The sequence below is a fragment of the Vidua macroura genome, chromosome 18 (assembly GCF_024509145.1).
Source record: "Vidua macroura isolate BioBank_ID:100142 chromosome 18, ASM2450914v1, whole genome shotgun sequence".
Lineage (NCBI taxonomy): Eukaryota > Metazoa > Chordata > Aves > Passeriformes > Viduidae > Vidua > Vidua macroura.
Genome location: NC_071588.1, coordinates 4,893,194 through 5,022,500, shown reverse-complemented (window position 1 = coordinate 5,022,500; position 129,307 = coordinate 4,893,194). Strand labels below are relative to the sequence as shown.

Here is a 129,307-nt window from a genome sequence, read left to right as displayed (position 1 = left end):
GCTGATCCTAAAGTCCCCCAAAGCTTGGGATCCTCAACACTCTGGGATCGCTGTTCTGTCAAGGAGGCGTCGGCACGGGCTGGGTCGCAGCAAATCTGAGAGTTTGCAGGAGAGAACATCTGCTAATGCAAAACATTTATGCCAGTCGATATAAATTTATTTAGTGCAATAAATGACATAATTGAATTTTTATCTCCTTAATATATTTCCCTAAAATAACGAAGATTTGGAGTGTCCCTGGCCCACAGATGTCTTTCATGGGGACGTATTTCCTGTACTATTACACTTGTATAAATCTGACATTTAAACAGTTTAATAAATGAGCAGTTGTTTGACTTGTTTCACTTTCAATACATTCTGGTGGATTAATAAAATGTATTTCAAAAGGAAGCTCGATAGAACACGCTATAAAAATTCGTGATTTATTAGCGATACATTTGCTATTAGTTGGGACAGATACTCAAAATGTCATTAAGGTTAAAATAATAATCAATCAAACTAATTAGACCCTATTTTTCATATGCAAATATAATTAAGCATCCATTTCTCAATAACTTTAAAGAGAATTATTGAAGCTGCAGAAAGTGTGCTGAGTCCTTACTTGAGCTAATGAAATGGCAGCGCCCTCCCTGCATATGCAAACAAAATTGATTAACTGCTCTGAGCTTGGCTTAATAACCCAGGAGGGGCTGGGGGAGCAGGGCCAAGGCCTGGGGGTGTCACTGCCATGCCCACGCCCCAAATTCCTGCATTCTCAGGAGCTGGGCTCAGCTGGGATGCGGGATCATGGCACGGATCCCACAGGTACCACCATCTGCAGCCCTGCCTCACCCGTGTTTGGGGATGTTTTTTCACTCTGACTGTTTTTTTTCCAGGGGAAAAAACACCATTTTGTTATGAGAAGGGTTAATAAGAGATGTTTATTTATGAACTCGGCATATTACTGTTGCATAATTTGAATACAGTGCTATGAGCTTTTTTTATTGCCTGCTATAATTTCATTTTTAAAGCTTCCCCTATGCCATACTTTACAAATGATATCGCAAACAAGAAATAAATTCTGTTTTGCAGCTGTGCTAACTATATTTACCCATGGGATACACTATTTTGTCCTTGACATAAATCCCCCGGGATTTCACTCGGAATTACTTTGGCACGCCACATTCCCTGCATCGGGGTATTGTGTGCCGAGTCTATCACCGGGCTCTGGCGGAGCCGCCGGATCGCTGCGAAGAGAAAGAGGCACTTGTTTAGCATATTACCATGAAAATCAGTCAACTCGCACATTAACGATTGTCAGGGAACCCGGGAGAGGGAAATAAGGGAAATAACTGCGGATTAAACCAGCAAGGATCCCCCAAGCAGCAGCGGGAAGGGGAGGGGGGTGATGCCCTCCAGCCCAGCACACCCTGAGCATCACCTGCTGCTGTTCCTCCCCTTGCCCACTGCTGGCTGTTGTGCCCAAATATCCCCTGGTGTCCCCATCCCTCCGCAGGGCAGGGAGTCCTCTAGCTGTACGTGAGCCCGCTTTTAAGGTTTTTTTTTCCGGAATTTGCAGCCCCTCCAGGCTTTTCCCGCCGCTGCCCTGCTGCAAACAGGCAGGTCCTGCCCTCCTGCACAGCTTCAAGGTGCTCAAACCACTTCTGGGTATGGGTCCTGCTGCTAATTGGGGCCTCATTTCTGCAGGTGTCAGGCTCCAGGACATCAGGTTTAATGGAATTCAGCTCCCCCCGCTCCGCCACACCGGGGGAGGCACCGGAGCTGCCAGGGAAGGGGGTCTGTGCCTGGCACGGGGCGGGAGCGTGGTGGAGCTGACACTGTCAGCAGGTCTCCGGGGACAGGCGTATTTTTGTCGATCATGTAGCATCAGGTTCTCGTGTCACCGCGTTACGGAGCTTGATGGCACTTAATACACCATGACAAGGTGTAACATCAGAAATGGAACACAAAATGAGATCAAACGGCATCCTGCTCCCCAGAGGGCCCGAGCAAATCCGAGGGATGGAGATTTGAAGGGGGAAAAATAATGCAAACTCTCCCCTCCATAGAAACCTTTAGAATCCCATTAGCCTGGGCAGCCACAGCCGGGCTGGGCTCCCATGGGGGAGAGGATGTGGGACCTGTGGGGTGAAGGTCTCACCCCATCCCTGCAGGCCACAGGGCCTGAAGACCTCCCAAGCACTGGCCTTGCAGTGGGGAGCAGCTCCAGGCTCCTGCTGGAGTGGGGATACCCTCAGCTCCTGGGGTTGGGAGTCAAACCACAATCATGTCCTTGTCACAGGGACGAGGAGGGTGACCCCAAGGAGGGGACACCCAGAACAAAGTCCTGCCCCGCTTTTCTGGGCGTCTGCAGGCAGAAGCTGATCCAACAGGCACTGTCCAGGGAAGGTGTTTCTTGAGAGGGACCCTACAGACAGGTTCCTTCAGGAACGCAGGTTAAGGATAGGACACATCGGGGAAGCTAAAAGAAGGGCAATTTTTCATATATCTCAGCAATTTTGACAAGAGGAAAGGAGCCATTTTTCAGCAAAGAGCTCTTTTCATTTGGAAAATGTTAACCAGATGTTCCCAAAAAAGTACGTCACGGAAAGAGTGACTGGGGTCCCTGGCTGGGACTAGCGCTGGCCCCAGGGAGCTGTGGGGCTGAGCTGTGGGGCTGCTCAGGCTGCAAACAAAAGCAGATGAGCTCGGGAAGGCACCAATTCCTGGCCTGGGATGGAGGATGGTGTTGCAAACACCTGAGATTCAGGGCAGGACACGATTTTTCCCCTACAAATGGCCACTGCCACCACATCAGCAGACACCTGCAGAGGAGTGTGTGTGTCCCTCCACTGCTGAGCCACGTTCCAGAGGAGCCTGTGGTGCTTTGGGAGCAGGGCAGCAGCACCAGAGCCTGTTAGTGCAAATTAGGAGCAAAGCCAGGGCATCCAACACTCTGTCCCTTGCATTGCTTCCTAGTGGCAAAACCTAAATCCAATCAGGACAGAAGGCTGAGGCAGCATCTAAACGAGAGGCTCATCACTGCACAGGGCTGTGCAGTGGGGAAATGAGGAGTTTTCAGCCTCTGGCTGCACCCAGGGCCATGAGAATCAGCAAATCATTAATGAGCCTGAACCCCCACGAGCAGCCCAAGGGACAAACCTGCCAGAGGAGTCTCCTGTGCTGAGCCTGGCCCCTGCCATGTCCCTGCTGGTGGCCACCAGGTGCCCTGACCCCTGCCTGTCCCGAGGGACAGCAGCACCGAGCAGGAGGAGATGTTGGGGATGAGCTGAGACACAAACCGGGCAGAGGAGCTGCCAGGTTAATGTACTGCAATTAACAGATTTTGTCTGTTTATGATGAATAAGGATCAGAGTTGTTTTTCCTTCGGCTGCCTCAGTCTGTCCATCTCCCCACCCATCCACATTTGCACCATCTCTCCTGTCCCCAGAGTGGCTGGCACAGGCTGCTCACAGAAGCTGTGGCTGCCCCAACCCTGGAAGTGTCCAAGGCCAGGTTGGATGGGTTCTTCTGCTGCTTCTTCTGCTCCCAACAGCCCCCAGCCCCACCCTACACAGCTCCAGGATGCTCCCAGGAGCATTTCTGGGGCCCACTTCCACAAGCTTTAGGAGCAGCAACACCCACCCTGCTCCAGGCCAGGGGAGGGCAGTGGGGTGACCCGGGGACCCCACTGGATCCCTCAGCAGATGGTGTGACAGAGCTCCAGTTCCTCTAGGAGAGGGTCTGGGAGATGTCTGGGAGATGGATGCCTGCTGGGGTGGGCTCCCACAGTCATGTGTCTCCATTTCATCACTAATATACACAATTAATAAACTTAATTACACGTAAAATTGCGGCAGCTGAAAAATGAGCGCAATTCCTTCTCCGCCAGCTTCACACCAAGCCTTCAGTGAGGATGAGGGGTGCAAAGGTGTCCCTGAAACCCCCTTTGTCTTCTGCAAACCTCTCCCACGGGCCCGTGTCTGGCTCTCCTGGGAAGGGACATTTCTTTGTGTCTGTGATGTGCTGCTCCTGCACAAAGTGATCAGTTCCTGTGCTGGAGGATTAAATGAGTCTGTGAGGCAGAACATCGTCCTGGGCAGGCAGCACTGATCCTTGACACCCTGAAAGGATCCCTGAGACCCTGCATGGATTCCTGAATGGATCCCTGATACCCTGAAAGGATCCCTGACACCCTGCATGGATTCCTGAATGGATCCCTGACACCCTGAACTGATCCCTGACACCCTGAAAGGATCCCTGATACCCTGCACAGATCCCTGACACCCTGCATGGATCTCTGACACCCTGCACGGATCCCTGACACCCTGAAAGGATTCCTGACACCCTGCACTGATCCCTGACACCCTGCACTGATCCCTGACACCCTGCACTCATCCCGGGGCTCGGTGTCTTGATGTCTGTCCTGGAGAGGGATGGGTGCAGGGCTCTCCCTGCAGGTGGGGCTGTGGTGGGAAGGCAAGAGAGACCCCCGGCTCTGTCACTGTCACCTCGCACAGGCGCGAGCAGCCAGCACCAGGACGCCAGGAGGGGCCGGAGCTCTTCATGGTGCAGAGGAGAAGGGGTTAATGGCTCCCCTCGATGCCGCAGCGCTGAAGTTCATTACTTGTGCTAATTGCTTTGGAGTCTGTGGCCCAGGAGCTCGTGGAAAATGCGTCTCCGTGCGATGGATTCATCGGCCGCTGGCAGCGGTCTGTGCCGGGCGCCGGGGAAGGGGCTGCACCCCGCGCTGCCCGGGGGCTGGGACAGCAGCACCTGCCACCGAACGGGCTGTCCCCGTGCCTGGCCGGGCCGCAGAGCGCTGGTCCCAGCCGCCGAGGCTGCAGGGCCCTGCCGCGGGTCCGCGGCTGCCGTGCGACCGCAGCCCCGGGCCACCACAAGGGGTGAAGTGGCTCAGGAGGCAGAGACACGGCACGTACGGCACGGGCGGAGGTTTCCACCCCTCTGATCTTCAGAGCACGAAGATGGGTGCCGGAGGATAAGCTAAACACACCCTGCTAATGCCGGTGACACCGGAGAAGCTTCCCTTTCCCAGGTAACGGATGTGGCCATAAGTACTTTACAACCATATGGTGATTATGTTTAATAAAGGACATTTTCTGTAATTAAAGAGTTTTATTAAGGCATTATTAGCCCTTTAAGTTGAAAAATAGCTGAACAGAGGTGTAATAGAGGTGCTAGCATCTGTATTGGGTGAGCAGATGGAGGGGGAGCTCCACCCTTGTGCCGAGAGCCGCGGGGCTTGGCTGGCAGTGGTGACATGTGGCACCTCGCGTGTGTCACTGCCGGGCAGCTCCGGGCACGGCGGGTCCTGCTCTCTGCCAGGACCCTGCTAGTCCCCCGTGATGTGTGAGGGGACTGTGTCTGGCATCCTGCTGGCACCCACAGCCCGCGGAGAGGAGCCGGGACACCGCCGCACCACGCCGGCAGCTCCCGCTTCCCTCCCCGTGCGGATTTGAATAATTCAGCGTGGCCTCCTCTCGGGCACCGCTGTCTCCAGCGCAGGAACATCAGCCTGGGCAGCCTGTGAGGAGGGCCCTGGGCTGCTGTAAATCAGGATTAATGAGACGGCGGAGGGAGCTCCAAGCCCGGCACAGCTCTGCTGGCAGCCCGTGCCAGGCTGGAAGCGAGGGCTGCCTCCGTGTCCCCGGGCAGTGGCAGTGCCAGCACCGTGCCAGAACCCTGCCCTCGCCCTGCACGGCCGTGGGTCCTCAGCTGAGGGGTCAGGGCTGTCCCACAGCCCCATGGCTGGGGGTGCCTGGCACACACCACAGCAGGGGAACGGCTGACCCGAGGGTGGGACCCTGCATCAGCCAGGTCCCGGTAGCCACAGGGCCAGGTTGGAGCATCCTCTTCGGAAAAGACGTTTGACTTTGGCAAATGCCATGGCAGAGACGTGGTCTGGCAGCAAAGGTCTCCCTCCAGCTGCCCCTGCCCCCTCTCTCTGGCACTCATCATCCTCTCAGCCTGAGGCTGCCCCGGGGAACAGGCTGAGGTGGGGATGAAGCCCTGGGGAGAGCTGCCCGTGCCCTGCTGTGCCCTCACTCTGCAGGTGAGTGGGGCTGGAGGGATCCTGCAGCGCCAGCATCACACCTGGTGCAGCTCTGCAGCCGCGAGGAGGGCAGGGTTTGTGTCAGACCCCCCAGCTCTGAACAAAAGGAGCCGTGGGCACTGCCAGGGGCTCGTGCCAGCGCTGACCAGAGGGGAGGGAGCCGTGACATTGCCAGGAATGGTTTTTTCTCCATCTGAATTTGTGCGGCCTGTCCTCTAATCATTTGTACGTTATCCATCATCCCCTGCCTCCTGTCCCTGCTGTCGCACAGCTCCAGGCAATCCATCTTAGAGTTAAAAAATTGTCTCTCTTACACAGGGGCTTTCAAACAAGACAAATAGAAAGAATAAGATCTGGTATTGAGATGCTGTGTACAGGGTGAGATACATAAAGCGGCGGGTAAAAGATCCCATCTGATTGTCGGGAGCAGATCTACGGCGCTGTCAGCGTGGCGTGGTCCCTCCATGGGGGCCAGGCAGGATTCACACTCCTCTCTGGCACAGTCCTGGGCATCCAAGCAGGGTTTGGACCCGGCTGGATGGCACCATCTCCTCTCTGGCACAGTCCTGGGGGTCCAAGCAACCCCACCAGCCCTGGTATGGGCACCATGCAGCCACTCAGCCATCCTCAGGGGTTTCTCAGTGTCTGAGGGATAAGTCTGGCAGCCTGGCACAGAGCCTGGGACTGAGTCCTCCTGTCTGACCTCCCATTCCTCTGGGACTGAGCCCATTCCTGCTGTTGCTGTGACACTCCTCGGGGATGTGGAGCTAAGTTATGGTTGGTCCAGGCTGTGCTGGGCAGAAGGACAGGGCCTGGAGCTGTGCCAGAGCCAGGTGGGAGCTGGGGCACAGGGAACAGCACCAACCTGGCTGCTGGGGTACAACCAACCTGCTCCTGCTACCTGTAGAGGTGGCCCTGCCCTGTGCTAAACTCCTTCTGAAGAGGCTGAGTTCACTCTGACTCTCGAGCTCTCCTTCTTCCCCGGGCACAACACTCCTGGCTGGCCAATGCCAGGGGCAGTGATGCCCTTGGTGCTGTGTGTGCCAGGCTGATGGGGATCTGTGCCACGTGTGACTCCATCTGTTATCACGTTAATAAAATGCTGATGAGCCCATGATAACCAGAGAAGAAAAAGAGGAAGAGGGTGCCTGTCAAGCACCCCCAAGATCCAAAGGTTTTGTGCTCCAAACACTCCTGCTTTAGGCAGGGTGGATAAATCCCTGCTCAGAGCCTCCCTGTGCCTGTGCACACTCACAGTGCTGAGGAATCAGGGTGAAACACCCAACCTTCCCCTCCCAGGCTGGCTCCTGGGGGTGTGGGTGCTCAGGGACCTGTGCTGGGAGCTGTGCCAGTGCTGGTCCCCCTGGTCAGGGGAGCGGTGACGCTGCGGCTCCGTGGCGATGCAGAACTCACTTCTTCCTTGCTCCCTAATGAGACAAAATAAATTTACGTGGTGCTGCATCCCCCCCCTCCCTCCCCTCGCTGAGGCAAAGGCATCTGATGGTGGTTTAGACAACCCCAGCTCTCGCCTGAGCCGCCACGCTCCGAGCTGCCTGCATTTTTATGAGCTGACTTGTTATATGGAGTGGAAGTATGCAAAATATGTCAAGCCCAAGCAGAGATTTGAATCAAAATGACTCTAATTACTTGTAATAATTTTTTGTATTCCAACATAAAGCAATGTTAAAAAAAAAATCCATTACAATAGTTAAAAGACAAATCATTTAGTGAGTCCCTCACTTTATCGCTTTATTAGACAATTTCCTTTGCCACATTTGGAACATGTGGCTGGGTGATTGCCCAGGGCTATTCCAGTGCAGGCAGCACCGACAGAGAGTTCATCCTGTCATTAGTCAAACACCATCACTGCAGGACCAACGGCCTTGTCAAATTAGACACCATCTCCAGGCGTCAGCGTGGCACCAAATTGGGAGGAAAATTGGGTTCTCTCCCTTCTCTCCTTCCTTTCTTCATCTCTAAAATAAGCCAGTTTGATTCTTCCTTTGGGTGAGCCCCAGCGTGGGACGTGTGAGCAGGGATGGACCCAATTTACTGTCACTGGTGTGATCCCTGGGGATTCTGTGCAGCTGGGAGCTGACGTGGGCGAGAGGAAGAAATTCTCCACTGAGAAGAAGAAATTCTTCGCCTTGCCCTAGATCAATTTACTCCAAGGCCTGTCCAGCCTGGCCTTGAGCACTTTCAGGGACAGGGCAGCCACAGCTTCTCTGGGCACCCTGTGCCAGGCCCTCACTGCCCTCTGAACTTCTTCCCAACATGAAATCTAAATCCCTCCTCCTTTAGTTTAAAACCATCCCCTCTTCTCCTATCACTACCTGCCCATGCCACTCTGCATCTCTTCTAGAAGCTCCTTTAAGCAATGGAATGCCTGGAAAACCACAGGGACTCTGGGGGGGCAGGACCCACGCCCCCCATGCTCTTTTTTTTTTTATTATTTGGGTTAAGGTAAGGGTTAGGGTTAGGGTTAGGGTTAGGGTTAGGGTTAGGGTTAGGGTTAGGGTTAGGGTGTGCCCACACCAGCAGCACCTTCTGGGCTCTGGCGCCCGCCCTGCCCCCCGGGCTCTGCTCGGGGGATGTCGCGCTGGAAGGTGCCGGGCAGGACGGTGGGGACAGAGCTGTCCCGCGGTGACCGTGAGCGCCGGAGCGTGTCAGCGCTGCCACCCCGGCCGTGGCTTTGGGCAGATGAAGCAAGTCGCTCATTGCCTGTGACATAATTTAGATGAATGGGGTGGGTAATCCATCAGGCAGAGCCCCGCGCAGCCGGGGGGGATCCCATTACCTTACACGTGTTAACAGCCCAACTCCTTTGTACAAACAACAAAGTGGCGCTCCTGAAAAGCCCGATTTCCCCTCATTGTCTGCGGGAGGAGCGGCGGGTCGGCGGTGATGGATGGCGGCGCTGGCGGGGCGGGACGCGGCCGTGCCGCGGGGGAAGAGGGACACCGTGTGGGGACACACCGCGACACCGCCGCGCCGGCACACCTGGGCAAGGCAGAGCAGCGGGGACTGCTGCGAATGTCAGCAACCCCGAGAGCCGCATGGAGCCAGCCAAAGATTGCCGGGAATAGCGAAAGAGCAAGATGCGGCTGGAGAAAAGGAGGGACAGCACTTTCCGGGACAAACATCCTTGTTCTGGCTCCGGGAGACAAGCACAGGAGAAGGAATTGGGTCGAGAAGCAGCATGGACTGTAGGGGAGAGACCTTTTTACTCTCTACAACTCCCTGGAAGGGCGTTGGAGCCATGTGGGGGTCGGGCTCTTCTCCCAAGCAACAAACGACAGGAGAAGAGGAAACAGCCTCAGGAAGAATTTCCTCATGGAAAAGGTGGTCAGGCACTGGAAGGGGGTGGTGGTGTCCCCATCCCTGGAGGTGTTCAGAAAACGTGTCAGATGTGGCCCTTGGGGACACAGGTTAGTGGTTAGAGGGTGGTGGGCCTGGGCTGATGGCTGGATTTGATAACCTTAATGATCTTTCCCGGGCACCCCAACTCACAGGGACCCCCAGAGTGGCACCCCTGGGCACCTCTGCTCATGGAAACACCCCCAGACATCCCAGCTCAAGCCATCTCCAGGAGCTCAGGCCCCCCTGAGGTCTTGGGGTAATGTGATCCCTGTGCCAACGAGGATGTTTCCCCCGTGCCAAGCCTTCATCCTGTGAAAGGTCATCTCCATCAGGAGAGCCCTTACAACCAGCCTAAAAAGCCATTTCTTGCTCCTCAACTCCCCACCAGGAGCATTATCCCTTAATTGCTGCATTTATCCAGACTTATTCTGTATATATCCCAATAATGAGTATTTTAGAGATGTAATTATTGCTGTCATAAATGTAATAGTGACAAAACAAGAATTGAAATAGTGGCAATGAGAATAATTCACCATTGCAATTAATACTGCCCCGCTTAGTTAATATGTCACTGCTTCCAATAAATACTGTCATTATCCCATTACTAATTCCATGGTATAATAATTATTGAGGTCATAATTAAGTGTCTATAGTCACCGTGGGGTTGGGATGGGTACGGAATTCACAGGATTCTTTGCTTTCCTGAGATGCCCAGGGGGCAGCTGGGCATTCCAGGAAAACATGAACCATGGGATAGCACGGCAAGAGTTTGGGAATTGCTGGGTGAGGCTGGATTAATTCTCAGCTTGACTGGTTGCTCCCAATGAATCTTTATAACACCTGGTCCTGCCAACATCATCAATTCTCCCTTTTTTTTTTTTACTTTTTTTTGGTATGGAAACATCAATATGATCCCCTGTTGCTGCTCCACCCCCTTTCCCACCCTTTCCTTTCATCCCTCAGCCAAGTGCATTTCCTACCCAATGCAGGTACTTCACGTTAACTCAACTTTTAGTGGAGTTCAACTCAATTTTCCTCAGATTAAATAAAATTTCCAAGTGTCACTCAGCAGCAAACGATCAGTGGGAAGGGGGTGGATTTTTCTAACCCTATCTCTGGTCCAATTACAATTTTTAATCTATATGTAGATAATGGTGAAGAAAACCCCTGTAGAAATGTCAGGAGTGAGGAGGTTATTAGCTGAGTTTTAATTACTGTCTATCATTCGGAGAAAACCACGGTGCCCTGAGAAATTGGGTGACAGCTCTGGCTGTAGGAATTTACGTTGGTTTCAAAGGCAGGTGGGTTTTGGTAGAGGTTTGGGGGGGTTGGGGGGCGGGTTTGTCCTTCCAGGTGGGCAGCACCAATGCCAGCAGGTTTTTTTTTTTTTCAGTTTTTTCACCTCTCCACCCCTGGAGCATGCACTGGTCCCACAAACAGCCCCGATGGCTGGGAAATCCTGGAATGGCCTGGGTTAAAAAGGGCCTTAAAGCCCATCCAGTGCCACCCCTGCCATGGGCAGGGACACCTTCCACTATCCCAGGTGGCTCCAAACCCCATCCAACCTGGCCTTGGGCACTCCCAGGGATCCAGGGGCAGCCACAGCTTCTCTGGGCACCTGTGCCAGGGCCTCACCTTGCTCACAGGGAAGAATGTTTTCCTAATATCTGGAGTTGGAAGGGACCCACAAGGATCATCAGTCCAGCTGCTGGCCCTGCTCGGGACACTCTCAAATCCCACTGGCAGCACACGCAGAGCAGAACCAGCACAGAGCGTGCAGACACAGCATCTGAGGGGAAAACCCCACCAGACCCCAAATGTCTTCCAGGTTTTATTCATCAAATTAAGGGTTAATCCAGCTCTGGGGGTGCAGAGACCTGGCTGGGGCAGGAGCCCATTGCCAGGAGCACATGGGAGCTGTGCCCAGACCTGGCACCGTGACTCCCCACCCCCTGTACCCCATCCCTGGGTGTCCCCTCGGAGCACGGGGTGACTGTGACCATCCCTGCAGCTCCAGACCCTGCTTCTCCCCCTCCCGGGAGCTCTGCTGTAAAATAACCAAGGGTTCTGCCACCAGCTCTGCTCATGTGCCTCCTGCTGGGAATAACGTCTGTGTTAGAGCCGACCCCAATGCCAGCAGAGATAATTCCACCCTGCAATGAGCTGTTTATTGGCTGATGGATACAGCCCTGTCAGGAAGGGTGATCCCCACAGCCCCTGCCTGGGGACAGGAGCTGGAGCATCCCCTGATGCCCCTCAGCAGCACTGGCAGCCCGGCCCCAGGCAAGAAGTGGGATGAGAGGGGATTCAAGATCCCTTCCTACCCAAAGCAGTCTGGGATTCCATGGTTCTGTGGTTTATGAAAAGCATCCCGGGGCCAAGCACCCACTGGCACCTCGGGCAGCCAGCACGGGTGGCTCAGCTGGTGCTCAGGAAATCAAGAGCCCTCCAGGAATTCCCCAGCCACAGCCTTCATGGCATTAAGTCCCATTTTTCTCTAAATCCAACGCAAATGACCACGCGCACGCTGCCCTGCTGCTCCCTCTGAGCCCCGTGGGACAGCAAGTGCCCAGAGGGGTCAGGAACCTGCTGCCACCTGGCCACCTGCCATTGTCATGGAAATCCTGACGCCCTTCTGCGCTTCCTGAAATTAAAATGTGCCTCCCTCCGCTATAAGTTGTTATCAAAAATAGAAGCATTTTATCTATCTTTAGTGCAGAACACAGATTGCATGGAGACATTCAATTTGGAGTCAATTTAAATTTCAATTGTCTGTGAAATCTAAATCAATAGGCTATAGTTCAATGGTGCTTTAATAAAACAGGACATAACGGAGGAATCATTAGGGATTACATATGATAAGAGATGGAAAACAGAGTCTGTGTAATGGTGGAGGAGCCATTAGAGAATTACCTCAAGCATTTGCAAGTAAACCAACAGCCTCCTTCTCCTCCTGAGACTAACGAGAAGACTTAATTGTGCTGCAGCAGCTAAAAATACATCTCTGTCAGCGCTGGGATTGGTGGGTGGGTTACAGAGGAGTACAAACACCAGGATGTTCCATGGTTCCTTGGAGTGGCTCGGACACCTCCAGCCACTTCCTGTCCCCATTGCCCCCCTTGTCCCCCTGCCCACCTCACTGAGCTGTGTCAGAGCTGTGACTCCCCTCCACACGCCCCACGGTGTCATCACTGTCCCTGTCGACAGGGAGGTAACGAGGGTCTGGGTAGCTCTGGACACCTGAGCAGGAGTTCCAGTGATGTGTTTCCCTCTGATTGATGTGGATGGTCCATCACAGAGCAGCTCCCAAGCAGCTTTATTTAACTTTTATTTGCATTTAAGAATAATTCCCTTTTGCTTAGCTCGTGGTGAATTATCCCGATCAGCCTGAAGAGGAGATTGGATTTCATCAGCCTCATCTTCCCCTCCTGGACGAGGGAACCACCTGCACAGAAATGGCATTCAGAGGTGTGCAAGGACTGAACCACCACACAACATCCATCCCTGCAATCCCCATCCCTGCAATCCCCATCCCTGCAATCCCCATCCCTCAATCCCCATCTCTGCAATCCCCATCCCTCAATCCCCATCCCTGCAATCCCCATCCCTCAATCCCCATCCCTCAATCCTCATCCCTCAATCCCCATCCCTGCAATCCTCCTCCCTGCAATCCCCATCCCTGCAATCCTCCTCCCTTCAATCCCCATCCCTGCAATCCCCATCTCTGCAATCCCCATCCCTCAATCCCCATCCCTCAATCCCCATCCCTGCAATCCCCATCCCTGCAATCTCCATCCCTCAATCCCCATCCCTGGAATTTCCATCCCTCCCAGACAATGTGGAGCAGCTCTGTGGCCCCAGGAAGGCTCCAAGCTCCAGGGACAGAGCACTCTGCAGGGCAGGGAAGGGCCAGATTTCCCTGCTTTATCCCCACCTGATAAGGAAAACCCCTCAATCCAAGATGAATAATTTCAATAACAAACCACGCAAAGTTAAAGGGCGTTAGAAAAGTGTTTTTACAACCTTTGGTTAACCTGCAGTAACAGCTGGTGGAGTGTGGATAAATAAAACTATTCTGTGGAGGAGACAGGAAAAATTGGTTTGATTTTAAAGGACACTGCCTGGCTCCTGCAGAGCTGTGGCATCCCAGGAAATATTGCGTGGTGGTGGCTGCACGTCGTGTTTAATACTCAGGGATGCAGCCATGAGAGCAATACATCTGCTGGCTCCTGACAGCTGCAAAGCTGGGCTGGCTTTTAACAGCAGCTTTTCTCTTGGAAGGAAAATTCTGGGAGGGATGCAGATGGAAAAAAAAAAAAAAAAACCCAAAAACAAAAACAAAAAAAAAAACCAAAAAAAACCAAACAAACCCTTTGGAGTATCCAGGATGTGTGCTGGCAGGAAGGGATGAAGGGGTTTGGGTTTTAGGGGCACAGAGGGGGCTCGGAGGAGATGCCACGCTCTGCCCTTCCAGCCATCCCATCCTTCCCCCACCCTCTGGCACTGCCATCCACCACAGCCCCAGGAAATGCATCCCCTGGTAAAAACGCTGTAAAATGCAAATAATCCCCATCGTCCCTTTTGTAAGAAAAGCTCCTGGCCCGGCTTGGAGCCAGAGGAATTCTTTTCTCCACCTGAAAATCCAAGTGTCTCGCTGCTCAGCACTTCCAGCCTGCTGGGGAGGACCTGGGAGCCCACTCAAGAGGAGGATTTAAGCCTCAACATTAAGAATTCCAAGAGATCCGCTGGGCAGCATGGAAATGCAAGAAATACTACAATGCCAGTGCTAAAACCTAATGAGAAATGGAACAAGCTGAGACAGAAGCTTAACAAGAAATACTGGACAAGTCCCCTAAGAAAAACTACAGGCAGCAGCAGCAAGGAGCTGCCAGTTGGTTCTGCAGCTGTATTGATCCAGGCCGGAGAAATAGGGGGAGGCCTTTGGAAAGTAGATAAACAGGGAGATATACAGCAGGAGAGGGTCAGAACTGATGAAAACAGGAGAAAATGCAGCTTAAATCAAAGGGCAAATACATGGAAAGAGAAAAGGCAATAGGATTTGTGTTCATGGCTAAAGAGGAGAGTTGTGGGGCGGTGATCTGCCCTGGGTAATTGAAAAGAAATGGAAAATGGAGCTCAGGATAAATATTTTCCTCAGAGAAAATGGGCTGAAAGCTTGAAATAAGCCATTATTAATATCAGACTGAATCGGGGGAGAATATGCAGGGAGGGGGTTGTGGGGGAGGGATGTGGAGAGAAAGTGAGGGATCAGGCTGTGGAATGGCTTCTGCCTCCCCAAGGTGCCCCATCCCTGACCTGGGCTGGGGCCAGCTGGGGGGGTCTGCTCTGGCTGGGCAGGAGGCTGAGGATCTCCTTCCTCACCTGCTCAGCTTTCCTTGTGCCCCTGCCCCAGCCTGTGTGCCCTGCAGCTCGGGGGGCAGGGGTGGTGTGGGAAGGGATGGTGTGGGACTGGGATTTTGTGCAGCAGGACCACAGGATCCCCTGCCCACCCTGGGGCAGGAGATGGGCACACAGCCTGGTCCCTGACTCCTCTAACCATGCAGGGGGACACTGCTGGCTCTGGTGACCAGACCCCAAGGTTGGGTTCCAGGCTCAGGACCGAGTTGAGGATCTCTGTCCTTAATTCAGGGGCCAGGGGACACAGTGCCAGCAGCTGCCTCCTCCAGCTCCAAGCCCCTGGTGGCACCAAGCAGGGAGCCCAAACACAAATTCTCCACCTCCTGCCTACTAAATCTCCCTGTCTGTGCCTGCTGCAGGCTCCTGTGCAAGAGCTGTGTCTGTGCTCTCTCCAGCAGGCAGGAAATATGGGCTGGATGTGGGAATTTGCAGCCACCCAGCTCTCTTCATCAGCTCTGGGCAGGGCGAGGGGCTCCGTGCAGGGGGTGAGGGGGCATGGCACAGGGGCTGGGGGCTCCGCCTGGCTCCTGGCACAGCTCTCCCAGGAGAAGGGGGTGCAGCCAGCCCTGCCTGCTGTCCCAAGGATGGATCTCCCATCCCACCTGGCTGCATCCAGCGGGTTCTGAGCCCCAGGTGGGCTGGATCTGCCTGATGGAGGCCCTTGACATCCCAGAGGGTGCAGCCCATCCATCCCTATCCCAGAAGGGGTTTTGGGGGTGTCTCAGCAGCCACCCCCACTGGAGGTCTGTGCACCAGGAGGGATGCATCCCCCCAGGCCCCTCAGCTCTCCATCCCTGTGCACGGTTGCCATGGCAATGAGGGACGAAGGCTCCCTCGCGTTCCTCCGCATGGCCACGGCCGCTGCTGAAACACTCGTCGGAGTTAATAGCCAGGGAGCCACCCCCGTGCTCTGTGCCAAGTGTCATCCCCAGCCCATGGCTTGTCCTCCGTGGCACTGCACTGTCCCCAGCGCTGTGGGGCGTCCCCAAACCTGGCCCAGACCAGAGCCAGCATCATCAGGTTGGTCCCATCACTCCTAAACATCACCAGACCTCCACACACCCGCTGCCAGAGAGCCGAGGCATTTCCCACATCTAAAAAAAGTAATTAAATGGAAAGGTCGTTCTTATTTATTCTTTTGTTACACAACCCCCGAGCTACCAAATAGCGAAATTAAGTCTTGGAGTGTTTAATGAAGGATCAGGGAAAACAGCTCATCATCTCAAAAAGCTGTTCCCAGTGCAAAGGCACCACACGGAGCGGGGCTGCTCCGCTGGGCACTGCGGGAGCAGCCGGGAAGCTGCCCCCGGGCACCGGGCAGGGCTGGGCACCGGCAGCGCCGCGGCCGCAGCCCGATGCGTTCCCTGCTATGCTCACAGGGGAAGGATTTTTTTTAATAGGGCCCCATGGAGACATCAGAGCAATTTTCAAGGAGGTTTGAAGCCACCGGGAAGCTTATTAGATCCGTTCTGCAGAGTTAATTTGATGTTGGTAATCAGCGAGCAAGTTAAGCAGTTAAGGAGATGGTGGCTGCTGAAGGGTTGGGCTGTTTAGCCGCCTTGTAAGCAGTGGTTACTAATGAGAGGCTCATGAATATGGATGAGGGATGATTACAGCGTGGAAAGGGCAGTCGGCAAACCATAAACCTAATTTTAATCTTTTTATTAACAAAGTCACGTTATTAATAATAGACTTTACCTTGAGACCCAGCTGCATCTGGCAATTCCTGCGCTCAGCAATGCCCAGCACCAGGGAGGGGACAAGGATGGGACCCACCATGATGTGATGAACCCCCATGATTGGGGACCTCTTCCATCAGCACAGGATGGACCACCAGGGACCCTCACCCACCCTCCTTCCCGGGCTGGTGCTCGGACAGGGGCACAAGGAGACAGACACTGAGACCTCCTTGTCCCTCTCCTTGCCCCGAGCCCTGTCCCACCAGCCACAAGTCACTGCCACCATGGCAGTGCCACATCACAGCTGGGCACTGTCCCTCAGTCCTGGAAAAGGACAGTCCTAATCGTCTCCGTGTCTAATTAATTGTGATTGTTTTCTTATGGCAGCACTGATACGGGCACTCGTGTAACGAGGCGGCAGCTCCTGTGTGAAATGCTGAAGCAAGGGATGTAGAACATGTTAAAAGATATTAATCTACAAATGAAAATTATTTTAATTGGATTCTGCTTTTGGGGTCGGGTCACTGCTCCATTTTCAATCAGAGTTGTCCAGTCAGCAAAGCAGCAGCACAGCCCTTTCATAGGGAAACAGCAAGTGGCTCGCAGAGGTTAATAGGAATGTTGGAAAATAAATAGGTTATTGATTGATAATAACAATAAGCTGACTCCAGTCCTACCTTGGTGACCTTCCCTCACCCAACTTAGAGAAAACTCAGTTAGCATCTAATTATGGATCGCCTCACAATCCCACATATTAATGAGAGTGTGGCTGCACGGGCCTGGAGCTGCTCCTGGTGGAGGGAAGGGCCCAGACATGGTTGATCCTAGAGAAATCAGGATCTGGGCCCCCTGGTATGACATGGAATCACAGAATGGTTTGGAAAGGACCTTAAAGCCCATCCATTGCCACCCCTGCCATGGGCAGGGACACCTTCCACTACCCCAGGTTGCTCCAAGCCCATCCATCCCAGCCTCGGGCACTTCCAGGGATGGGGCAGCCACAGCCAGGGCTTCACCACCCTCACAGGGAAGAGTTTTCCCTGATGCTCAACCTAAACCTGCTTTCTGACAGCTGAAAGCTTTATCCTGGTGCCCAACCAAGCCACAGCCCCTGCCTTGTTCTGCAGGGTGGAAGAGGCAAGGACGGCGGCTCAGAGCTCTGTAACTGATACTTTAATTGCTTCAAGATGTGCCAGGATGTCCTGCCCTCAGCTCCAGCCTCACTCAGTATTCCACATGTGACTCTCGGCTCTGCTTGCTGCAAGATATGGAATAGACAGAGCTGGCTGGGGTAAAAGAGGGCTGCAGACGGTGGGCACCGATGGAGTTAAGGAGGCTTTTCCTTGCCCAAGGCGAGCAGGCACGCTGACTGCCCAGGGCACCTGCTCAGCGGCCCCACAGGGAACTGCTGGCAGGGGTGATGCCCGCAGTTAGCGAGTTTTCCCACTTAAGGTGCACCAAACCCCAGCTGTGTCCCTGCGAGGAGCTGGGGACAGCAAACACATGATGCTTCCGGGGATAAAGCCCCAGGATCTGAGAAAAACCTGGATAAGGGTGTGACTGTGTGAGCACAGCCGCATCTGCCTGCCGGCTGAAAGGGAGGGAGGGGAGAACGGAAGATCTGTGGGGTTTTTTAAAGCCCTGTTTGTAGAAGTGGGAACAGGGACACTAATCCCGTGCAGCGCGGTGCAGCCGGGACTTGGGCAGAGCTGTGGACATGGAGCTGCTCCCTGGGCTGGCTCCCTGCCTGCTTCCCCGGCTCCCTCGGCAGCTCCGTGGCCAGCACCGGGGCATTTGGGAAAGGTAATTGGGGCATTCTCAATCTCTCCGGCAAAGCCCTTCCCGCAGGGCCCCTCTGTGGCAGAGAGCCCCGCGCTCGCAGCCGCTCCCCAAAATGCCCCGGATCCTTTTCATAGAACCGCGGCGCAATTTGATGTAAATGAGCATCATTCCTCCTGCTCGTACGCGTTCCCTGTCACCACGGGCTGGTGGCACTCGCTGTGACACGTCAAAATGCTGGGAAAATAAACACGGGGACGGCCGGGAGGGGACGGAGCTGGGACCCGTCCTCACAGCCGGGGGTGTCCAGCCTCCCCCTCCGGAGAAAGGCAGGCAGGAGCCGTGTCCCGCTCACTGTGTGCCAAGCTGGAATCGCAGAACCGTGGGATGCTTTGCGGTGGAAAGCGCTCAAAGCTCATCCCTTCCATTTCCCGGCCGTGGGCAGCGATATTTCCCGCTATCGCGGCTTGGTCGCTCCAAGCCCCGTCCAGCCTGGCCTTGGGCACTTCCAGGGACGCAGCCGGGCCACGGGCTTTCCTGGAGCACGAGCTCCACCTGCCGCCGCCCTCCGAGCCCGGCCCGGTACCGCCGAGTGCCCCCGCAGCCCCCTCCGCGCTCCCCGCGCCGACCCCCGGCACTGCGGGCCCGGCCCCGCGGGGCTGTCCCGGCTCGGAGGCAGCGTGGGCTCCGTGCCCGCCCTGCTCCCCGCGCTGGGCATGGCACCGCGCCCCCAGAGCCACCAGCCAGGGCTGCCCGGGAGTGCCCGCCCTCCTGCGCCCCGCGGGGCACGAAGCCCCTTCTCCCCACCGCCCACCCGGGGCCCCTCCGGTCCTGCCACACCCCCGGTGACCCCGGCGCCTCAGCAGGATGCCGAGGTGGCCGCGGTGAGAACGGCCTGTCCTGGCACCCCCCACGCCCCCCACGGGAGCTGGGGCACCCCCAGCCCAGGCTCACACGGTTCCCCCAGCCCCCCACGCTGCACAAAGACAGAAGACAAGACAGCGAGGTGGTTGCACACTTGCCATGTTCACAGTAGACATTACAGGCTGTGGGGACGTCCTCGGGGCTGTGGGGACATCCTCGGGGCTGTGGTGACTTATGGGACTCCTGGCCAGTGTCCAGCCAGTGTGGCTGTGCCCACAAAGCAGGGGCCATGACCAGCTTGAGCTGGAGCACCCTGGGCAGGACAGTGCCCCCAGGGCTGCACCTCTGCCCGTGTCACTGCTGGGGTGCCCTGGCCACACGTCCCCCACCGCAGCTGAAAGGGGGTCTGCACATCGTGCCCCTCTCCAGACAGCTCTGGGGACACCAGCAAAGAGGGATGGACAGACAGAGAGATCAACTCCTGCCAGCCACGGGGACTGGGGAGCAGGGACAGGGAGCCCTGAGGTGCAGGAGCAGAGCAAAGGAGCATCCTGGTTGTTTGGTGGGGCCTCTCTGCCCTCCTGCCCTGCTCTGAGGGGGGCACTGGTGGCCTGTCCCCACTGTGCAGGCTGTGCAGGGTGACATTTGCCAGCTGCATCCTCTGCCATCGAGGTGACTTGTGGTCCCACAGCTCCCCATGGTGACCAGCCTGGGCACAGGGGGGCTGCTCTGGAGCAGAAGGGGGGTCTGTGGGGCAGGGAGGAGAGTCCCTCACAGTGATGGGCTCTGACAACTCCAGCCCAGTGCTTGTGGTGCTCCTGTCCTGCGCAGGAACCCTGAACCCACCCTGGGCCTGACCTGGCTTTGTCCTCCTGTCCCATCCCTGTCCCTGTGCTCCCCACGCTGCCCACAGCAGGGCCCTGTCTCCCCCTTCCATCAAACACAGGAGCATCAGCCCTAAAATCCATCCTGGTGGCAGCTGTGCAGAGGAAGGGCCTTTGGGGGATTAGGGGGATAAGGTGGAGGTTGGACAGACACAGAGCTGGGTGGGGAGGGGTCCCCCAACAGCCTGATAGAGACCCCCCAGTAAAGGAGCAGGCTGGGCTTAGTGCCTAGCAGGGATGCCCAGAGGAGGTGACAGTGTCACGGGGCCACCCAGGAGACCCTGTCCAGCTCTGCCTTCCAGTGCAGGCAGGAGAGCTGCCATGGGGTGACAGTGACATCAGCCAGTGACAGCAGTGGCTGGGGGAAGCCCTGGCCATGGGAGCAAAGAGCACAAGGCAAAGCCAAGAGAGAGCAGCCAGAGCTGGACCCTGTCTGGATCTGCTCCCCCTGACAAAGCTGCTGTGACCCTTGGTTGAGGGGTGCCTTGTCCCCCCAACAGGCACAGTCTGGGATGTCCTCATGGGCCAGCAGCACGAGGCCACCATCCTCTGCTGGCACACAGGGCTCAGCTCTGTCCCCCTGGTCATGGCAGCCCTGAACGCCACCGGTGCCTTGCCATGTGCCAAGCCCACAGCAGCGGGCCAGGGCCTGGATCCTTCACCCTGGCAGGGTCCCTGCAGAGGGTGGGGATGTTCATCTGGCTGACAGATGGACAGAAAGAAAAGGCCAGGCTGTGCCCCCATCACCTGATGGCAGAGCCCCTGTGACACCCACTGCCCACCCCTGTCCTTGGCTGGGGCCAGGGGACCCTGCAGTGGGACCCGGCGGTGACGCAGAGCTGGGTTAGTCAGGGCCACGCTGCCAGCAGCGGCTTCCACATGCACCAGGCACAAGATAAACTGTGGAGAGACAGAGGGGGTGAAGAGAGGAGCCCAGGAGCACCAATGCTGGGAGCAGCACGAGAACATTCCCCATGACAGGTGACCCGAGGCCTCGGGAGAGCCCCAAGCTCAGGCTCATGGCAGCCTTTGCTCTGTGGATGAATCTCTTTGCAAACGGGGTTTGCTGGGCCTCTACAGCCATTATTAATGGGTTTGTACTGTCCTGTTGCCACTCAGCCTCTTCTCCTCATTGTGCCACGTGAAATTTGTTGGAAAACGGGCCAAGAGGGAAATATTCAAAGTGCCCCAGCCCGAGCATCTTCTTTCCCATGGTACCAAATGGGAGCCAGGGATGCTCAGCAGCACGAAAAATCGAGTGCTGCAGGTGACTAAGTCCAGGAGGAGCCACTGTCACTTGTCATGGCAAACAGCACCCGAGAGGCAAAGTGCAAAGAGAGTTGTTAGTAGCAAGAGAGAAACAATCAGGGAGGATTAGTACAGTAGAAACAGAAGTACAGGTTAGTAACAGAAGCAGGGCACTGGTCTGCCTTAGAGGACACACACACTGGAAGAGAAATGAAGAGAAAAGCAGCAGTGGTTAGTTTGTTTAATTCAGTTCAGGAATGTGTTAGTAACAGAGATCTACTGGCTTAAAAAGGAACTGAAAAGCTTCTGCTGATAAAACCGTTTTAGGCTCCTAGTCAGCAACAGGCTCCACAGGCAGAGCTGGGCAGGGCGTGTGGGGAGAAACCCTCTCCTCGTGCTGCCGGGGGCTGCCCGGGGCAGGGGCTGCTGCTCCCCTCTCCTGACCAGGGCAGGGGCTGGTGCACCCCTCTCCTGACCCAGGCAGGGGCTGGTGCACCCCTCTCCTGCCCAGAACAGGGGCTGCTGCTCCCCTCTCCTGCCTGGGGACCAGCAGTCCCCTCTCCTGCCCGGGACAGGGGCTGCCTGCACGGACAGGAGCTGCCCAACACCACTCCTGCCCAGTGCTGGGCAGCCAGTCCTCTCTCCTGCCCTCAGCCAGGGCTGCCCCTGCCTGTCCCTGCCTGTGCAGCCTGGCACTGACACCTGGCACTTCCAAAGCCATTTTCCAGCTTTTCTGTTCCTCTTTAAAGTCAACGCTTGCTGCCGTGGTTAGTGGGCACGAGGCAGGGCTGCTGTGGGTTAGTAGGGCATGCTCTGGGCTGGTTAGTGGGTTAGTCCGTGTGCCAGGGGCCGTGGCAGCCCTGGGGAGGGCACAGGGGTCCCAGCAGGTTAGTAGGTTAATATTGGCAGCATGCAGAGCCAGGCCCATCAGCAGCAGGGCTCTGGCTCACAAGAGCAGGAGGCGTTTTTGGGCTTTGACATTTGGGAAGGTGTTAGTGGAGGGTTCAGCCGGTGTGACAGAGCCTGTCCCTGAATGAAATGCTCAGCAGGCATCTGCTCCTCTGATCCCTGCCAGGGAGGTACCAGAGGCCCCTCACAACATGTACTTCCCCCCCCGGGGCTGGGAAAGGCGTGAGACAGGATGCATGGAGGACATGGTCCCAGCAGTGCCTAAAGGACTCTAAAGGAGCTGGAAGAAGCAGAGGAGGACTGGCAGTGTCTGGGATAAGGCTCCAGCAGAGACCACGACAGCTGCTCCAGGACTTCAGCAAGCTCCCACTGCACGTGCAGGGAGGAGGAGATCCAGCAGGGAAAACCACCATGGAGCAGAGGAAAGGTGACCCACAGCTTACCCCCTCCCCATCAGAAGCTTCCTCTCCATGGGGCTGAGCAGTGCTCCAAGGGCTGCAGGAGCACTGTGCCCCAAGAAACAGGGCTGGGATGGGCCCTCTGCCCTGTGTCCCTCTGGGTCACCTCCTCCCACTGCACGAGCACCTCTGGTCCCCAAAAGGATGCTTTTCCAGTTTGGACTTCAAGGCTGTAACCCCTGCCATGAGCTGTGTCTGCCCTCAGCCCCCAGCCCACTGCACCCCCGTCCTTCTGCCTGTGTGGGGACATGGGCCCAAGTGGCTGCTTGGCAAGGACATGGTCCCACCTGCTTACAGGGCACTGCAGGAGGTTTCGCTGCCCATGCTCCTCTCCAAGCTACAGGATGCTCCACACACCAGGTGGTTCAGAAAGCACCAGGACTTCACCAACAGCCAGAGGGAAGGGCAGGATCAGTGGGGACAGACAGAGCCCCTTTGGGCTCTGGCCATCGTGTCACCATGAGGAGCTGGCACAGCTCTGCCCCACTCCCTTTTCCTTCTCCCTCTTCCTACTCTGTGCTCAGGGAAGGAGACAGGCCTGGGGGGTGCAGCGGGAGGCAAGGACACCCCAGCACCTTGCAGGAAAACCGTGTGCATGCGCAGCCCCGTGTCCTCAGGTGTCACCACCGCAGTCTCCTGGGCCGTGTCCCCCGCAGTGGCCGGGCTCGTGGCTCCACGCCATGGCAGTGGGTACCAGGGTGCTCTGCTGGGGCCAGCCCGGCTCTGGCATCATGTGCTGGTTGTGACGGCAGCTCCTGAGCCCGGCTCCCCTCTGGACATGGTCAGTCTGGCCAGGCAGGAGCTGGGCCGTGCCCCTGGGGTGGTGGCACTGAGGAGCAGAGATGCTGTGAGACCCTGGGTTGTGGCAGCCACCCCCTCCCCACTGCTGGGGGACACATCCTCTCATGCAGGTGGCCCTAGGGATGGTGTGAACCCCTGCACCCTGCTGGGGCCTGGGGAGAACCCTGCAGGAGATGGGGCCCTGAGGAGGAAGGATGATCCCGACTGTCCAGCACCCTCCCTGCTCACGAGGGGCTGGCACTACCTGTGTCCCCTCCCCAGAGTCCTACCTGTGGTCACCAGCTACGGGAGTGCTGTGCAATGTCCCCTGTTCCACGTGGCTCTGTGCCGTGGAGGCAGCGAGGGGACTGTGTGAACAGACCTCAGGTCAGTCATTAGCAGCTGCAAGAGAAACAACCAACGCAGCAAGGGGGAGAAACAGGGCCCTGTCCTCAGGCACAGCCCAGCCAAGCTGGCAGGAGCCTGGCAGGAGGCTTGGGCACAGACCTTCCTGTCCCTGTCCCCTTGCAGGGTGAAGGAGCTGAACCAGGCACAGGGGGGCATCGGAGCCACCACACCAGAAATGGTGGCAATGCCCCAAACTGTCCCTACTTGTTGCTGTAACCCCTGCACTGGAGGCAGGGACTGCCACTGTCACTTCTGCTGCCACCTCTGCCCCTGCCCCTGCCGTGGGGTAAAGCTGAGTCACTGGTACCCTGCGGTTCCGCAGGCACCGGTTAAACTGGGGCAACTGGCGGTCACAGCCGCGCTGCGGTGGGTGCTGCTCCACCTCCTCGGGGATTTGGGGACATGTGGCCGGTGCCAGCAGCCAGCCCATGTCTGTGACCTGCCCTGCCCTGCCCTGCCCGGGCAAACCAGGACAGCAGCAGGTCCCGGGGGAGCGGGGCCGTGATGACTCTGCAGTTCAGCTGCGGAGCCGCTCCTGCTTCCCACGGCTCATTGTCACCACACGCTCATTGTCACCACGCGCTCATTGTCACCACACGCCGCAGGCGCTGCCGGCAGGACAGTCCCTGCCGTGGGGACAGCACGTCCAGGCGGCATTTGCAGCCCAGCTGCGGTGGGGCGGAGCAGCGGGAATGAGCATCTGGCAAATGGATCCCCTGCTGGATCCGAGCGGGAGGTGCCTGCGCTGGGGCAGGATGGCCTCTCTGGCCTGGGAATGAAGCACATCCCAGGGGACAGGGAGGGAGAAACAATTTTGCACAGACAGGACTCACCTCAACATTCGTCTTGGGCGTGAGCTCGAGCTGCCTCTGCCACACGTGTGGGTGGCACATACAGTGGCCCTGGGGGCTGGACACCCGAATTAAATGGGGCCAAACCCCCTCCTCGAGTGAGGAGAGAGGGAGGGAGAGGAGCACAAGCTCCACTGCGGGCAGGAACAGGGAGATGAGGGCACAACAGGCGAGAGATCCTAGAGAGATGGTCTATGGGATGTGCCATCTGTGCACCCTGACCCCCCAGATCCCAGTGGGGTGGGCAGACACCCCGGCCCTGTGCCCTGCCAGCGCTGCCCGAGCCTCGCTGCCATCCAGCAGAGCCCAGGCTCTGGCACAGCCCGGGCTCTGGTGCTGCTGCAGGGGTGCCAGGCGCTGCTGCCTTTGTCTGCAGCTCTGGGGCCGGGCAGCCCGGCAGCAGGGGGGCGTGGGGGTGTGAATGGCTCCTTGCAAGCCCACAACGCCTGAAAATCTGATTATTTCTGGGCTCCTCCTGGCTCCCAGGGCAGGACCTACCCGCACACACAAAAGGCTGCGAGACAATGAGGGAGAGAAAATGGCTCCGCAAGAAGAGCATCTGCCAGGTTAACTCGGAGGGGGAGGAAGGCCTGGGCTGTGCCCTGGGGCTGCTGGCCCCAGCCTCGCCTCTAACCCCCGCCTAGGATCATCAGCTTTAGGAGGAAATGGGGGCTTCGAGACAAAGCAGTAAAACAGCATTTTGCCTACAAATCCTCCCAGGAGCATTGAAAATCAGGCAAGAATCCATTTACCTGGCAGGAGCCCTATTCTTGATGAGGATTCTGGAAAAAAAAAAAAAAAAAATACAAACAAGCGGTGCAGCAGTTAGTTCTGATTTGGGCCAGGGGCTGCAGGCAGTGTCCGAGGGTGGGGCCAGGCTGCCCAGCGCTGCCTCAGGACCGGGATCACCGGGATCGCCCGCCGGGCCAGGATGTGGCCGGGAACACGGCGCGGGATGCGCGGCTGCTCCTGCCCTAACAAAGGGAGGGGGGCCCGGCTGCCCCGGCCTGGCACCCCCGAGGAAGGAGGGAGTCCTGCCGGGGGCGGGGGTTCTCGTGGGGTTATTTATAACCAGAGAAAAATATATTGAGAAAGGGGGTATTTTTGGAGCATGGAGAGGAGAGGAGGGGGCAGCCGCGTCCGCCGGCTCCGCACCTCCCGGAGCGATGCCCGCAGGACCCCCCGAATTCCGGGGTGACATCGCCCCCGCTCCCGCCCGGAGGTGGGGGCGGCCCCCGGGCTCCCCGCATCCCCAGACCCCACCGGCGCCCCATCGCCGTCCGCAGGGAGCGGAGCCACGTCCCCGGTGAGTTACCTGCTCCCGGGGGGCCGGGCTGGGGCTGGGGGGCGCCGGTTCCGCTCGCTCCTGCCCGCCGCGCCGCTCCTTTGTGCTGGAGCTTTCCCAGAGCATCCCTGAGGAAGAGGCGGCCAAGCAAACTCCTCCTCCAGCAGCCCCCGGCCCCCCCCGGCCCTACCTACGGCGCAGGAGGATGCTGCAACTCGCATTAAATTTTAATGCTGGAAATGCGGCCCAGTCACCTTTTCCCCGCACCGCGCCCGCTCCGCACCGCTCCCGCATCCCTTCCAGCACCGCTCCCGCACCACTTCCAGCACCGCTCCCGCACCGCTCCCGCATCACTTCCAGCACCGCTCCCGCACCACTTCCAGCACCTCTCCCGCACCGCTCCCGCATCACTTCCAGCACCGCTCCCGCACCGCTCCCGCTGCGGGAGACCCTGGGGACCTTTTTGCCACGACAGCCGCTGCAAATGCCACTGTCACCCCCTGCCAGGACATCGTTGGCCGTGAAGTCACGGGCTCCCCACAGCCATGGGTGTGACCCAGGGGACACGGGACAAAGGGGGCAGGGGTGTCGGGCACACCCCTGGGGACGTGGTGGGCAGGATGAACCCGGGCTCGGTGGGGATGGATGGCACAGACCAGCCCGGCTTGGGGACACAGCCCTGTCCCTGAGCCCCCCCTTCCATGCCGGGGACAGCTCCCCTCCCGTCCGGGGGTTGTGACAGCCCCTCCGCAGCGCTGTGCAGCTGCTGGGCTCCCGCATTGTTCTCCAAGTCCCCGCCGGGTCCCCGGGGACATCTGGTCTCGCCGCCAGCTGCCCACCGTGCCTGGCCATGTGCTGGCCCCGCTCCCGGACCCCGCGTCCCCCCAGGGCTCTGGAGCTGCGCAGGGACAGGGGGGTAACCAGGACGGGGGGTGACAGGAAGCTCCGCTCCTCGGGTCTCCCTGGCTGCCGGCCCCTGGACCGGTTTGCCCTGGGGCGCAGGAGAGTTTCATTCAGCCCATCCCAAAACTTTTTGTTTCTTCTTCTATTTAGCCTTTTTAATTGTGATTTCCTGCGGAGAGAATCCCTTGCTGGGCAGCATTCCCTCCGCTGGTGGCCTTGCTGCTGCAAATGTCATGGATGGGACATTTTCACCACATCAAACATTTTCTCCACAGCTCTTCTGAAATGAGGAATATTTCGAGACCAGCCTTTCCCTGCTGCATTTCCAGCTTTGGCTGCACACTGGGTGTGCGGGAGTGAGGGATGGGTGCTGGGATGGGTACAGGGTGTGCATGGACATGGGGATAGGTGCACACCTGCTTGATCCTGCAGCTCCTTTCAGCCCCTGGCAGGTGCTGGAAAAGCACCTGGTGTCTGTGGGGTGGTGGGATGTGGGGGTCCTGCAGAGCCCCTGAACCTGCAGCCGGGCAGAAAAATTCCCCTCCACCTCATCCCTGCCCCTGCAGAGCCCCGCTCTGCCTCCAGGTGTGCATCACTCCCGACCACGCGCCGCCATGGCCCTCATCCCCAACTGCCAGCGCCGCCGTGGACAACTGAGCCTTTATTGAGCTTTGTCGCCGCCGCCCCGCGGGACAGACGGTGCCCCGGGCGCGGGGGCTCCGGCACCGCGGTCACTGCTGGACCCTGCGGATGGACTGGACCTGGCCCGTCTGCGCGTGGGACCCCCACTCCCGCACGTGCTTGTACTCGCCCGCGGGGCTGTCGCTCTCCAGGAGGTACTGGAAGCCCCGGTACCCCGGGTACTGCGAGCAGACCCACCTGCGACAGAGCAGAGAGCGGCGGTGGCTCGAGGCTGGCGGAGCCCCCGCGCTGCGGGCGCATCCCGGCAGCTGCCAGAGCATCCTCGGCCCTGCTGGCGCCCCGGCGGTCCCGGCGGGCTGCAAGCCCCGGGTACTCACGCGCCGGAGCGGACAAGGAAGGAGCCCACGGTGCTGCTGCCCCAGCCCAGGGCGGGCAGCGAGGGGCAGTCGTCGCTCATCTCTGCCCGCTTGCCCTGGAAGTTCTCCTCCTCAAAGAGCATCAACCTGCTCCGTCCGTGGTCCTGCGGCCGAGACGGGCACGGCTTTGTCACTGCCACCCCGTCCGTGGCCAGTGGTGGGCTCCGGGGGTCGCCCCGCGGGGGGGAGCCGGGGCCGGGGCACTCACGGCGCAGGCGATGGGGCGGAAGGAGCACATCCTCTCCACGTGGTAGGCGTTGCTGCCGCTCCACGCCTCCCAGCACGGGTACTCGCCGCGCTCCAGCACGAACTGCTGCCCCTGGAAGCCGCAGTGCTCGAAGCCTGCCCACCTGCCGGGGCGGGAGGGGTGAGACCCCCGGGGTGCCCACCGCCCCACTCACGGCCGGGCTGTGCTCGCTGCGCCCGGCGGTGCCCACGGGAGGCAGCTCGGGTAGCAAAAGGCACTGGAGGCCTCCATCCTCCAACCCCCCTGCTATCCGTGGGGTCCCGCAGCACTGTGGGGTGGCAGTGCCCCGGGACCCCCACTCACGCCCCGCTCTCGATCTTGCAGGAGCGGACGGTGCTGAAGCCGTGCTCTGGGGTGCTGTAGCAGTCGGTGGTGAACTCGTGCTTCTTGCCCTGGAAGAAAGGCTCATCCCACACCACGATCTGGGGGGAATAGAGGGAGTCAGGGGGCTCTGGGGGTGCCAAGGCCCCGAGCAGATACTGCAGGCCCATTCCCAGGTGTTCACAGGGCACGGTGCTGGTCCTGCCCAGGCTCCCATACCTTCCAGAGACCGGAGGATTTCTTGCAGCGGTGGGTCATGGTGGTTCTGCCGGAGCACAGGGGACAGTTAAAGCTGCCTCTCTGCCCAGATGAAAATGACCTCAGGAGCCCTTGTTGTCCCCCTTCATGAGCAGTGTGGGGGACAACAAGAGGGTTGCTCCATGCTGGAGCAGATGAAGAGCTCTGTGGCTCTCCCTGCCCAGCTGGAGCTGCCACCAGGGCCATGTGGAGCAGCGGGCACCTGGCCCAGTGGGCACCTGGCCCTGGCAGACATCCCTGCCCGTGCCCAGGGAAACTCCTCCTCCCACTGGCAGCTCCCTGAGCCAAACCCGGTGCTGGCAGTCGGTGCAGGCAGGGCAGTGCTGAGCTGGGAGCACTGCAGAGGCGGCTGCGTGCCCACACTGAGCATCAACACCTGCCACAGCCAGGGACAGCCCCTGATCCCTCGATCCCCAATCCCCCACCACAGCTCCCGGTGCCGAGGAGAGGTCTAGCCCCAGGTCTTGGATGCTCCTTCACCTGCTCCCGCAGCTGCTCGCTCCCAGGCCCCAGCCACGGGCACGGGAGAGCTGCCCCAGGCTCCAGCGCTTACCTGGGGTGAGGCACTGGTGCCCAGGGAGGTGACATGTCCGGCAGCCTCTGGCTGGGTTTTTATAGCCTCCAGATAGAGACAGAGCCCAGGGGAGCATTACTGAAACCCCTAACTCAGCACATGGCAGGGAGGAGGGACCGGCCAGAACAAAGGCACCGTGTCAGAGACGCTGATGAGCCGGGACGTCGAGCTGGCCCACCAGGCACAGGCTCTGACCCCTGCCCCACAGCTCCAGAGCTGGGGCACCGCCCCCAGGCTCTGCCAGCGCTCCTGCCATGTGCCCTTCCTGGCGTGGGGCTGGGCTGGGGCCGTGTCCCAGCTCTGGCAGCGCTCCCCCTGCCCGCAGGCAGTGCTGCCTGCACTGGGGGCACGGGGAGGTTTCCTCACCCCTTTCTGGGAAGTAGGAGGAAGGACACGTCTCCACTTGCTCTCCCTGCAAGGGCAGAGCAGCTCTACCCTAAATCCAGGGCGGCTCCTTGCAGTCTGGGCACACCACAGCCATGGACACCATAAGAAGGAGGGACCAGGGGCATGGAAATTGGTGGTGGGGGGTTGAAAAGGCACAGGAGGGACTGGAGGTGCAGGTCATGACTTGGGAAGAGCTGCAGCAGCCTCACGCCTCTGTGTGCTGGAAAGACTCTGCTGCCACCACATTCTGGGGACCTAAACACCTTCCAGCTTTGCTCACAGTGACCTACACACCTCACAAATCACCCCGGGTGGTGCCAGGGCTCCAAAGGCTGGGCAGAGGCACCCACCCAGCCTGCCCCTCAGAGTGGGCAGCAGGCAATGGAGGCTCTTGACCCCAATAGGAAAACCCGTGCCCGCAGGGAGTGCTGTGTTTTGGGACAGACTTTGCTAGAAAACCACCAGGAGGCTGAACCACAGTTCCCCTCATGCAGCTGCAGCAGCTCTGTGAGCCCCGGGCACCCGGGAGCTCACAGCTGGGGAGGCTCAGCACAACCGGCTGCCCCAGGGCACAGCAGGGCTGCACGGGCTGTCCCTGCCACCTGCAACCCCAGCAAAAGCCCTCTTGGCACTGGCACAATTTGTCCCTGGCCTCTCACTGTGGCCTGAGCTAAACTCAGCTTATGCTGGCCACCAGTGACCAGTGACCACCACTCGCTGTCCACGCCATGTCCTGGCAGCAGGACATGGTCATTGGAGCCTGTGCCCCCACAGTGCCACTCAGTGCCAGGCAGGGATGCAGCAGCAGGAGTTCCGTGGGCAGCGGGACTCAGCAGGGCAGAACAGCCCCTCGTGCCCGTGCCCGCCACGGCCATGCTGTGCCAGCTCTGGCCTTCTGCTGCCAGGGCAGCTCTTTGCTGTGCTGGAATTGTGTCCTCAGGCTCACCCGTGCCCGGGAGGGATGCTGCAGTGAGGGCACACGGTCCATGGCAGGGCAAAGATTTTGTGTCTAGGGGGCTCAGGAATGGCCAAGGATCGATCCCTGCTGTCAGTCCTGCCACAGCACTGGCTCAGGGAAGCCCACGGGGATGCTGAGTGCTCAGTAAGGAGCAAAGCAGCCATCAGGAGCAGAGCTCAGCCCCTCCGAGCTGGTTTTCCAATGCCCAGGTTTAAAGGTGCTGGGGATTGGGAGGGGAAGCAGAATCAGGAGCAGGGGGAGGGTGAGACCTGCTGATTAATGCCCAGGAGGCACAGGGGAAGCAGCACAGGGAGAACACCCATTCTGGCTCTGGGAAGAAGAGAGGGCAGGTTAAATTAGAAATCTGGATAAAAACCATGGAAACGAGCACAAATTGAAATCATGAATCATAAAACACTGCTCAGTATCAAGGTGAGAACCAGACTGGGTCAGTGCTCAGGGTGACAGGGCAGCAGACCCCGCACCCAGCCATGTCACGGGCACAGCACACCTCCTGAAAAACCTCGGGAAAAGAAGGGATCAATACTTTCTTTTTGCTGGGGATTTTGTGCAATAGCCCAGAAGGTGCAGCTGGATCCCACCACTGCTGGGTGACACACGAGAGGAACAAAAGAGGAGGGCAGCACACGGGGCTCTGAGCCCTGTGCCCGCACACCCCCGGGTGAGGCACTGCTGGTGCTGGATGCTGCGGGAAGCTGCGGGTGCTGGACAGGGGTGTGGAGATGCAGAAGAGCTGATCAGAGGCTCAGAGGGATTCAGGGGAAGGTCCTCCCGAGGTGCCATGGGGTGGGGGAGATGTGGCACCAGAACTGCTGCAGGGACTGGTGGCAGTGCATCCCCAACGAGCCACCCCACAACCCTCCTGCACCCGTCAGACAGAGCTAATGCCCCAAAACCATGAGTGTGATGGTGGCAGAACCAGGGGTGGTACAGGGTGACCACAGCATGGGGAAAATGGGCTAAAAAGCAAAGGAAGAACCCTGCCAGTGAGCAGGGACATTCCCAAGGGAGAACAAACACTGTTTTCAGGCACTCAGGTGGTTCTGAAAGTGTCAGCTTCGATTACACATGCTTTGGGAAAAAAACCTAACTCCTGAAGCATTTCAGAACATTTCAGGTCTCGCTTTCTGGCATCTCCAGGGCAGCACTGCCAGTGCTTGCAGGCACGGAGTGATGTTCAAAGCAAGAGGTTCAGTGTTGGGAGGGGAGAAACGGGCACAGCGTGGCTGCCAGCCGGGCACGGCGGGGCTGCTGCACCCTCCGCGGTGGCAGCGGCACGGGAGCGGGGTGTCACCACGGGCCCGGGGCCTGGGCACCGGGCAGGGGAGGTGTTCCTGTGCCGGTGCCGGCGCCGGCCGGGCCGTGCCAGGGCTATATATGCCCTGCCGGGGCGGCCGCACGCGGGGCAGCGGGTGCGCTGCAAAGTGGCACGGTCAGGTCTTCTGTTGTGCCGGGGGCACAAAGGAAAGTGCTGGGTTCAGCGGCTGGGCACGGGGCCGGGGAGAGGCTTCCAGCTCGCCCAGCGCTTTGCAGGATGTGATGACTGGGCGGCCGCGCAGACACTGATGAGCTGGCAGTTCCTTTGTGCGCCCGCCCGGGGGTCTGCCCTTGCCAGGCTATAAAGTGGGGGCCTCGCGGCGCCCCGAAACACAAGCCCGCTCACTCCAACAAGAAGCAGCAGCTGCCCAGGTAAGAGGACAAAGTCCCCGGACACCGGGCTGCAGCCGGACCCGAGGTGGGGAGAGGGAAACTCAGGGTCTAAGCCGTGGCTACCACTGTGGTGGTCACGTCTGGGAGCACCTCTGTGCTCAGCATCCCACCGCCCTCCACTCCCCGGGGAGCTGCTGCTGACACTCACCTGTGGGGCCACAGCAGGGTGGGCCTCAGCAGACCAGGGCTGTCCCCTTCCAACCCCTCACACGCTGACCTGGTGCCCCCCGGGCTCCCAGGTGCACCCCGTGCGGGATGGCCCCGGTGCCTGGCACAGCATCAGGCCCCATTCGTGGGCACTCCTACAGTGCTGGGACCATGCTCAGGGCTCTCCTGACCGCAGAAGGAGAGTGTGGACTCCAGGACCTCCTGTGATCCCCCTGCCTGTGCCTGCTGGAGAACCTTCCAGCAGCTCCCCTCCCAGCCCTGCCCACCCACCCCATTGACAGTCCCCATCCAGATGTTACATTCCTGGGGTGGGTTGTGGGTGCCCACATCCATTCCTCCCTCTAACCTGCTGCTGGTGCCCTGCCACAGACTTGAGCCCACCACCGCGATGTCTGAGACCACAAAACCCGCTGCTCCCGGCCAGGCTGCGGATGACAAGGAGAAGGCAGCTCCTGCTCCAACTCCATCCCTTGACCCTGCTCCTGTCGCAAACAGCAAGGGCGAGGAGCCCTCCCCAGAAGCCTTCAGGGTAAGCCCTGTGGCTCCCCACGTGCAGGGACACGCTCCGGGCTGAGGGACAAGGGCAGCATCTCTGGGGCAGGAGGAGATTGTTCCAGGGGGAAGGGCTGTGGAAGTGTGGGAGATGTCATCCCTGCTCTGTCCCTCTGACAGCAGGCACGGGATTTGGGCAGCTGCTGCAGGAGGAGCAGTCTGAAGGTGCCTTGGCCAGGACAGCTTGTTGGGGACCACAGGCTTTGGAAGAGTTCTCTCCTGAGTTGTGGTGTCAGGGCTGGCTGCTGTCACCTGCTCCCTCTGGTCACTCCCTGCATGCAGGGGTCCTGTGGGGAGGTGGAGAGGACACTAGGGGTGACAGGGCGAGCACTGAAATGCCACAGTGATGCCAACATGCCACTGGGGCACTGCAGAAGGGCTGGCACAGGTGGGGCGAGTGATGCGAGGGCTCCGGTGACACCGTGCCAGGCTGAGAAGGCCACAGTGCAGACAGAGCACCTGGAGAAGCAGCTCCTTCCCACCAGTGTGGGCACCAGCAGCAGCAGAACCAGGTGCAGGATGAGGCCATCTTGGAGCAGGAACAGCTGTTGGAGGAAACCTTCCTGTGCTCAACCTGTGCTGGGCATGCCCGTGCACAGAGCCCAGCCGAGCATGGGCGGGCACCAGATCTGAGAAGCTGCAGGAAGGCTTGGAGAGCCAAGGGGGACACGTGGAGCAGTGGGCTCAGGCATGGCAGCTCACACAGCACCAGCCTGCCCTCCCTGAGCATGCCTGTCCTCATCCAACCTTTTCCTTGCACCTCCAGATTGTTGTCTTCGACCAGGAGAACTTCCAGGGCAGGCAGATGGAGTTCACCACCGAGTGCCTGAACCTGGCTGACCGTGGCTTCGACCGGGTGCGCAGCGTCATTGTCACCTCTGGACCGTAAGTGACCCCAGCCACGGAGGGCGTTGAGACCCTGGGGATGCTCCCGGCGGGTGGGGACACGGCCCTGGGGGCATTCTGGGCACAATGTGACGTTCAGGGGCATTTCCCTGCTGCCTGGGCAGAGCGCAGCAGGGCCAGCACAGGAGCAGAGAGGGCATCCCGGGTCTCCTTCGAGGAGGACAGGAGGGCCAGGATGGCTGGGAAGGATGTCAGGGCCACAGGCAAAGCAAAGGGCACCAGAGGCAAAGCCAAGGGCTGAGGAAACGTGTCCATAATTTCAGCCACCTGGAGCTGTCCATGGAATACAAGGGGCCTGCAGATTTTTGAGAAGTCAAGGTGAAATGAGGTGGGATCCTTGGACCAGGCAGGGACGGGCAGGGACAAGCACACGCCTGCACCCCGGCAGCCAAGCAGCAACAAGGGGGCTGGGCAGGCCTCAAAGCCGTGGGAACGGTTGACACAGGCAGGGACAAAAACTATCCCCAAAGCAGATAACTGAGCAGACAGATGATCTCCATGTTGAAAGAGCATCCCACCGTGCTGTGCCCAGCTAGAAACAGTGTTCCCAGGAATGCAGGGGGGCTGGTAGTGCTGTGGGGAGGATGCACAGGACATGGCTGGTCCTGACAGCATCCCTGATGGACCGGGAGTGACCTGGAATGACACCATGAGCACCGATGACTTTTTTATTAGGAACCCAGAATATCCAACTCTTCTTGAAACAAATGGGGGATGGAGCAGCCTGGAAGGAGCTCAGATATCAGACCTGGGAAACTGCACTAGACATAGAAAGGGTGAAACTGGGAGGAGAGAGAGAACTTGGGTGTCAATGGGGATCTTAGAAGCTTCTTGAGAGTCACCGATGGGACTCTGCACCCAAAAATGTGCTTAGGGAAAGATGAGAGCAAAACAACCAAGCTGTGCTTTAGCTTGAGGCTGTGCAGCCTGGGGTACCTGAACACATCTCCTGCCAGCAAGAAAACCCCTGCTGGTGTCTGCAGGAAGAGCTGTTCTGCAGGGAAAGGGGAAGCAGCAAATGCAGGACTGGTGTGGTGCCGGGGGCTTCTGGAGCCCCACACCCATGACATTCCCAGCACCGCAGCACCTCGTGGCTCTGCTGAAGAGGTGACATTGCAGCTGAGTGAGCCCCACTCCCGGCAGTGGGACGGGTGCCAGCGCTGGCTGGCGCTGGAGCAGTGAGGCGTGAGGGCATGCCAGGATTACACAGCCCAGGCAGGAGGGACAACAGAGTGCTGAGCTGACTCTGTGGGGTCACCAGCTGTGCAGGGGTCCTGCTGCTCCCCAGCTGAGGAAGAGGAGCACTGTTAGTGCTGGTGCCTGCTGCAGGATTGGACACTCACACGCCAGTGAGCTTCCAGCCAGGAGCCCATGGATCAGCGCTGGCTCTGCACAGGCCACAGTGCCTGGGCTGGGAGAAAGGTTGGAGCAGGGTGGTGGGGCCACAGCCTTTTTGGAGACCCCTCCACTGTCCCGCAAGATGGCTGAGCAGGAGGGGAACTGCTGGGTGGCACCTGACCTGCTCTTTGCCCACCTCTCTCCCCAGCTGGGTGGCCTATGAGCAGGCCAACATGCGTGGGGAGATGTTCATCCTGGAGAAGGGCGAGTACCCTCGCTGGGACACTTGGTCCAGCAGCTACCGGAGCGACTGCTTCATGTCCATGCGTCCCATCAAAATGGTGAGTGCTTGGGAGCAGAGAGCCCCGGTGGGGTCTGCCCAGGACTGGGCCGTGCTGCTCGATGCTTCACTGCAGCAAAGCTCCGGGGCTTCGGCCACACTGCCCAGCACCCTCCCTCTGTCTTCCCCAGGAGGCTGAGGACCACAAAATCTCCCTCTACGAGTCTGCTGACTTCAAGGGCAACAAGATGGAAATCCAGGAGGACGATGTGCCCAGCCTCTGGGCTTATGGCTTCTGCGACCGCGTGGGCAGCGTGCAGGTGCCCAGTGGAACGTAAGCTGGGCTGCAGTGGTGGCTGCCTCGTGCCAGGCTCCCTGTCCTCCCCAGCCGGCTGCCACAGGCTCTCAGGCATCCAGAAGATGCTGTATGGCCGGTTTTGGTGGCATGGCTGGTTTTGGTGGCATGGCTATTTCTGGTGGCATGGCTATTTCTAGTGGCATGGCTGTTTAGGGTGGCATGCCTGTTTCTAGTGGTGGGGCCCATCCCTCAGGGGTTGGTGGCCAACGCAGGAAGGCCCTGCGGGCCATCCAGGTGCCCACCAGCCGTGTGGCAGCTGCCTGGAGCGGCCGACCCCGCTCAGGTGCCCTGTGTTTGCTTTTCCCACAGCTGGGTCGGGTACCAGTACCCTGGCTACAGAGGCTACCAGTACCTGTTTGAGACCGGCGACTTCCGACACTGGAATGAGTGGTCTGCCTTCCAGCCCCAGATCCAGTCCATCCGCCGCATCCGGGATATGCAGTGGGACCAGAAGGGCACCTTTGTCACCCCCGACGCGCCCTCCGACTGAGCGTGCTGCCTGCTAGCTACGAGTCCCGGGCCCCGTGGGGCACCCCCGCCTCCCCTCGCGCTCGCCTGCCCAGCACTTTCCTTGTACATTGCACATTCCCTGGATGTACTCTACCTTGTGAGGCAAATTAAAAAAAAACCAGAAGATTAGAACTGCTCGGGGGTCGGTGGTGCATGAACGCGGCTCCGCTTGCCCGGGATGTGCCAGCCTTGCGCTGGAGCCGGGTGGGACACGGTGGAGGGGGGTTTTGCCAGGGAATTGGTCTCAGGCAGGAATTCCCCCCGCTGGGGCTGGGACACAGGAGACTCTCGGTGTGGGGGAAGGGGGTGGCAAAGGCCCTGTAGCCCGACCCCACCAGCCCCCGTGGGGACCCTGTCATCTGGGGGACTCAGGGTGCCCCGGGAGCCGCGGAATCAGGGCGGGCTCCTGGCTCTGTCCACACCTGAGGGATCGGAGGGCCGCGAGGGGTCCCGGGTCTCTGCCCGCGGGATCCACCTGGGCACTAATTAATAGCCAAAATTGCAGTCAATCAAAGATCAATTCACTTTCAAGTAGTGTTTTTTCCCCCCTCGGGTGCTGTCCCTCCCCACCGGGCACTTCTTTGCGGCCTCATTCCCCCTTTCCCATCCCGTTGCCTCCCGGCGGGGCACCTCGGGTGGCATTTCCCTGCGCTCCCACGCCGCTAATTACCGACGGCGGTGATTAATTACAGCGCCGGCAGTGACGGCGGCGCTGCCGAGCGCTGCACAGAGGCAGCAGCGGGACCGGGGCGGGGACCGGGGATAACGGTGAGGCCGCGGGCAGCGCGGCGCGGAGCGCTCCCGGCAACTCGCGGGGACGGCTGCGCGGCCACGGCCGGTACCGGCGCGGGCAGCAGCACCGGCACGGGCACGGGCAGGGACACGGGCTCGGGGTCGCTCCCGGGCTCGGTTCCCCCGGTGCCGCCCGGTGCCCGGCGCGCGCGGCGCACGCGCGGAGCGGCGGGCGGGGATCCCGGCCCCGCGTGCGCGTGACGTCGCCGCGTCTCGCGCCGCTCCGGGCCGGCGGCGGCCCCGGTGAGTGCGGGGGGCACCGGGGGCGGCGCGGGAACCGGCCCGGCCCGGGTACCGCGCCTGTATCCCTGCCGTTTGTCCCCCCGGCCGCGCCGGCTGGCAGGTGGCAGCGGCCGGGCTGCGCGGCGGGCGGTCCCTGCTACCGGCGGGCGCCGCCTGGTACCGGCTCGGGGCTCGGTGGGTGGCGCGGGCGAAGCGAACGGGGCGCGGAGCGGCGGAGGATGCTCGGTGCGCAGTGCGGGGGGGTGCGCGGTGCGCGGTGCTGGGGGTACCGGGCGGTGATGCGTGATCGGAACGGTGCTGGGTGTTCGGCGCTGGGGACGCAGAGCGGTGCTGGGGACGCAGAGCGGTGCTGGGGACACAGAGCGGTGCTGGGGACGCAGAGCGGTGCTGGGTGTGCGGTGCTGCGGACGCAGAGCGGTGCTGGGTGCTCGGTGTTCGGTGCAGGGTGCTCAGAGTAGCGCTGGGTACCCCGTACAGGATGCTCGGTGCAGGGTGCCCAGCGCAGGATGCTCAGTGCTCAGTTCAGAGAGTGGTGCTGGGTGCAGGGTGCTCAGTGCAGTGCAGGGTGTGCTGAGGTGGCCACAGGGTGCTCAGTGCACAGAACACAGTGCAGGATGCACGGCGGGTGGCACGAGGTGCTCAGCACAGGGTCCTCCTCGTACCTTTGTCCTCTCATTCTGCTCTTTGGCACACGGTCCCCTCTCCCAGCACCAAGCTGTGCCCCCATAACCTGAGCAGTGCCATACACAGAGGCACCCATGGGCTGGGGCTGTCTGTCTGTCTGTCTGTCTGTCTGTCTGTCCAGAGCTCAGCCAGGGTTGGGAGTGCCCTTCTATACCAGGATGAGTGTGGTGGCCTGGGCAGGGTGGGTGCCCAGTGAGAGGCTGCACCTGCGGGTCTCGGGCAGCGTCAGCCTCTGCTGAGGCTCAAGAGGTGTTGACAGCACCAAGGTCAGGGTGGCTGTAGGATGTGGGTCCCTTGTCAGGGGGTGCAGACGGGCTCCTGAGCAGCTGCCTTGGTACCTTGCAGCCCATGCAAAGCACTGGCACTCTCCTGGCAGTGCCCATCAGTTACTGTGCCCTGTGTGGCAGGGATGTGACATCCATGCTTTGTCCAGCTCAAGTTCCTTGGGACTCGTGGCTGGAGTTGCTGGCACCAGGGCCAGCAGCATGAGCTGGGCTGCCCTCCTGTGCAGGCAGGGGATGGTTTGCATCACAGAGGCCTTTGCTCTGTCCCTCTCTGTGTTTGTTTGCATGCTCGGGCTCTGTCCAAAAGTCATCTCACAGCTTGAAACCCCTTCAGACGCCTCCCTGTGCCAGGCCCCGCTGGCTGCTTGGACTCGGTTTTGGGAGGCGAGCCCCCCTCAGCACAGCCGTGCTGCTCCCTCCTGCCCAGGCACCGAGCAACGGTGAGTGGGGAGATCCAAGTGATTGGTGCCAACAGGTTTCCAGATTTGCCGTGTGTTTTGTGGGAATGCTGCAGGGTGCTCGTGGGGAGCTGTCAAGTGCTAATGCGGGCGCCTGCGAGTGGGGTTTGCCATCTCCTGCCAGTGGCAGCTGGTGCCCTGAGGCTGCTGCACGTGGCACCAGCTGTGCTGCAGAGCCCGAGGGGAGCCCAAGGTCTGTGCAGAGTCACATGAGGGAGGCAGCCCAGAATTTGGGGGACAGCAGCTGAACTGGGCACTGTGTGAGTCCTCCCCAGCATTGCCCACAGCAGCTGGCATTGGGGGGCTTCACTGCGAGGGGATGTGGCAGGCTGAGGCCTGGGGTCTCTGCAGGACACTGGTGGGCTCACCAGCATGGGCAGGCTCAAGCTACGGCCCTCCTCTGCCTGTAGGTTTTACAATCTGTATTAGTAATTTCTGTCGCTATTTTAAGGAGATTTTTCCAAAGGCAGTTTGCATTGCGGGTACGCTGAGCCTTTGGGGATGTGTGGGATGGCAAGAGCGCTGTTAAAACACGGGGACTGTCAAGAAGATTTTTGGAGAGAGAAAACAAACCCCCAGCAGGTGGTTTTATTTGGCACCGTGCAGATGCGCCTTGTGATGCCTTGAGGAACCTCAGCCTCATGCCTTGGCCGAGCACGTTTCCCTCCAGATTCCACAGGCAGCGGGCACACAGAACCTGGGAGAAGCTTGCCCTGGTATCGGCTGCCTGCTTTGGTTCACTCTGTTTTCCAAGCCCTGTCTGCCCGCAGAATTCCTGCAGGAATTCTCTCAAAGATTTCCCCTCTCAAGGCGAACGATGCCTTTTTGCCCCCTGTTTGTCCCCGGTCCGTGCTGTGGTGCCTCATGATGTGAGTGCAGGCAGGAGGTTGGCCCTGCCACAGGAGCCCCTTGTCCCCTCCCAGGGACATCAAACAAGAGCAGCAGCGGGGGTTGCTCAACGCGCAGCGCTCAGAAGTGAAGCAAGCAAGCGGCTGCTTCCCACGGCGCATTCCCAGGCAGTGACCCCGGACTGAGACTGGGGGCTCTGAAGGGGCTGAAGCATGCAGGTGCTTCTCCATGGAAAAATGGCCACGGGCACGCTGGCTCCGGAGCCACAGGCTGCTGTGCTGGGGTAGGGGAAGCTTTTCCAGCACTCCGGTTCCTGCTCGGTGCTGGGAGGGACCCTGTGGTGCGAGCAGCTGTTGCCGGCAGTGGCTGAGCTGCAAGGGGGGTGGGATAAACAGCCACCCCCTCTCGGGCAGCTGTGCTCACAGCTGGCTGCAGGCCAGCACTCAGGGCATGGGCACAGGCCTTGGTGGCCCAGCGTTTGTAGATGAAGGTGGCAGCAGAGGAGGAGCAGGGCTCCCAGCTGGGCTCGTGCAGACAGGAAGGCGCTCGGATGTGCCGTGCAGGGTGGTTTGGCTGACGAGGCAGCAGCTCGGAAGGAGCCGGTTCCGTTTCTTCCATCGGTGGTTTCACAAGGGCTTCATCCGTGCTAGGGCTGGGGAGTGGTCACTGCCTGTCCTTGCTGGGGCTGGGAGTGGGAGGCCACAAACACACGTTGCTGAAGAGGGTGCTGGTGCTTCCCAAAGTTTCTGGCTTTGTGGAGACGCCAAATGCTTGCCTTTATGGCATCCATTGTGCCGAGCATGGCTGGGCATTGCTGGAGATCCTGGGGCTTGTCTGTGCTCAGGACTGTGCTCCTGAGGGAGCTGCAGGAAACAGGACAAGAACGAGCAGAGGAGCTGGGGAAGATGGGGAGCAGTGTCCCCTCTCCCCTTCCTGCCTGCAGGGTGAGCAGTGGCACCTCCATCCTTGCTGCCCTGCCCTGCCCTCAGGCAGTGCCTCCAAGGCTGCTGCTGCTGCATGGGGAAATAAAACACTTTGATTTTGTTTCTTAAGCAAATTTGAGGTTTTGGGGTTTGTCTTGCAGAAACAATTTTTTATTTGCAGATCCTGATCTTTGTGCGTGGAAGAATGGAGCTTGTTGAGACTTAGGGTTTGGCGTGTGGATTGAGAAAATATTTTTTGAAGATACTTGGTGTTTTTTCTAGCAGTTCCTCTGACTTCTCTTCCTCTCTGTTGTATGGCAGGCTCTGACCACCCACATTCCTGCAAGGGAATATTTGTGCAGTTTTGTGAGGGAAGAGCTGTGTTTGCATCAAGCGTGGTGAGTGAACAGGGGGGTGCAACCCTCAGCTCCCCTCGCCCACTGCCCCTCCTGCCATGGGGATCCCCAGGACGTACTCTGGACAAGGGCTGAGAGTTGGAGGAACTTGATCAGAGGCATGGACAAGAATCATAGAATCGTCACAGAATCATGGAATGGTTTGGGTTGGAAGGGATCTTAAAGATCTTCTAGTTCCACCCCCCCTTCCATGGGCAGGGACACCTTCCGCTAGACCTGGTTGCTCAGAGCTCCATCCAGCCTGGCCTTGGACACTTCCAGGGATGGAGCAGCCACAGCATCCCTGGGCAAGAGGAGCTGGGGGAGAGCTCAGTGCTTTCCCAGAGCCCCATGCTCCAGCAGGACAGTGGAGTCACTGGTCAGGGCACAAGGGGAACCAGCGTGGGAGTGTCACCATCAGTGGACCTGTGCTGGCTTTGCCTTTGTCCCCCTGAGGCAGCAACTGCAGAGTAATTAAGAAAGGGTGACACTCTGTGGATTAATTAAAAGTCAGGAGCTCCCTCTGAAGTGCAGAGCTCGTGTCCCATTTCAGCACAAGCGTGTCTGACGTGCTGGAGCCCTGCTGCTGTGCAGGACACAGTGCCAGGTGCTGGGGAGTGGGTAGGTGCCTCCATCCCTGTGTCCTGCCAGCAGCCTTCCCCTTGGGCATTCCATAATTAATCTGCCACTCTGAGCTGAAGGCTGTGTCCCTGCGAGGTTGGCAGGGTGAATGCTGAGGTTTCCATCTCCCAACGATAAAATGTTGTCGCCGTGCTTGGAACGAGAGATGGGTGGAGGGGATTTACTGTAAATTGGTGGGATTTTTATTGTTTGAGGAACATTGTACCATTGAGCAGGATAATAAAATGTTTTGCTAATCATAACAGCCTTGAGGCGATAAACCAACAGTCTGTGCTGTGAAATGTCTGTGGATTCTCTGCTGATGTGATTTAGGGCCTGTTGGAGCTGGCTGGCACACAGTGCCCCTATCCCTGCCTGGGCTCTTTGGGATGCAGGGCAAGGATGCTCAGCTCTCAGGCTCTCACCTTGCAGGCTTTTCTGAGCCAGAAAGTGTTTGAAGCTGGCACACGCTTCCTTAATCCTCGGGGCAGAAGGTTCTGCTGGTTTATTTTTCTAGGTACTCAGCAGTGAGAATAAATTCCCGTTTGCCCCCTGAGCCTGTTGGGTGCTAAGATGCAGCTGGAGCAGCCTCTGTGTGGTTTGGGTGCTGAGGTGGCTGCTTGAACACTCATCCCTGAACTCTTTTGACTGTTATTTTTCCCTGGGATGATGGCAGTGGTGCAAGTGTAAACCACAGGGCTGTCAGTGCTGTTTGGGGATTTTCCAAGGGACACGGAACTCCAAAGTGCTCCAGACCCCAGGTGTTTTTGTTGGGATTGGTTCTGTTTTCACTGGAATTGTCCTCTGTTCCAGTGGATGCCCTGGGTTCATGACCTGCGGTGCAGCTTCAGTTTTAGTCACCAAACCAGTCCTGCTCTCAGTGGTGCTGCTCTCGCCACGTGGTGGCTGACAGCAGCTTCTTTTTTGTTGTGGGAGGTTTTTTTTTGAGTGCTGCAGCTTAATTTTCATATCTTCTCTCCAAGGCTTAGGGCCATGGCACACCTGCAGCAGAGGTAGGTGCAGAGCCCCTGTCCCACCACTGGGGAGGGTGGGTTGGACTCTGTTCCCACTGTCCCGTGGGATCGATCCCGGTCTGTGCAGTGCTGGGGTGGAGGAGCACGAGCTGGGGGTTGTGTAACAGAGCTGACGCTGCACTCGGTGACCACAGCCACCCCCGTGGTGCCTCTGTGTGCTCCTGGTGGAGATTGGGGCGGGCCCCATGCTCCATGCCCCATGCTCCATGCTCGCTGCATTCCTGTCCTGCTAAGAGAGATACCTGGGAAGTGTTTGGAAATGTGCTGTACAAGTTGCCAGCAGGAGCATGCAGGAGGAGCAGAGCTGCCATCAGCAGTGCCAGCGTTGGACTGAGCTCAGGTTGTGATGAAGCAGTAGCCCTCAGGCAAGCTGTGTTTATTTTTGTAAATGAACTGGAGATTATCAATTCAGTAATTAAATATTGCTGATTTGTAAAGATGTGAGTTGGATGTGTTGGGACATTTCTTGCTGACCACAGTTTCTGCTGCTGTTCCGCCACAAGGGCGCCTGCAGATCCTCATCCTTTTATTAAGCACCAACAAATTGAGCTCAAATTTTCCAGGCCACACCTACGTCTTCTGGGGAGGCTACGCTTAATGACAATCATTTCTGGGAATGGTTTAAAGAAAAATACAGCTTTTGATCATATGGGGCTTCTCATAGAAACTGTTTCTGTGGTTGTTTGTAACACTTTAACAAATGGTGTTTCCTCACTGCTGAGGGTGCTGTGCTGGCACAGGGGCTGTCCCGGGGGTGGGTTTTACCCGTTCCCAGCGCAGGTGCCAAGGTCAGGGCTTTCCCTCAGGGGTTTTGGTCGGGGTTTCAGTCAGAGCTGTTGGAGCCCAGCTGGTGGTGACGCCCTGCACAGCATCAGGAAGGAAGTCACAAACAAGTGCGTGTCTGTGTGTCTGTCCGTGTGTCTGTGCCCAGGCAGGAGCTGGAGCTGTTTCCAGAGCAGGGTGAGTCGGGTGGGCTGTTGAACCACCTCTGTCCCTGCACCTCAGCACTCGGGGCACTGCAGAAGCACATCCAGGGATGCAGCTGCTGCTCCGTGGAGCTGCAGCCTGGTCTGGAGCTGGAATCCTGTAGTCCATGGAGGCCAGGCTGAGCAGGAAGCCTCGCAGGGAAGCGCCTGCACTGCAGATAAGCCCTTGTAGAGTTCCTGCTGGGTGGAGTTTCCCTCTGGTTCCTCCTTAGTGCTGAGGTGGAGGGGCTGGTGACACTTGATGGCAGGAGAGGAGACTGGAATAGCCATCAGTGTCACTACTGGAAATGTTCTCAGGAACATCCTGCGAGGCCAGGACCTGCTGTGCAGCCAGGGGGAGCTGACTGGGAATGTCCCAGCAGCAGTGACCCCATCATGGTCCCATGTCCATGCTGTGATCATGGGAGCAGAGTGACATCTGGTGATCCGCCAGGTCTTGGCTCCTCAGGGTGCTCTGCTGCAGCTCCATGTCCCAGACTGTCCCCAGGATGCTCTGTGCTTGCAGGAGGGCTTCAGCCAAAGCTCCTGTGCTCCCTGGCATGGAGCAGTCCTTGTGGGAAATCCAGTGTCCAGGGGTTTGGTTTCATGCTGTACAGGACTGGTGCTGCTGCCTTGGCAGGTGGTGAGGCTGGAGAGAGCTTTGTTCCTTGGGCTGGAGCCAGGAGGAACTGCCAGGCCTGCAGGTTGGGGGCTCTGGTCATAGTGTCACATGTGCCTGATTTCAGCATTTCCAGCAGGCGAGTGTGGAGCTGCTTCCTCTGGTCAAGGCTGTTGTGCCGGTCGGTGTGTGCTGGAATTGTGCCCAGTTGGATCGTCATCCCCTGAGCTTTAAACATCCAGGCTGCTCGGGTCCCCCTGAGGCCTCTTCTTTCCAGGAGGCTGCATTTCCTAAAAGCACAGCTGCCCTGCTGCTTCCCTCGGGTGTGCTGGCTTGGCTGTGCTCTGTGAACAGTCTCAAGGCAGGTGTGCCAAGTCCAGCTGCCAGCGGTGACCATGAGCTGGGAACACCAGCTCCAGCAGGAACACCTTTCCCTGGGGCTCACTGGAGGCTGTGGAGAGGAGGGAAGGTGCTGAGGAGGAGAGCAGATGCGTGTGCTGAATAAACAAATCAACACTGTGGCTTCTCTTCCCCATCAGGTGTTTTGGTGGCCACGGGTTCAGCATGAAGCTCAACTAGCAGCACAATGACCGTACGGGGAAAAGGTAAGAGCAAGCAGCTGGATGTGTGGTTCCCCTGGGATGCTGGGTGGCTGCTGCACATCTGTCTGATGATGTTGCACATCTGTCCACACCACCACTGTGCCCTGTTGATCCTGTCTTGCTTTCACAAGCTGGCATGACACAGTGTCAGCCTTGCTCATGCTCAAGTCCCATCAGCATGGGAATAGGGAAGACTTGCTGCCTGTAGACCTCTTGTCACTCTGCTGTCACTTCCCCACTGGTTCCCATTCTACCCCATGCTCTGGGTGGCAGCCTTGCCCTGATGCAGGCCAGGGACAGAGCCCCTGGCCCTGTGTCACATCCCTGTCCTGCCATGTCCAAGCTGCACTCAGGGGCTTCAGTGCTGGATTGCTGCTGGCACTTTGCTTTCTGCTCCCATGTCACCATTCCCTGCCAGAGTAGCCTCTGGGAGCTCCCTAATTTCTGCTGGAGTGGGAAGCTCTCAGAGCCAGCTTGGGCATCTGAAAGGGTGTTATCTCTGGAAGGGCTGTCTCTGCTCAGACAGCCCTGCACCTAATTACACCATGATTCCAGCACAGTGTCTACTGGGGAGGAAATGACCCATCCCTCTTCCCTCACAGACTAATGAGGCCCATAAATTTTAGGAAATTCTCAGTGGAGAATTGCACAAAAGAGCTGAGAACCAGCTGGGCCGTTTGCGGTTGCCCCCGGCCCGCAGCCAGACACGCTCTGGGTGTTGTTCAGCCCTCCCAGCACTTTGGGGTGATCCCAGGGTGATCCCAACAGAGAGGTTTGTCCCATTCCAGCCCCTCCAGGGCCAGGGCCTGCCGTGCAGGGGCAGAGCCAGAGTCCAGAGCTCAGCACTGGGGAGAAGCCGTGCTCCTGTGAGCACCTGCCTTTCCCACTCCCCACACGGAGTGGGAGCTTCCCATGCTGGTGGCGTTGCGGGGGAGCAGTGGGGGTTGTGTCCCTGCCTGCTGGACAGGCAGGGTAGTCCCCAGGGACTCACAGATTTCCAGGATCATTCAGGCTGGAAAAGCCCTCCCAGACCATCCAGGCTGAGTCCAACCTGTCCCCACCTTGTCACCAGCTCAGAGCACTGAGTGCCGCGTCCAGGTGTTCCATGGACACCTCCAGGGATGGGGACGCCACCACCTCCCTGGGCAGCCTCTCCCAAGGCCTGACCTCTCTTTCCATGGGGAAATTCCCCCTGATGTCCAACCTGAACCTCCCCTGGCACAGCAGGCAGCCCCATCGAACACAATATGAGAGTGCCTTTGTTCCCTCCGCAGCTCAGCTGGAGCTGCTGGAGCATCTCAGTGGGCACTGCTCCCTGTCAGCTGGTTCTCCTGGAGAACAGAGCACTTCTGTGCTCCAGCCTCCTTTCATGATGCAGCCTTTGCTGCTAATTAGCCTGTCTTGGTCTGCATCGCCCTAATTATTCCAGTTGGCCTTAAATCCTGCCTGCTCCTCTGCCATTCATTGAAATGGGTCTTGTGGCATTTGCAATTATTTTGGGGTGAGCATTTGAATATATTTACATGACAGAAACAGATGAAGAGAGCAGGAAGGAGCAGCACTTGTCTTGTTAATGGCTCTGACTCTGCTTGGTGCTGCAAAAATGCCAGAGCTGTTGGGTGTCCCTCTGATCTACATCCCAACAAATCCACCCACTTTATCTCATACCTGGGGATGCGGCTGAGGCTGTTTAGCTTCAGGTATGTTACCAAGCAGCTGGTCAGGGTGGACCAGGGAGTAAAGAGCCACAAAAATACTTTTGGTGGTGATGTTGTTGTGCTGCTGGGATGGGGGAGGGCATCCCTGGGCTGGCAGAGAGGCACTGCCTGGGCAGGGGTGGATAAAAGCCGGTGGGTGGATGGGAGCAGACCAGGATGGTGGAGTGGAATGTCAGGGACTGGAAGCGGGGAGCAGAGCGGGTCCCTGAGTGCCTGGCAGGAGAAGCAGGAAAGCTGCCCAGCTCCAGGCTCTCTCCTGCCTGCTCCTTGCTCTGCATGGACTGCTGCACAATGTGTTCCTTCGTGGAGGGGAGAAAACACTTTTCTGGAGTAGCTCTTTGGCCTGTCAGCAAAACAGAATCCATGGACGGCCCGTTCCTTCCACTCCATTCAGCTCCTGCCCCAGCCACATAATCACAAAGAACTGGAAATCCCGGGGTGAGCCCAGGGGAGGATTGCAAAACCTGCACTCGCAACTGGGGCGGACGGGGGGGAGGGGGTGGGAAGCGGTGCCAGCATTCCCGGGAGTCCCTCCGGGCACGCAGCTGAGCTGGGCACTTGTAGAAGCTGCAGCCTTCCTGCTGGATGTCCTGCCGAGCCGTGGAAAACCCCAAAAAGTCTCGGTGCCAGATGAAGTTTCACGGATTTCTCCGTCAGGTCAGTTTCCAAGGCAGGGCAGGGTGGTGAACGCTGCGTGTGGCTGTTCACTCTCAGATGGTTGAATTTCTCAGTGTTTCATTCTAACGGTTTCTCCTGACTCAGACCCTTAAAGCTGGCATGAGAGGCTTTTGTTTTTCTCTTATTTCAGCTTCCCCCTCCCCTGTGACCGCAGGGTTAAACTAAACAAAATGTAGGGAGGATGCAGGTGGCTGAGAGGTGAGCGGTGCTGGAGTGCTGACTTGGGTTTGGGAGGAAAAACCTCAGTTTGGGTCTGGGCTTCATCTGGGATGGAACAGGCTCTCTGTAAAGATTTTGTTTTAAGGAGTCCCTGAGTACACAGGGCGCCTCCTCTCCAAAACGTTCCTGGAGCTTTGCTCCAGCTGTAACCTGTGTTTCTGGGAGCACAAACAGTGCAGAAATTCTCTCTTTGGGTGTGCACTGAGACAGACTTTAATTACCTGCTGGGTGTAGGGCACCAAGCCTGGGAGGTGCTGATAAGTGAAGGAGGTGCTGATAAGTGAAGGAGGTGATGAAATCTGGGATGGTGTCAGCATCCCATCAGAGCAGGGCTGGCCCCGCTGCTCTGACAGTGCTGTTCTCTTGCAGATGCCCGTGGGGTTGGACACTCGCTAGCGGAGAGCTGAAGCCCCCAGCCTGTGCCCAGGAGAGCAGGATGCGGGTCACCACGCGCAGGGTGCTGCTGCTGGTGGGCTCGGTGGCGGCCCTGATGGTGACCCTGCACCTCGGGCAGCAGGTCCTGGAGTGCCAGCAGGTCCTGAGCGAGAGGAGGCACAGGCTGATGAGGCCGGAGAACGAGGAGCTGGTGATGGTGGACGCCAACCACGTGGAGTACCGGTACAGCAAGGACATGCCCCTGATCTTCATCGGCGGCGTCCCCCGCAGCGGCACCACGCTGATGAGGGCCATGCTGGATGCCCACCCCGAGGTGCGCTGCGGGGAGGAGACCCGCATCATCCCCCGCGTGCTGGCCATGCGCCAGGCCTGGTCCAAGTCCGGCCGCGAGAAGATGCGCCTGGACGAGGCGGGGGTGACGGACCAGGTGCTGGACGCGGCCATGCAGGCCTTCATCCTGGAAGTGATCGCCAAGCACGGCGAGCCCGCCAGGTACCTGTGCAACAAGGACCCCTTCACGCTCAAGTCCTCCGTGTACCTGTCCCGGCTGTTCCCCAACTCCAAGTTCCTGCTGATGGTGCGGGACGGGCGCGCCTCGGTGCACTCCATGATCACGCGCAAGGTGACGATCGCCGGCTTCGACCTGAACAGCTACCGGGACTGCCTGACCAAGTGGAACAAGGCCATCGAGGTGATGTATTCCCAGTGCCTGGAGATCGGCCGCGCCCGCTGCCTGCCCGTCTACTACGAGCAGCTGGTGCTGCACCCCGAGCAGTCCATGCACAACATCATGAGGTTCCTGGACATCTCCTGGAGCGACACGGTGCTGCACCACGAGGAGCTCATCGGGAAGCCCGGTGGGGTGTCCCTTTCCAAGTGAGTCTCGGCTCCTTCCTCAGCTTTTTGAGGAGTATTTTCATTGCACAAAGCAGGCTGAAACTGGGGACAGAGCCACGTTGCTGGTGTTTGCGTGTGATTTTGGGGCAGGAGGGACAGCACGTTGTACTGCAGTGGGGTTTGTGTTCCTGAGTAAGAGATGGCTTTAATGCTCCCAAGCTGTTGTACTCCACAGAACAGCTTGTCAAGCAAGGATTTCAGGAGCAGGTGACTGTTTAATCTCTCTTGACACTGCAGAAATTATTTCAGTCTCTAATTTGCAAAGAACTGCTTACTCTGAAACGTGAGCTCTTTAATGCCTCTTTCTCCACCGTCCTCAGATGCCTCTTTGGTGTGATGAGTTGTGCTGCTAATGATGATGAGCTGTAGTTCTTGCCAGGTCTGGGGTTGGTATTGCAGAATAAAAGCAATACCTGCTCAGTGGAGGCACACCCAGCACTCTCTCCTGCCCTCTCCGTGTGTGGGGGGTGTTTGCCTTCTCCCACTTTCTTTTCCTCTTTTAATGCTGTTTCTTTTCTAAATGGAGGCTTAAGTCAGGCTTAGCAAAATTTAATCAGCCATGTAAGGGAATTATCCAAGTTTCTGTATCAGTTGCTGGTGCCCCGGTGGTGAGGGCACAGGAGCCACGGGGGATGTGCAGCTGCTCCAGTTTTCCAGGATGCCCTGGGAGTGCAGCCAGCTCTACTTCCCTGTTTGCTCAGAGTAAATTGGTCCAGGCTGCTTAGATCAGGTTTTGAATATTCATAGGGGTCACTGATCTATGCTACAGCCCACACATTGTTTTCCTCTGATAAGCAGAGGTGTCCTGGTGAAACCCCCTGTCCCAGTGCAGGATGGATCCCTCCTGTAGGAAAAGAAGAAGCAGCCTCAAGTTATGCCAGAGGAGGTTTAGGTTGGATAAAAAAGAAAATTCCTTCCCTGAAAGGGTAATTAAGCATTGGAACAGAGCAGTGGTAGAGTCACTATCCCTGAAGGAATTTAAAAGCTGTGTGGATGTGGCAGCTGGGGAAATGTGTCAGTGGTAGCCTCAGCAGTGTTGGGGGAATGGTTGGACTCACTCGTCTTAGAGGGCTTTTCCAGCCTTAATGATTCCATGACTCTAAACAGGAGGACCCAGCCTCTGGGGCTGTGGAACCCCCTGCCAGGGTCTGCTTCCCCAGAGCAGGGCTGTGAGGGACAGAAGCTGTGGCTACCCCATCCAAGGAAGTGCCCAAGGCCAGGTGGGAGAGGATTTGGAGCAACCTGGGATAGTGGAAGGTGTCTGTGCCCATGGCAGGGAGTGGGATGGGATTTAAGATCCCATCCTGTGGTTCAGTGTGGAGGTGGCTGCGAGCTGTGTGTGAGCCCGGCACGTGCATGAAATCCAACCATTGTGTCTTTTGTTTTTGTCCTCTATTTCCCCCAGGATAGAGAGGTCAACAGACCAGGTGATCAAGCCGGTGAACATGGAGGCGTTATCCAAATGGATCGGGCACATCCCGGGGGATGTGCTGCAGGACATGGCCCACATCGCCCCCATGCTCGCCAGGCTCGGCTACGACCCCTACGCCAACCCCCCCAACTACGGCCACCCCGACCCCCTGGTTGTCAACAACACGCACAGGGTGAGTGGCACTGCCATGGAGGGGACAGGCCAGGGGCTCACAGAGCCCTTGGAGCAAGGGAAGCTCCTGAACCGGATCGGGATGGAGCAGGGGGGAAACAGACTGACACAGGGAAAACAGAATCACAGAATTCCAGTCATTCCGGTTGGGAAAGGCCTCCCAGGACCATCGAGTCCAACCTGTGCCTGATCCCCACCTTGTCACCAGCCCAGAGCACTGAGTGACACATGGAACACGTTCCTTGGGCACCTCCAGGGATGGGGATTCCAAACCTCCCTGGGCAGCCCCTTCCAAAGCCTGACCACTCGTTCTATGAGGAAATTCCTGCTGCTGTCCAACCTGACCCTCCCCTGGCACAGCTTGATGCAGTTTCCTCTCCTCCTGTCCCTGTTCCCTGGGAGCAGAGCCTGACCTCCCCCCCCAGCTGTCCCCTCCTGTCAGGGAGTTGAGCAGAGCCAGAAGGTCCCTCCTGAGCCTCCTTTTCTCCAGGCTGAGCCCCTTTCCCAGCTCCCTCAGCCCCTCCTGGGGCTCCAGACCCTTCCCCAGCTCTGTTCCCTTCTCTGGACACGCTCCAGCCCCTCCATATCTGTTGTGGAGAGAGGGGACCAGAGCAGGACAGAGCACTCAAGGTGCAACCTTTTCCCTGGGAAGGCTGGGAATGGCTGACAGCAGTGACCCAGAGGTGATTCCACTGCCCCAGGGGGTCACTCCAGGTTCTCTTTCCCACAGGTTTTAAAGGGGGATTATAAAACACCGGCCAATCTCAAAGGTCACCTGCAGGTAAGAGCCGGGCGTACCCTGAGGGTTTGGGGGTTTGGGACACACCAGGGTACCTGGTCCCTGCTCCCTTTCCTGAGGAATGCTGGCTCAGAGCTGACCCTTCTCTTTTGGGGCACTTCCAGGTGACTCAGAACACGTCATCTTCTCACTAAGAAAATTAATGATTTCCAGGTAAGACCCTGTTTACTTAATTTTGGGATTTGGGCAAATCCTGCGTTGCTCCAGGACCAGCACTTGGTTTGTGTGATTTCTGTGGATCTGCTGGGGTTCCAGGCACACTCTGGGGATCCTTCACAGCGCCTCAGATCTTCCCACACAATGCTGCTGTGTGGGACCATTTGTAAGAAATTCTTTTCCTGAGCTCTGGGAACAGGATTAAAGCTGCAAAATGAAACTCAGCCGCCTGGGAGGGTTATTGCAGCCCGTCCCTGCAGGCAGCAGGGACACATGGAATGTGTGGATGAGCTGAGCTGCTCCCCAGCTGCCTCCAAAGACGTGCCATGGACCTGAAGAAGGGGATAGAAAACAAAGGAAAACATGATGGAAAACAAAGCTGCTGCCTTGGGCTGCTGCTCCAGAGACAACTGTTGAAGTGTTGGATGTTCTTCCTCCATGCTAAAGCATAAAATACCATTCTTGGTATTAAAACTGATCCTTTAAGAGCAAGTTTCTGTCTACAAGCAGATGGTTGGGCTAGAAGAAGATCAGAAGCAGAGGGAAGATCAGGAACTGTGTGTCCCCTTGTCCTGGGCTGAGAATTGGTTCCTTTCTGGCCATTTTTTTGTGTCATCTTTAAACCCTCAGTCAGGCATTGCTGTGCTAGTCTGAGGGGATCCTGTTCCTTACGGGGTCCTGCCCCTGAGGGGATCCTATCCCTAAGGGGATGCTGCCCCTGAGGGGATCCTATTCCTGAAAGGATCCTGCCCCTGAGGGGATCCTATCCCTGAGGGGATGCTGCCCATGAGGATCCTGCCCCTGAGGGGATCCTGCCCCTGAGGAGATCCTATTCCTGAGGGGATCCTGCCCATGAGGGGTTCCTATTCCTGAGGGGATCCTGCCCCTGAGGAGATCCTATTCCTGAGGGGATCCTGCCCATGAGGGGATCCTGCCCATGAGGGGAGGGGATCCCGCTCCTGAGGGCATCTTGCTCCCAAGAGGATCCTGTCCCTGAGGAGATCCTGCTCTGAAAGGATCCTCTTCCTTAGGGGATCCTTCCCCCCGAGGGAATCCTGCTCCTGAGGGGATCCTGCTCCTGAGGGAATCCTGCTCCTGAGGGGATCCTCCCCCTGAGGTTCTGTGTTTTGTCTCTTCCAGAACACTGCCAGTGGGCTGTTGTTGCCCGAGAAGGAAGAGTGTGCAGTGGGCCCGTGGAAATCTGTTCTCCAAGCATATTGCTTGCTCCTACTGTTGCCAAATGACTGCGCTCCAGGAATGTATTTGCATTTATTTGCAAAGGCCAAACGTGCTCCACGGCGGGAGCGTCCGGCCCGTCCCAGCGCCCCGTGGGGAATGCAGCTGTGGAAACCTGGGCCCGGGCGGATGGAGGAGATTCCCCGTGCCGTGCCTGGAGGATTCCGTACCTGGCGTTTGTGTCTCGTGATCCCGTTCCCCGTTCCCGGTGTGGGGAACAGCCCTCCCATCCCTGCTGTTCCGTATTCCTGGGATCGGGAAGAGCCACCCTGGTCCTGCTGTTTCCAATTCCCAGGGTCAGGAACAGCCCCCTGGCCCTGCAGAGCCTTTGTGGTGCGTGTGCCCTCCCCCCCACCGCCTCCCTGACCCTGCAGAGGCTATTGCAGAGTTAATATATACCCCCCCCACCCCAACCCCTGGTGTCGAACACCATTAAAGTGTTGATTTGATATTTAATATTTTAATTATTAATCGCGCGGGCTCCTCCCCCTGTACCCCGCCGGGCCACAGGGCGGCGCTACCTGCGCGGCCGCTCCGCTCCTGGCGACTCCATGGTTTGGGGGGAGCGGCTTGCGCGCTGCTGGAAGCGGACCGGAAGTGAATGGGGCGCATCCGGTGTGGCGGCGCGGCCGGGGCCGGTGCTGGGCTCCGTGAGCGGGCCGGGACATCCCGGGTTAGGAGTTCCTGAGGGGGCTGGGGGTCCCTGAGCGGGCCGGGACATCCCGGGTCAGGAGTTCCTGAGGGGGCTGGGGGTCCCTGAGCGGGCCGGGACATCCCGGCGGCGCCACCATGTCGATGTCGCACCTGTACGGCACGGACGGAGACGATGGCGTGGAGATGGAGAGCTTCGAGGTGTCGGACTGGGACCTGCAGAACGAATTCAACCCGCACCGGCAGCGACACCGCCAGACCAAGGAGGAGGCGACCTACGGCGTGTGGGCCGAGCGCGACTCGGACGAGGAGCGGCCCAGCTTCGGCGGGAAGCGGTACGGCCGGGCCGGGACCCCGGGGCCGCTCAGGGACCCTCCCCCCGTTCCCTGGAGCTTTCCCGGCCGTGGACACCCACCCGGGCAGCCCATCCCAGGCCGGGACCCCCTCACCTGTAGAGATTTTTCCTGTGCTCGCTCCCTGCAGCGCGGGGAGGAGGATGGGGATCGCCTGGCAAAAGCCGGGTTAAGCAGCTCGACAGCCTTTGATATCCCATTTTTGGGGGGTGTAAGGCACAGCAGCCCCCGGGCTCCTGCAGGAATGAGCAGAATTCCCTCTCGTTTCACAGCTCCAGGGATTACTCGGCCCCCGTGAGCTTTGTGAGTGCTGGGCTGAGGAAGGCGGCGGCCGAGGAGCTCTCGGACGAGGACTCGGATGAGGACGAGAAGCCCGTGAAGCAGGAGGAGATTCCCAAGGAGTTTGTGCCCAAGAAGTTAAAAACAGTGAGTTCTCCAGGAAATTTACTGTTCTCTGTTTTAGGTTTGTGAAACTCAGGCTGTGGTTGAGGGCAGTGAGACTGTAATAGAGCACTAAAAAGGGAGGAATAATTAAACCAGAGACCCAAATGTGTCAGTAAGGGAGGTGTTTGCTTAGGATTTTGTATCATTGGTACAAATACATGGATAAAAATCAGGATAATGAATCATTGGTACAGCTGTACATTGATATAATAACTGTTTGTCCTTGGGGATCAGTTCTTTGATTTTTTTCAATATTCCCTTTGCTCCATGGAGGTTTAAAAAAGAGAATTCCTGTGGTTTCCTGCCTTTCAGGGACTTTATTTTTCTACTTTCACAGAATTAACAAATCCAGGCATGTTGTAGATTAAAACTGAAACCCTTCTTTTCACTTAAAACCAGAAAGAATCAGGAATCAGCTTCAGCTAAATCTGGTGGTGGAACCTGAGAGCTGTCAGGTTGCCAGCCAGAGTTTTTTCAGGGTTTTCCTTTCCCATCTGAGGAATTTCAGGAATCTCCACAGGTGCTTCATGGATGCACAAGCAAGGTTCCAGTATGGGGACAGCAGAATTTATTCTGGGAAGAACCTTCTGAGGGGAGTTTTGCACACTTTGGTTATTTGAAGCCTCAGGGCTGCAGGTTTTTGTGTGTTTGTTTTTGACAGGGTGGAAATTTCAAGCCCAGCCAGAAAGGCTTCGTAGGGGGCTCCAAGTCCTTCGTGGATTTTGGCAGCTGGGAGAGACACACTAAAGGAATTGGGCAGAAGCTTCTCCAGAAGATGGGATATGTCCCTGGAAGGGGTCTGGGGAAGAATGCTCAAGGTACTGTCAGTGTGTTTGGTGGTTTATTGTTATTAACTGGGGGTTTTGGGGAGAGGTGGGATTCCTTAAAGAGTTTCCAGCTGGCTTAAACTTCCTTCTTGTTTTCCTGCCAGTGATCCGGGCCCTGTGGTGAGAGCCAGGGGTGTTCAAACTGACCTGTGGTCGTTTGCTCCTCTGGGTATTTTACAAGAGAAAAAAGAGCAAGAAAAAAGGCAGTAAATTCCAAAGGTGGTCATCCCACGGGAAAGGAGATGCTGTTTCAATGTGGCAGAATAAAAAGGCAGTGAAATGTGGTTGGGATAAGGCTGTGCTTTGGCAGTGTGGTGGGATGAAGTGATTTCATAGGGAATTGGTGATGTTGGAAGCACTACAGTGCTGGAGGCAGTGCCAGGGAGGGAGTTGGTGCTAATCTGGTAACTCATAGGGAAAGCCTGGCTGTTGAGCTCTCTCCCAGCACACAAACTGCTCCTGCTGACCCCATTCCCATCCTGCCAGGAATCATCAATCCCATCGAGGCCAAGCAGAGGAAAGGCAAAGGTGCTGTGGGCGCTTACGGCTCCGAGAGGACCCCGCAGTCCTTGCAGGACTTCCCTGTGGTGGACTCAGAAGAGGAAACTGAGGAGGTATTTCTGGGGCTCTTGCTGTTTCCCTGCTATGCTGTGTGTACAAAATTCAGTTTTCTTGATTTCTGTGTCAGAGAAAACTGTTTGGGCTCACTGTAGATAAGCCAAACACAGAGCACATTGATTTTGTTTAGGCAGATCTTCCTCGTCACTGCTGTTCTTTGTTGTTTCTGGCTCACTTTATTTCAGTAGCTTTGCTAGAATCCCTCCTTTGAAGAGTCTCCCACATAAATAGTCTTTGTCTTTTGTTTAAATAAAAAAAAAAAGATCAGGAACATCCTGTTCATTTAATCCATAGGGTGGGTGACTGGCCCACGGTATCCGAGCTGGTTTGGCATGTGCTTTTCCACTTCCAAGTTATTTCATGTACAAGTTCCTCATTGATCTGATGGTTATTTTCCTGTAAAAAGAGGCAGAATTGGGGTGTGACAAAGAGCAGCCACCACAAGTCTGCTGTTTTTGTCCAGGAATTTCAGAAGGAGCTCAGCCAGTGGCGGAAGGACCCAAATGGAGGCAAGAAAAAGCCCAAGTACAGCTACAAGACAGTGGAAGAGCTGAAAGCCAAGGGCAGGATCAGCAAGCAGCTTGCAGCCCCTCAGAAGGAGCTGTCCCAGGTCAAGGTGAGTTTGATAAGCCAAGAGGTGACCCCTGAGGAACAGTGTGGGCTCTTTGGTGTCACCAGCACATTTTAGGCACCAGTAACCTCAGTAAAGCCAGTCCTAGGAAATGTCTGTGCAGCCTCATGGAACTCATCCCTGAGCCATGTAATAGCTCTGTGTCACCTGGATGTGGTGACAAGTTCAATTAAATGTGAATGTGTGCAGGGGTTAATTGCAATCTAAGTTTAATTGTTTCACATTTGTCATAATCAACACTCACCCACTTCTGAAAGCACAGTTGTCCTTTCTGGGATTGTTTGATCTTCTACCTCAAAGGGACAGTAAGGGATTTGTCTGGTGTGCATGCAATAAAATTATGAATCTGAAATTAAAGTGTCTTTATAAAATTATAAAAGTTCTAAGTGCAGTAACTAATGGCAAGATCGTTGCTTGTAGAATCATTCAGTGAAACTGGGATGAGATGAGGAGATGCTTCTTCTGGCTCTGATTCCAGATTGTCTTTTACTTGTTGTAACTCCTGTGTCTGATTGTGGAGGCAATCCCCTTGTTCAAATACAGTGCATGTTAGCAGCCTCCTGGAGTAATTAAGGTCCTTGGAAATCTCCAGATTTCAGTTTGGAGCCAGGGATTTTCTCCTTTTTTTGAAGCTGGGAGTTTTTTGTTAGAGAATTTGTTCTGTGTGCTGGCAGGTGATCGACATGACGGGCCGGGAGCAGAAGGTTTATTACAGCTACAGCCAGATCAGCCACAAGCACAACATCCCAGATGACAGCCCCCAGCAGCCCCTGGGCAAGGACTCCAAGCCCCAGGGCTTTGCCCTGCCCGAGCTGGAGCACAACCTGCAGCTGCTCATCGACATCACGGAGCAGGAGATCATCCAGAGCGACCGGCAGCTGCAGTACGAGAGGGACATGGTGGTCAACCTGAGCCACGAGATCCAGAAGATGGCTGAGGTGCTGTCCCACGAGGAGAAGGCCATCAGCAACCTCAGCAAGGTGCTGGACATGGTGGAGGAGTGTGAGAGGCGGATGCAGCCGGGCTGTGAGAACCCTCTGACCCTGGATGAGTGTGCAAAGATCTTTGAGACCCTGCAGGACAAGTACTACGAGGAGTACAGGATGTCAGACAGGGTGGACCTGGCAGTGGCCATAGTTTATCCTCTCATGAAGGAATACTTCAAGAACTGGGATCCCCTCAAGGTGTGTGCTGGTTTGAGTTATCTGCAGTTCTCACTTGATGGCTCCAGTAATCTTTGTTACCTTGTCCCAAGTGTCCTGGTCTAGTGGGAGATGTCCCTGCCCATGGCAGGGGGTGGAATGAGATGAGCTTTAAGGTCCATTCAAACCAGTCTGGGATTCTAAATTCCTCATCAGTCTGGAGAAAAAGAAAAGAGACAAAATGAAACTCTCTATTGTCCTCATTCAGACATTTGCTGGGTAAAAATTTAGGAGTTTGTAAGGTTAAAACCAATCTCTTCTATGAGTGTTGGGATGAAAAATGTGGTGGAAAAAAAATCTCTAGCTGTTGTTTTTTAGCAAAAGCAGGAGAGGTTTGTCTGTCAAGTATCAGAGATGCACAGTCTGTTCTCAGTGCCATTTAGGCTGGGATAGAGTCTGGATCTCTCTGTACACCTGGAAAAAGTTCAGACTGTCCTCTTCTCTCCCTGGCGGTGTATTAATACTGTAAGGTGGGATTTTTCTCTGGCAGGACTTTACTGAAAGTCATTTAAGAAATTATGGATGTGGCACTCAGTGCTCTGGGCTGGTGACAGTGTGGAGAGGGTCACAGGTTGGGCTCAAAATGGTCTTGAGAGTTCTTTTCCAACTTCAATGATTATTATGGGATTCTGGAATTAAGACTGCAAGCTCCTGGCTTGCCCTGAGAGGAGGTGAGAAGACTGGCTGTGCTCAGCACACCCTCAGCCTGCTCTGTGCAGAACCCAGCTGGAATTAATGGGAAAGGATATGGACCATTTGTGCCCTGTCATTCCCAGGACTGTACATATGGCACGGAGATCATAGCCAAGTGGAAGAGCCTTCTGGAAAACGATCAGCTGTTATCCCACAGTGGGCAGGACCTGTCAACAGATGCTTTCCACAGGTAAAGAACAAATTAACTGTACTTTGTTCAGCATCTTCCTGTGCTGCTTCCTCAGGGGTGGAAAAGAGCAGACACAAGGAAGCTTTTCCTAGGATTCCTTTGCTGGGCCTGTTAAAATCCAGTTTGCAGCTACAGAAGAGAAGCAGCTTTAACTAACAGCTCCCATTTGGTTTATTTAGGCCCAGGCTATAGCTTTGAGCTTCACTTTGATTTATTTGGGGTTTCTTCCCAGACTGATGTGGGAGATCTGGATGCCATATGTCAGGAACATCGTGGCACGGTGGCAGCCGAGGAACTGTGGATCCATGGTGGATTTCTTGGATAGCTGGGTGAACGTTGTTCCTGTGTGGATACTGGATAACATTCTGGATCAGCTCATCTTTCCCAAGCTGCAGAAGGAGGTGAGAGAAGAGGGTGGGGGAGAGCAAACCCATGTTCTGAAGCAGTGTTTGTATTCCAGCTGGAACTCCCAAACACAGTGTGCGGCCTCTGCTGATGGTTTGAGGAGTTGGGGTTGCATCAGAGCTCTTTGTGCTTCAAAAACACTTGCTGCTGGTGGCTGGATTTAGTTATCTTTGCTGTTGTGCCCCAAGGTGGAGAGCTGGAATCCTCTGACGGACACGGTGCCGATCCACTCGTGGATCCACCCCTGGCTGCCGCTGATGCAGGCGCGCCTGGAGCCGCTGTACTCGCCCATCCGCAACAAGCTGGCCAACGCCCTGCAGAAGTGGCACCCCAGCGACTCCTCTGCCAAGCTCATCCTTCAGCCCTGGAAGGATGTCTTCACTCCTGGCTCCTGGGAGGCTTTCATGGTCAAGAACATCGTGCCTAAACTCGGTGAGATAATAGACAGTGCTGGCAGTGGCACCTTCCCCCGACAGGAAAGATCCTTGCTAATGTGGGTGCCAGTGTTACATCAGAGATTATTAGATCAAGCTTGTCTCTGATTTTCTGCTACCAGTCCTGTGCAGAAGCAGAAAGATTAGAAAAATACAAGAATTACTCTGGTTATTCTCTAGGTTTTCTGTCTTATTTTTTTATAAATCATCCATCTCCAGCTGGTAGGAATATCTGAGAGCTGTCAGGTAGGACCAGGCTGTAAGATGTCTCTCTGTTACTCTTGAATTCCTTGGTCTGTCCTAATGTTTCACCATGTGTTTTGTAATGCAAAGAGGCTCAAAAGTTAAAAAATAGTCAAGTGGTTTTCGTTTCTCAGTTCTGGCAGCAAATTGTAATCACTGGAAGTGGAAATGCACCATTTTGTGGCAGGATCGGCCAAAGATCCCCACTGTCCTTTAGGATAACAAAACGGTGCTGCTCAAGTTCTATGCATTGATGGTGAAAGAGGTCAGGGCACTGGTAAAACTGAGTGAGGCTATTTTCTAACTGTCCTCTCCTTTCCCAGGAATGTGTCTGAATGAGCTCATCATCAACCCTCACCAGCAGCACATGGATGCTTTTTACTGGGTGATCGACTGGGAGGGGATGATTTCTGTCTCCAGCCTCGTTGGGCTGCTGGAGAAACACTTCTTCCCAAAGTGGCTGCAGGTGAGACGCTGAGGAAAGAGGTTTGATTAACTGGGAAGTGTTTTAGTGATTCCTATCCAGGAATTGCTGCCCTGGTGCTGAGCTGGGCTGGTTCCCACTCAGAGCTCAGTAGTCATTGGAACAATTCCTTTTACTGACAGTAATAAACCAAGTGGTAAATTACGCCAGGGGAGATTCAGATTGGACATCAGGAGGAATTTCCTCATGGAAAGAAAGCGTGGTCAGGCACTGGAAGGGGCTGCCCAGGGAAGTGATGGAGTTCCCATCCCTGGAGATGTCCAAGGAATGCCTGGATGTGGCACTCAGTGCTCTGGGCTGGTTGATAAGGGGGTGATTGTTCACACATTGGACTCAATACTCTTGGAGTCTTTTCCATGTCAAATGACTCTGGGATTCTGTGGCAGAGAGGCCTCTCCTGTACAAACATCCCTGTGCTGCCTTTGACGTGTCCCTTGCTCTGCAGGTGCTCTGCTCTTGGCTCAGTAACAGCCCCAACTACGAAGAGATCACCAAGTGGTACCTGGGCTGGAAGTCCATGTTCTCAGACCAGGTGCTGGCACATCCCTCCATCAAGGACAAGTTCAATGAAGCCCTTGACATCATGAACCGGGCCGTGTCCTCCAGCGTGGGTAGGTGGCTCGTGGGGGTGGCTCTGCTGCTCTGGGCTGGCAGCACTGGGAGGCTGACTGGGGCATGGCCCTGCTGGCAGCATGGCAGGAACTCCCATGAGCAGTGAAAGTCAGTGGGCTCTGCCTTGCTCTGTCCTTAAAGAACACCTCTGAGGTGCTGCTCAATAGTTCTGGACTGCACTAAAGCAGAAACAGATTTTTGGTGGCTTCCTGAGCTGTTGAACAACTGATGCTCTTCCAGCCTTGCCCTGTCTGTCAAACATCATCTTTATGGCCTGACTTCTAAAGCTGTCATTATTGGGTATTTTTTTCTTTATGGTGAGGTACCAGTTCTTTTCCTTATCTTTACAAAGAGCAGTTCCCTCCTACATGATTTCCTTATCAAAAAGCAGTTCCCTCCCACATGATTTCCTTATCAAAAAGCAGTTCCCTCCCACATGATTCTCCCTACTACCTAAAAGCTGATAGCTGGGAATTCACTGGGAGTTACATTGTATAAAACAGAAGGGCGTGCCTGAGGGAGAAGCACCTGAAATCTGCCCTCTTTCCAAAACTGCGAGCTCAATTTCTGGGCCCAAACTTGAACACCACACTCCAATTCGTGTCCTGGATGGAGCTGCTTCCCTCTGGGAGCAGCTCAGGACCGTGTTGTCCCCATTCTCTCCCCCAGGTGGGTACATGCAGCCGGGCGCCCGGGAGAACATCGCGTACCTGACGCACACGGAGCGGCGCAAGGACTTCCAGTACGAGGCCATGCAGGAGCGGCGCGAGGCCGAGAACATGGCCCAGCGCGGCATCGGCGCCGCCGCCGGCTCCGTGCCCATGAACTTCAAGGACCTCATCCAGACCAAGGCCGAGGAGCACAACATCGTCTTCATGCCCGTCATCGGGAAGCGGCACGAGGGCAAGCAGCTCTACACCTTCGGCAGGATCGTCATCTACATCGACAGGGGCGTGGTGTTCGTGCAAGGGGAGAAGACCTGGGTGCCCACCTCGCTGCAGAGCCTCATCGACATGGCCAAGTGAGGCCTCTGTGCAAGGGGAGACCACCTGGGTGCCCACCTCGCTGCAGAGCCTCACAGACGTGGCCAAGTGAGGCCCCGCTGAGAACTGAGTCACCAGCCAGGAACAGCCTCTGGGTAACCCTTAGAATAAAGTTCCAGGTTTGTAAATAGTGACACTGGAGCTGGATGCCAGGATGGTTTTATCGGAAGAGCTGTCCAGGCAGTGGCCAGAGGATGGAGGGCCAGACTTCCCGACCCAGGAAGCCAGGCTAAGGGAGAACAAGCAGTGCTGACACTTGTAATTGCCACCTGGGACAGAGGTTTACCAGCAGGTTAGGAGGGATCACATTCTCTGCTCCAACAGCTCAGTGAGGGCTGGCCTATCTGAGTCCCCTGAGTAGTGGCAGATGTCACAGCTTGTGCTGGCAGTGAGTTACTGTCCCCACAACATCCCTCACACAGTGGGCTCCTCTTTGCTGCACACAGCCAGGACCTGTCCCAACTCTCTCTGCTGTGGGACTGCAGTGGTTAAGAGCAGAGGTGAGGGAAGGAACCCTAAGGCTTTTTTTCCTGGAGGGAGCTGACCTGGTTGTTCTCAGGACTGATCAAGAGCTGATCTCAGCCGCAAGGAGAGTTGGGAGCTTTTTCCAAGCGTGCACTGGGAACCAGACCCCAGCACCTCCCACTACAAACCCCTCAGATAATTTCCACTTTCTGATGCTTTGAAACATGTGTAGAACATGCAAAGGCCTTGAATTGTTATGGAAGGGGAGGGAATCAAAGAGCAGTCACTGCAGTGTGAATGGCTCTCAAGGCAGGTTTTGGTGGAATTAGTTTGCTGGAGTTCAGTGAGTATAAGTCAAAGCTCAGCTTTACTTTTTTATTAAATAAAATACAAAAATGTCCCATCACCTCAGCATTCAGGTGCTGCCACTTTGGACAGAGCTTGATGCCACAGTTGCTCCTTGAGCTCCATCTCAGCTGCACAGAAGCTTCCATGGGAAGAGATGTGGATCCCAGCCCTGCCACCACAGGGATGGTCAGGACTTGGCAGTAGCTTCCTCCCCCTTCCTGATGATCTCCAGGTCCTCACAATCTTGGTACATTGGCTCCTCCACAAAGTCCCAGACCTCAGGGGAGAGCTCCTGCAGTTTATCCAAGGGAAACCAGTGCACGGAGGTGTCATTGAAGGTGTCCAGGTAGCGGGGGTGACTGGGGAGTGCCACTTCCTCCACTCCTTTCAAGACCTAAAGTTCATTCAGGGAAAAAGTTACAGACAATGCAGAAGCCCCTTCCCGCAAAGCTGAGCCAGTGAGGATGGTGTCACATTACCCTCAGCCCCTGTGTGCAGGATGCTCTGCAGATGTTCAACAGTCCTAAAGTGATTAGCTTTTACATTATAGTATCTAGGAAAAAGGTTTTAAAAATAACTCCCCTCTTCTTTCCAATGGCAATTAATTTCCTGTCTCATTAAAAGGTGTGTTGTCAACATGAAACAATAATGTTAAACTGTTGCTTCATACCTTTGCTATGTAAGAATAATCTCTCTCCAAGATTCTGGACAGCAATCTGCAATAACAGAAGATGTCCATGTTAGACACAACATTCCTTTAGACAGGTTTTCTGCATGGAGGTGGGACAGAGGAGGGAGGAGAGGGCTCACGACTGAAAACTTAATGGCAATGAAAATGTGCAAAACAGGGAAATTGCTGTCAGAAGCAATAAAATTAAAGCAGGGGGACAGAGAAGAGGAAAGCAGAGTGGGAGGCACTAGAGCCTGTCCAGGCTGTGCCCAGACCTCTCCTCAATTCCTCGGAAGCTGTTCCCGATGATGACCAGTTTGGAGAGCGCCGCTGGGCTCCAGTTGCTCCACAGCAGGTTGTTGTACAGGGCCTTTCCGCAGTGCACCATGTAGAACAGCGTGGCCGCGCCCTGGACGCCGTGTTTCCCTTCCTGCCCGGGAACAGCCGAGCCCATCACGGCCGAGCCCTGTCCGCGGGCCCCCGCGGATCCCCGCGGTCTGACCCGAGGGTGTCCTCACCTCATTCTCCGGGAGCAGGCACAGCCCCAGCGCTCGCAGCGCCGCCGCCTCCCGCGCCGAGAAGGCCGGGTCGAACAGTGCGCAGCGAGCGGGCGGCACCTGCGGGGTCAGGGCGGCGTGAGCGGGGAGCGGCCCGGCGCTGACCCCGCTGCTCCCCCCGGTGCCGGTGCTCACCCGCAGCTCGTCCAGCAGCAGCAGCAGGAAGGCGAGCTGGTACCGCGCGGCGGGGCAGCGCCCGAACCGGCCCAGCCCGTAGCACACGCAGCGGGCGGGCGGCTCCGCGCCCAGCGGGGCCCGCACGGCTCCTGCGGGCGGCGGGGTCAGCGCGGCGGCGCCGGGGCTCGCTGTCCCCGCCGTCCCCGCACCCCCCGCCGCCCGCACTCACCGGCGCTCGCCGCCCAGAAGCCGGAGCTCAGTAGATCGTCCCTGCGGGGAGAGCGCGGCGTTAGCGGGGCCCGGCGGGGAGCGGACACACGGACCGGGGCCGGGCACTCACCGCGCCTCTCGCAGCCGCCGCAGCACCGCTTCGGTTCCGGGGCCGCCTTCCCCTTCTTCCTCCTCATCATCCTCCTCCTCCTCGCCCCGCCGCCGCCGCCGCCGCCGGGCGCGCCCCGTTCGCCACCCTCCCGCCACCGCCGCCATGCGCGCGGTCACGTGCGCGGTCACGGGACCGGGGGCGCGCCCGGAACCGGCGGCGGGAGCGAGCGAGGGGATCCCGGAGCATCCCGGAACAGCGCGGAGCATCCCCGAGCCGCCGGAGCCTGCCGCAGCCATGTCCCGCCCCGCCGCGCCCGGCCCCGCGCCATGGTGAGCCCCTTCCCCCGGTCCCGCTCGCCGCCTCCCACCCACCCGTGCCGGTGCCCCGGGAAGCACCTTCGGCCCTTCGCTGATTGCTGTCCCCGGTCGCGGGTGAGGTCTGGCAGCCCCCGGGGCTCAGCAGCTCGGTCCCTGGCCGTGGGTCACTCCAGGGCCCTGGAGGGGCGGTCCGGGAGCGGATCCAGCCTCCCGCTCCTGGCCCGGCAGCAGCGCGGCTTCCTCGGTGCCGCCTTTGAGGCAGCCTTTGCTCCTGACCTGGGCTGTTCCTACGGGAAAACTCCCGCACGAAACTCTTTCCGAGCTTGTGACGACGTGCTGACTGACAGGACAGGATGGAAAGTGTTACTGTGCGCTCAAGAAATTATGAGCAGAATGATATCTCACCTTCAGAGGGACCCTCCTGTCTCCTGCAGCACCCGGGAGCTGCTTGGGATGCACATGGATAATAATTTTCGATAATTATAATAATTATTGCAATATCTCACAAATCCACTTTCTTTCCAGTTCTCCTTCCACGTGTCTGAGAGTTGGAGTTATAGAACCTATTTTAAACTCACAGAAGTGGTAAAATTTAGTCGTGAGGGTCCCTTTTGGTGCTGCTTTTGGGTCTAAACTCTGTGTGATTGTGCAAAGAATCATGTCTCTCCATTTGCAATAACTTCTTGTTGCCCTTCTGAAGAAATAGAAAGGAGAGGGAGAAGGGTAACAGTTTTCAAATACACAATCATTTCTGCCAATGTTTTTTAGGTGGAATTATTTTTTCCTTTATGATGGCTCAAAAGTGAAGGAGGAAGGGGATCCTACAAGTGCTGGCATCTGCTATTTTTACCCTCCCCAGGTAATGTCTGCTTTATTTCAGTACCTGTAAAGGGGTGCTGATGGTTGTGGATCAGGAGGGGTCGGGCTTCCAGGTGATTTGGATTAATCCTTACTTAGTAGTCACAAAAGTTTTAAGAAATTTTTTAAGAACTCCCAGTTATCAATTAGCTCCAGGTAGAGCAGGGCTGGGCTCTCAGGGCACAGCAGTGGGGTTAAACTCTGCTCCCTCCATGAGGAATGGGCCAGCACAGCCCAGCTCTGTCCTGGTGATGTGAACAAACACTCATGAGCGATGAAATCTCCTCTCCATAAGCCCCAGGCCCTTGTGCTGCCTGGAAAAAGCAATCCAATTATTTTTTCTCCCAGAAATTTGCCTGTTCTACTGCGTTTGATTTATAGAATCCCCAGAGTTGTTAAGGTTGGAATAGACCTTTAAAATCAAGTCCTGCCATGAGCCCAGCACCCTCTTCACCACTAAACCATGTCCCCAAGTGCCACACCCATACATTTTCTGGACACTTGCAGGGATGGTGACCCCACCACTGCCCTGGGCAGCCTGTGCCAATTCCTGACAGCCCCTTCTGCAAATTGAGTTGAAATGATAGTTACTTTTTATTTATACCTGGAAACAGCAGTGGTTTTTTTTGTTTCCTGAGTTCTTTTAATGGGAAGTTAAAGCCTTTGCTCCCTGGCAGACCATCCCGGAGCAGCAGGAGCTGCTGTGTGGGCAGATGGCCGGGGTTGTTCGCTGCCTCACCGAGATCTCCGGGGCCCCTCCCAGCCTCGTGCGCCTCAGGAAGATCAAGTTTGCCGTGGTGGTGGATGGAGACTTTCTGTGGGTGAGTTCAGGAGCTCCAGAGCAGTCACAGAGTGAAAACAGCCAGAGGCTGAAGGATGGGATCAGACAAAGAGGGTTTGTTTTTCAGGATGTGGGCTTGCAATGCACAAATTTCATTTCGTTCATAACTTAAATCCTGTTTTCTGAGGCCTGGCAGTCACTTCAGTTTCCTGCAGAAAAATTTCAAGTACCTCATTTCTGTGCCCACACCCAAAGGGATTTCTTAAGATGTTCCTGGCTGGAAACAGAATCCCAAAATCCCAGACTGGTTTGGGTTGGAAGGGACCTTGAAGCTCATCCAGTTCCACCCCCTGCCATGGTTCCACTGTCCCAGTCCAACCTGGCCTTGGACATTTCCAGGAATGGGGCATAGCAGGATTCCATGTGCTGCAGTTTGTAAGGACACAGTCACTGTTTGATAGTCTGATTGTTCTTTCCTTCTAGCCCTCAGCATCCCCAGATCTTCATCAGTGTCCACACATATTTAGACTATAAAGAGCATAATGTGACAGTTGTGACATAAGTGCCCCAAACCATCCCCAGGGAACTGGGCCAAGGCCAGTCATCCTCATTTAATTGGCATTGCTGCTTCTGTTTCAGCAATTCAAAAACTAGATGGAGCATCATCATAATATAAATAATGAGGTAGTTTGAATATTTTGAAGTACTTAGCTATTAAAGCACCAAGTTAGGTCATCTAACGTGGGAAGGGAGCGTGTCTGAAGTGCTGCATTTCTGATATTTATTTATCCTGTCTGTGCCAGGGCTCTTGTGTGGGTATGTTTGCATTTCCTGTGGCTGTGATTCCAGGGGTGTTTGCCTGCACAGAGTTGCCTGTCCTCGTGTGAAAGCGATGAGAGCTGTTCTCACTCGTCGTGCCCGAGTTCTGCCAGGCAACGTTCTCCATCCCCTGCTGTGTCTGCTGCAGGTTCTGGGCTGTGCTGTGGAGCTGCCTGACGTGAGCTGCCAGCGGCTCCTGGAGCAGCTCATCGGCCTCTTCACCTTCTACCGCGGCCCCGTGCGTGATGCATACACGGTAACGAGGGACTGGGACAGGGTAACGAGGGACTGGGACAGGGTAACGAGGGACTGGGACATGGGGACACAGTAACAAGGGACTGGGACATGGGGACATGGTAACGAGGGACTGGGACAGGGTAACGAGGGACCGGGGACATGGGGACATGGTAACGAGGGACTGGGACACGGTAATGAGGGACTGGGACAGGGTAACAAGGGACTGGGGAGGTGGGGACACGGTAACAAGGGACTGGGACAGGGTAACGAGGGACTGGGACAGGGTAACAAGGGACTGGGACAGGGTAACAAGGGACTGGGACAGGGTAACGAGGGGCTGGGGACGTGGGGACACAGTAATGAAGGGACTGGGGATGTGGGGACACGGTAACGAGGGACTGGGACATGGTAACAAGGGACTGGGGACGTGGAGACAGCAATGAGAGACTGGGACATGGTAACAAGGGACTGGGACATGGTAACAAGAGTCTGGGACATTGTAACAAGGGACTGGGGACTTGAGGGCATGGTAACAAGAGATTGGGACATTGTAACGAGGGACTGGGGACATGGGGGCACGGTAACAAGAGACTGAGACATGATAATAAGGGACCTGGTAATGAGGGACTGGGGACACAGTGACTTTTGGGGAGATTTAAACACTTCCCGTGGTGTCCCAGCTCTTCAGTGTTCCTTGTGTTGCCTTCCTCCTGCCAAGGGTCACATATCCAAGAAGTGGGACCTGGAAAAGTGGGCAGGTCATCCCCACTGTGCTCCGAGGTCCTGTGGGGCTCTGCTGAACCTTTCCCAGATGTTCACCCTAAAGAGTTTCCCCTCAGTATTGCCTCCCACCTTTTCCTGACCTTATCCTGGCAGGCCCTGTCCCACGTGGATTGCATGGACACTTTGCAGTGAGTGTTTGTGGGGGGTTTTGTCACCCACAGGTGTTTTCTCAGGAGGAGCTGAGCAGGGAGTGGGACAGGTACATTGAGCACATCCAAAAAAACACCACTGACCTCCACAGGATTTTCAATTCTCTCTGGCATCTGGACAAAACCAAGGTAAGAGCCTGTCCTCTGCAGTGGACAGTCACTGTGTTTGTTATTTGCTGCTTGGAGCTTTCCCAGGATTCTGTGGCCTCACTGCCCTGGTTCTCCCTGCCCAGGTGGATCCCCTGCTTTTGCTGAAGGCAGCTCTCATCCTGCAGACGTGCCAGCGCTCTCCCCACGTCCTGGCTGGCTGCATCCTCTACAAAGGCTTGTAAGTAACCTGGTGTTTGTTCCCTGGAGGGTTAAATCCACCCCTTTCCAGGGCTTGGATCCTGGAGTGCATCCAGGGAGCAGAGCAAGGGCTTGAGGGCTGCTCTTGGTTGTTGGCAAGCCCATCAGAGCTTCAGGCCAGGCAGTCCCTGGCTGTCTGTGGGTTGCTGAGACTGAGTGGTTTGTGAAATCATGGGATCATGGAATGGCTCGGATTGGAAGGGATCTTAAATCCCATCCTGTTCCACCCCCTGCCATGGGCAGGGACACCTTCCACTATCCCAGGTTGGTCCAAATTTCACCCATCCTGGCCTTGGACACTTCCAGGGATCCAAGGGCAGCCACAGCTTCTCTGGGCAACCTGTGCCAAGGCCTCACCACCCTCACAGGGAAGAATTCCTTCCCAATATCCCATCTAACCCTGCCCTGTGGCAGTTGGAATTCATTGCCCCCTGTCCTGTCACTCCAGGCCCTTGTGAGCAGTCTCTCCAGGGTTACCTGTGCTCGTCACCATGAAGGAGTTCAAGACTTGGGTTTTAGTAGAAATCTGCTGGTTTTGATACTCAGCAGGACGTGAGGACTGAATTTTGAGGCTTTTTAGGGGGAAGTCACTGAGGAAAAGGGAGATGAGTGGATGTTGTGCTTTCCCAGCAGTGTTCTCTCTGCAGGTGAGCAGTTCAGTGCAGGTGTGTCCGTGTGTCCCTGGGTTTGTCTGACCTGCTGGCCAGGACCACTGTCTGTACTGACAGGGTGAGCACAGGGGGATGAGCCAGGATTCCCCATGAGAAATTCCAGCTTCCTTCAATCAAAGATGACTGAATGACTTCAAGGAAAGCCTCCAAGGTGGCCTTGAAAGACAGGAGGTGGGGAATTCCGAGAATTCCTTGGCAGCAGCGCTCAAGTGCCATTTTTCTTTGGCATGAACTGTTCCAGTGACACCTTTTACAAGCACTGGAAATGTGCCACAGGTAGAGCATCTGCCAGAGAGTGACCTCATAGCTGCAGGCAGGACACTGGAGTGAGTCACTGCAGCACATGAGAGTGAGAGGACCTGGGCATTTTGCTTGAGGAGGGACTTGGGAGCCTTGTCCTGCACCAGGGTGTGTCACCTTGTGTCTCTGGTCTGTCTGATAGAGAGATTTTGTCACCAAATGTCATCAGAGTTGTCTGAACTGATGATCCCCAAGTTCCCTCTCAAGCCAAACCATTCTGTGTTTCTCTGACTTTGCTTTGTCCTTTCAGGATTGTGAGCACCCAGCTGCCACCTCCACTCACTGCCAAAGTCCTCCTGCAGGGCAGCGAGTCCCCAGGCCAGGTATGGCACTGAACACGTTCCCTGCAAGCAGATTCCTGTAAGGAGGTGGTGTGGGAGCTCTTGTCACACAGACCTGGCATGTGCCACCGTGGGGAAGGACAAATATTGGTGATGATGCTTAAAGCTTTTATTAGTTATGGTTTAAAAAGGTTCCAAGATTTCTGCACTAGGAATTAGCTCTTTTTTTTTTTTCAGTCTTTAACTTACTGAATTCATGAGTTCTCATTTATGTGGTGTTTTGACTTGCTTTTTACACAAGTTTTGGTATTTACTGGGAAATCCACCAAATGAGTGTCTGACAAACAGCATTTTTCATTTGCTTTAAAACTTGTCAAAAGTGAGTATTTATGTGATCAAGATATTCTATAAAAAAGCCATCAGTATGCAAATATGAAGGCAGCCTTTGCTGTTTTCTACTTGAATGAAAGGAGTTTCTGTGCCCTGAGGAGGTGGTGGTGATAAATCTGGGCTCTGTCCTGATTTTAGGTGTATTTTGGTTCTTGGGAAGCTCCCCTTGGCTTTGAAAGCTCCCTAAGGACCAAAACCCTTCTCAGCACCAAACAGTCCCAGCGTTTGCTGGAGGGGTGGTGTGGGGTCTGCTGTGGTGTTGGAGGACTGGGAGGGAGACAAAGGTGTCCTGGTGTCCCTGATCCATGCACAGAGCTGATTTTTGGCTTTTGTTGCAGAGTGAGCCTGGAGCTGAGGAGCTGCAAGAGCCTGGTGAGCATCCAGCTGCATCCTATGGGCTGCCTTCCCTGCATGGGAGCACGAGCTGGTTCTCTGGGATTCACATCCAAGCTGTGCTGGGTGCTGGAGTATCTCCAAAATATCCTAGAGGGTGTTGCTGTCACCAGCCAGCCTGTGCTGTGTGATCAGAACCAGTTCCTTCTGCTGGGTTTGCTCTTTTGGGTTTTATTCCAGTTCTGCACATTCCCAACCATGCCTGCCTTAATTCCAGTTCCCCATGTGGCCACTTGGCCACTGCCAGGCCCTGACAACAGATGGCTGGTGCTTGCAGCCCAAACCTCCAGCCATCCCCTCTCAACATCAGTGTGGAGATGATCTGCCAGGATGGAAACACTGAGGGGAAATTTAATTGTATCAGGCATGAAGGGGATGAGCAGGATGGGAAAATGCTGGGAGGGTGGGAACAGGCTGCCCAGCTCAGCTGGGATGCAGGATCATGGCAGGCCTGAGCTCCTGCAGAAGCCTTTGGGTTGATGAGGTTTGGTTTCTGGTTTTAAGCTGGGACATGTTTGTTGAATCCTCACCCCTCCCCTGCTCTTGCAGAGCCTCTGCTGCCGCCGGGTGTCCGAATCCTCCCGGTGTTCCTCACGGGAGAGGAGATCTCCGCGCTCCGGCACTTCCCAGTGGAGTGGATGGCCAGGTAGGAACCAGCCTGAGCCAGGGGCAGGATTTGCAGCAGGAGCTCACACGAGGCACTGTGTCCCTGTTGCCATTGTCACTGTTTCCCCTGGAACTAACTCGGGCTCTGTCACTGCCTTTGGAGCTGCCTGAGGCCCCTCAGGCTGGGCAGAATTCCCGTGTCCATATCCCTGCTGTGAGCAGCCTGGAGCAGAGCTGCTTCCCCAGACCAGCTGTGATCTCTTGTCCCTCAGCTCACAGCACTGCTTTGTGGACAAGGGAGGGACATTCCCAGGAGCCTGCAGTGTAAGATTCCCAGGCTTTTCACCTGTGTTAGACCTCGGCCCATCCTTTTCCCAGGTCTCTTTGTAGCAGGGGATGGATCAGCCACTGATCAGTGCCAGGAGCCAGCGGGGTTACCAGCTATGGGATAACTCCACGCAGGTCCTGCTCAGTGTTTCATCCATTTGTTATCTCCCACTAGGTCACCTATGTCCCCAGCAGGTCCCAGAGGAGAGGCGAGTGCTCTCTGCTCCCAGGCAGTTCCAGAATCAACAGGAGCTCATGAAAGCCAAGCCTTGGATGGAATCTCTGTGCAGAAGTCCCATGAGGACTCTTCGGGTACACCTGCCCCAGGAGATGCTGTGCAGTTGGGCAGCCCTGCAAATCCTCTGATGGACTTTTCTGGAATGGGAGCTGGCACAAGGAATTCTCCAGCTGCAAACCTGAGTGGAGCAGGCAGTGAAAGCTCAGAGCTCAGCAGGAAAATATCCTTCCCCTCAGAGAGTGACACAGAGCAGCTCCCAAGCCCTTCCTCACTCCAGACTGAATGTACTTGGACTACAGGTCCATACCTGGAAGGCTTTTCCTTTCCCAACCCTTACTCCTGGGAGCAGGAGAGCCAGGACAAGGGGGAATCCCCTGCAGATTCTGATGTTGGATACTGTGCTTCCCAAAATTCCCTTTCAGTCAGCCACAGTCCAGCTGTTCCCTCTCCTGCCTGGGAGCTGAGCAGAAGAAAATCCAGTGAGCAGGAGAAGCCATGGACTGTGAGCCAGGACCCTGTGTCTGGAGGAAGTGAGAGCACAGCTGGTGACCGCGTGTGGGGCTTGGATTGTCCAGGCCCTGCTGGACACGCACAGCTCCGGAGCGGGAGGCAGCCGCTGGTCCCAGGGCTTCAGGAGGCTGTGCCCAGTGCCCCTGCAGGGGACAGGCCATGTCCCAGCAGCAGGGAAGGCAGCTGGGACGGGCTGGGTGGCAGAGGGGGTGAGCCAGCCCAGCTGAGCCTCTACGTTCACTGCATCCATGGCTTGGTGCTGTCGCTGCTGGCTGAGGAGCAGCTGCGCCGGGACCGCAGCGCCGTGGAGGACGTGGTGAGTGGGAAAGCTCTGCCCCACTGCAGCTGCACTGGCAGGGTCACGGGGCTGACAGCTGAGGAGGGAGCATCGAATCGTGCTCCCCGTGCCTCCATCACCTGCTCCGAGCTGCGCCGGGCTCGGCAGCCGCGGCTGCGTGGGAGCTGTCGGGGCGCGAGCGGAGCGGGGACAGCCGCGTCTCACAGGCAGCTCCCGGTGCTGCTGTTGTCTGGCACTGCCGGCACCGGAGCAGAGCGTGGGGGTGTGACAGACACCCGCGGGCTGCCGGGGGCCTGCGCTGGAGCTGGGATTCGCTGGGGATCCCTGTCAGTTCGGTGCTTTTTGGGAAGTGAGGTTGGTTGTGTTAAAGCCCCAGCCTGCGCGGCACCGCCTCTCCCTCGGGGAGCACCGCAGACGTGGCTGGCAGCAGGTCCCAGGGAGGTTCCCTTGGCTGTGGGAGTCTCCAGGCTGCTCCCTGGGGCTGGGGAGAGGGATGCCATGTGGGCATTGCACCCGGGTAACACCAGAGCAATTCCAAATCTCCCTGTGGTGGGATTTGGGTGCCCAGACTCCCCTGTGAGCAGAGCTAATGGGGCTGCAGGGGCAGGATGTGCTGGCCCCTGTCTTTCCTGGGAAGCATCAGCTGCAGAGCTGCTGCCTGGCCTCTGCCTCCCTACCAGGAGCTGAGTCAAAAGCTGCAGAGCCCTGTTTGATATGCCAGTTGCCATAGGAACAACCTAATTTCCTTACCCAGCCAGACTGGAAAGTGGAGGGAAGCTCAGACTAATGCAGAGCCTCAAGGTTGCTCCTTCCCCTCGGAGCTGCGGGACACCTGGGGCCCCAGGAGCTGGGGAATGTCTGCTCTGCACAGCAGGGCTGATGTGCCTGGCTTGGGATTGCTGCCAAATCAGCTGAGCCCAGAGGTGCAGCCGGGCCCTTTGCACCAGACATGGCCCTTTGTCCCCTTTCTGCTCATCTGGAACAGCAGGGGGGACACAGGCAGGTGGGAATTGTCACGCTGGAGAGCGGAATCCCTATTGCACAGGGATTGCACAGTCCATCTTCCTTGATGTCTTGCCCTGGTGTTGACAAGCTCTCAATTCCATTCAGGTTCCTCTTTTCCCAAACATCCTGCTTCCATCTCACGTACCCTTGTTTTGGATCTCACCAAAACTGCACTGTCACACAACTTGGAATTCAGCTGTGACTGGGCTCTTCTGCTGCACCCTCCCGTGGGTGCAGGTGTGTTATCCCTTAGGAGAGGTGCCCTGCATGTCCCACTGTCCCAGGAGGAGGAGCAGTGTCTGAGGAGGTGCAGCTGAGCTCTGCTGCTGGTGGATTTGAGGCACAACCTCAGCTTGTCTGTCCCTTTGTTTATCTGTATGTTAAAAATTACCCTCACCTCTCAGGGATGTCAAAGATTACTTATAATTAATGATTTTTGAATGCTTTGAGGCCCCCAAATGACACCAAAGAAGGGTAAAATATGCTACTTGTGCATCTGTGAACCTCTGGGAGTGTGGGTTCCATCCCAGACTTTCCCTGTGGAGTGGGAGGCTCTTGGCCTCGCCTCCTGCTGCTCTTTAGGTCTTATCCCTCCATTTCACTGCACAGAAAGGAAAATCTGAGCCGTGACAGGGGTCAAGGATAGGCCAGGTCCTGCTGAACAAAGGCTTGATCCTCTCCCCAGTAGGGGAAAGCGCATTGGCAGGATGAGGATTATGGAGTTAATCTTCCCAGGAGTGGTGGAGGAGGACGCCTGCCTGTGCCCTGCCTGTGCCCAGGGAGCCTCAGGGCCTCTGGGCTACTGAAAATCCATCCAGAATAGCAGCTTGGCATTCATTCAGTGCTTTGTTGTGTGTGTTTGTACTGCCCGGTGTAAGCAAAGGAATGTCCCTTGCTGGGGCTATAAATCATGTGAAATGAGCCCTGGAGAGTAATGGTTGATGGTAAATTAATGGGGCCTTGCATTTTCCTGTAATTAGTAGCATCAGGTGGCTTAATGGCTGATTTTCAGGTTGGAGGGTCCTTTTCTGAGTCATAGAACCCCAGACTGGTTTGGGTTGGGAAGGACCTTAAAGCCCATCCCGTTCCAACCCCTGCCATGGGCAGGGACAGCTCCCACTGGACGAGGTTGCTCAGAGCCCCATCACTGCCTTGGGAGCTCTGTGACTTGTCTGCTTCCCTCCATGCCAAAATTTCCCAGCCATTTCAGGTGGGAGCCTGGACAGCAGAGCGAGGAAGGGTCCGGTCCTTCTGTCACCTGAACTCCTTCCAGAACCTCCTTGAAGCCCAGGGGAGGCACAGCTGAGGCTCTGAGCTTTTCCTTTCCCTCTGCCTGCAGTACCACAGCAGCCTGGCCTCCCTAAACGGCCTCGAGGTTCACCTGAGGGAGACCCTGCCCAAGGACTCCTCGGCCTCAGCCAGGACAAACTACAGCTTCACGCACTATGACTGTGTCCAGAATGTCCTCACAGGTGAGCCTTCGTCTTCTGGGCCTGCAGGAGGGAGCAGTGAGGAGAATGGGGTTTATGGGAACCTTTTCTCACGCCTCAGACACCATTTCTCAGCAGAGCTCCCACCACAGAGCCCAGATCAAAGGCCTTGCTGGGGGAGCTTTGTCTCTTGCTGCTGTCCAGGGTGTGTGGCGAGCTCCAGAGCCTTTTCCTGCTCAGTGAACGGGGGCATGCTGCAGAGTGGGTTTTTAACACCCCCTCTCTCCTGTTGTGCAGCCAACTTGCCCCACACCCCCGGGCCCCTGGAGCGGCACTTCCTGAGGGCAGCCACGCTCATCCACTCTGACTTCAGCCAGCTCCCCGCGGCCTCAGAGGTGATCATCAGGTAAGGGGTGCTCACAACCCTCCTGTCCCAGGCACAGGGGTGGTCACAGAAGGGCAGAACTCCTTTCCAAGGCTGGCTGGGTTTTGACCAGGTTGTTACCACACCCAAGCACCAGTCACAGGCTTTATTCCCTAAGGCTGCTTTGACTTGTGGGTTCCTGGATGTAGAGAGCCTGCAGTGGCACCAGGAGGGTGGACTGAGGGCACAGCTGAGTGGTGCCATGGCTTGGATTAAGATGCAACACTCAGACAATTGCCAGTGTCTGGCACTGTAAGGTTCAAAGACACAGTTTTAAATTTAGCTGTTCCTAATAAATTTGTGTCTCGGCAGGGAGCCAAAGGCGCCCAGAATTGGCAACCTAGATATTGTTTTCTTGCACGGCTTGTTGGGTTGGAAACACACTGTGATGTGCATGGCAAACTCAATTGTGATGCACCAGGCAGGATGGTCTTATCACAGCCAGAGCCCTTTCCCAGGTCACTGCTGAAGTGGACACCCCTTTCCTCAAGTGAGCTGGGAGTGCACAGATTCCACCCACCTGGTCCTGCTTGTTTGTTCAAAACATGATGAAATAAAAGATGCTCCTGGGAATTACACAGTTTCACTGCTCTGGCACTGCTTGCCAAGGGAATGTGAATCACACACTTCAGTGCTGGAGAATTCTTTGTTTAGCATGAGCTTTGCTGGCTCCTTAAATCCAATCCTAAACTGACTGGCTAAGCTGGCATGTTCCCTGTTACCCCGAAAAAAGCAACTCCATGTGTGAATCAGCCTGAGTAACAAGATGACTAAAACTGCTTTCTTTTATGGAGAGTTGTCACAGAAGGGTGTCAGCAAACATAGCAGTTGCTGCTTTCCTCCTTCGAGGAGGAATCCAGGGTCCTTGGCTTTGCTCCCTGCCAGCCCTCCTGCAGGGAACACTCTGGGAGGGGGGATTCTTAGTCTTAATTAATGTTTTTAATCACAGCTTTGGTGGTGACTGAATCTGACTCTTGTCTGAGCTTCATCACACCTGTGAGTGAACATGTGGTTCCTGCTGCAAGGTGCTGTGCTGGGGTTTGGTTGTGGCCAGCAGCAGTGGGAGAGGAGGAATGTCGGGCACGAGGAGTGTTCCAGGCTCGTGGTGTCCTGGGCTGGGCTGGCAGCAAGGGGAATCTTGCACACACGGAATCCCAGAATCATTAATTTTGGAAAAGCCCTCCCAGACCACCGTGTCCAACCTGTGACCAGTCCCCACCTTGTCACTCAGTCTAGAGGACTGAGCTGGACTCGGTCACAGGTTGGACTCGATGGCCTTGGAGGTCTTTCCCAAACTAAATGAGTTTGTGATGTCTCACTTTCCCTTTTAAGGATGCCAGGACCCTTTAGAAGAAGGGTCTGGTTCCCTGTGACCTTCAGGGGTTTGGTGCCTGTTCAGCTCCATCTTCCCATGCTGAAACACCTGAAAGTCCCTCTCAAAACTTGGGAGCCCAGTGCCCAGCTGTGAATCTTGCCCAAAGCTGTCAGTCTGACCCCTGCCTTTCCCTGCCCCTCCAGGAACGCCTCCACAGCCGTGTATGCCTGCCGAAACCCTGTCCAGGAGACCTACTTCCAGCAGCTGGGAGCTCCACTCCGCAACTCAGGCGTCCCCAACCCACATGACAGTGCCTTCATCCTGCCCAGCAAGGCCAAGCAGAAGCTGCTGAAGCATGGGGTGAACCTGCTGTGAGCTGCTGTGCTCAGCCCTGCGGAATGTTCATCTCCAGAAAGGAAAATCTCAGCTGTTTATGCCCACGGAGGCAGGAGGCCCTACCTGGCCTCTGTGGGGTCTCCAGGCTGCCTGGCCTTGAGGAAGGGACACTCCTTGCCCTGTCCTGCACGTTTTGGGCCGGTGCAGGTGTCACTGACAGCATTTACCAAAGACTGAGGACAGAATGCAGCATCTTGGTTTACATGGACTTTACAGGGACTCTCTTGGTGCTCTGCAGAGTCCCCACGTGCCTTGATCTGAGGTAAAACCTCACCTTGCTCTGAGTTACACAGCCCCCAGGCAATGCTGGCTTTCAGAGATGTCAGCCAGCCACTGTCTGTGCCTGCCCTGGTCAGGCTTTGGCTTTACCTCTGTCCCTTAATCCATGGCAATGATCCTGCCATGACGTAGTGCCTTACCTTGGTTGGCAATGCCTGCCTGTTGTCACATGGGAGCAGCAGAACAAGAGCTGCAGAGCTCACAGTCCCCCTTTGGGTGCTCCCAGGAGGTTTTTACACCATAGGTGAGTCTGGAGAGATGTCCCCATCACTCTACACCTCCCAGTGATGGTCCAGCCCAGCCCTGCCCTCCTTGTGCCCACCTGGATGCGCAGCCTGACAGGAGCTTGGGTGAGTGTGGTGGTGGTGCAAGTGTCCCTCAGCCTCGTGCTCCCTCCCTCCTGCTGCAGGACCTCACTTCACTGCTCTTACTGCTCCATTTGCCCACACCCTGCAGACCCTGAAGCTGCCTCTTAGCTGATGGGACCAAAGAGGTTTTGTATCCCCTCAGCAGCTGTCCCCTTTCTGCTCTGACAGTGTCCCCAGCCAGCGGTGGCCAGGGGGGGCTGTGGTGGTGGCTGCTGCTTAGACTGAGGGATGGATAACTGTGTTTGGCAGGGCTTGGGACCTGCTGCTGGTGCAGACACGCCCCTCAGTGGGACTGTGGAAATAAAGGAGTCTCCAAGGCTCATCCCAGCACTGTGTGTCAGCAGCCAGAGTCACACTGTTGTCATGTTTCTGGTCCCTGGTGTGATGGGCTGGGTTGTGGGAGCTGGTCCCTGTTTAGCTCCTCCAAGGGTGGTTCCTGCAGTGCTGGGGTTGAACAGGCAGAGCCTGTTGGTTCAATCAGTCCTGCAGAGCAGCTGCTTGGAAGCTTCCTGATGGATAGACATGTGATTGGTGTCAGCAAGAGATGGTGAGCAGCGACATGAACATGGGGAGGTGCTGAGCAGGCTCGTGCCAGCGTCAGAGCTGGGCACAGGAAGGTCACCACTGCCACAGCTCCTGGTCCCACACCAGCACAAACAGTTCCCAGAGTTGCTCTGTCATCCCAGAGCTGCTCCACAGACATTGCTGAGAATTTCAGAGGACTCCAGAGGACGAGCCAGCTGCTTGCTCAGGGGTGGCTGGGCATAGATGCCACCTGGCTGCCAGCCCTGGCAGCTGAGGAGGTGTTTCAGCAGGAGCAGAGTCGTGTGGCACTGCTCCCATCCTGGGCATGGAAGGACTGTCAGGAGCCTGTTGGCAGTGTAGGAGTGGAAACTCCATGGGAAGCCTGAGCTGGAGCCACCCTGGTGACCTCCTGTTTCAGTGGCATCCATGTGGAAGATGGCACAAGGTAAGGTGCTGCTTCCCTGGTGACTTCCCTGCACAAATCCACTGGGTGATGGACAAACTGCTCTGGTCCTGGAGGGAGCACAGGGAACATTGTGAGGAAGAACATCAGGGAGGCTTCGTGGGATGGGAGAAGGCAGGAGGGATGAGGGTTGTGTGCTCTGGGATCCCTGCTCAGCTGAGCCAAGTGACACCTCTGGGAGTTGCTGCTCTGCCTGTCCCTTCTGTGCCCTCAGCAGATCTGGGTTCTCTCTGCAATTCCCAGGAGAGGAAGCCTTGGAGCACCAGGAGCAGCTCCAGCCTGCTCTGCTCCTTGGGGAGATCCACTTGGATCCTGCCTGGGTGCTTGGGAAGTGGTTGTGTGCTCTAGCAGGAAACAGAGAAGTGGAAGGAAAAGCCTGAGAGGGACAGGAGGGAGATTTGGCACAGCAGCAAAGCACAAACCGGATGGATGCTCCTGCCTGCTGCCGTCAGGGATGCTGCTCTGCAATCTGCTGAGCCTTCTGCCAGCCAGGAACAGCTGGGCTGGCTCTGCTCCTTCAGCTGCTCAGGCTGAATCTGCCCACCCAGCCCATGCCTGTCCTATGCTGGTCAGGAGGGAACAGCACACAGAGAGCTCCTGGCCCACGGGGTGATGGCTGTGCTGGAGAGGATGCTTAAAAATGGGGCATTTTGAGCATCAGGGGATGAGGAGCAGCTGGGCCTGTCTGAGTGCTGCCAGGGGGGCTCATGGGGAGCAATTCCTGCCCTGCCAGGCTGGCTTTGTGCTTAAGGGGGTGAGGCATTGGTTTGCAGGCAGTTGGGTGGGATCTGAGCAGCACCCTCTGCCCTGGGGCTGCTCCTGGGAAGCTGCTGCCTTTGATGAATCAGTGCAGGCAGCTGGAAGCAATTCCTGAAATGGTTTATGGATGCTCTGGCAAAGCTGATGGCTTCTGTGGGGAGCTTTGGGCCTACAGCTGCTCCTGGGGATGGCTGGGGACAGTCTCTGCTGCTCTGGGCCAGGCAGCAGGGCTGGAACCCACAGCTGTCCCCCACCAGCAGGCTGTGGGAGATGTTCCCTGTGCTCCTTGGCAGCCTGGGCTCCACTGACATCACAATCCCAGGATGGTTTGGGTTGGAAAGGACCTCAAATATCCATTTGCAAGTCCCTGCCATGGACAAGGATTCACCCACTAGACCAGGTTACTCAGGGCCCCATCCAACCTGGCCAAATCCAGGCCTGGGAGGCTGTAACTGGTCAGGACAGAGTTTCCACGGGCTGGGTATTTTTGAGCACTAGCCACGCTCCCTGTATCCCTGGCAAACAGGCCCGTGCCCCCTCCCACCCTGCAGCTCCTGCTCTTTCCAGGCCACTTCTCCCCACCAGCAGCCAGATAAGCAGGACCCAACCCCTCGGTGTTTGCTTGACCCTGGACTCGTTAGAGCAGCAGGCAAAGCCCGTTCTGTTTTCAGCACAACTGTTTATTGATAATCTTTGCTTATCCACTGTATGAATGTTACCAACCTTCGGACAGAGCCAGCCTGCTTCCCCAGGGCCTGTGTCCAGGTAGCCAATGCGTGTAGAAATCATGCACTTCAGGTAGTCTGTAACAAGACGGGTGTAAAAAATATCTCAGATGTATTTGAAATCTCTGCCTTCTCTTGCAATCGACTCACTGAAAAGTCTGTACAGAAGTTGTTGGGGGACAGGGCTGGTCCCTCCCGGGCAGGGCACAGAGGCAAAGGGTCCTCAGCCAGAGCTGTGAGCATCCACCACACACTGTGCTTTGGGGGGGGGTGTTATAAACCAGCCCCCAGAACTCAAACAGACCCTGGTGCTCGGGGACTTCAGGAAAAGCGTGGTGGTCCCTGGGTGGGCAGGACCTCAGGGTGGGGCCTCATTGCTCAGGCTGCAGAGTTAACCCCCCTTGGGAACCTGTCTGTGGTGTCAGGTCCATGGAGCTGCCACTGTGTGTGCCTGCCCTGGCTCGAGGAAAGGAGAAGATGGAGCAGCAGAAGGAATGGTGACCTCCTTTCTTCCTACAGACAGACAAAACCCCCATTCTCTGTTTCCAAACAGCATCCCTGCCCCTGCAGGGCCTCCCAGGTGGGAGCTGGGAGAACTGAGGGTTGCAGATAGAGCAAGGAAGGGATTTGGGCAATTGCTAATGCCCTTGGTCAGACTGAAGAGCACGACTGTGTGTGCTGTTCCCTCAGTAAGGGTGGAGGTCAGCGCTCCTGCCTTGCTGGGCTGGCGATGGACTCTGCTCTCTGCCTGGGTGACAAAAAGGGGTTTCTGAGGGCAGGAGAGCTGGGGAGCCCCAGCTGGCACATGGAGGAGGAAGCAGGAGCCCCAGGAGGGTTCTTTGTGGGCAGAGCTGTGCCCTGCCCAGCCCATCAGACCCAGCCTGGGGGGAGCACAGTGCCCATGGCAGCCCCCAGTGTCCATCTGTCCATCCACCCGGGACCGCAGCCGGGCAGGGCAGGCTGGTTGGCTGTTATGGTGTGTGTGTGTTGTTCCTTTGATGACCATGAGAAAAATTTTACATTACATTCAAAGGAGCACCCTTGGGTTTGTTACTCTACTTCTGAACACCGCAAAACACAGTAGCAACAGAACACGAAGGAGCAGCGGGGCAGCGAGCCCCAGCAGGGCCGAGGCGCCGGTGCTTGGAAAAGAATCCCTGAAGCCAACGATGGAGGAAGGAGATGGGCGCGGATACACATCACAGTTTCCATTTACAAGACCCCCGGGAGGGAGCACCGAGGCCGTGCGCTGGGAGAGGCCCCGGCCGAGCTGCCCTGAACCCACCAGGCCGGGCAGCGCCGTCATCGTCCCGGCGCAAAGATGAAGTCGAGGGCTTGGCGCTCGGCCGCGGCCACGTTGGGGTGCCACAGGTCCACCATGAACACCACGCGGGGACCTTCCTCCGGGGCACCTGGGGGACGGAAGCGCACAGTGAGGGCGGGGAGGCACCTCCCCAGTGCAAGCCCAGTAAAGAGCTGCTCACTGGGAACTCAGGGACGTGGGGCAGGGCACGCGGAGGATTCCTGAGGCAGGGCCTCCTCGCAGCTGCGTCCTGGATCCGTGCAGGGAGCGGCTGCTGCGCCACTGCGGCCTTCCCAGCCCTGCACGGAGCTGCGCTTCCCAACCCCACAGCAGGTTTGATGTGGAAGCAACAGCTTTTGTTCTCCCACTCTCTCCGCACGCTCCCCTGTGTAGAACAGCTCTGCCTGATGCTTTTATGCCACGGGCGACTAATGCCGGGTAATCCGGGAGAGCTGGAGCGGAACAGCCTCCGTCAGCGGAGGAGGGAGGAACAATCCAGCGGGCGTGAGGCCGCTCCACTGCTGGCCTGGCAGCACCGAGCTGCAACAGGGCCAGAGCAGGCCGAGGCCGTGGCACCGCAGCCGGAGCTGCCCTGCAGGGCTCGGCGATGAAGGAAGCCGAGCTGCTGTGGCAGGGAGGGGATCAGCAGGCCCTGTGCTGGGCTGGCGCTGCTGCGACAGCGCCGCGAGCAAGTCAGGATGGGAGCGAGCCGTGGGCTGGCCGGGGGGCTCCAGGGGTGTGCCAGGAAAAGGGTGCCAGGATCCCCCAGCACCCTGAGGCAGAGGGAGCGAGTTCATGGGGAGCCCTGCCATGCCAAGGACAGGGCTGCTCCCACCTGGGGCAGGCCAGGGCCGTGAGCCCCACAGGATGCAGGGGCTCCAGCCCTGCTGGGGCAGGAGAAGGGACTGGGTGGGGGTTCCCCCCTGGCTTGTCCCCAGTCCCCAACACCAGAGGGGACACCATGAGGCCCCACACCCTGAACTCACCTTCGTGGAACGCCGTGTGCAGGAAGGAGTCGTCGAAGAGCAGGCACCTGCCCTCAGCCCAGCACTGGGGCTCGCCCCCCACTACCAGTTCGCAGTTGCTGGGCGTCTTCAGACCTTCAGGCACAAAGAGAGAGGACAGGGAGGGTCAGGCCGTGCCGAGTTCCCTGTGGTGGGGCAGCAGGGAGCAAACAGTGAGCTCTGTGTGAGCCCTATGCTGCTGCTGAGGGGCTGCTCCCTTCAGGGAGTGACCTGAACCCCAAGCCTGGAGCAGCTCAGCCCCTGCCCCACTCCCTGTCTGCTCCCTCCTGCCTTTTCTCTGTCCCCAGCAAGCTCAGCACCGCAGGCACTACTTTCATATCTGGAACAGCTTCCCAGTCCCCAGAGCCCATGGCCCCGAGGTGTGCACAGGGAGCCAGGCTCCTGGGACATTTTCCAACTTCAGGACCAAAGGCAGATCCTGCCTGCTCCTTCCTCCAGCCCTGCAGCGATGACCCTGCCCCAGGCAAGGCTGGGGGAGCAGGAATTTTACTGGGGCTGGAAAATGGGCTCAGCTGTGGCTCTGCCACAGTCTCCTCAGGGACCTGCCCCATCCCTCAGTCCCCACCCAAGGTGCTGCCTCAGGGTGACCCATGGAGCTGCAAGGACAGAAATCTGGGGGAGTCACAAAATGCTCATAGGGAAGAAGCTCTGTGAGGGCCACATGAAGGACAATCTTAGAAATAAAATGGGTCTTTTCTTAAAATACCAGCACAAACCAAGGCAGCTTGACAGGGGTTGATCCCATCACCTCCTGCACCAGGACTGTCACCCCCTGCAGTGTTGGGGACACTGGAGCTGCTGCAGAGCCATCCTGCCCCGAAGATGTGGCCGTGGTGGAGAAAGGGGCCAGGGCTCACGTGGCTCCCGAACGGTAACGATGCAGCAAATGAGCAGGACGGATCCAAGAGCGATGCCAAACCCAGCGAGCGCAGCAGGGACTCCCAGCTGCCCGGCAAAGCTGGGACTACAAAGCTGCTGTTTCAAAGGCTGCAAAACCCAAAGCCATTTCCCTGCACAACAGCCTCAGCTGGAGATGCTGGAACAGGGAAACTGAGCTGCTAGGAGGATGCAGGGAGGGAGCAGCCTGCAGCCCTTCCATCCCACCCACACCCTCGGGATGCTGCCCTGACCCAAGGAAGCTGCCTGTGCCTGGAGTAAATCCTCGGGAGTGACTCGCCCCACTGATGGCTGTGCTGGCTTTGCAGATCCAGCTGCCTGAAAGGGCAGGTGGTGTCTTAAACACATCCATGCCCTGGGCACAGTGAGAGCTGCATGCTCTGCACCAAGGTGGGGGTGCCAGTGTGCCCCCGGCCCCAGCGCAGAGTCCCAGCGGAAGGACAAGCGAATGGCCTGTGTCATTCCTCTGCCCAAGGCATGTGTGCTCCAGGTGTGCCCACCTGAGCTCCATCGGTTCCTCCCAGGAACCTCTCCCAGCCCCTCATGAGGGGAGCACATCCCCCAGTGCCCCAGAGAAAGGGGTCAGGGACAGGCTTCCTCCTGGCACCAGCAAGGGAGGTCCCAACTGCACAGCAGCTCCTGGGATCAGCTCTGAAAACAATTCCCATTCCAAACAAATGGCCAGCACTGCCTGGGTGTGTTTACCCGAGCTGTTGGCTGAACAGGCGCGGTTGGTGTTTGCCAGCCGGGCCCGTGCGGTGCCTCCCCCGGCACGGTCGGTGCTGTGCCAGCCCAGCCATCTGTGCCGTGTGGGCTCTCCCCGTCCCTGCCCGCCGAGCAGGGAGCACTGTGCCACCAACCCAGCGCCTGACCCACCACAGGGGACACCCCGGGACCTCCCTGCCCTCACTTGCAGCTTTGCAAACCCCAAAGCAGCATTTCTGCTCCCATCCACCCATGTCCCATGCAGAGCACCCGAGATTACAGGAGAGGAGAGCTGCCAGTGGCACAACACAGTCCTGGAGCAGCGCCCCAGGCTGCCCCACATCCCGGGATGGGAGAGGGACCTGCCTGCAGAGAGGGGGATGTTCAGAGACCCCTATGCAAAATCAGCCCTGTATCACACACCAGCGAGAGTCCACGGCCCTGGGTCAGCAGGAGGAGGGGGTGAAACTTCCTGCTGCTGATCTGGAGACCCTGGGGATGTCAGGTACCCAGGGACTGTCACCACCAAAGCCCCCAAAAACTCCCTCAGGCCAAAGCAGAGCAGGTGTCTGAGCCCCAAGAGCACGGGGTGCCAGAGACTTTTCTTGGGCTTCTGCAGCCAGGCAGGGCCGCCGCCCTCCGCACCCTCCTGACACATGAACCGTGGCGCCGGACACTCACCGAGGTGGCAGCGGATGCGGATGTTGGTGGGCCCGTAGTGCTCGGCGATGACGGTGCCCGGGCTCAGCACAGAGATGCAGGCGTTCCCAAAGACATTGTTGCCAATGCAGGTACGGAGGCTCCCGAGCAAGCGGTACGTCCGTGGGCATCTCCGGCAGTTCCTGGGCACGCACATGCCCTGGTTCACCAGGTAGAAGGTGAACCACTCCCCGCTGGGCGTGCTGTTCATTTTCCATCCTTGCGGCAGGCTGCAGTTTGAGAACGCCTTGTACAGGGTCTCAAACTCGCACAGGATGGTCTGGAAGTTGCGCTCCAGCAACTCCACGTCGTGCTTTTGAGCGTCCCGGGAGAAGTAGGGCGTGGTGGGCAAGTCGGGCAGGAAGAAGACTTCTGGCTTCTGGATGGAGGGCCGGCTGTTGAGGTAGCGGCCCTGCTCGCGGATGCCCTTGTGGATCCTGCCCATGCCGGACCAGGAGTAGCGCTTGGCGTACTCCTGCAGGTTGTGGTAGAGTTTCTGGTTGAGGCCGTCGTGGTGCGAGCAGCGCACGCACTCGGGCGACTGGCAGTACACGAACCCGTTCTGCACCCCGTTGGCCTCGGCGCTCTGCATCAGCGCGTTCACCGTGGCGTAGGCGCGGGGCTGCTCCCGCCCCACGTGGTAGCAGTACCACACGAACAGGACCAGCAGGCAGGCGACGGCCACCAGGGCCGTGGCGTCGCAGTCGCGGAAAGACTGGATGCCCGTGGCAATGAAATCCCGGAGTCCGTCCAGGGACCAGCTCCAGTCCATCAGCCACTCCAAAGACATGGTGGTGGTGCTGGGAGCACACAGCGGGGCCCGGCAGTCACTGCTCGTGGGGCTCAGGGGCACCCACACCGTGCAGCCGGGCCGGGGCGCGGCGGGAAGGGGCTGCCATGGGTGAGCTCTGCCCTGCGCTCCCGGAGCTCTGCATTGGCAGCGGTGCCCGGCAGCACCCTTGGGTCAGCAGCCACGTGGCCGGAGAGTCCCCGCCGGTGCTCCTGGGCCCATCATCCTGAAAGGCAGTGCTGGAGGGAGGTTCTGAGGAGACAAACCCAGAGGTGTTAGGGAGAGGACTCCCCCTGGGGTCCCTGCTGGGGTCAGTGCACAGGAGCTGTGCGCTGGGACTGTGTGGGGCACTGGTTCTTCAGGGAGGGGATGGTGAATAAGGAGCCCAAATCAGCTCATGCTGAGTAAATCCCCTAGTGCTCTCAACAGCATCTTCCACAACTACCCAAATAAAAGGCAGCAGGGAGACCCAGACCTAGACCCCATCTCCCACTGCCTCAGTGACCATGACCCCTCCTGCTCGTCCTCCAGTTTCTCTCCTAAGCTGCTGCCTTATCACGTCTGAAATCTGGCTGCTAAGTGAATATACACTGAGAGTACACACTTCACTGCCCTATCTGGCAGCACATTAGCTTATCCCCGCCATCTGATGGCTCTGAAGTGACTCTCCCTCCAGAGACTGAGCTGTGGGAGAGCCCAGAGCTCAGACAGCACATGGCCACAGGGCCAGTACATGGCCATGGGAGCAGGTCGGGGCAGTGGCAACAAGGGCAGCTCAGGTTGTCTTGTTTGATTTCACCAGCTCACCGGTAAGAGCACTGACTCAAAGTAGCAGGATGGGTTTATGAGCCAGGGAAGCCATCCAAACCCTCCCCAGCCCTTCCTGCCAAGGTCCTGCAGCCTCTCAACGTGCAATTCCTTATCAATGGTGATGGAGACGGGCTGCAGATGGGATCTAACCCTACAGCAGGGACGTGCTGCAGGGCTGGAGACCTGGGATTCAGGCAGTGTTACACCCCAGGGAGGAACACCCACACACCCGACCTCCCTCCACCCTACTTCCTTGTAGCATGCTGCCTGCGTGCCCCATCCCGGGATCTGCAGTCCACGTGGCATGTCACAGCCTCCCGGGAATCTCAAGATAACTTTCCTCCATCTCCACGGCTGGCATCCCTCCAGACACTCCCGCTTCTCCCACCCAGGCCTCGGCTCCCAGGGTGCAACCACAGAGTCGGTGCCAGGGATGTCCCCCGAGGCCAGCACAACCCCCGTGCTACCTGCAGGGCTGGAGCATGTTAGGGAAGGAGCAGAGCCCTGGGTGATGTGTATTCAGGGTGGCTCCTGCCCTGCAAAGGGAACTGCTCAGGCACAGCAGCCACGCTCTGTCAGAGCTGAAGGGGGACAGAGCTGGGGGGTCCGACAGCCTCGGGGTCCCCAGGTCAGAGTCACACCCTGCAAGGGCGGCACAGCACAAACACGGCCCCAGTGCTGCCCCAGGCATGCAGGCAACACCTCAGATCAGGGGGAAACCATCAGAGCAGCAAGAAATCCAAGCCCCCCTGCCCACACACTGCCTGCCTGACCCCAGAGAGCCGAGAGCCTCGGGCTGCAGAGCCCTGGGGTTCTCTGGGCACAGTCTCCGTGGGACCAGCCCAGGAGCTGCCTCCTGTGCCAGCACAGCCACTCCATTGCAAACCTGACCAAAGCCACCTCCACAGGGCCCGTGCCAGTGCTGGGGCAGGGCCCCAAACATCAGCACTGCTCCCAACACACACGATGTGACTGGGGCTGCACGAGGCACCCAGTGGGTGCTGTCACCTCCCAGCCACGGCCCTGCACCCAGACGGGTCACATCCAGCACCTCTGGCCTGAGATCCCAGAAAAGGCTCCTCAGCTAACGATAATGGCAGAGCCATTCCAGGGAGCAGAGACCAATTCCACGTTGCACCGAAGTTGTGCAGGACGTGGAGGCGAGCACCGTGCCAGCAGCAGCCGTGTTACATAAGGAAGGCAGAGGCTTCGATGCAGCACAAAGTTGCATCTCGGTGACTCCGTGGTGGCCACGGCTTCTCCTGGAGGCAGTGGGTTCGCTCAGCCCAGCCAGGGTCCCCGGGCCGTGGGCCTGCAGTGACAGGGATGCGTGGTGGGGATGTCCTCGGCTCGGCACGGCTGGTGCCGCCTCTGGGAGCAGCATGAGGAGCAGGAGCCTTGGGATGAGGCGGGATGCCCGCTGCCACTCCGGAACGGGAGCAGTGGGTGCTCCCTTCACCCTCTCCTGAGCATGCCACCCCGCCGGTGCCACCGGAGTAAGTGTCACCCGCGCGCTGCTCTCACCCAGTGTGACGGTGTCACCCGGCGTGGCGGCGTCAGCGGGTGTCACCGCTGTGGCCGCATCACCCGGCGTGGCAATGGCACGACCGTGCCGGTGTCCCATCGCCCGGCGCGCCGGTGGCACCTGCCGCCGCGCTGTCACCCGGCGCGGCCGTGCCGCCCGCCCGACGCCGAGCCCCTGCCCCGGCCGGGGGTGGGTGGGGGGTTCGGGCTGCACCCCCGCCGCGGGCCCCGCTGCCGCCCCGCGCCCCCGCCGCCCCCCCGCGATGCGCTGCGGAGCGCTGCGGTACCGACCTGCCGCCCGCGCCGGGCCGTGCGGGGCCGCGCGGGGCCGCGCTCCCTCCGCGCCGCTCCGCCGCCGCCGCGGACCACAACTCCCAGCAGCCCGGGCAGGAGGGGCCGCGCCGCCCCCGCCGGGACCGCGCCGGGCGGCAGCTGCGGCCCCGGCCCCGCACAGCCCGCCCGCCCCCGCGCCCGCCCCGCGCCGCGCCCGCCCCCGCCCCGCGCTCCCGCCCCGCGCCGCCGGGAGGGGCCCGGAGGGGCGGGGGAGCCGCGGGGTTGCGGCACTCGGGAGGGGTCCCGGGGATGGAGGGGCGGGAGGAGGCGGCGATGGTCCCCGAGGGAGCGCCCATCCCGGCCTCGGGCACCCCGGGACGCGGGGACACGGCCCCGGGGACGCGGCGGCTGGGTGGCGGCGGCGCGGGAGGTGCGGGGGCACCGGGGGTGCAGCGGGACGCGCAGGGACAGTGGCTCCAAGGATTCAGGCACTGGGGGCTGCAGCAGTCTGGGGATGCTGGTCCCAGGGGTGGGAGCACGCAGGGATGCAGCTACCAAGGGAATGGGGACTGGCTCCAGGGACACAGGCTATTAGGGATGCAGCAGTCGGGATGTGCAGGGTTCTGGCTCCAGGGATGCAGGAACACACCGATTCAGGGAGCAGGGAGTCCTGGCTCCGGGGATTCCGGCCCCTTCTGCTGCAGCCCCTGGGCTGCAGGGGTTGCTTTTCTCCAAGAATGAACGCATCTGGCAGGCAGGGGACAGGAGCTCCCAGCGAAGCAATGCCCAAGATGCAGGCAGCCAGGGAATGCCTCAGCGAGGATGTGAGGGTGTGCTGCGGCACCAGGGATGGTGGGGGAGACTGTTCCCAGCTTGGAGCGTCCCTTCACAACTCTTAAGTGCTAGTGGAGAAACTGTCGTGAGTCCTCCTGCTTGCCTTTTTCCTCCTCAACCCATTTCCTGTCCCCATAAGCCAATGCCGTCCGTTCCGGGAGCCCCAGGGGATCCAGCGCTCCGATCCTCCCTCCTCCATCGCCCTGCTGCCGGGTGAGCGGCTGAGCTGAGCTGCCCGCGGGCAGATCCCTGGTCCAGGCAGAGCCCTGGTAGTGCTGCCCTGCCCTGCCCTGCCCTGTGGCGGTGCCACGTGGAGCCGTGTGGGACACGTGTCACCGCCACAGGGCATAAGGAAAGCCCTGCCTTGTTTTGCAGCACGCATCTGGCACTGCTCAGGGCTCTGGAAGTGGAAGCAGAGCTGTCCTGCACAGCCCCTCAGGTGCGCATATGCTTCCTCTGAGCAGCTTCATCCCTGGCAGTCCTAAAATGCACTTTGTTTTCCATCCTGGCACATTTTTTGCCTCCTGCTTGCTTCTGCCACTTCCCTGTGCTCCCACCAGCAAAATCCCCAGCCCGGTGTGCTGCTGCAGGGCCCTGGAAGCATTGTGTGCTGCAGGGTGAAAGGAACGGGAGTTTTTCCACCCTGCTCCTTCCCAGACCCCCCAGCCTCAGGCACAGCTCCTGCTCCTGGCAGACAGCGCATCCTTCTGTCGGCACTCGCTGGCTCCGCGGCTCTGGGCTCTCTCCTCCTTTCTCCCCTGCCTCTGCCTTCTGAGCTCTCTGCTGCCTCTGGACCAGCCCCCAATCTCCAGCTCCACCACTCATCTCTTCCCTGCAGATCAACCTGGCTTTCAACCTGGCAAGAGAGCTGGAGAGGGAGTTTGGATGAGGGCATGGAGTGACAGGCCAAGGAGGACTGGCTTGAAATTGAGGTTTAGATGGCACATTGAAAAGAAATTCTTCCCTGGGAGTGGTGAGGCCCTGGCACAGGCTGTCCAGAGAGCTGTGGCTGCTTCATCCCTGGAAGTGCCCAAGGCCAGGTTAGATGGGGCTTGGAGCAACCTGCAATAGTGGAAGGTGTCCCTGCCCATGGCAAGGGGTTGGAACAAGATGTGTTTTAAAGGTCCTTTCTAACCCAAACCAATGATTCTGTGATTCCTCAGCGCAGGGAAGGCCCCTCCAGGAGCACTGTCCCAGCTCCAGCCTAAACATTCCAGGAAATCCCAGCCCTGGCAGAACACAAGCAGAGTTTTGGCAACAGCTGAGGGGAGGACACTGGCAGTGCCTGCCCCAGGAGGACATCTCGGGAAAAGGGAGAAGGAACCACTGGAGCCAGTAGGCTGCCCGCAGACTGGGCTCCTGCCAGGGTGTCACTGGCAGAGCTGTGCCAAGTGCATCCCAGGGCTTTTCCCAGCCTTCTGGGCTGGGCAGGGATGCTGTGCCTGGCATGGGTTGGGCAGGGATGCTGTGCCTGATCCGGGCTGAACAGGGATGCTGTGCCTGGCATGGGTTGGGCAGGGATGCTGTGCCTGGCATGGGTTGGGTAGGGATGCTGTGCCTGATCCGGGCTGAACAGGGATGCTGTTGCCTCACCAGCCTCCAATGCAGCTTGCAAGGAATCAAGGGGTCCCTGCTGCTCCATGCCTGACCTCGGGGGTCCCTCAGCCGTGTGACTGCCATGGCACAGCCCTGCTCTGCCCCTCACCCGGCCCCAGGGAGGGGGAGGCCGTTGTGGCCGAGGCTGCTGGGCCCAGACAGAGCTCCATCCGCAGCACATCGCCTGAGGCCAGAGATTGGCTCCGGCTTTACGTCACCGAGGAGGAACGGCAGCATGAAGGGCTTTTTTTTTTTTTTTTTCCCCTTCATTTTAATTCTCTTGCAATCTCTGTCCAAAAATAACCCAATCTCCCTCCCCCAGGAATGCTCTACATCAGAGCCTTGGCTCCCTCGCCCCCTGTGCATTAGCCTGGCAGCTGCTGAGCAAAGCCATTATCGATGTCACAGCGTAACCTTGGTTGAAAGCACGCTTGGGGAGGGCAGCGCTGTTGCATTGTTTTGGGTGCAGAGGGACAGGGACAGATGGGAGGCCCCAGGTTTCTTCGGCCGGGCATTTCCCGTGGTGTGGGGCGGGGTGGGCTGAGCATTGCCCTCCCTCCCTCCCCGCTGCCAGGGACACTTGGAGCTGTTGGCATCAGGGAATGCTGTTCCAGCTGGGGTATCCCGGCGGCGCTGCTCCTTGGCGAGGTGACAGTCACCGTGCTGCCACCACGCTCTCAGGCAGGGCCGTGCTCAGGGTGTCCCGCAGGCACCCGGGGTCCCCCCGCAGGACCTTGCCCTGCCCACACCTGATGCTGGAGGAAAACCTCGTAGGGGCTCCTTTCTTCCCGCCTCGGAGCAGCTCAGCCCGGAGAGGCTCCCAGGGAGCAGGGGGGGGACTTTTCCCACCCAGTCCCGGGATCCTCCCAAGCTGTGCCTGCCTGCTCCGTGTGGGATGCAGCCGCCGTGGAGCCACCTGGGGGCAGGTGAGGCAGCTCCCTCTTGTCCCCACAATGGTCTCCCTGTAGTTTTGGGGAGCTGCCAGGTGACAGCCACAGGTTGTTGGGCAGCTGATGGGTGAGCAGGGCACAGGCAGGATGAGTCCCCACAGATCTCCTGCCCAATGGGTTTGGGCTACCAGGGCTCCCCAAAATTTTCTGCATGTCCTGCGTGACAGGGCCAAGGGTCTCCAGTGGGGTCCCAGTGCCTCACTGGGCTGGGCTGGCACAGGAAGGGGCAATGCTGAGTTCAGGGGGTACAGGGGGAGCCAGCACTGGCTCCTGTGGGGCGACCCACAGAGGGGAGATGTCCCCAGGGCCGTGTCAGGTCACCTCATGCCCCAGCAGGGCTCAGATGCCTCCATGCCACGGGAGCAGGGGGCACTGTGGGGCTGCACCAGGCAGGACCTGGCACTCAGAGCCAAGCCAGTGGCTTTGGGCCACCATCCCACAGCGGGGCATGCGGCATGCCCGGCCCTCACTCTGCCCTGCATGGCTGCAGCCTGCGGCCAGAGTGCCTGCAAACTGATTTCAGACATTTAAAAATACAGAACAATTGTTATCAAGGTTATACTGAACGCTAGAGCTTCCCACGGAACTACTTTATCATGTTCAAAAATATTTAATCCCAGCAATTTTCACATTGTTCTTATAAAAACAGACATGTATGAAGGGAAATGAAATGCTCCGTACATTTTTTTTGGCACATTTTTTTTCTTTTTTTTCTTCTCTTTTTTTTTTTTTTAACCATTACAAATTACAAACACACATTCGTTGTTTTGAAAGGAAAACCCCTAAATCCCAGCTGTACACCGCAGAGCTGCACCAACCACCCCGAGCTCACCCAGCCTCCTGCGCCTGCGATTGTTCTACAAGGACAAAAGAAGGACACCAGCAGCCAAGGACGTGGTGGTGGCTTCACTGCTTTCCCCAGGGGCTTGCTGGGTGACAACAGGGACAGTGGTGGCCCTTTGGGGTCCGTGTCCCCACCGCTGTGTGGCTCTGGCAGGGGTGATGCAGTGAAGGAGTGCAGGGGATGGCAAGGGTGGGGCTGAGGGGCCAATTTCTGCCTGTTCTGCTCCCCACAGAGCTCCTGTGCTGAAGCCTCCACACATCCCACCTGCCTCTCTTTCCCAACACCTCCACCTTCATCCCCTGCCCGGCTGGGGGACCCAGCCAGGTGTGGATCCGGGAGGTGAGGGGTGGGCAGCACAGCACAGCCCGCCGAGGCCCCTCGTGCAGCAGGAGCCAGGGAGCCCAGCCCATCCTGCTTACCCTGAGATGCTGCCGCGGGGCAAAGAGCCACCCTCGGCCATGCCGGGTGCTCCTGGCAGGGTGACGGGAAGTGCTGCTGGAGAGGAACAACGGGCAGAGGGCAGAGAGGCGCCGGCTGGGAGCTCTGCTGGCTCCAGGGTGGCTTCCAGGATGGCTTCCAGGGCTCCCAGCTGCGCTGGGCTGGCGGCTGGGTGGCACTGGTTGGTGCTTCTCCGCAGAGCATCACCCCGGAGTCCTGGCTCGCTGCCTCTCCACATCCAAAGCGAAGTGGGAAAAGAAAGCAGCACGTACCTCGTGTGTGCCAGGCTGTCCCTGCTCCCTGGCCGGTGCTCTCCTGAGCCCTGCAGCGAGGACAGTCCCTGTGCCAGTGCCCCCCGAGCCCCCCGGGGCAGGGTCTCACTTTGGGAGCCAGGAGCTGCAGGATGGGACCCTGTGGGGGACCCTGGCTACCTCAGCTCCCAGCAATCAACCGCAGGCTCTTGCAATGGAGACATCTTTAATTTTTAACAACATCAGAACCGCAAAAATCCCCCTGCGTCTGTGTGGGCAGTGCCGAGGGACGCTGTGCCATGGAGGGGGACATTCTGCCATGGAGGGGGACACAGCAGTGCCCCCGTGCCCCCCTGGCCTCACCAGGACCCAGCTCTGCCCCGGCTCCAGCTGCTGCCTGTGCCCAGGGCTGAGCAGCACACCTATCGCAGTTTAAATAGAATAAATACAGTGAAGAAAACAGTAAAATCTTCAATAGAGAGGCAAAAGGAAAGACAACAGCAGGTCCGGGGGTCCAACCAAACTCCACGTGGTCTCTGGATTAGTTACTGAGGAAGTTCTATGAGAGCACATTAAGTTCGCTGCTGGAGACTCTCTTACCGCTGTCCTTATATCGAAACCTCGTATTCTCGTGTTTCCTGCAAGCAAGAGAAAGCCAGTTGAGGGCAGCAGCTGCATTTCAGGATCATCTCCCCATTCCCAGGCAGCGAGAGAGATCCTGGGTGTGGTTTTGTTCCCAGGCGAGTGATGCCCTCGCAGCCAGGACGCCTCAGCCCCCCGTGCCTCCCAACGCACACGGATGGACTCGTGTCCCATTGCTCAGGGCTCCCGCAGAGCCTGGCTGGACTCATCCCGTGGCTGCCCAACCAGCCAAGCCCCTCAGCAGTGTCCCTAGGGACGACAGGCACAGCAGGACTCACCCCTGTCTCATAAATCGGGTTGTCAAACTCCGTTTCTACCGTGATCTGGCTGTAGGGGTGGGAGTACATGAGGGGCAGGCGGAGACTGGAGTAGTACCGACACCTGCGGGGAGAGGCGGGGTCACGGACTGATTCCAAAACCAGATCCCCCCACTCCAGCTCCTCCCAGCGCCCCGGCCACCCCAGAGCACTCCCAGCACTATGCCCGGGGCGTGTGGCTGCCGAGGGCGATGCCGAGCCAGCCCTGGCCGTGCCCCCCGCTCTGTGCCAGCCCCTGCAGCCCCACCTGGTGAGATAGATGTACGCTCCTCCCAGCAGCAGGGAGATGATCAGCACCGGGATGAAGATGGCCAAGGCCATATTTCCTCCCTCGAGCGACGTCTCTGCAGCAGCTTCTGCTACTGAAAGGACAAGATCTATTATGTTGGCATTTGCAGGCACCGTGTGATCCCCTCGCTGCCTCTCCCCCTCCTCCCAGGCTCCACCAGCATCCTGCACATCCAGGAAATGCACGTCACTCACCTTCGAGAGCATGTTCAAAGCTGTCTTGGTTCACTGGAAGAGAGATGGAGAGTTACTGGTCTGTAGCTGGGTTTGACTGGGTGCTGGCAGCTGTTGCTTACTGGGAAACCCAAACCTGGGATCCCCTGCCCCATTTGGTCCCCAAACCACGCTGTGAACTCCCAGTTTTTAATAAGCTCTTGGTGTCTGTAAGCATGTGGCCAGGACCGAGCAGGCTAGGCTGAGCAGAGCCCAGATCCAGAGAAGCTCCAGCTCTCAGCTGAGTTCAGCTCCCAGTCAGGGCTACAGCCAGACCAAGGTCCCTGGGCTGTCCCAGGTTGGGGACAGAGGTGTGTTGGCTGTCCCCTTGCCCCCCTCCTCTTCCCTGTTACCTTTGCAGATGGGCAGGGGGCCGCTCCAGTGGGATGGCTGGCCCAGGATGCATTTGATGGTCACCTCCCCCATGAGTTCAAAGCCTTCATAGCACATGAAGGTCAGGGACTCTCCTGGCAGGTAGAGGCGCTTATAAAGAATTTGGTACCCATTTTCTGGCAGCCCTGGGTTATCACAGGCCAGCGACTCCTCAGCTGAAAGGGAATGAAACACATCCAGGATAAGCCTGAGGGAGAGAATGAGCCTGGGGGCAGTGAGGAAGCACCCAAGCTCTCACCCCACTCTGCTTCCAGGTAGCCCAAGGATCTGCACCACCCCCCACAGCTGGGCAGGGTCCTGGCTGCAGGAAAGTGCTACCCAGAACCCCCAGAGAGGAGCTGGACTGCAGGGGAGCAGGAGAGACCACCCAGACTTACAGACGCAGTGCGGGAGCCGCGATGTCCAGATGGGGGTCCCGGTCTCGCGGCTGTAGCAGGTGAGCAGGGAGCTGCCCTCCAGCACGAAGCCGGGGTTGCAGGTGTACTGGATGGTGGTTCCCACCAGCAGCACCGGGTCCGAGATGAGGCGGGTGGAGTGCTCCACCTCCCCCGGGTCTGTGCAGTACATAACTGGGGAGAGAGGATGGCTGAGGGGAGCCCCTTGGAGCTGGGGGCCCTTGGAGCTGAGGCTCCTTGGAGCCAGGAGCCCCTTGGAGCTGGGGGCCCTTGGAGCTGGGAGCCCCTTGGAGCTGAGGCCCCTCAGAGCTGGGAGCCCCTCAGAGCGGGACTAGTGCCATTACAGGGAGTGGGACGGGGACAGCAGCACCTTCCTGTGGGGCACTTACTCTTTTCACAGAAGGGGGGGTCGCTGCTCCAGCTGAGGTCCCACTGGCAGGTGAGGGTGTCACTGCCCACGATGTCATAGCCCGGGTCACACTGGTAGGTGATCTTGGCCCCTCTCACCAGCTCTGTGTGTGACGTGGTCTTCCAGCCGTTCTGGATCTCGGGCAGGTCAGAGCAGGAGTCGTTGCGGGACACCTCTGCAGCCAAGAGGGATTCTGGCTGTCACCCACCGAGCAGGACCCATGGCACAGCCCTCCCCAGAGCCACCTCAGCTGGACACATGGCTCTTCCCAAGGGTGTGTCCCTCCCCACAGCTCTCCAAATGGCACAGCTGGTCTGTGAACAGCATGCCCTGGGCACAGGGAAAGGGCAGCAGTGGGGGACAGGGGCTCTTTGAAGCCTCCCCGGCCCTGACCCTACAGGGCTGGTGAAAATGTCTGTGCTGGGGTCAGGATAACCTGGGAACACCAGGCTCAGCTCCAGCTGTGGGTGCAGGAGAGGTGCCAGTGCCACGGTCAGAGCACAGCTGGTTTGCTCAGGGGAGGATTTGTTCCCTGCTTCCCCCAGGCTGGTTTGCTCAGGTGAGGGGTTGTGCCCTGCCCTCCCCAGCCCCGTGTCCTGCAGAGCACCGAGGAGGGCCCTGCAGCCTCCCAGGTGCTCTGCATTGCAGCTCGCTCTGTTTGTCCTAGCCAGGGCTGTCAGCAGTGCAAGGAAAACATGCCTGGAAGGAGTCTGGCATGGGAAGCAGGGTGGGGGAGAGGCAGCCATGGGGATGGAATGCCTCTCTCAGTCCTTGTCCCTGCCGTGGGCACCCACAGCCCCAGCCTGGCAGGCACAGCTGCCCTGAAGGACCATGGAACAGATGTGTGCAGGAGCTGCTCTGGAGCACAGAGATGGGAACATCCATCTCAGGGGCCCACCCAGGGACTGGCTGCAGTGACCACCCCTGCCTGACAGGGTGTCCGTGGGGATCCCGCATCCCTGTTTCCAGCAATTTCTTTCCCTCTGGGCCAGACCAGGGCTAGCAGGGACCAAACCCACCTTGCTGCCAGCCTGAAGGAGGGGACACATACAGGGAGACCCCAGAAGTGACTGACCCAGAGACCTGCAGCTGGGCTGGGGGTTCTGCAGGAGGTTCAGGGTGGGATGAGAAGGGGGTGCTGGTGCCACAGTGACACTCCCTGCTTCCAGACCCTGCACCTGGGCAGTCTGGGCTGGCTGCGTGTCACGTCCTCGCACCAGCACCCTGCTCCCCGTACCTATATAGTTCATGATGAATCCTTGCCCCTTGCCAAAGATCAGCCCAGCAGGGTCCGAGTGGAACTGGATGGTGAGGTCGGGGCTGGAGGAGTAGAGCTTCTGGGGGCCGCTGCTGCCAACGTACTGCCCCAGGATGCGGGAGGAGAGCTCGTCCCCATCGTAGATGGTGAGGATGTCGCTGTTGGTGATGTTCAGGCTGAGAGGAGAGTTTGGTTAAAGAGCTGCGTGTGCCGGGAGCCCAGGCAGGACACAGCAGTGTCCCCTCAAGGGGCAGCCAGGTGACCTCCCTCTGGGTCACCTCCCTCCGGGGGGTTCGAGGCCGGGCGGTGCCGGCGGCTCCCGGCACCCCGCGCTTGGAAGTGCCGGTCTCGGCGGAGCCGCGCTTGTCCCCGCGGCCACCAGAGCGCAGTGGCGGCCCGCGGATGGCGGGGATGGCCGGGGACACCGGGCAGGGATGGCTGCAGCCTCCGTCCACCTCGGGAATGCGGCTGCCCTGGAGCCGAAGGGGATGGAGGGGCTCGCTGCTCTCCCCCCAACTCCAAGGCCAAGGGCAGGGGATGGAGGCACACGCCAGGGGACACACAGCTCTGGTGTCGGGAGGGTTCTCTGGGTGCCCGGGGCTGGCAGCGTGGGTGAACCATCACATCGACCCCAAGGGTGGGCAGTGACACCCCTTCCCCGCTCGCTGTCCTGCCGTGTCCACGCCCCAGCAAGGCTCCCCAGGGCTGGCAGCACAGCCGGCACCAGGGCCCTGCTGCCGGGTGGCACAGGAAGGACTGGGGCAGGGACAACCCTCCTCCCCTTCCCTGGGAGAGGAGAGCGCCAGGATGCTCCCAGCCACACAGGAGATGCCTGAGCTGATCTCCAAACGTTTTATTAGGGATGTTCTTGGAGGGAGCCCAGCTAATCCCCATGGCAAGCTGACATTTGTAGTAAATCTCTGCTTTCTGTCAAACACGATTTTCTCAGTGACATTTATGCCTGATGACTTCAAATCACTTGGCCTCCAGTTCTGCTCAGCCCCAGCACCCACAGAGCTGGGAGAGGTGTGCTGGGAGCTCCGACTTGGGATTTTATGGGGAGCTTTAAAATCTTTATGACTCTAAGCCTCTACTTGAAACACGTCCTCCTCTTGAAAACCCAAAATAGCATCAAAGGAGGCTCCCGCTGCAGCAGCAGCATTACCATGCCAAGAACTCTCAGCCTGGCATTGGATCCCATTCCCCTCTGACCCCAGCACATTCAGCCTGGGCTTGCTGAGTGGCTCCGCTCCCTTAGTGCCTGTATTTCACATTCAGCCCAAAGACTGAGCTGTTTCCATCCCATGGATGCCTCCAGGCTCTCCTAACCCCATGTGACTCAGTTCCTGACGTGCTGGTTGTCACCCCAGTAGCACATGGCCATGTGCTGCTGTGGCACTGCTCCCTGTGGAGAATTCCAAAGCCATTGGAGCAGCAATTCACTGCTGCTGTAATGGTGCTTTGAACTCAGAGAGCACCACTCAGTCCTGCCCAGGGTACCAAGTGCATCAAAGGGGATTATGGAAGCTCTGAGGGGGAGAACAGGGCATGGCAAGGCTCTTCCCTGTGAGGGTGGTGAGTGCCTAGCACGGGTTGCCCAGAGAAGCTGTGGCTGCCCCATCATTGGAAGTGTCCAAGGCCAGGTTGGAAGGGGCTTGGAAGAACCTGGGATAGTGGAAGGTGTCCCTGCCCATGAGATCAGCTCTAAGGTCTCTCCCACCCAAACTCTTCTGGGATTCTGTGATTCCACGGTGGATGCAAGGGGAGCAGGATACTGCAGCAAAATGAGCACTGCTGGGGCAGAGACAGACACTGAGCTCCTGGGCTACTCACAGCTGGATGTCCAGGAAGAGCCGCTTCTCCTCGCCCACATGGATCCTCCAGATGCAATCCTCCCCCTCCGTGTAGGGCTCCGGCCAGTTGGGGGACAGGATCACCCCGGCCACGGCAGTCAGCTCCCCTCCACACGTGGCTGTGGGGACAAGGGGTAGGCAGGGCCCAGCGGGGAGCCAGGGGTGTCACCCCACACCCAGCAGCGCCCACGGGCAGGACTGACCTCGGCACAGCGGCTCCGTGTCGTTCCAGTAGGGGTCCCTCATGTTGATGCACTCGATGACGGCAGGGCCCTGCTCCAGGGAGTGCCCGGGGTCACAGGTGAACTCCACGGTGGTGCCCAGGTTGTAGGTGGGGTCGGAGGTGGTGAAGTTCCCGTTCTGGATGTAGGGCTCGTAGCAGTGGCCCCGCTCAAAGGCTGGAAGAGATCCCTGTTAGCTGTAGGGACACGGAGCTTCTCCCTTCTCACTGAGCTTCCCCAGGCCCTGCTGGTGTCCCCATGAGAACCTGACCCCTGCATCCCCACCTGCGTGGATGGACTCTTCCACGGAGTGTTTCACAGGCAATTAGGATTTGCAACAATTTATCTGTTCTGAGCCATGCAGGCTTAACCAAACCCCACTCCCATGGTGGTTCAGCACTAGGGATGTGCTCAGGGCACTGCCAGGCACAGTGTTTGCCAAGCTGGGGATGCCAAGCCATCCACCCTGGGATTGCTCAGGGCACAGGGATCCCGTGGGAACAATCCTGCAGTAGGACCCACTTAAATGACAACAGGAGCTACAGAGGGGCACCAGGCCTGCCCGTGCTGGGGACAGCCAGCACCCTTCCTGCAGCCACGTGTCTGTAGCTGCCCCAGGGGCTGGGTGTCCTGGCTGAGCCGTCGGGTCCCAGCACGGGGACACAGCACCTTCGAAGCGGATGTTGAAGGCGGTGGCGGCCGCGGGCTCCTCGGCGAGGAAGTCGATCCTGATGGAGGAGCCGTCGCTGATGACGCCCTCGAAGGGGACGCTGTCGGCGCGCAGGGAGTCGTAGAGCACGGCCGAGCGGTTGGTGTCCCCGCTGTACACCACCATCCTGCGGGGACACGGGACATGGCACACGGGACAGCGCCCCTGAGTCCCACCCGGACACAAGGGGGGTGAGGAGGAGCAGCTGGGACAAGCTGGGAGCATCCAGGTTTTGGTATATTCCGGGGTTTTCTCTCCAAGATAGATATGGAGGGGCTGGAGCGTGTCCAGGAAAGGGAATGGAGCTGAGGAAGGGGCTGGAGCACCAGGAGTGGCTGAGAAATCTGGGAAAGGGGCTCAACCTGGAGAAAAGGAGTCTCGGGGGACCTTCTGGCTCTGTACAACTCCCTGACAGGAGGGGACAGCCTGGGGGGGTCAGACTCTGCTCCCAGGGAACAGGGACAGGAAGAGAGGAAATGGCTTGTGTCAGGGAAGGTTTAGACTGGATATCAGGGAAAATTTCTTTCCCAAAAGGGCTGACAAGCATTGAAACAGGCAGCCAGGGTTAGTGGTGGAGTTCCCATTTCTGGAGTGGTTTAACAGCCGTGTAAATGTGGAGACATGGTTTAGTGGTGGCCTTGGCAGTGCTGGGGAACAGTTGAACTCAATGATCTCAGAGGGCTTTCCCAACCCAAATAATTCCATTTTTCTATATTTAGTGCCAAGCAAAAGGCCCTGCTCCTCACCCTGTGCAGAATAAGCCCCCTGGAACCCCCTGGGATCTCTCTGCAGTCCCAGGGCTGTGAAGAAACAGCTCCTGGAGCCTCACCTGTCCTTCTCGGTCAGCAGGAGCTTCTCAAAGTGCAGGTGCAGCTTCTGGCCCGGGGGGGCCCCGATGGCCCACACGCAGTACATGCTGCCAGACTGGTTCCCGCTGTAGCTGGGGGACAGCACACGGCCGATGGTGGCATTGTGGACTGTCCCTCCACAGGGAGCTGCAACACAGAGCACAGCCCTGCTGGCACGGGCACAGTGGCATTTGTGCTCCCCTCTGCCCAGCTCTCCTCAGAGTGCCCAGCGCACAAACCTCTTGCCTGGCTCTGCTTTGCTCTGTCTGTACGTATTTATACTCATAAATGCATATTCATACTCACACACACACATAAAATCTTAATTTCCTTTCCCTTTGCTGCCTAACGAGGGTTCAGATTCTGCTGTCACTGCCTGACCACCTGAGGCACCTCAGGCCATACTCTGTGCAGGGCTGGGCATTGCTCCACACCCCACCAAGACCACATTCATCTCATGGGGCAAAGAAAGGGACTCATGTTTTCCTCGCTGGGACCCAGTTTCCCACCACGGGGCTGGGATGTGCAGGTACCTGAGCAGATGGGCTCGGGGCTGCTCCAGTGCGGCCGGGACGCGTTGATGCAGGTCAGCATGCGGGGGCCCTGCAGCTCGTAGCCCAGGTGACAGTGGAAGTGAGCGATGCCACCCGAGTGCAGATCCATCACTGTCACGTCTCCGAAGTCAGGTCTCCGTGGGAAGTTGCAGCTCAGCATAAACACTGGAACAGGCGCACATGGGGAGCTCAGGGCTCAGCTGCTCCCAGCCACCCCGTGGGGACATGCTGGATGTGCCCATGTGTCACACAGAGCAGCGGCAGAGCACCACCAACCCCCCACTGCCGCTGCTTCCCCACCTGTTACCGCTCCTGCCCAGACCCAGTTTCTATTTTAAAAATAATTTACTGGAACTCATTTATTTTTTAAAGCTCTGCAAGGTAAAAAATAGACTGGCAGAGTGTGTGCAGGAGGAGCTGCTGCACGGGGAAGGAAACGGGGCAAGGCGGGTGTGAGAGGCACAGCCAGCACCGGGGCTGGGGACATCGAGGCACACTGAACCTTCTACCCTGGGCACAACACCTCGACCCGCCCCAGCCCGTGCTCTGAGCATGGGCAGGCGGTGAAACAGGAGTGTGGCTGGTCTGTGGGGGCACAGCCCACTGTGCAGGGTTGGACCCTGCAGCCAAGTGGGACTGACCCCAAACCCCCCTAGCCACGTCAGGGTCACACCCACCCTGGTAGTGGAGCTGGAAGGTCCCCACCACGTCGTCCTGGAAGGTGCGGAAGTAGACGGAGATGGTGTTGGTGGGGCTGCGGATCACCTGGCCTTCCACCAGAAGGGTCTGGTTGGCCAAGACCACCAGGGCATCGCCATCCACGCCACGGATGGACAGCACCTCCCCGTCCGACAGGTTCACGCTCTTCACCTGCAAGGAGCAGAGACCTGTGAGCTGTGGGGGCAGAGCGGGGACCCCAGTGGTCACATCCCAGCCCATCACACCCACCCGCAGAGCATCGCACCAGCCCAGTGCTGCAACAAACCCAGGGCACTCCTCAGGGTTTGGTGCTCACCACCCACCCCGTGCACCAGGAAACCTCCCCAGGATCCCTCACCCCACTGGGGAACGCTTGGGGAGCCACACATCAAGTGCATCTAATGAGTAGTTCCAAAAGGCTTTAATTATTATTTGGAAATAGCTGAGCAGTAACCTCACATTTACATTTCACGTCCATTTAGCTTAATAAATGGGCTCATATTTCAGCAGAAAGATGCTCATCAGACCGTTTGTTTCCCTGAGTGTGCGAGGCCCGGGGCTCTATATTTAGCACCAGCCCAGCCGTGATTGGGAGCGCTCCCGACGATGTTGTGACTGCAGGGATTTGTGGCTGTTGTCACCGCCGTGCCCACCTCCCCCTGGCACACAGGGCTGGGATGTGCCCTACTCCAAGGACACTGCACGGAGCCACCCCCAGCCCTCAGCATCCTGAGCCTGCTCCTGAAGGAAGATCCCTGGAAAAGTTCATTCCTCGCTGCAAAGCTGGATTAACAGCCCTAGGCTGGTTCAGAGCATGCCTGGGTTCACCCCAGCCCATGTTTCAATCCAAGAGCAGCTGATTTTGCCTTATTTTTCCAGCTGGGTCCTGGCAGGGAAAAGCATTCTCTGGAGCATGGGCCACATGCAGCTCTGACCCCCAGCCTGCTCTGGGTCATTTCTTCTTTTCCAGATATTGTCCCAGAAAGTGCCCCCCAGCATGGCCAGCACACAGTGTGGCTGGTGGGATGGCACAGATCTGATTATTAATAAATGGGATGAATTAAGTGTTATTTGGGTGAATTATTTGGAGTCCAGGGATTCAAGTGGGCTCCATAGACACCAACAATTTCCCCCAGCTCCCACTGGGACAGAGCTTTGCTTCTCCAGCTGGGTCTGGATCCCTGCAAAGATTTTTCCAAGGTGTCTCTAACAGATTTTGTTCTGCAATCGCTTGAAGCCAAACCTGTTCCCCAGCTGGCTCCCTCCAGTGCTGGTGGCACCACGCACATGACACAGAGCCAAATCACTCTGAGAAATTGGGAAGGAGATTTGGGGGAGCAGCTGGAGCAGGCAGAGCTCTGCAGAAGGGAGGAAGCTGGGGAGCAGTGCTGGGTGTCATGGGACACACACACACTCAGTTCCACCGTCATCCTCCCCTCGGTGAAGCCAGGGGAGCAGGGTGTCACCACAAGTGCCATTCCCTGTGCCAGCATCAGGCTGGCATTCCCAGAGGAGCCTGGAGTAACCAGCAAGTGCAGACGCTGCCATGGCCCCGTGCCAGGGACCGTCAGCCCTGCGAGAGGGACCATATGTGCGAGCTCCTGCCAGGGGCTGGGAGCACAGGCTCTGACTTCAATCACAGCCTGCACCCACAGCAGCTCCTCCAGAGCCTTGGGAAGGCAGGAGGGATCCTCGAGTCAGCCTTCCAGCCTCGCTCACCCACTGGAAAAACCTCTTTAGGGAAATTCGATTTCCTGCCAAGAAGATTCAAGAATTTTAAAAATAAATATAATTTCACGAAGCATTCGGAGAGCTGGCTGCTCCCAGCTCCCAGGGCTGCCGTGGCACAGGCAGGGACACAGCTCTCCCTGAAATGCTGAGAAGGGGGCAGGGAGGGGCAGTGAGCTGAGCAGGGACCCTGAGCTCTCACACAGCCCAGGGCAGCTCCCAGCCTTTCCCGGGACCATGCCTGACATCCAGGCTTTGTGCTCACTCCTCCCCAAAGGCAGATTTCCCTGCAGTGAGTGAGGGTCTGGCTCCAAAGGAATTGAAGTGTCCCTGTGTCCTTCTGCATGGTTCACAGTGCCTGCAGGAGCAGTTTTGGGCAGGGCTGGAATGCTACAGGCATTCCTGCCACCACCAGGCTGTCGCACAGCCCCTGCAGGGAGAGTGACTGCCCTGCAGGTCCTGTCCCAGGGGCTTCTCTTTGCTCCTGCAGATGCCTTTAATGAGATCCCCAGGGTAAGAGGCAGCACCTCCCCGCTGCAGGAGCTGGGAATCAAATCCAAACCCCTCTTTGGGACCTCATACCCCACATCCCGGGTATTCCAGTCCCTTCCCTTTGGAATTCACCTCGGAGCCCCGAGGCCACGGTGCTGCAGCACAGGGCACTGCCAGCTGCAGATGAGGCCATGCTCCACCAGCACCGACCTGCTGTTGTGATTTAATTTGTCTGAAATGCTCCAAAGCATCAGCAAAGCAAAATGCAAAGCTTGTGGGGGTGGAGAGGCCAATTTTATGCTCCATTAAAACCTCAGCTCGCAACAGAGTGAGGTCAGGAGTGGTGTCACCTGATGGATTATGGACAGAGGCGAATTTCCAGCAGAGCAGCCTGCCTTTAGCACCCTGTGGATCTGAGGAGACAGTTTTGTGTCCAGTTCCTTTTCCACTGCCATGGAGAAGTGGCTGAGCTGCTCAGACTCTCCAGTGCTCAATCTGCACTACTGTTGCTCCCAGGGCAACCTCCCCACCAGGGCTGGCAGCCACTGTGGCCTGGTGGCCAGCCCCTGCCTGTGCCCACCAGGGGGACAGCAGGGACAACCCCGCTGGAACTCCAGCTGCTTTTAATGCACACTTTTAATTACACAAATTCAAAGCGAAGGCATTTAAATTGGATGCAAATGGTGACATGGAGAAACAAATGGTGTCAGGAAGAAAGGATTGCAGGCAGCATGGAGACCCTGGGCTGCTTTCACCTGGAGAGGGCTTGGAATGTGCAGAGGTCTCTGCCCTGCTTGCAGCCTCACCAGGGGCTGCTGATGGTGCAATGGTGCACCCCTGCTCTGATGGATGGGTGCTTGCTGGGCACCTGCACCAGCCAGAGAAGGAACCTGGGCTGCCCTCCTGGGCTTCCTGCACCCTCAGAGCCACCCAAACCCCTCCCAGCAAATGGGGGTGAAGAGGGCAAGGAGCTGGTGGCCCCATCCTACCAAATGCCTTTTTAACAACCTGCTGCCAGCGCCTCTTGGTTAAATTAATTGCGTGACATTTAAAGAGTTTGATCATCGCTGACATTCAGGATGTTCCAGCTCCCTCACCGAGTTCATTTATTACAAAGCCTCAGAAAAAAAAAAAAAAAATCTATTTTTTTCCCTGGAAAGGGCTATTTTATCAAGTGAAGGTGCCCAGGGCAGAGGTGCCCAAGGCTTGGCATCATGTGCTGCAGTGACCAGTGGGTCTGGCTGTGGGGACACCCCAAGGCACGGCTCACCTGGAGCTCGACGCCGTAGCCGGTGTAGACGGTGACGTTGTAGGTGCACTGCAGGTACCCGTGCAGGGGCAGCGGGGGGTAATCCGTGGAGTCGATGTAGCCCTCGGGGTCGTGGAAGCTCATGCTGCAGAGCACTGAGGGGACACACAGTGGGGTCACACCGAGGGCACTTCACTCCCACACCCCAAAACCCAGCACTGCAGTCCCTGCCCCACCAATGATCCCACGGAATTACAGAATCCCAGAGTGGTTTGGGTTGGAAGAGACACTAAAGCCCAATCCCTGCCATGGGCAGGGACACCTTCCGCTACCCCAGGTTGCTCTAAGGTCCATCCAACCTGGCCTTGGACACTTCCAGGGACCCAGGGGCAGCCAGAGCTCCTCTGGGCAACCTCTGCCAGAGCCTCCCCACCCTTACAGGGAAGAATTTCTTCCCAATATCCCATCTAACCCTGCTCTCTGGCAGTGGGAAGCCATTCCCCCTTTCCTGACACTCCAGGCCCTTGTCTAAATTCCCTCTCCAGCTCTCTTGAAGACTCTTTAGGAACTGGAAGGAGCTCTAAGCTCTTCCTGGAGCCTTCTCCCAGCTCTCCCAGCCAGGACAAGTGTTTCATCCCTCCAGTCATAAAGTGCATGAAGAGCAGATTTTAGGCAGCCCCCAAACCCGGGTGGTATCCTGATTTTGGGGGGCTGCCTAAACACAGGTGTGCTGTGCTCCCCAGCAGTGCCACAGCCCCGTGCCCGTGCTCAGCTCAGCTCACCTGGGGTGGGCTCCGTGGTGGTGACGGTGGTGGTGACGATGGTGGACGTGGTGGTTTCCTGGCTCTCCTCCGGCGCAGAGCTGTGCGCGTCCCTCTCCGCACCGTTTATTGGGATAATGGCAGCGCCAGTGGGAGCTGAGGTCGGAGCCTCTCCAGCATCCCCCGTGCTGTCAGGGAAGGGCTGGGGCAGGGCTGGGGGCAGGGTGGAAGGGGAGATCTGCAGCGTGGGGCGGCTGGTGGTGGCCTGCTCCACCCAGGGCAGCTCTGGGGGGCTCTGCTCCGTGTCCTCTGCTGGCACCCGCAGCCCTGGGGTGGCTGTGGGGAGCCTGGAGCTCCTTGGGCTGGCTGGGGAGGCAGTCCCAGGGGGACCTGCCAGGGTGGGCTTCAGCCTTGGGTGCTTCCTTCCCGTGTTTACTTGCTTTAGAGTCGGTGGCTTTTTCTTGACAGGGGAAGTTTGTTTGGCATCAGGTCTGGGGGCAGCAGTGGCCGTAGGCAGGAGCGGCGTGGTCTTCTCTGGGGCCGGCAGGAGGTTGAGGGCAGTGCCCTGCCCCAGCTCCCCAGCGCCAGGGTCTGAACCCACAGCATGCCCAAAATCCTCAGCTCCACCAGTCAAACCCGTGCCGTGCCCAATCTCTGCAGCTGCACCGCCCGTCTTCTCCAGGGATTCATCTGCAGCCGGAGGGTCCGGGCTGGCCGGCACCAGCACTGCCCCCGATCCGCTGTCTGCAAGAAACAGGGAAAAGTGGGACTTGGGCAAATCTGGACACGAAATTAGACATTTTGTGTGCTGCTGGTGTGAAATCAGCCCCCTGGGAAGCTGTGGGAACACCCACCACTTCCCAAAGAAGGAACGACCGGCCCCCACAGCACAACACACCCGCCTCGGCACAGCCCCCTCAGGCACCGCCGTGTTGGGCAAACTCAACCCAACATTTGTTGAGAACTGGGATGGGCAGGAAAGAGCCAGTTACCAAAGCCACCCTGCACCACTCTGGCCAGGGGGTAATTGCATAAATACAGATTTATCCCCCACCGTGGGGTGACCGGGCTGTGATCCATGGGCTGGAATTCCCCGTGAGCTCTGTGAGATGCTGCCAAGAGCTCCGAGCGCCCGAGAGTCAACGCTTTCCATGGAAACAACAGTTGCCAGGGAAAGCACTTAATGCACGGTACTTAAAGACCATAATTCCAGCCCCTTCATGTCCCCTGGAGCCTGTGGAATGCAGGGTCTCTGTCCCTCTGTAGGCACAGGGGGTCTGCAATCCCCCAGCCCCACTGCTGGCCTGGGGCTGCCCAGGCACTGACTGAGCCCTAGAGCAGCTCGAGCTGCTGTGACGTGCCCGTGGTGGCAGCCAGGACGTGTGGCCACCACAGCACCAGCTCTCCACGGGATGGAGCAGCAGTCAGGGTTTCCTTCCCAAGCAGACTCCAGGTAAACCTCGGCTCACGTTGGTAGTGCAGGTGCTTTAAACAAAAGCACAGCTCTTGGGTTGCATTTAACTTGATGTTTTCTGTTTCAAATTCTGCTAATTGAGGTAGGATTAGAAATGAAAGGGGGGGGGGGGGAAATGGAGCTTTTGTATTTGAATCCTGAAACACAGGGACACTGGGTGACACTGCCCAGGGGGCCCGAGGGAGGGCACAAGCAGCCTGTGCAGAGGGACTGAGCAACGCTGAAAACCGATTTTGCTCCATCTTCTGGAAAATAGAAGCAGTTTCTGGCAAGAACCAAAGATAAGGAACACAACAGGGAAAGGCAAAAGCTGGTGATAATTAGCCTGAAGGATGGAGCTGCCAAAACTCTGGCAGTCCCTACACTGCTCCTGGGTCCAGGAGAGTCCTTGGACACTTTGCTGGTGCCTGGGCTGGTCCTTTGCCCCTGGGACAGAGCTGTGCCTGCCCCAAGCCACTTCACCCTGTGCCACCACCCTGCTGCAGCCACCAGCGAACCTGTCCCGGCCCCAGGCCTTTGCCACAAGTTAAAGCATTAATTCCTTAATCAGCAAGTGGTTCAGCAAATCCATCACCGATTCCCGAGCACATTAGGAGACATTTCACACACATCATCTGCAACCATCAGCTTGTGTCAGCTCTGAATAATCTCCCCGCAGGAAGGCTGGTGCCTCAGTATCCCCAGACTTCTGGAGGAGCAGACCAGGAGCTTCCACACCCTCTGCTTGTTTCTCAGTGCCTCTGCTTCCCTCTCCATCCCACCCTGGGCTGATCTCAGCCTCCATGGGCACCCTGCCATGGGCTGATGGAGGGGAATGTCCCCAAGGCCATGCCAGTGGCAGATCTCCTTCCCTGAGAAGTTTTGCAGGGCTCTCCAAGGCTCTTCTCTTCCTGTCCCACCCCAAGCCCGGGAGGAGCAGTCGGTGGTTGCTCTCCCATGGCCCAGGTGACAGTTTTAGGGCTCTGCAGCAAAAGGTTTTGTCCATGATGGGAGAAGATGGGGATCTCAGACAGAGGGGAGGAAGCACTGCCCTGGGAGCGGGGGGGGCTCGCTGGCTGGTAGGACACAGTGGCACATTCTGGGATATTCTGGGACATTCTGGGACACTGGATCACAGCAGGACAGCCAAGAATCCCGAGTTCTTAAAGCTGACGCGTTCCCAAAAACACCAACCCTGGATCCCGGGGTTATTTGTCATACGAACCCTAATTCCTAATGGATTGTGCCTTTAAACCATATTTTATGCTTTTGGAAAGCTGTCTAATTCCTTATTAGATCCTTTGCCAGGATGCATTTACTCGATTCTGTCCTTAACAAAGCATGAAATAAAACACTCTGTAAAGCGACTCCTTAATGAGACACTAAACACGCTGCACTTTGTAAAGGGCAAATGCATTCCAGGGCGGCGGAGAGGGCGGAACACAGCCGGGCTGGAGCAGGGGAGGGGCAGGCACGGGGCATCCGGGATCAATAAGGGCTTATTCCACATTATCAGAAAGAGAACTGATTGTCGATCTCAGCTCCTGATTGATCGCCACCCCCAAAGCTGTGCTCCAGCAGCTCCCTGGGCTGCCAGGCCCTGCTCCTTCCCCATGGGCCTCGGTGCTGCCCCACAGCCCCCACAGCACCCACAGACCCCATAGCACCCACAGCCCCCACAGCACCCAGAGCCCCTACAGCACCCACAGCACCCACAGTACCCACAGCACCCACAGCACCCACAGACCCCACAGCACCCAGAGCCCCCACAGCACCCAGAGCCCCCACAGCACCCAGAGCCCCTACAGCACCCACAGCACCCACAGTACCCACAGCACCCACAGGCCCCACAGCACCCACAGCACCCACAGCACCCACAGTACCCACAGCACCCACAGGCCCCACAGCACCCAGAGCCCCCACAGCCCCTACAGCACCCACAGCACCCACAGTACCCACAGCACCCACAGGCCCCACAGCACCCACAGGCCCTACAGCCCCTACAGACCCCACAGCCCCTACAGCACCCACAGACCCCACAGCACCCACAGCCTCCACAGCCCCTACAGCACCCACAGCACCCACAGTACCCACAGCACCTACAGCCCCCACAGCCCCTACAGCACCCACAGCCCCCACAGCACCCACAGCCTCCACAGACCCCACAGCCCCCACAGGCCCCACAGGCCCCACAGCCCCCACAGGCCCCACAGCCCCCACAGGCCCCACAGCACCCACAGACCCCACAGCACCACAGCACCCACAGCCACCACAGCACCCACAGCACCCACAGCACCCACAGGCCCCACAGCCCCCACAGGCCCTACAGCCCCTACAGGCCCCACAGGCCCCACAGGCCCTACAGTTCCTACAACCCCCACAACCCCCTGCCCACTCAGCCCCCTGCCCACCCATTCCTGCCTGGAGCCCATTTGGGAAGCAGAACTGATTATCCCCATCCTTAAGGAAGGATTGCAGTGGGTTTCCACGTTTGCAGGGCCAAGGTGGGATTTAGTGGGATCCTTTCCACACTGATCTGAATTCCAACAGCCATTCCACCACCCCCAAGGTCCATGGGGTGATCATGGCCACACAGGACCCTCCCCAGCTGCCAAAACCCATCCTGCTCTGCACAGGTGATCAATCTGGAGCTGCTGGAATAGCCATGGTCACGTTTGACTTCGATCTAACCTGGAGGAAATAAACACTATTGAGATGCACAAGGGATTTATCTTGTGCCTCGATCAGGACCTCTCTGAGGGCAGTTTGGCACTGGAAAGCCTTCTCCAAATCCATGGAAACCTCCTTGGTGGCCCTGCAGCCCTGGCTACCCCCGAGTGTGGCACGGGGGGCTCTGTGCTCTGCACAGCAGCTGCTCCTGCAGGCTGGGCCAGGCTGGGCCAGGACAGTTTGGAGCACAAAGTGACCTTAACACAGAAGGACAGCTCGTCTCCAGGACTATTCTGGGCCGTGCCTGGGTGTGTGCAAACACTGCAGGAAGCTGCACTCCAGGGAGGATGTCTCCAACCAGCCTCAGCCCCCACATGTTATACTTAGCCAAGGCGGAAGCGCCGGTGCCGAGCCTGGGCTGTGTGTGGGAGCTGGCAGCAGGGCACAGCCCCATCCCAGGGCTGGGGTGGTGGCACCAGCCTCTGGAGAGGCAGCAGAACAGGAGGGGTGGCAGGGAAGCAGCTCCCAGAGCATCTCCTCTCGCCCAGACACGGCACTGGGTGTTGGCAGGGCACCAAGCACCCGCCCACCCGAGCAGCAACAGATCAGAGGCACCAAAATCCTTCTCCTCGGCCCCAAAGCTTCGTCCCCATGCGAGAGGGTCCCCAAAATTCTCCTCCCCGGCCCCAAAGCTTCATCCCCATGCGAGAGGGTGCCCGGGGCCCCCAGCCTGGCCCGTGTCCCGTGGGCAGCCGTGGCCAGCAGGCAGCTGCTGCTCCAGAGGTGCCGTGGCACCAGAACCTGATTGCCAAGATACCTCAGCCAGAGGGGTTTAGAGGAATTAGAGAGCTGCAAATGCCTGATAAAAGGATGCTGGAATAATCACAAAGGCCTCGTTTTGCTGCTGTGCTCCTGAAAGAGCCAAGGCGGGAGTAGCCCTATCACAGCTCCCGTTCCTAATGCCGATGGTATCGCCGTGAGCACTCGCTCCAGGGAGGGCAGCAGGATTGCTCCAGCTCAGGAATCACTGTCCAGAAGGGCTTAGGATCTGATTGTAGCAGAAATGAATAAAGCTGATCCAGGCACTATTAGTGGTGGTGTTCAGCTCTGCCTGTGGGACGGGCTCAGGCGCATTCAGGGGTGCTGGGCTGGGCTGATCCTGCCCAGAGATGCTGCTGGCATCATATCCAAGCCCTCGTGGGCAGCTGGGATTTATCCTGCACTGCGCAGCACCCTCTGCCCACAGGCTGAGCCCCTGGAGTTCCCCCTTCCCACATGGTCAATACAGGAGGGTTGGCAGGAGCTGCTGTGCACCTCTGTGGAGGAACGGGATCACTCCTGCTGGGGATGAGTTCATCCAGATCTTGGATAACACATGGAGGTCGAGGCCAGGTCCTGGTGCAATCCTTCATCACCGGGGGGCTGGGGGGCGAGAAGGGGCACCCTGGGCACCCTCTGCCCTCCCACCTCTTCCCATGCCGACCTCCAGCGTGTGCAACATCCTCAGGGAGGAAAACAGAGGGTTTGGGTGGGAAGGGGCATCTGAGAAAAAGCAGGCTGTGTCCATGAAAACACTTGGCTGTGATTTGTTTGGTTTCAGATTTTAAAAGCTTTTGGCCTTGAATCTTGAAGAGCAGAAAAACCTTAATTGAAACAATCTTTCATTTCCCAAATGTCCCCGCAGGCGGATGCAGCCTCTGCCTCCAAGCAGGAGATGCGAATCCCAGCTTTTCCTGCAGTTACAGCTTCAGCAGATCAAGTTTTTCCAACAGGAAAGAAAAAAAAAAAAAAAAAAAAAAAAAGAAAACCCAAAAACGTTTTCCTCAAGAGCATCCCGTCAGCTCCCCCTCTAAGCAAATAAAACCGTGGCAATCCGATCTGGGTGAGTCATCCCCGTGGGAGCTCCGGGAAGCGCAGCCGGAGCAGGGGCTGCTCGCGGCACCGCGAGTTTCGGAGCCGCTCTCCTGGCGAAGGTGAGACGGGGACGGGAGGGTGTGCATGGATTGCAGCCGAACATTCCCGTTGCTGTTGGAGAAAACAGACAGCTGCTCTCCTCTCTGGCACAAGGATGAAGGAGAGGTGCCTGTCCCAGTGAGGGTGACAGCCTGGAAATGCTGGGAGCCTCCAGACCCCAGTGGGAAACCCTGGACTGTTGCATGGAGTAATTAATGGGAGATAATCCAGAAGAAAAAAGATGCCCAGGTTTTGCTCAGGAAGACAATGCGGCAGAGGCCAAGAAAGTTTGGAGCTGCTTTCCTCCCACTCCAGGGGACAACACCTGGCTGTCCCTTCTGGGCTGTCCCTTTGTGCCACATCCTCTGCAGGGCAGGTGTGACCAACACCTTGTTGATTTGACGCCGCTCTGAACTCGGGCTGGGATGCAGCTGGGATTCCTGGGGCACAAAGAGGTCAGGACGCTTTTCTTTCCATTCCCATGAATTTCCCAATGCCACAGAGACTCCGCTGGCCCTGGGGAGTTTCGCATCCACTTTAAAATGCTGTTAAATTGCCCATGTGCAGGGGTTTATTTATGCTCATAGGACTGTGGTCTGAATATTTCATTTTAAAATTTACATCTGTGTCACTCGAGATGCTCAAATAAGGTTACCATGGAAACCCCTCATTACTGGGTGAGGATGCTGGCAGTGGTGCCCAGCCCGAGGAGCCGTGGCCGGGAAGGACCAGGCTCTGCTCCTGCTGCCCATCCAGCTCCCGCTCCCAGCAGCAAACCCATCTCTGCTGGGAAGGGCAGAGAGGAGAGAATCATGGAATCACCGAATCCTGGAATGGTTTGAGCTGGAAGGGACCTCTAACATCACCTCATCCACCCCCTGTGCCATGGCAGGGACACCAACCACTAAACTGAGTTGCTCCAAGCCCCTCCAGCCTGGCCCTGGGCACTTCCAGGGATGGAAGGGAGGTTTTTCACCAGCTCCTGAGGGAGCCGAGCGGATCAGGGACCTGCTGTGCTGGCCAGGGACACAGAGCTGGGACATGGTCCAGGGAACACCAGACAACCACACCCACACTTGGTCCCAGCCCTGGGATGAGACAAGGGGAAATCCCCCTGAACTGGCCCTGGGTGAGAAGGTTCCTGGTCCAGGTGGGAGCTGGGCGTTTGGGCTCCACATGGGGACTGCTGCAGCTGGGGGCAATATTCCAACAGCCAAACCCTCCTGGAAACCTTCTGTAGTGGCAAATCCATCCTGTTTGTGCCTGACTGGAGAATCCATGCTGCCTGTGCCTGGCTCGCTGGGCTTGGGAGCAAGGACACCACAAGGAATACAAGAATTAAACTCACAAACCTCTCCCCCCTCTCCCGCTGCTCCTGAGGAGCTGTAACTGCTCTAACGATCCACGCAGCCCTGACAGATGCCGGGAAATTACACACTTCTCCGAGCTAGGAGGAAAATGGATTTTCCTCCCCACTGCTGCTTCATGGAGCTGGAATCAATGAGACTTTGACTCCCAGGCGTCTGTTCTGGCCACGCCAGCTCTGCACGGGCACCTGTGCCTTTGGGGGACCTGCCCATGGTGCCCTGGCTCCACAGACTGTGTGTCCCCAACCCTGGCACCCTTCACTGCAGCATCACCCCCAGCATGGCCCAAATCCCCAGGGATGAGCCCAGCTCTCGCTGGGAGTTGCCCAGCTCCTTCCCGAAGGAATGTGGGAGGAGCAGCAGCAGCTAAGGAGGAAGAGGAATTGAAGAGGCTCGTGCAATTATGGAGGATTCAGGAGATTTGCAGCGTGGAAGTGATACAACCTGTCCCGTGCTGGCTGGATCCCCACCTCATGGGGGAAGGAATTATCCTGATATTCCTGGCTGGTAGGGACCCGGGAGCAGGGGAGCAAAGCCATTAGAAAGAGAGGAACTTTGATGCAGGTGATAATCTGAGTTTATCACAGGGTTTTATGATATCAAGTGTAAAAAAGACACATTTGTGCCTTGTGGCAGGCAGACAGACCCAGCTGAAAGGAATTAGCAGGCTGGGTTCAAGGGGGAATTAATTTTTTTTTGAAATTCATTGGGAAAGAACTTTAAAGATCATCCAGTCCCACCTGCCATGGGCAGGGACACCTTCCACTGTCCCAGGTTGCTCCAAGCCCCATGCAACCTGGCCTGGGACACTTCCAGGGATGGGGCAGCCAGAGGAATGAATTAGCAGAAGAAGATCCCTCCTGTGCCTCTCCTGGGCTCCCCAGCTGGAATGTTCACTCCTCAGGGCCCACCTGGGGAGAGGAAATCGAGTGTTTTGGCAGCTTTTCAGGCTAAAAATTGAAGAGGGGGAAGAGAAGCTCCTTCTTTCTTCGCCAATCATCCAGCCCAGCCGTCTACATCAGGGCATAAAATTAAATGGGTTCCTAAAGAGAGAGTATATTTAGCTACAAAACCCCGTTCTAGTCAGCTCACTGCAGCTAAAATAATTAATCTCCCATCACTGTTAAGATGCAGCGGAGCAGATCTGGAGGAGCGAGTGCTGGGATTAACTCTTTGGGAGCAGGTCAGCCCTGTGAGAGCAGCTCCTGCTGCCATGCCAAGGGAGATCCTGGGAGCTCCTGGGGACTCCTGGGGGTGCTGCCTGGCTGTGTCCCCTGCCATGCCAGCGCTCTCAATGCCAGTGCTGCACCAGCCAAGGGCTTGGCAGGGGTGCTGGGCCCTGGCACTGCCTCTGGGGTGACGGAGGGGACCCAGGAAGGATGCAGGAGCCCTGGCAGGGATGCAGGAGTGGATTCAGCCAAACCCTGCTCCTGGGCACACTGGGAAGCACTTTCTGGATACACAGCCCTGAAACATCTGCAGAGACAAAGTTTAGTCTGCTTACAATCGCTGACTGTTCCTGTGTCTGGCCACAAAACATTCCCAGGCAGTCACATCCATGGAATATGTGACTATTCCCAGCCTCCTCTGTTGTCCCAGCTGTCTGCAGAGCTCGGTTTGACTGGGTTTTCACTCCAGCACTGGAAACACGAGGTGACAATGTGACATTTGAGGTGCAGGTGAGCAGAGCAGCATCACAGCCCGGCTCTCCCTGGCTGGGGCAGCCGCAGGATTCAGCTCCTGCCTGAGCTCCCCCTGCAGCAGCTGGGGGAGAGCTGAGCTGCCTCTGCTAAATCTGTTTGGCAGCTCTTTATATTTCTTTCACAGGATGGAACAGGAATCACAGCGTGGCTCCAGTCCAGACTGCCGAGAGAGGAGCAGGGACTGGCAGCACCTCGGGGGTGTCACTTGTCCCCCGTGGCCTCAGCACATGGCTGCTCTCCTCTGTGGGTGTGTCCAGGGATATCACAAAAGAGTTTGTGGGTTATTTTTGAGTGCCCTAAAAGCTGCCTTGGGGCATCTCAAGGCAGGATTTGAAGCCCCTCAAGTCTTGGCCACCTTGCCAAGGTGGAGAGGTGCCTCAGAGCAATGAGGGTGGCACAGGTGACATCTGGCACAGGGCACTCACGGGGTTTTCTGCTCTCCCCATGGACTCCTCGGGGCTGTTCCCACAAAAGGATGCAGCTGCTGGGATCACACAGAGGCAGCGGAGCTGGAGCTGCTCAGGATGAGGGAATGGAGCAATCTGGGGATTCCCCAGGCTGTGCCTCAGTCCCCTGCACCTCCCAGCCGGGCCCATTTCTCCCTCCTGGTGACCAGGTGGGGTCAGGACAGGCACTGGGATTAGTGTGTCCCAGCTTGCAGGGGGAATCTTCTTTCCAGGCAATGATTGTCTTTGCATTTTCTCCCTTCAGATTTCACATTTGCTCACTACTGATTGTGCAATGCCAGTCATTCCCTTTCCTATTACTACCTTTTTTAGGTGTTTTAGAAGATTTTCAATCCCAAAATGTGTGTTTTCATGTTCCCTCTGTATTGTAAAAAAAGACAACCCCGGATGGGAAGAAATGATGATATCATACGGCTGAAGGATAACTTTATTAAAACTATACTATATTACATTAATATACTATTTAAAGTATATAATATATATATTAATATACGATGCTATTTTACATACTTTTTACTTACCTACGTAACTCAAACTCCTGACTCTGCTGAGAGCCCGAGCCACAGCTGGACCCAGTTGGTCACTGAACCCAAACAACCTTCACCAGAATCCAACCCAGCAACCACTTCAGGTGAACAATCTCCACACCACATTCCACATGGGGAAAACCAAGGAGCAGAGATAAAGATTGTTTTCTCTGCTTCTCTCTGTGCTTCTCCTGAGAGACAGAATTATGTCTCTCTGTCCAGAGAATGTGAATGTCACACCCTCTGGGCTAGCTCCTGAAGGATCAGGGGTGAGGCTACAACCTGGTTTGCTGGTGTGACAGCCCATCCACTTTCTGTGATCCCAGCCTTAAGGAACTTAATTAGTTTGTGGTCTGCTTGGTCATATTTTGGGGTAAGCTCTGACAAATCAACCTCTTTTTGTGGAATTGCTGCAAGAATCCCTTTTTTTCTGCAATCCCTTCTGCTGCTTTATCAGCAAAGCGATTTCCCAGTTCTGGAGTGGTTTTCCCTTTTTGGCCACGTAGGAGCCGTGCAGGAACTGGTGCTGCCTGGTGCCCTTGAAAAGACCCTGCTGCCTGCTCTGAAAGGATGCAGCTCCGGTGCCTAATGACTCCTGACAGCTCGGGAAGGGCCCTGCTGCTGGCAATGGGGGAGGCAGGGCCAGGGAGGGTTACTGATGGCTGTGGTTATTACAGTTATTGGGCTCCATCGATCAGGGCTGTGCACCGAGGCTGGCAGGAACTGGGGCACAGCCCAGCACTCCCTGTTCCCATTCCTGCTGCCAGCCCCACGGGCCCTGGCACAGCTGGGAACTGCCCGGGATGGCTGAGAGATGGGGCACACTGGGCTCCCAAATGCTCCTCCACAGCCTGGAGTGGTGCCAGATGTGAGCAGAGAACTGCAGAATCCAGAATGGTTTGGGTTGGATGGATCCTAAATCCATCCGGTTCCTGCCCGTGCCGTGGGCAGGGACGCCTTGCAGACACCAAGCCCCATCCAGCCTGGCCCTGGTGCAGGTTGTCACCCCCTTAAGTCCTAGGTTTTCCCTTCTAAAAAAGCAATATCCTGCATTTCTTATGCATTTCAATATCCTGTGTGCTGGATCCTTTTTAAGTCGGGCCAGTTTGGGGGGTGGCAGCAGAGGAGCTCCACTGGCACATCTTGCCACCAGCTCCAAATGGGAACTGCCACCCCCAGCACATCCCCATGTCCAGCCCTCAGATGTGCCCCTGCACTGGCTCACTCCTTCAGAAACAAACTCCTTTTCAGACAAGATATGGCTGAAATTCAATTTTTAGCTGTTTAAAATTTTTCTCACTGAAACCAGAGTCGTGCCGGGAGGCAGAGCAGCACTTTGGGGCTGGCACAGGCTTCACCCCCCTCCGTGTCCCAGCCCACCCTGAGCCCACCCCTGGGCTGCTGCTGGTGCTGCTCAGCCCTCACCTCATTCCCAGTGACACTGGTTTTTATATAATTAATTGTCAGCTCTATCAGCCATCAGTGATTTGTGTTTTAAAGATGGCCTGGCAGAACTAATTCCATCGCTGCACGATGCTGTGCTGGATGATGATAACCCATGTACAGCTTCTCCCACGGAGCCTCATGATGAGCTGCTGCACTTTATTTTAATTAATACAGATAGCAAATATATTTTCATTAGCCATCAGAATGTCAGGAGAGAAGCAGGGTTCTCCTGCATGGTGAGCAGCAGCTTTGGTCCTGGGTGCAGTGCCCAGCCTGGTCCTGGTGCCCCGCCCTGCTGGATCTGCTGCTCCAGCCACCTCCACATCCATCTGCATCCTTCCTCATCCTCCTGCATCCCTCCTCATCCATCTGCATCCTTCCTCATCCTCCTGCATCCACGTGCTCCCACACAGCACCAGCTGGGCAGGCACAGGGCAGATTTTCCTCCCAGTGCAGTATGGGTGGTACCATCAACCCCTGAAAACCATTTTTTTGGGTGGGATTCAAAGCTGATTTAGCCCTGCTCCATGCTCTCATGCAAAGCTCTCCTCCCTCTCCAGCACAGGAGGACACACAATTATCAGGCACGTTCATAATTTCTCAGATTTAGAACAATTAAGCTGGCTCCCTGGCACTTCTGACGAAAGCAGCTCCTTGTTCCCTGGGGAAGGAACAGCCTTCCTTGACCTCTGCTCTATTATTCTGTTTGATTGATCTGGATTCTATCAGAAAGGATAATGACAGGCTGTGGTAGGGGGGTGCAGGAACACTGGGAACAGAGAGGACAACGCTTTGCTGAGGGCTGCTGTGCCCAGCTGATGATTCTGATGGGCTGTGGGACACCCAGACCCCTCTCTGTGCCCAGTGCAGCACCCACAAAATCCCTGGATTCCCCAAAACTGAGGAATAGAAAGCTAAAAGGATATCATAAACAAGCAAAGAGGACTTGGAGGCCAGCAGAAGGGACCTGCTCCATAGGGAATGTCCCTCCTGTGTCACCTGCCCTGGTGGGGGATGTGTCACCTTCCCCTGTGCCCATGGGGCGTTGTTGCTGCCGCCTTCACCTTGGGAACAGCTCCAAGGATGCTGATGGAAAGGCATCTCCCTTGTAAGGCACTGGGCAATGTCACCTTCCTCTACCCCCAAAAATTCCCTAAACATCAAAATCAGAAACCCACACATGGAAGGGATGGGCTGGGTGTTCCTGAAGCACAGCTGGGTTAAGAGAAAGCCCTTAAATGTCACCCCTGGAGGGTGGTTTGTACCCCCAACTCTGCCTCAGGAGGGTGTTCTGGGGAGGAGCTGGACTTTGCAGAGCATTGTACTTCCTCGTGGGCAGCTCTTTGGTCTCCTGTCGCTGCTGGTTGGGCAGATTTCCTCCTGGTGTTATTTTTGACCCACCCTGGTGATGGGGAAATGTGGTGAGGAAGGACCTGGCTCTTCTCCCCAGCAGGTAATGAATTGGCCAGTTACACAAAGCCTGTGTCACCCTCCTGGGACGAGGGGTTTGTCACTGCTGCCATTGTTTATGTTCCTGGAGGGTAATCGGAATTTTTAATGTCCTTTTGATAGCAGTGTAGTGTGATTAAAACAGGCACATCTGAGACATAAATCTGGGTTTAAGCACTGCCTTTTTGACACACAATATTGAGCACTCAGGGATCAGGCTGAAGGGTTCCTGCGCTGTGCCACCACCACCTGCCTCTGGCAAACCACCCTGGATATCACCCTGAAGGGACAGTCACATCCTGTGCTGGGCAGGACCCCCGAGGGGCAGTAGAGCCTGGAGCAGCAGCTGGATGGAGGCAGGAGGCCCCAGGATGGGTCTGTTGGCTCAGGATAAACACAACAGATTTCCTGGGAGCAGCAGGAGGTCAACGTAAACTTGTAACAGGGATTTTCCACGAGAGATAGCTGTGGATGACGCTGGGGTACTGAGGAAGGAATTTTCAGAGTTGACCCCCTGTTTGAGGTGACTGACTCTGGGCAGGCTCCTGTCCCTGCTTATCACTCGGGCTTCTCGTTTGGAGCAGAGAGGTAACACTGTAGAATTTAAGAAAGACTGCTCCTGAGGCCAGCTCGGTGCATGTGGAGTGGAAATGTGGAAAAATCCAACCTTCCCCATGGAAGCTTGAGCTGATACCTGAGCCACTGAAAGAGATGATGTTTGTGTGACTCAGTTCAGGTTGTGCCCTTGGGGGACAATGTCCTCAGGGGGACAATGGGTCAGGATCACCCTGTGGATGCAGGGCTGGAGCCCCTCTGCCAAGGAGCCAGGATGGGAGAGCCAGGGATGCTCACCTGGAGAAGAGAAGGCTCCAGGGAGAGCTCAGAGCCCCTTCCAGTGCCTAAAGGGGCTCCAGGAGAGCTGGAGAGGGACTGAGGACAAGGCACGGAGTGACAGGACACAGGGAATGACTTCCCACTGCCAGAGGGCAGGGATGGATGGGATATTGGGAAGGAATTCCTGGCTGTGAGGGTGAAGAAGCCCTGGCACAGGCTCCCCTGGATCCCTGGAAGTGTCCAAGGCCTGGTTGCACAGGGCACGAAGCAGCCTGGGATAGTGGAAGGTGCCCCTGCCTGGGGACACGGGGTGGAAAAAATGAGTTTTAATGTACCTTCCAACCCAAACTATTCCATGATTCCACGCTGAGCTCTAGCAGAGCTGCTCAGGATATGTGGGATGGGTCCGAGGGAGGAGACCTGGGCGTCCTGCTGGGACCAGAGCCCGCTGATGCTGGGGAGCAGCTGCAGGGCAGGCCCCTTCCCCTTCCCTTTCCCGGCTGGCTGCAGATGTGCCGGCTGGAGGAACGGAACCACCTTCGAATTCAGATGTTGTTTGCAGTGGGAAAAGTGAAAAGCTCTTCCCCTGGGGAGCGGGCTGCAGCGGCAAGGACTCTTCTTTTGCTGCACCCTTCCCTTCCTACCTTTCCTAATGAATTCCAAGAAAGCCTCAATGCATTCCTAAATGGGAACACAGCCTGTGTCCTTCACAGTCATCTCCCACAACAAAGCCAGCCATCTCGCCGCTGGCAGCCACCGGCTCCTCTGCGAGCTGGAAACAAAAGCTGAAAAGGAGCCTTTCTAGTTGTGATTAGAAAGCTTGAGAAGTTTGGCTTTTACTGGTTATTGCCTCACTGATTTCATCTCCGTGGCAGCTCTGAACCCCTCAAGGGACAGCAGAGCAGCCCCAGTCCCTCGCCAGGCGACTGCACCGATCCCGCTGTGGGAGCCGAGAGCCCGGGAGAAGCGGGAATTTGGGGATCTCTGTGCCTTTAGGGCGCTGCGCTGGCTTTGGACACGGGTTTGTGTTCGCTGCCTGAGGAAGGAGCAGCGCCGTGGCCCAGCAGGTGCCAGAGCTCAGCTTCCCCAGGAAAGCACCACGGCACCAGCGGCATCCCCCTGTTCCTGAGGACATCCCTGATCCCTATGCCCAAATGGCCCCAAAAATGCCAGGTATTGTCCCAAATCCATCCCTCAGCCACATCCAACCCGGGGGAACACAGGTGCTCATCCCCCCCAGGACACGCAGCCTTCCGGGGCTCCTCCAGCCGGTGAGGCGTGCGGAGGAACGGAATTAAATTATTCTTTTTTTTTTTTTTTTTTCTTCTAAAAAGGAATAGATGAGGAAGAGCGATTATCGGGGAGATTTCTTCGGGGGAAATTCTGGCACAAAGACAAACTGCAATATCTCAGCGCAGGCTGGGCGCTGAGTCTTGGATAAAAATAAAGCAGGAGGCGGCAGCACCTTCCCGATGACATTAACTCCATTCATCTCCCGCTGCCGCCGCCGCCAGCGTGCTCAGGCATTAGGAGTTACGTTTTCCTCCACTATTTCTCAAATATATTTATGCTGGGAGATGTTTGTGGAGGTACATCCTGTGCCTGGGGCAGAGGATTAATTCCAAACTGTCACCTCGCTTTTTGATAGGTTTGTAAATTCTGTTCTGTTGATTTGCACTCGCAGTAAATTGATAAAATCCTCTTTCCAAAAGCCTAATTCACCATTTAGGGCTCACCAGGGTTTTAGACCTCATTGGCTCACATATTTATGTAAATGCAGTGTCCAGCAGCAATTTAAAAACTGCTGCGTGGATAATGTGGATGGATAAGGAGTGAAGGGAGACACATTGTCTGGTGGGGGCTGTGCGCCCTGGAAAGGAGCCTTTCCTTGCCTTGGGGCCCCAGATTTTGGGGTGGCTTTGTTGTGGGTGGCTGCTTTGCTCTAGAATCTGGTCCCTGCACCAGAACAGATTAAGCCTGACAATGCTGGGAATAGAATTAGCTCTCCAAGGATGGCATTGGATGTGTCCAAGAGGACTTTGCCAAGAGCTCCTGCAGTGGGCAGAGATGTGCTGGTGTACTGGGAGCACTGGGAGCTCTGAGGGCTCATGCCAGAGTGGTCTGTCAATTTAGGAGCTTGGTATCTCAGCAAATGGAAGTTCAGGACTGTCAGGAAAAGCCTGGGTTTTTTTACTGAAATTGCATTTAAATCAGCATCAGGAGATGCAAGCCCCATTCCTGTGCAGCCCCATCATCATGGAAGAGATGCAGGGTGGCAGAGGGGACATCAGCAGTGATGTCCTGAGTATTGTCCCCCAGCCACCACTCTACCCGAGATGAAGCATCTCATCCACAAAATGTTGCCATGCTCCATTAATCCACCCAAAAACGTCAGATGGAGCTTCTCTCTTGAATTTTAAATATTTCCAGCCGTTCTGACTAGCTCTGAAATTGCCCCAAAATGACCGCTTTCCAGAACATTCCCTCACTCCCCCATGCTGTTCCTGAGCCTGGTCACTCCTGCCTGCTGTGCCCCAGCCCCACATGGCAGTGCCAGGTCCCTGCAGCGCTTCCCTTGCCCTTGGGCTGGAGCACATCCCTGAGTGTCCCCTGGAGGCCCTGGGGACCACGTTTGTTGTGGTCCCCCTGCAGAGCCGCCCTCCCTGGGGTGCTCCTGGCCCCTCAGCTCCTGACTTTGGCACATCCCACCCCAGTGTGCAAGACAGAGAGACGGGCCGAGATGTGAGAATCCTCCTCGCCGAGCAGATGACGCCGCTCTGGGATCCATCCCACAGTTATCCCTTCTGTCGTGCTCGAGTTTTTGGATGCCTTTGCATTTGGCACCAAATTTCCTTCCTAGACTAAAGCTTTGCACTTGGAATGATGCCTTGGGAGCCGGGCTGAGTGGCCAGGCTGCTCATCCCATCCCTCTGCACCGCCAGCAGCTTGGATTGCGCTTCCATGAAGCCTCCTTGCACCTTCCTGCTGCAGCCATCTGTCCTGGGGTGCCAATGCCTTGTCCTCACCCCCATGGAGCAGGCACAGAGCCAGGCCCCTGCCCAGCCTCCTGGGCTCCCTGGGGGTTGAAAATTTACTGCAGTCCATGGGCTCCTGGGGCCAGGAAAAGGGAGAAAGATCTGGACAAATCCGTGCTTGCCCTGTTCGCTGTGCATCAGGAAAGCTCCAGGCTCAGCCAGTGCTCAGGGCTGGTCAGCTGCTGCTCTGGCCTCTTCCCAGAGAAAGGAAAACGAGGAAAAAGGAATAAAAGAGAGATGTCTGAGTCAGGGCTGTGCCCTGGGAGCGAGCCAGCTGCAGCTGCACCAGTGGTGGGAGCTCCAGCAAGCAAAAAGATGGAACAGAGGGGAAATCAGCTCCTCAGCACCCTGGGAACACCATCCCCCCTGACTGGGGACAGCCCTGAGCCACCATGGGACAGAGCACTGCAGCAAAGGGTCCCCATCCCAGGGGGCTGGATCCAGGTGCCCCTGCTTGCTCCCCAGGAGCAGGACCCTGGGCTGGGTCCCTGATTTTGAGCTCAGTGCAGCAGTGTCAGTGTGACACTCACTCCCAGCAGCACGCTTCAAAGGGCTCGTTATCTCACGTCAGTGGCATCCAACAAGGACACCGGGGCAGGAATGGTGTCTTCTCCACAGTGCCACAGGAACACTCCCCACCAGACACAGCCTCCACTTTTGCAGGTCCTGGCAGATCCTCCCTGATGTCCCCTGTTTTTTGGGGGGTCCTGGGGCTGTCCCAGGTCACATGCACAGATCGTGGCTGCTCAAGAATCCCCCAACCTCAGGGACCACGGGTGTAGATCCCAGTCAGAGATAACCAACACTTGCACTTGGTTCTGAGCCAATGCCACGGGCTCTGCTGGACACCCACAGCATGTCCCTCTCCAGTATGGAAGATGAGCCTCCCCAGCTTCCAGCTTTGTCCTTCAGTCCCAGACTCTTGTTGGCTCCTCCAGCAATCCAGCTCCATGGTTCTCCTCTGATTCTGGAAATCCTTATGGATGAAATCCGTGACATAACAGAGCTGAGCAGCAGAGGTTCATTTGTTTCCCTTTTTGTCTTCCCAGCAGCACAGCTGACCCTGTGCATGTGCTGGGTTGACACTGGATGGATGCTGGGTGCCCACCAAAGCTGCTCCATCACTCCCACGGGAGACATTCCTCCATGAACTTCCCACCCTGAGTCCTTCCCACAGGCTGCAGTCCTCCATGGACTTCTCCAGTGTGGGTCCTTTCCACAGGGCCAGTCCTTCAGGCATGGGATGCTCCAGCCTGGATCCCTTCCACGGGGTCATGAGTCCTGCCAGCAAATGTGCTCCAGTGTGGGCTCCTTTCTGCATGGACACACAAATCCTGCCAGGATCCTGCTCCAGCACGGACTGCACATGGATCTCTGCTTCCCTGTGGATCCCCATGGGCTGCAGGGGCACAGCTGCCTCACTCTGGGCTGCACCACGGGCACCTGCAGCACCTCCTCCTCCTCCTCCTTCACTGACCTTGGTGTCTGCAGGGCTGCTCCTCTTGCAGATTCTCACTCCTCTCTCTGGCTGCCGTTTCCATTGTGCAGGTATTTTTATCCATGGAGAGAGCAGGATGTGGATAGAGCAGGATGCGGATAGAGCGGGACCGGCCCCGTGGGACAGAGCAAGAACATTCTTAACAACTTGTCAGTTAACAAGCTGTGAAAGGAGACAGACAGCCAGGAGCTGGCAGCCTGTCCCCTGGAATGAAGGACACTTTCCCTCCCTGAGCACTTCGGCAGGAAGGGCTCCTGCTGCAGAGTCCTTCTCCTTCCCTTCCTCCCGGTTCCTGCAGGCTGAGTTCCCTGCCACTGCGTCGGGGCTGCAGGGAGAGCAGCTGAGGCACCTGCACCAGGCAGATCTGCTCCCTGCATCCCATCAGCCCAGAACCACTCACTTGTGCAGCAGCAGGGAACCTGATCTCGTGAAGCAGGTCCTTTTGGGAAGGGCTCCAGAAAGCCGTGGGACACAGCTCCGAGCAGCAGCTGAAGGGCAGCAGCCTGAGCCAGAGTGATGCCAAACCTTCTCTCACGCCACGAACCCTCCTCACTCTGCCCTTTTCCCCTGATTTGGGGTGTGGCAGGTCCCCTTCCCCACTGCCGGGGGCTGGCACCAGCTGCACCCCGAGGTTTCTGCTGGCAGTGTTGGCTTTGGCCCCACATTCTGCCTGCCAGAAGGGGCCTGTCCAGGTGCTGCCCTTGGTCCCCAGGCTCCAGTGAGGCTCATCCCAGCTCATCCTGCTGAAGCCCTGACAAGGGCTGGGTGCTGTTGGGGCGCCAGTGTCCCCTTGCCCCTCCCGTGACTGGGACCAGAGCAGGGACAGGCACATCCCCACCTTGCAGAGCACCCTGTGCCTGGCAAGTCAAGTGGTTAAAGACACACAACTCTCACCACCACATCCAGCAATTTCATAGCCCTGACAAGAGTGTAAATCCATCCTGATGGACTGGAAAATTGAAAAGCTGGTGCTCATGCCGTGTTTCCTACAGACATCTCCGAGCTCCTGAAAGATGCACTCGGTGGCAGCCCCAGTTCCAGCCGTGTCGCTCACATCATGCTAATTAAAATAGAGCCTGTGTTTTGTAACAGGATTTCCTTGGAGCCTATTTTACTGCTCAGTAACCACTTTCAAATATTTGAAAAATAAAATCGCATCAAGTAAATAACTTTCGGATTGCTCACAGAAGGTTACTCTGGTTTCGGGTTTTTTTTGTTTCCAAAGCCCACTGGAAGCAGCTGCACTCATTGCAGCGACAGAGGATGGAAAATACACAGATTTCTGAGGCTGCTTGTAGTCTACATCAAAAGCTGTGTGTTATTTAATCAGACAAAGCCTATTTCATTAAAAAAACAACTGTCTGTACAAAATGGGATAACAAAGCACCCCAGCACTCGGCACTGACCTGGAATGCCCAGGGAACATCCCTGCCCGCTGGCAGGATGGGCCACGCTCACGCCAGCCCGTTTTGATGCCCACGTTACCTTTCCAGAAATGCCCTGGCACTCCTCTGCCTCATCCATCACTTATTATCCATTAACTTCTGAACCCAGCACCACCTGACTTCCAAGGGATGGATCACACACTTCCCTTTTTCCATGGTTTGCTATTCCAAGATCTCTGCTGCCGTTCTGGATGCCAAGGGAGCACATTCAGCTGACTCGGCGCAGCCTGGCTCCTCAGCCCTAAATCCTGCTACCAGATTCCTCAGTGAAGGAGAAGTTAAAAATGTACAGAAGGAAATGTCTGTGACACTGTGACATCCACAAAACTGCGCTTGAAATGGCATCTTTGTATATTCATAACGGCAAAAAATACCAGAGAAGCAGAGGGCTGAGAGAGACTAATTTCATATACTCCTGATCCAGGCTCTCCTCATCCTTTCTGCCAAGGAGGAGAGAAGGAAGAGGAGCCATTTGCCATGGCCTTTGATAGCTCTCCATCAGACAATCCCCATTCCTGTTATCTGTGCTGGCAGCCTGGCTCTGTGCTGTTATCTCGTTGCTCGGGGTGCTGCTGCGAGAGCTCACCACGCACTTGTTGCAGCCCTCGCCGAGTTCACGCTCGGTTTTCCTTCCTGCCGGACACACCTGATCCTCTGGAAACAACCCCCGTGGTGCTGTGCTCACACAGAGCCAGCGGCATCTCTGTCCTTGCTATTGGGCTGTGACAGCCACCCCAGGAGTGCCCCGATGCCTCGAAGAAGAGAAGGGAGGGTGCAGACTTTGGGGGTGCAGAGAAGCCCGAAGTTCAGCACCCCCAGCTGCATTTCTGCTCCCGGCACTGCAGCCTCAGGCAGGGTTTGCTGGTCTCATCACAGCCTATATTGGACACCCCGAATATATTTAGAAACCCTGGATCTCCCAGGGGTTCAGCTGTGCCCGTGCCATCCCCACTGCCAGGGGCTGAGCCTGCATGGGCAGCACAGGCAGCGCTGCCCTGTCTGCACTCAGCTGCCCACACCCCCCGTGTTTGCCCACTGCATCATTCCAGGGTACAAATAGATGCCCCTGCTGGTGCCCACGTTCCCGGGATGCCGCTGCTCCAGCACAGGCTGCCCAGAGCCTCCTGGCACAAGTCCCTGTGCAGGGACGTGCCTCTGCTGCCTGCTCTGCACCGGTGGGTGGGTGTGAGCGGATGCTGAGAGCAGAGGAGAGGCTTTCACACCTCCTCTCTGGTGATCTAGATGGCTTCACCAGTGCAGAGCACCCAAAGCCACCAGCCAAGCACCCGATGGGTGCAAGTCATGTGAAAATGGTTTTTTCTTGGACGCATGAACAGAAAGAGCAGCAGATGGAGCAGAGCAATCTGTCTCTGCGGGGCCTGATCCTTCTCCTCCCCAGCTGGAGAACAGCAGGATTCACTGCTCTGGGCCCTTGGCCGTGTCCCCCTCCACACAGATGGACAAGACTCCCCCCAGGCACGGGCAGAGCTGCCACGTCGCCACCGGCTCCAGGCTGCGTAGGCAGGAGTTGGGATTTTACTGCAATAATTCACCAAACCTTGTAAAGGGTCAACAATTTATCAGCTCCCTTTCTCTTGCCAAGGAAAGAGGAGTTCAGCACACTGTGTTCTTCCACCATGAGATTTATGGCAGATTGTGCCAAATCCTGTTCCCGGGAGCTGGACTGCCTGCTGATGCTCCCAGTGGGACTGGGACAGCCCTCCTGCCTCAGCACATGAGGCAGTGAGGGAGCTGAGAGCCCTCACTGGGCCTGTGCTTGCTGGATTTGCTGCCAGCTCCCCCAGGCCCCCGGGGAGCCCGGGATGGTTGCTGCTCTCACACAGAGCACCGGCAGCCGGGACCAGAGCGTTTGTGTAACACACCAGAGGAACGTGCCTCTCTGTGTGTCCCCGGGCTGGAACAGGATGCCAGAACTGGCAGGGACTTCACATCTGATTCCTCCACACGTACGTGCACAGACACAGAACACAAACCCATGCAGGTGAGGGAGAAATGCCACTGTCTACATCCATTGCTGGTTTGCTGCCCAGAAAGGAAGGATTCTGTAATACAGTCCCTGTCTGGAGAGCCAGGTTTCAGACGGAAAAGTCAAAGTCATTTAACGCAATCTGACCACGAGAGCAAGGACTGGAGTGGGCAGACAGCACCGCACAGCACTCCTGACACCAGGAGCTGGTGGTGTTTGCTACAAACACCCTGCCAGCCCCGGAGGGCAGCCTCAGGCCCCGAGCACACCGCAGCACCAGCACACACCGGCCTCTCCCTTCTCCCACTGAACAATCCACACTGGGAACCCCACCCAGACCCACACCCGAGCCCAGCTGCCTCGTCCTGGTATCCCAGCGGTGCCGAGGGACTGGGCACAGGCACCGCTTCAGTCGCCTCCAAGCCCCACACGAGTTTGTGGTGACTTTGCCAAGTCACCCGCGAGCACATCCCAGAGCCTATTCTTAGGTCTGGCATCGCAGCAGTGGGAGAGGGAGGGGGTCTGCGTGGGGATGGGGGACACGTGGAGAGAACAGAAAGCCCCTGGGTAAACACTCACCCCCCACGGCCACCCCTGACCGAGACGATGGGGCGGGAACACCAGTGGGGACATGGAAGTGGGGGCTGGAGGGACACCGGGGGCTGGGGACACACGGAGGGCTGGGGACACACGGGGGGCTGGGGACACATGGGGCTGCTCTCCCTGCGGGAGGGAGGCGAAGGGTCCGGCACGGCTCCCGGGAGGCCGCGGCCCCGTTCGCGCTCGGTTGCCGGTGAGGACGCGGCTCCCGGAGCGCTCCCGGGCGGCGGGAGCTGTCCGCCCCGCGGTGCTGAGCTCCGCGTTCCGCCGGGCCCCGCTCCCGCCGCCGCTCCCGGTGCCGCTGCGCTTCCCCGCAGTGCCAGAAGTTTCATCCCGGCCCGGGGAGCAGCAGAAACGGAGGGTCCCCGATCGGGGATGGCACAGCCGGTTCCAGCAGCCCTTCCCGCTCCGACCCCCCCCCTTCCCGGTCCCGGCTGCATTCCCCCGCGCCGGGCGGTGCCCCCTCCCCGGAGCCGGGAGGCGGCGGGCCCCGGGGAGCCCCACAGCCCCGGCCCGCTCCGCCCCGCTCCGCCCCGCTTACCTGGGCGCGGGGCCGCGGGGGTGCCCAGCAGCAGCAGGGCGAGCAGGCAGAGCCCGCGGGGCCCCGGCATCCTGCGGCGGGCGCGGCGGAGCCTCCGCGCCGGGGCGAGCTGGGCGAGCCGAGCCGAGCCGAGCCGAGCCGAGCCGAGCCGAGCCGAGCCGAGCCGATGCGATCCGAGCCGCTCCGCGCCGAGCGGGGCCGGGCGGGGGCGGGCGCTGCCGGCGGAGCGGAGCGGAGCGGCGCGGGGGCGCGGCGGAGGGCGGACCGGAGCGGAGAGCGCGGGGAGCGCGGAGCGGCGCGGAGCGAGCGGCGGGGGAGGGCGCCGGCGGCCGCTCCGGCCCCCGCGCAGCGCCGAGCGCTCCGGC

The 129,307-nt window shown here is 57.6% G+C and overlaps 8 protein-coding genes and 1 long non-coding RNA gene across 15 annotated transcripts; 4 read left to right on the top strand and 5 right to left on the bottom strand.

Moving 5' to 3' along the window:
• Positions 1-19,295: 19,295 nt before the first annotated feature.
• On the bottom strand, positions 19,296-26,141 carry LOC128816564 (uncharacterized). Its single transcript, XR_008439948.1, has 3 exons — positions 26,006-26,141; positions 23,722-25,472; positions 19,296-23,480 (listed from the first exon to the last, which is right to left on the bottom strand). It is a non-coding gene; the product is annotated as an uncharacterized LOC128816564 (long non-coding RNA).
• Positions 26,142-27,609: 1,468 nt separating this feature from the next.
• Positions 27,610-28,762, bottom strand: CRYBA4 (crystallin beta A4). Its single transcript, XM_053993866.1, has 5 exons — positions 28,724-28,762; positions 28,487-28,605; positions 28,145-28,286; positions 27,898-28,040; positions 27,610-27,757 (listed from the first exon to the last, which is right to left on the bottom strand). The coding sequence occupies exons 1-5, from the start codon at positions 28,760-28,762 to the stop codon at positions 27,610-27,612; spliced, it is 591 nt and encodes a 196-aa protein (XP_053849841.1).
• Positions 28,763-32,362: 3,600 nt separating this feature from the next.
• Positions 32,363-37,278, top strand: CRYBB1 (crystallin beta B1). Its single transcript, XM_053993865.1, has 6 exons — positions 32,363-32,391; positions 32,950-33,109; positions 33,899-34,017; positions 35,585-35,717; positions 35,848-35,990; positions 36,324-37,278. Exons 2-6 carry the CDS (start codon positions 32,969-32,971, stop codon positions 36,502-36,504), a joined length of 717 nt encoding a protein of 238 aa, XP_053849840.1. The 5' UTR covers positions 32,363-32,391; positions 32,950-32,968; the 3' UTR covers positions 36,505-37,278.
• Positions 37,279-37,475: 197 nt separating this feature from the next.
• Positions 37,476-53,144, top strand: TPST2 (tyrosylprotein sulfotransferase 2). Of its 6 annotated transcripts, none has more exons than XM_053993862.1 (8): positions 38,821-38,967; positions 44,931-44,996; positions 47,276-47,368; positions 47,978-48,880; positions 50,307-50,505; positions 51,235-51,285; positions 51,408-51,456; positions 52,600-53,144. In XM_053993862.1, the coding sequence occupies exons 4-7, from the start codon at positions 48,045-48,047 to the stop codon at positions 51,435-51,437; spliced, it is 1,116 nt and encodes a 371-aa protein (XP_053849837.1). In that variant the 5' UTR covers positions 38,821-38,967; positions 44,931-44,996; positions 47,276-47,368; positions 47,978-48,044; the 3' UTR covers positions 51,438-51,456; positions 52,600-53,144. The 6 variants fall into 6 exon arrangements, with proteins under 6 accessions (XP_053849833.1, XP_053849836.1, XP_053849837.1 ...); XM_053993864.1 differs by lacking the exon at positions 38,821-38,967 and adding an exon at positions 41,079-41,155; XM_053993858.1 differs by lacking the exons at positions 38,821-38,967; positions 47,276-47,368 and adding an exon at positions 37,476-37,559.
• Positions 53,145-53,297: 153 nt separating this feature from the next.
• Positions 53,298-61,666, top strand: TFIP11 (tuftelin interacting protein 11). The gene is made up of 12 exons (XM_053993581.1): positions 53,298-53,681; positions 53,972-54,125; positions 54,805-54,961; positions 55,457-55,584; positions 56,052-56,204; positions 56,894-57,403; positions 58,198-58,304; positions 58,537-58,705; positions 58,898-59,141; positions 59,710-59,852; positions 60,316-60,481; positions 61,152-61,666. Exons 1-12 carry the CDS (start codon positions 53,485-53,487, stop codon positions 61,505-61,507), a joined length of 2,484 nt encoding a protein of 827 aa, XP_053849556.1. The 5' UTR covers positions 53,298-53,484; the 3' UTR covers positions 61,508-61,666.
• Positions 61,667-62,338: 672 nt separating this feature from the next.
• SRRD (SRR1 domain containing) lies at positions 62,339-64,168 on the bottom strand. The gene is made up of 7 exons (XM_053993586.1): positions 64,023-64,168; positions 63,912-63,952; positions 63,701-63,831; positions 63,527-63,625; positions 63,284-63,438; positions 63,009-63,054; positions 62,339-62,732 (listed from the first exon to the last, which is right to left on the bottom strand). The coding sequence occupies exons 1-7, from the start codon at positions 64,166-64,168 to the stop codon at positions 62,526-62,528; spliced, it is 825 nt and encodes a 274-aa protein (XP_053849561.1). The 3' UTR covers positions 62,339-62,525.
• Positions 64,169-64,258: 90 nt separating this feature from the next.
• HPS4 (HPS4 biogenesis of lysosomal organelles complex 3 subunit 2) lies at positions 64,259-77,862 on the top strand. Its single transcript, XM_053993584.1, has 13 exons — positions 64,259-64,333; positions 65,090-65,180; positions 65,857-66,000; positions 66,928-67,035; positions 67,961-68,077; positions 68,182-68,276; positions 69,518-69,590; positions 70,277-70,310; positions 70,881-70,977; positions 71,440-72,328; positions 74,655-74,787; positions 75,043-75,151; positions 76,688-77,862. Exons 1-13 carry the CDS (start codon positions 64,299-64,301, stop codon positions 76,857-76,859), a joined length of 2,097 nt encoding a protein of 698 aa, XP_053849559.1. The 5' UTR covers positions 64,259-64,298; the 3' UTR covers positions 76,860-77,862.
• Positions 77,863-79,924: 2,062 nt separating this feature from the next.
• On the bottom strand, positions 79,925-88,124 carry ASPHD2 (aspartate beta-hydroxylase domain containing 2). The gene is made up of 4 exons (XM_053993585.1): positions 88,044-88,124; positions 84,611-85,670; positions 82,289-82,402; positions 79,925-81,411 (listed from the first exon to the last, which is right to left on the bottom strand). Exons 2-4 carry the CDS (start codon positions 85,416-85,418, stop codon positions 81,302-81,304), a joined length of 1,032 nt encoding a protein of 343 aa, XP_053849560.1. The 5' UTR covers positions 85,419-85,670; positions 88,044-88,124; the 3' UTR covers positions 79,925-81,301.
• Positions 88,125-93,145: 5,021 nt separating this feature from the next.
• Positions 93,146-129,059, bottom strand: SEZ6L (seizure related 6 homolog like). Of its 2 annotated transcripts, none has more exons than XM_053993579.1 (17): positions 128,943-129,059; positions 105,989-106,711; positions 105,228-105,361; positions 101,716-101,908; positions 101,018-101,203; positions 100,466-100,631; positions 99,597-99,763; positions 98,910-99,104; positions 98,687-98,825; positions 96,833-97,029; positions 95,576-95,770; positions 95,169-95,360; positions 94,752-94,946; positions 94,381-94,413; positions 94,145-94,259; positions 93,859-93,961; positions 93,146-93,576 (listed from the first exon to the last, which is right to left on the bottom strand). In XM_053993579.1, the coding sequence occupies exons 1-17, from the start codon at positions 129,010-129,012 to the stop codon at positions 93,547-93,549; spliced, it is 3,033 nt and encodes a 1,010-aa protein (XP_053849554.1). In that variant the 5' UTR covers positions 129,013-129,059; the 3' UTR covers positions 93,146-93,546. The 2 variants fall into 2 exon arrangements, with proteins under 2 accessions (XP_053849554.1, XP_053849555.1); XM_053993580.1 differs by having other exon boundaries at positions 94,145-94,256.
• Between the last annotated feature and the right edge of the window lie 248 nt (positions 129,060-129,307).

Excerpts from the sequence above, each read along its gene's own strand:
- CRYBA4 (XM_053993866.1), bottom strand. The coding sequence starts at position 28,762 with ATGACCCACCGCTGCAAGAAATCCTCCGGTCTCTGGAAG. Across the intron at positions 28,606-28,723 it reads AATCCTCCGGTCTCTGGAAG|ATCGTGGTGTGGGATGAGCC; the intron begins GTATGGGAGCCT and ends TATTCCCCCCAG. Across the intron at positions 28,041-28,144 it reads TCCGCCCCATCGCCTGCGCC|GACCACGGACGGAGCAGGTT; the intron begins GTGAGTGCCCCG and ends TCTCGGCCGCAG.
- CRYBB1 (XM_053993865.1), top strand. The coding sequence starts at position 32,969 with ATGTCTGAGACCACAAAACCCGCTGCTCCCGGCCAGGCTGCGGATGAC. Across the intron at positions 33,110-33,898 it reads CCTCCCCAGAAGCCTTCAGG|ATTGTTGTCTTCGACCAGGA; the intron begins GTAAGCCCTGTG and ends TTGCACCTCCAG. Across the intron at positions 34,018-35,584 it reads GTCATTGTCACCTCTGGACC|CTGGGTGGCCTATGAGCAGG; the intron begins GTAAGTGACCCC and ends CTCTCTCCCCAG.
- TPST2 (XM_053993858.1), top strand. The coding sequence starts at position 48,045 with ATGCGGGTCACCACGCGCAGGGTGCTGCTGCTGGTGGGCTCGGTGGCG. Across the intron at positions 48,881-50,306 it reads GGTGGGGTGTCCCTTTCCAA|GATAGAGAGGTCAACAGACC; the intron begins GTGAGTCTCGGC and ends TATTTCCCCCAG. Across the intron at positions 50,506-51,234 it reads TTGTCAACAACACGCACAGG|GTTTTAAAGGGGGATTATAA; the intron begins GTGAGTGGCACT and ends TCTTTCCCACAG.
- TFIP11 (XM_053993581.1), top strand. The coding sequence starts at position 53,485 with ATGTCGATGTCGCACCTGTACGGCACGGACGGAGACGATGGCGTGGAG. Across the intron at positions 54,962-55,456 it reads TCTGGGGAAGAATGCTCAAG|GAATCATCAATCCCATCGAG; the intron begins GTACTGTCAGTG and ends CCATCCTGCCAG. Across the intron at positions 58,305-58,536 it reads TCAACAGATGCTTTCCACAG|ACTGATGTGGGAGATCTGGA; the intron begins GTAAAGAACAAA and ends GTTTCTTCCCAG.
- SRRD (XM_053993586.1), bottom strand. The coding sequence starts at position 64,168 with ATGGCGGCGGTGGCGGGAGGGTGGCGAACGGGGCGCGCCCGGCGGCGG. Across the intron at positions 63,953-64,022 it reads CGGCGGCTGCGAGAGGCGCG|GGACGATCTACTGAGCTCCG; the intron begins GTGAGTGCCCGG and ends CTCTCCCCGCAG. Across the intron at positions 63,832-63,911 it reads CTTCTGGGCGGCGAGCGCCG|GAGCCGTGCGGGCCCCGCTG; the intron begins GTGAGTGCGGGC and ends CGCCGCCCGCAG.
- HPS4 (XM_053993584.1), top strand. The coding sequence starts at position 64,299 with ATGTCCCGCCCCGCCGCGCCCGGCCCCGCGCCATG. Across the intron at positions 64,334-65,089 it reads GCGCCCGGCCCCGCGCCATG|GTGGAATTATTTTTTCCTTT; the intron begins GTGAGCCCCTTC and ends AATGTTTTTTAG. Across the intron at positions 68,277-69,517 it reads TGCATCCTCTACAAAGGCTT|GATTGTGAGCACCCAGCTGC; the intron begins GTAAGTAACCTG and ends TTGTCCTTTCAG.
- ASPHD2 (XM_053993585.1), bottom strand. The coding sequence starts at position 85,418 with ATGTCTTTGGAGTGGCTGATGGACTGGAGCTGGTCCCTGGACGGACTC. Across the intron at positions 82,403-84,610 it reads CCGCATCCGCTGCCACCTCG|GTCTGAAGACGCCCAGCAAC; the intron begins GTGAGTGTCCGG and ends TTGTGCCTGAAG. Across the intron at positions 81,412-82,288 it reads GCACACGGCGTTCCACGAAG|GTGCCCCGGAGGAAGGTCCC; the intron begins GTGAGTTCAGGG and ends TCCGTCCCCCAG.
- SEZ6L (XM_053993579.1), bottom strand. The coding sequence starts at position 129,012 with ATGCCGGGGCCCCGCGGGCTCTGCCTGCTCGCCCTGCTGCTGCTGGGC. Across the intron at positions 100,632-101,017 it reads CCCCGAGCCCATCTGCTCAG|CTCCCTGTGGAGGGACAGTC; the intron begins GTACCTGCACAT and ends TCTGTGTTGCAG. Across the intron at positions 95,361-95,575 it reads CCCCCCCTTCTGTGAAAAGA|TTATGTACTGCACAGACCCG; the intron begins GTAAGTGCCCCA and ends CTCTCTCCCCAG.